The sequence below is a fragment of the Calypte anna genome, chromosome 2, assembly GCF_003957555.1.
Source record: "Calypte anna isolate BGI_N300 chromosome 2, bCalAnn1_v1.p, whole genome shotgun sequence".
In the NCBI taxonomy this organism is placed as follows: domain Eukaryota; kingdom Metazoa; phylum Chordata; class Aves; order Apodiformes; family Trochilidae; genus Calypte; species Calypte anna.
In genome coordinates, this window is record NC_044245.1 from 17,378,081 (window position 1) to 17,522,259 (window position 144,179).

A 144,179-nucleotide genomic window follows, 5' to 3' on the forward strand; every position below is an offset into this window, starting at 1 on the left:
CGCTCCCCACCGGACACCCGTGTCCCTGCCGCTCTCCTGCCCAGGTGTCGGGGGAGTCCTGCGCGACATCGCTGCTGTTTGAGGGGCGACCCCTGCATCCCGCTCCTGCCTTCCCCGGCATCTCTCTTGGCATTCCTCGGCTGTTCTCCCCGCTCCAGCCCCGTGGGAGGTAGCAGGGCCCGGAGGCGAGACAGGAGGAGGAAAAAGTGCCCCTCCCCGACGTTGTTTTGAAGGTAACCAAACCTCCGTCTTCCAACCATCCCGTTCCCCGCGTGGAAACGTTCTTCCTTGCCGTGGCTGCCTCTCCTCCAGCACAGGAGGGATTTCAAACCCTAATCCTAGGAGGGCGGCAGGCAAGGTCATTCCAGGGCAGGATTTGGCCTTGCCGAGAGCCCTGGCCAGCTGCTTCTCACAGGCCCAGGTGCCAGCTCTCTGCACTTCCCACATGAACCCACATGGTTACTAGGACTGCTCCCTCCTAAAATCTCAGGACAATGTTTTGACGTTTTCCAACACTGCCGTGACTGGTAAAGTAAAATAAAACCATCCCCATCATCTCTAAAATGACAGGTCTCTTCCAGGTTGCAGATAGCATCAGCTCGGAGGAAACTTGCATGATACCTCAGGCTTCCAATCGCGAGAGGCTGCGGTGAGCTCTTCCCTGCCTTTTTCACTCCTGCCCCAGTCCATATTGTTTTGTCAGTTCTGGCTGGAATTCAGGTGCAACCAACCATATCATTGCTTCGTGCATTTTTATTTACTTTATCGTTTTAATTATATAATACACAAGAAAGCAACTTTAAACAGATTTCAAAATTTAAACAATTGCAAGTTTTACATTGAAGCATTTTAAAATGGTGCACAGCCTTATCGTTAGTTACAGATCAGGAAGCAATGGTTACCTGTCTCTGGGGGAAGGGCCAAGTGTCTGGGGGGGAACAGACAAAAACCCAACTCCTGTGGCTCGCTGCTGCCGCCAATCGTAGTATCTAGGGGAGCTGAGGAAGGGAGCAGGATCAGGCCTTTGTACTGGCATAATGAAATCGGCCTTCACTTGCTTTGCAGCTGGGAACATGCAATTATGAATCCTGAAAGGAAGCACTGCAATTATCTGTGCTGTTTCTGTGAAATAAGGTCTTTTGAATAAAGAATCAGGGGAAAAATTGAACACAGTGGCTTTTGCTTTTGCTTCCACTTAATTTCTAGTGGAACTGATTAAGAATGATCATTACATCTGGGCAGCAATTGACCAGAGAGCATATTTCTCTTCCTTTCTTGGCACCCCAGAGATTAAGATTCCTAAAAATCTACTGCAAGGGAGAACAAAGCAAACACGATTTAGAAGTTCATCACTTAGTCACAAAGCTCAGAGGTAGAGGGCTGGATATACTTCCCATAAATTAACATCTTCAACATAAAGATTATACAAGTAATATTGACCTTTAGAACTGACTGCTAGCTTTACAGTAAAGTCAATAATAAAATCAACTGCCACAGTATGCTATCCAATTAATAATTTATGTTTGTTTTCATTAAAGGGACACTTGCCACAGTTTATCCCAAAATTTAGGTATTATATACCTAAAATGATCAGAAATTCCCCTATACTGTTCTTGTGGGTTTTTTTCCTCCTGAAAAAAAATTAATTAGAAACAATAACTAAAGTTTCCTGAAGGTGCATATGGGAATTTGAAAACTTAGGGAAGGAACTATGAATGAAATGATCTGTTTTAATTGGATGAGACTGATGAAATGCAAAAAACGATTATGCACTAAGGAAAGTAAACTAGATTTAAGATGCTTAATGTCTAATAATTTCAAGATGTAGCAGTGGCAGCCAAAAGAAAGCTAGATTAGGTTTTATAAATTATTATATTAGTTTTTTTAAAATAATATGATACGCAACTGACAGTGTCCCTTTGCAACGCTGTTGGGCTGTAAACCACCGTAATTCACATGAACACACACGTTGTAAACTTGAAACATTAGCGATTTAACAAAAAAAGAGGAAGCACATGGTATAAAATGATAAAAAAGATTATGCTAATAAGAGCCAAATAGCAGCAGGAACAGCAGGACAGCTAGAACTGCTGGATAAGGCGCCGGCGCTGTGAGGTCTTCCGCAGCAGTCGTCTGTAGTCATAGGGATTATCTTCGGTTTTACTCTCTTCCAGGGGTCTTTCTGCTAACCTGGGCCTAAGGATTAAGCAGGGAAGTGTTTTAGAAATGAAAGCAAAAACATTTACCTTGGCAAACATTCCTAATCTACTGCTTAACCACCACCCTCTGGGGTGTGTGTATGTGTAATAAAAGGAGAACGAAAAAAATACCAACTGACCTTGCTAGGCCTCTTCCTGTGCTGCATAAAGCAGGCACCTCGGAACAAACACATTATATACTAGAAGCAGGTGAACAACATGTTCTTCTATGAAGGGGACGTAATAAAAGGACATAAAAGTATTGTGAACACAGGGGTGCTCTGCAGTAGTGTTTGCCTGATGGTTACTAAGCCAGGTTTTCAGTTGGCATAAATTTGTTTGCTCTGTTTTTAACCTGCCTTTGGGGCTCACTGTAAGTGTTCATCCCATTTTTTTTAATTTTTTTTTTCAGATGGCAAGATGCATTTTGGAGGCCACTTCTGACAGGCTGAAATGGTGGCTTAGAATTAGTTGTTACCTGGGAGTAAGATTAAAGATAAAACTTAGTTATTTAAAAAGTATATTACCCTGAAATAATAAAAAAATACCTGTAGTGTTCAACACTAAAGGTATACCCTACCACTGTTTCTATACCAGTGTCCAAGATAAACAGCCAAATAAAAAGCACTCAGTGCTTCACTTCTGTGGACTGAAATAACTGTATGGTCTTCAGATCCAGGTGACCCCATTTGAGAGATACTGAAGTGCAGAAATGTTTAATAATTGCATTCATCTTCCCTCAGAGGTAACTGTAAATTTAAAAGTTACATAGTTTTTTTTTTTTTCACTGTGGTTAATTAGGATGCAATCAGAGCAGCACACAGTAAAAGTTAAATTCCTTTTAGTATGGTCAGTGACAAAATTCTCATTTAACTAAGTCAGGTATAACCAGCCATCTTAGAAATGCACCGTTTTCCAAGGGATTTAGAGTATATGTAGGTTCCTGATATTATTATTTCTCATTCCATGTCTTCACAACACCATTCTAAAACTATTTCAGATCTTACATGAAAAAAATACAAAAAACAAAAGTATGGGGTACAAAATGTTCTACAAACATTTTCCCTAATATTATCGATACATTTTCAAATTCAGTCATCATCCCAAGCTTAGTGATTCCCTTAAGCCTTTGACCTAGATGTTTGCCATGTTTTTCTTACATACATGAAAACACAAAAAGATGCAAGTTACTTATAAAGATATAAATGTGTCTGCACATACAGTGTATAAGGGTGCATCGAGAAGAATGAGAATAATTATTTCCTTAGCCCAGAAGAGGTCAACTTCTATGAAGTCTGTGTGGGAAGAGAGGAGGTTGAGCAAACCTTATCTTTTGTTATTTTCTCCTGGCTGTCCAGCTTGGTGGAATCCACCACAGGCTATAAGCATATGCTGATACAGGAGATCAGGTAAAGAAGGCAGTCAAGCTGGCATCTCATCTGCAGAAAGCAGACTGAAAGTTCTCAGGAACACAAGTTTTAGGTTCTAGTTTAATTTTATTTTAGATCAGAGATTTACAGCAGTTTTTTGTCCATCTCATCTGGCACTTGGGAAGCAAAAAACTAGCAGGTAGGCTGGACAGCAGTCATAGTAGCATTTGTCCCTGCTGCATAAAGATGGCAAATTTTTGCTACTCATTTTACAAGTTAATTTAGCAAGATTGCCATGAGCAAAAAAATAGACTTATGTCTAATTTCAGAATGTATCTTTCTTTTCATGAATCTTTTTAGTATCTCATCAAGGATATACAACTTTTCCCCTCCTTGTTATTATTTTGCATGAATTACCGCTCAGTAGATCTTAAAATTGAAGTCCGGCGCTCAATTGGGTATCTCTTCTTTCTTGTGGTAGAACTGCTGTCCTTTGAGTTGGAATCAGTAGATGAAATTTCATGGTAGTAGATATCTAAATCTAGCACTTTGCTCAGACTGTCAATAAAAAAGTACACCAAGTTAGCAGTTTCACTTTTCATAATTCAACATTCAAAAGCAAGGCAGACAAATATAATTATTAGTTGGATTTATGTGCTAAGGATCTCAGGAAAAGTATGTATAAGCACAAGAAATCAGCCTCTGAAATGTCACTGCTGTAGGATGCAGATACTGAGAATGCTAAATACTTTTAGATGTTCATAAAGCAGACATATATGACTGAAATTGTTTGGGTTTGCCATTATACTCAGTGGAGAGGAATTTGATTGTGTAATTCATCTAACCTATTAGATACTTATTGAGGAATAGATGAATCATTTTCCTAAAGATTATTATTTTTTTCTGAGTAGAAGTCTAAAGCAACTAGTTCAGATATTGGTGTCAATAATAGAGATGTCTTATTTTGTTAGGTAAGTGCTATCCAGAGCATCATATGTACAGAAAACCCCGCAAACCTAACATCTAGTTTAGAATGGCTAGGAAAAAATTATATCCTAAACGGAACCTGAAAAAAAAAAAAGCATTTCAAAATTCAATTATTACATTCGTAGAAACCAGAAATAACTCATTGATTTCAGTTGCTATGTTCTACTACTACAGAGTCAGCACATGAAAGACCTGGAACTGTTTACCTAGACTTTAGATGAGCAGAACCTAAGTGGTACCAAATTTTATTTTATTTTATTTTATTTTATTTTATTTTATTTATTTATTTATTTATTTTCGCTAAATAGAAGACAACAATTTTTTTCTTAATCCAAATGACATCAAAAGAAGGGCTATAACAGTCTAAAAACAGAGGACATGGATATTAAGTGAGCCACCTGAAGCAGTGGCATTATCAAGTTCCATTTAAACCATGGTTGAATGAAGATAGATGCTGTGAGCACATATTATGTGCATATAATGTAATGTAAATTCTTCTAAGATACATATTTTAGATATAGAGTTTGTATTCTGCAACCTCAGCCAAGAATAGTACTAAAAGCCTGTTCATCTTGCATCGCTGACCAGGCTACAATAGCACACATGCTGTAGTATCAAAGCAATGTCACTGCGGATCAGCAAAAATAGCTGAAGTATAGAAAAACAAATAAAATAAAGCTATGATATATGTCAGGAGCTGTGAACCAGGTCTACAGCACACATAAGGATCTAAGATACAGAAGGGCATAATATATCTGTTACTTCCCTTACTTCTGCAGAGATCCATCAAAATAGGTTAATAAAAAAAGAAGCCTAGTTGAAATTTCAATTGCTAATCTTCTTTACCTGGTGTTAATTATTATTGTTTTAATTTTTTATTATCTATTTCCAAACAGTCATGTCTTTCTGGGGGATAATTTAAGCAGTCTTTAAATTTTTGCTAGCAAAAAAGAACTGGTTGCTCATTCATTTTGACTGGAATTTTAAAGACTTTCAATTATTTTTCTGTGTCAAAACTATCTTTCATGTGGACCTTATCTTAACTTAGTATTGTGTTTACGTTGCCATGGTAAAGGGCCATGCTGTAGTGACTGACTCAATTCTAGAATGGATTTTTGTTGTTGCAAATTGCATATGTTAACTTTGTATATTATGCTCTTCCTCTTAATCACCAAATTACAATGGATTTTAATGCTTTATTCTCCTGTTTGAAGTATAGCTAAGAACTATTTCTACTGTACTAAAATGACAATAGTGAGATAATGAAAAAGAATACCTTTCTTTTCTTGGTCTCCGTTTTTCATCTTGTATTGATTTCTAGGAAAAACCAAGTAAATTAAAATATATTAAAAGGAACGTTTATGCAAAGATACAGTTCATCAATATGATAGTTAGGAGAGTACTGTGTATTTTTCATTGAAAGAAAATACAGAGAATCTAATCTGTGAGCAAAGTGCTCCTGAGAAATCTCGTTTCAGAATCTTTGAGGCTAAGCATTAGCATTGTTACTGCCACATTTCAGTTGCCATACTGTGAAGAAAAAGGCTAAAGTAATTGTGATCAGAAAAAAAAAAAAAATATAAACCCTTCAAATATCTCACTGAGGCAAATTATGGTGATGCCCTGAGAATTTTCATGAATACAGGCAATGCTGTGGGAGCAGGCATAATCCTCCTCTCATTAATGTCAATGCAATCTTATCACAGGTTTTAGTAGAACAAAATGGACATTTGTGAAGCAGTATACTAGGTGGGGAAAGCACCTTTAGGATACAAAACAACCAGAAAGGCAGAGGAGAGAGATTTATAGGGAATGTGAATAATTTCATATCTCTAATGAATTTTTGACCCTACAGCCAAAACAATGCTATGCTGCGGCATCTAAAGCATCACACTTCAAAACCAGTATTTTTAAGTGCAGATGGTCTCAATTTTGGTCCTAACTGTGTTTCTTGAAATGAGTTAAAACTTTATACTGGAGTCTGTGAATTGTACCATTACAAAGTCACTGAGAACTAGAAATCCTGATGAACAGACACTCCTTATGCAGGTAAATGTACAAGACATACAATTTCAAACAGTAAGGTTTATGTGAAGAAACAAACTCCAAAATAAACTCTTAGTGCTTTGTAAGAACAATAGGCTATTGTCAGACTGTTTACATATGTGCACCACCTCAATTCATTTGGTAAGAAAGGAGAAGAGTGAGAAGGGAAAGTGTCTAATTAATATCTGTAACATGAGAAATATGGGGTTTTTTGCAGAAGAATGAGGAAATTAAAAACAACAGCAAAACAAAAACCAGACAAACAAAAAACATAACAAAACAAAAAAAAAAAACCCACCAAAATACTCATGGTGTATGCCTTCACTTTCAGGTGATGTGGGCTTGATAATTATCTGTGAATACATCTTCAGGTCACACAGATTTACTGCCTTCTGGCTAGAGCTCAGTGAGTTGCTCAGGGTCTAAGAATTTAGGAACTAGTAGGTCTTTCTGAGTTCCAGTGTTAAGATATTTATACTGAAACATTCCCTTACCAGTATTAAGAAGACAGACTTCTCATTTTTCAAAGCTCATTGAAAAATACAACTAATTGAAGATAGTAATAATAACTTGAAAAGCTGCTGCTAAAAATTTGTTTAAGTATTCCCCAGCATTACTGCAGGTTTTGTTTGCACTGATGCGATGGCTGTTTTCTGATACAGAGCTGGCCAAGTAACAAACTGGCTTTCAAAAAATACCATCTTTCTAACTCTACAGTCTTAGCCTTCCAGATATGCGTTTACTTCAGAATTATGCTTTGCTTCAGAAATTTCCTAATGCAGAATTCAATGTCATGCCTTTCATTTCAGTCCTTTATCTCACCAGTCTTGCTTTCACACACACAAAAAAATCTTATTCTTACACACTGATTTATTTTTAAGAATATTATTTCTCTGCAGAACAGCACTGTTCCAAAGCTGTGTTATTTCAAAGTCCCCATTATAAAACATAACTGTATTTCTCTTTTTTGATATGCCAGACACAACTCTCCCTAAAGGCCCCGGTGACACCTTCTGTTGAGAGGAGAAGCAATTGCTATGGTTAGTTTATTAGCTGGGCTCTCACCGCCTGTTAAAATAGGTCACTAAAATACAGGCACCTCGAGCAAATGAGTTTAATTGCTTTTTTGTTGGAACTGCTTTCTAAACTGCTTTTACATTTTCTCTCCTTCTGCTTACTTTATTGCCTTTTTTCTATATTTAAGGGCACTGAAGTCAAGAGTGGAAAGCAGCCCTCAGTATCTGAACTTGGACTTAAAGCTATATATAGAGACACTCAAACCCATTAGTCTCCTGAGCTGTTGGTATTTGCCAATTCCTTCATAATCACAATCTGACACATTTGTAAAGGAAGTTACAGTGTGCATACCAATATAGCCTATTTGAATATTTGCTCTATCTGCAAGATCAACCACCAATTTAGACACTCAAAATAGCTCTCTGAATGAACCTGTTTCTCTCTTTTGACTTACAAACAAACTGGAGACACAGGGCACTTAGTTTGTGTATTTTAAGTGCAAACATTGCTTATGCATATAATGAATGTATGTATGTATAGGTACAAAGCTAAAAATTGGTGTGACCTAGGGCCCTATTCAGGGTAACTCTAAACTTTAATAATATCAAATCTAGTTTGAGATGTTACGTTTGTGGCCTGCCTCCTTTCATCAGGACACAGCTTTTACATTGTATCAGAAAGGAATACAGAAAATTGAGTAATAAGAAAGAAAGTTTAGGTAGGAATTATCTGTCAGTCTTAATCCACAAAAACTTGCTAAACTCACATGTATTAGAGTGTAGTAAGTAGAGTCTTCTGGATTGTTTAATGTCTTAGGCTTCCGTGGCCTCCTTGGAGGTCTCTGCTTTGGGCGAGAGTCTTCTACTTTGGCTGCAACTGTAAAACAGCAGAAGATAGCAGTGCTTATTTCTGCACAGAACAGGAAGCTTATAAAAAAACAGGAGATAATTTAAACAAAGAGCACAAAAAAAATCACATAGCCACTTTTACTGCTTGCAGTAACTCAAAAAAGCAACTGTTTGGGGCATTTCCATGTCCAAATGGAAAGGGGGATAGGTTTATTTGTTGCAGTCCTTACTAACACACAACCACATGCCAAATAACTAGTGTCAGGCTGGAATAGCCCAGCAGTCTGCCTGGCACAGGCTTCTTCTGAAAAGGGCTGATGCTCCATGCTCAGAAAAGGACTCTGAAGGATACAGGCTCTGGAAGGCTACCATCTTGTAGCAGGGACCTAGGTAGAGTGGAGGTTAATTTTTCATCTGCAATTCTATCATCAAGGTGAGGAATAAGGAAACTAGCATCAGAACTCTGATTTGCAGGTTTGTCCTCTACATTATTATGGTGTAGATGCTCCCCAAGCTCTCCTGCTAAGGCTGTTCCATTTCAAAACAAATCAGATACCACTGGGCAACACAGTGTGACCATGTCCATCATATCCAGTGTAATCTTAGGTTCTGGTCTAGTTCTACAAATATTTTCTGCAAACATGCAAAACATTTTTTTATTCTGTTGGAGACAAAATCAAGATTTTAACATAAAAGGGAACTGCTGTTCTCTAACAGTCTCCAAACTCAGACACTTGTTAGTTACACTGGCTGGCACACAGGGAACTAGATAAATGTCTTGGATATTTGCCCTTAAAAAAGCTATATGCAGTTCCAAGAGTGCTAGGATATAGGGCTGCTAAGGGTTCATAGGCTCAGGTTCTGGGACCACAGAATTGACTCTTGGGGGCTCAGGAACCAATGAGTGGTGAGCATCATCATCTTACATTCATCTTCAACTTCAAAAGTTAAGCAATTCCTTCATTACAAAGGAAGTGGGGGTTCCAGGGCAGCAGAACACCTAGGCTAGAGATGGACTACAGGGACACATAGAGTGATGAAAAAAGTCACAGCACAAGGTCTAGGTGCAGTGAACTGTGTTTCTAGGTATAATGCATTATCCAGTGAGGTTCTAGATTGTCCTTGTCCCATCACAAAAATATTCAGAAGACAGTCACTAAGAAAGAAACTCTCCTTACTCATAACTCTATATAGTGTAAGGGTGGACTGAAGATCCAGCTCCCAGTGAATTACTGAAGAGCATTCTGCTGATTTTACTTCACATGAAGAGACTTAACTCCATAACCCCTGTGAGCTAACTACATGTGACTAAGTCATACAAGGAAGAATGTATTTTGTTCTTTCATGACCATCAGAAACCCATATACATGATTAAAATAAAAACTGCCCTGTGTATATAATATTTTTAATTAAGGAGGTGGCAAAATCATTTAAAGTGAGAAACAATCAGTTATACATCAGTGTTGACTCCTGCAAAATTAGCTGTGTATGTTTTTTGTTATATGTGATAAATAAAGGCTTGTAAAGGTCACGGATATACAGAGGAGGCATGATGAATAATGTTAATTTAAATTGTTGTTAGATAATGATTACATTTATTGTTTTAGTTTCTTATCTGAAACACAGACTGCTTCTCATGTAACGAATGAGCAAGTATCTTTTAACATTTTGCCCTTAAGAGAACAATGGTGTTTTTCTAAGCCAGGTTACAGCTAACTCATGCTAAACTATACAATTTAGATGCAATAAATTAATTTCAGTAACCTGTATTAAACATAAATTATATTCTTTGTTTTGAATAGGTGTAGCAGGCCTGACTGTGCTCTTATGTGGGCTGTTGTTATCCTGCTGCATTTCAAATCAGCCACCTGGAGTTTTCATTTGTGACAGAGTAGAGGCGTATGTTCTGTTATTTTATTTTTAAACACAGCAAGAGCCTGAATTGGAAACAATATCTTTAAAAAAAACCTTTAAATTCGGTGTAGTTGAATAGAAACAACCAACCCCTTGTCTGTAGGACATTTTCAAAAATTACGTCAAAGACTATGACTACATGAAAATCTGGAAAAAGAAAATTAAGCCAAATTGAGGGCTTTAGGAAAATACCAAGGAAAAGGCTCTCATAATACCTAGACACTTTTTATTGTCCTGGAGGAATTCATCACTATGTATGTTGTTACGTTATTTAATTCATCATTGTCAAAACCATAAAGCATTACCATATTCTAGATTACAATTTTTCCAACTGAAATTACTTGTATACTTTGTGTATGCTTTGCAAAGAAGACTCCTCTTACATTCAAAAACCATCATTTTGACGATAAGAGTTTCAGTAAAAAACAGCTTTTCATTTCTGCTTGTGCATTTTATGTATCTATGAGCTATGGCAAAGAATTCAGGGGACAGAAACACCATGTTGGGGCAGTAAACCCTCTAAGCTTGGACCTCCATTCCTTTCATAGAAGTTTGAAAATGCAGTTCTGAGTTTTGCCTCCAAATTACACAGCAAGTAAAAACCTAGTTTGATGGATTTAGCTTTCTTTGTTTCACCAGGAAGAGAACCTGTGTTTTCCTTCAGCACTTTGTTTTAGCACTTTTGTGTTCATTGCTACTGAAATAAAGCTGATGTGGTAGTTGCTTGTATTGGATAACTCACTGCACAAGGTAAAATTTGCTTTTTCATTAGTTGTTGATAATTCCAGAAATTGTTTACTGAGTAGAGTTAAAGGTGGAAGGCAAATTAGATATCTAAGCCTGATAAATGGTAAGTTTGATGCTCTTGTTTTCCAGATGGCCTATACCTTTCTGTAGTAGGCAATGAAGCAGGAAGGAGTAGTAAAATCATTCACTTATTAATGGGCCAACTATGTTACTCCTAGAGTCCATTACAAAGAAAAGGTTTTTATCGAAGCTCACTCCCTATACAGTAAAACATCTTATAGCCTATTTGTCTTTAAGACTGAGAATCTATAGCAAGATCTGGCCATATGCTTCATATAGGAAAGGAAAACTCATGCTTTCTATCTAACAAACATATAAATACATGTTACAACATTGATACAAAACCCATGGACAGTAGTAGTTGTCAAAGCACTTTGGAAATACCCAGTTGGCACTACCATCCTATTAGCAGGGTAAATGAGATGCACCAAAGCAAGACACATTAAGATGTGCTTAATGTTATGTCTCAGTTCGTCATTAGCACAGCTAAGGAGCAGGACTGAATAAGTACAGTCAGTACTCCATTAGTCAAAGGAAGAGCTCTCCTGACATCCATGCTCTGCTTTTAAACTTAACATCAAGTATCAGTTATGCTGTAACCTATGCTCATAAAGCTGTTGCCCAAACCTGAGGCAGACTGTCAAAACAGATCTGATAAAATTAGGATAGAAAGTTTAATGAAAATTAAGGTCATTCTCCACAGGAATGAATGACTTACAGAGCTAAGGCTCAGCAAAGGCATGTGAACAGTGTGGCTGACAGGTAGCACTGAAGAAGGTTTAGCAAATCTATGGAAAATTCCTTACTCCTATCACTATCTTAGCTAGCTCATTTAACACTACCTCAAATGTTCCTACGTAAGTTGTAGACACAGTCTTTGACTCTACAGTGTTCAGTTACAAGGTATTACTACTTTCATATTCGGTCCTCACTGAAAGCTCCAGATACACTGAAAAAATAAGAAAAAGGACACTGAAATTTAGGACCAGCTTATTTAATCTATGTGTATCCTAAACACTACAACAAACTACACAAACTGCAGAGAGCTGCATATGCTTAAAACATTCAAATATGAGCAAGAAATGCTTGAATAGAGATGAGTCAGTATCAACAGCCCTTTAGGTTGAACTGTGTCTGCACAGTCAGACATACAGTATGCTCAGAAGACAACAATCTCAAGGAGTCAACATCCATGGATGCTAATGTAAATTAACATATGACTTACAACAGATCTTATACTGAAGATTGGAGAAAGAGTGTGGTTACAGATGCGATAAGCATCTAAGTGATGAAAGGTCTCTATTTATTAAGCTACCTGGACAAACAGATAAACCTGTTTTCAGGTCATTAAAATGAAATGTTATGTGTTTGAGTCAGTGCTATTCCACATCTCACCAGGGCAGGAAGTATAAAGCCAGGCTCACAATAAAGCAGAAAGAAAACAAGAGCAAGAGCAGTTAATTGTATAGGTTTTGTAGAGGGCCTTGGAAGTAATCAGAAAAATGCAAATTTAGTAAATGGAATTCCAGGACTTGATCATGAGAACTGAAAAGCTATTACTGCTTACAATGTTTATGTGCACACCTTTTCACAGTCCTGACTGAACTCAAGCAAGAAATTTGCATGTAGAAAACCACTGCTTTTTAACATTCAGGTTAGTAATTTTTAGGCATTGTTTATTCATGGGACACTTACACAGCCAGATTTTGAAATTAGAATTGATGAGTGCAAATGCTTAGAAATCTGCTAAGGGATGATTCTGACACAGACCTAGAACCAGGAACTGCAAGACACCAAGAACTTTCCAGTTGCCTCTAGGAGCTGAGAATGCTTGATCTCTGAAACCTGCTAGTCCCACTGAGGGAAGCAGTTTCATTGTCTGTCTGAAACTACTACTCTCATTCTGGAGACTCTGGTGACCTGGGATTATTGCTATTTAGGAGAGGATGTTTAAGGAAAATGGCTGTACTCCACTTCTGTGACTTCCCAGATCTTCCACTCCATATGGATATGACTAGGTCCCAACACAGATCTTCCATGTCCTGAGTACAGAGTATTCAAAGGGCCACCCTCCTAGCTGTGGGTGAAAGATCAAACAGAAGTTCTTGACTACCCTGCTTTTCTCCAGTTCCATGCCTCCTTGCTCCCTGTCTGGCCATTCACTCACAAAGAAGAAAAAACAGTCACTGAATGCTGCTCTGCATACCCAGGGCTACACAGGTTCCCTTTTTCCTGAAAAAGTAAACAGTGCTGCAGCAGCCTACAGCAGGAGGAATCCTGGATGAAAACCCTTGCTGCTTTGTGCAGCTGAAAAGATCCTCAGCTGCACTGGAGTTCCTTCAATCATGTGAGTCTCCTTCTAAATATAGAACATTCTCTTCCTGAGTCTGTAATTTAATATTTACAAGGATGGGTGCCATTTTGCATTGGGAGAAAAAAAGAAAAATAATTGCTCTCATATTGACCAAATTCCCTTCATGTCAGGCTTGGAACTCAAAAAACTTGACAGTGGCATTTGTGCCTCTATTCTGACACCACTTTAACATAAGGCTCACTAGCAGTCCAAAGGTGCAGTCCTGGGATACAGCCATTTTTTTTAGCTGAATGCATTTAGCAAGTAAATATAACCTACTCAGAAATTCGAGCCACAGGGTATATTGTTTATTCCAGGAACCTTGTGCAGCTGGTAGGATTGTGGATGTAGGATTCATTTAACTTTTCTGCTCATATCTTCTTTAAACATCACACTTTGCATTTTTATTAAAATAAACAGTTTGAAAATCTTGAAATGTTTTTCACAATGCACCATCCAGCTGCTCTACAGCTCCCCTTCTGTGGGTAGCAATGTAGTTAAATATTATATCAGAGATGCTGGTAAATTCTTGAACTGAACAACAGCCATGTACCTATATATGAAGCAGGACAAGTATTCCTATCTGGTATACAGTTATGAAGTACAATTCACAAGTATATATATTATATACAGTGCAACCTAAATGAAATGAACACAGGCCTACTTTTACTTAAATATTCTCAACACCTGGTTAGATCATATTTGTTCCAATAAACATCTAATTAAGACAACACAGCTTTGTGACTGAGCTCTATAAGGCTCAGGCTCCAACTATCTCACAGGCAAACTGGGGAATTACTGCAGTGTTTTCTCTTTTGTCAGTGCCCTGTGCATTGGTCATAGCTGGAAAGGAAACAGTTTTCCTGTCATGTGAATTACGTTTCAATGCAGAAAAAGATAGATCTTCCCCTGGACTATTTATAAAGTAGTTATAAAAATGTCTGTGGGGATGTGAGAACTCAGGGCTCAGGTTCCCGCTGCCATCACTCCATATCTTCGGTGGTGCCCAGTGTCCAACTGTGTTGCAGAGAGTGAAACTTCACATCATGGCCAGGAAGGCTGGCAGAACAGTGTCTGACTAGAGCCCATCTGGCCTTCCTTCTTGCTTTTTAAAATTTCGATGTCTGGAAAAAGTCACCTTCATTACATTTATCACAAGTAGCCACATCAGTTGTTCGAGGCACTTGGGTCAACAACAGAACACAGCAAACACCAACTATTGCTGCCCAGCTCAGACCAGTTGGGCAAGAAGGGCCAAGGAAGCAGACCCAGATCCAATGCTACTGCCTGTTGTAGCAGGGGAATGTTGGCTACAGAAAGATTTGGAACATGAGTTCTAATGAGAACAGGAAGAAGGCTGGTTTGGGGGTGATTTGACATAGCAGAGCAGAGCATTCAACCCTTAGTAAATTCACAGATGACACCAAACTGGTGGGGAGTGTTGATCTGCCAGGGGGTAGAAAGATGCTGCAGAGGGACCTGGACAGGCTGGGTTGATGGGCCAAGGTCAACAGCGTGAAGTTCAATAAGACCAAGAGCAGGGTTCTATGCTTTGGCCACAATAATCACATGCAGTGCTACAGACTGGGGAAAGAGTAGCTGTAGAGCAGCCTGGCAGGGAGGGACCTGGGAGCACTGGTTGACAGCTGGTTGAATATGAGCCAGCAGTGTGCCCAGGTGGCCCGGAAGGCCAATGCATCAGGAATAATGTGGCCAGCAGGACCAGGGATGTAACTCTCCCCTTCTACTCAGCACTGGTGAGGCCTCACCTCAGATACTGTGTACAGTTCTGGACCCCTCACCTAAAGAAGGATATTATGGTGCTGGAGCAGGTCCAGACAAGGGCAGCAAGGTGGGTGAAAGGACCAGGGGAAAGGTCTTCTAAGGAGATGCTGAGGGAGCTGGGTTGCTCAGCCTGGAGGAGACTTGGGGGGGACCTTATCAATCCCTAAAACTACCTGAAGGGAGGTTGTAGGCAGAGGGGGTCGGGCTCTTCTCCCAGGCAGCAAGTGACAGGATGAGAGGGCATGGCCTGAAGCTGCACTAGGGGAGGTTTGGGTTGGATATCAGGAAGCACTTCCTCATGGAGAGGGTGATCAGGCATTGGAATGGACTGCACAGGGAAGTAGTGGAGTTGCCATTCCTGGAGGTGTTTAAGGAAAGGCTGGATGTAGCACTTAGTGCCATGGTTCAGCTGATGTGGTAGTGTTAAGTCATAGGCTGGACTTGATGATCTTGGGGGCCTTTTCCAGCCTCACTAATTCTGGGATTCTGTAATTCTGTGAGTAACCATCTGGACAGCAGAACACTGGCTGGAAGGGCTGGTTTGGTTTGAGACAGAGGGAGCCAGCTCATGTTTTGCAGTGTTTAAGGGCAGGTCTCAGCAAGTAGGACAACTTTAGCTGGCCTACACTTTAGTGGCATGTTTCTCCGTAGTGAGTTCAGTCCTGGCTTCTTAGTCTAATAGCGCCCACTATTCCATTTAAAATGCAGTCATCTTTGAACAGAGTAACTCCTAAGCTCCATATTCACCTTGTCTACATGCCAACTTGCTGCAGTTTAATAAAAAAACAAAGCATGTGTCCACGTTATTTATTTTGGGAAAAAAAAAAAAATTGAAAAAATTCTGCATGAGCCATCTTGAAATGTGCATGCCTTGACTACAAAGTCTGTTTTTATCTATTTGAACACGTGCATTCAATACTCTCTTTTTGATGCTTCCTACTGTTTAAACTTATGATTACTATTTCTGACACTTTCTGCAAAAGACAGGATAGCGAACATTGAATTTTTGTATCCACAAGAGAAAAAAGGGGGATTTGTAAGTTGTCTTTCCATAAAGATCATGCCAGCTGCACGAAAGAGCTAAGTGCTGTCACATTGCACATAGAGACCGATGTTGGGAGAAAACAAAGAAAATAAATCTCCCTTTTGTTAAGACCGCACAACATGAGCTTGTAAAAAAATAATCTTATTTTCTTCTATTCATTAAAATGAGGGAAAGACCCTATCACGTATGCAACTCAACAACTGTTTCAGTTTTGTATTAAAAAGCATTTTGACTTAGTTCAAAGAAATGTATGACATCTCTCATGTTTGTGTTCAAAAGGATACAATGCAACACTTTCACACCTGTCACCATTGGAAAAACACTATACTATGACATGACAGGTTTAGAGTAGCAGACATTTTCAGTGGTAAAGAAAAGTGAAGTGGCTGGTCACCACTTTAAGCTGGACTGCAGGCACAGACGACAACCTCTGGCATCCTATTGCCTCCTGTAGAGTTACTTAAATTTATAGCAATGTGAATGACTTAGCTCCAATGTGCATGTGGCATGAATATACTGATACATGTTCACCTGGTTCATCTAGATAAGTGATGAGATCTTTAACTAATTAAAACAGGGTTTTCAGTATTCCCTTACTCCTCTGTCTCCATCTCTTCTCTAGCTTCTGTAGGACAATACGTAAGAACCAAGACTTATTATCCAAAGCATGATTTTTAATGCCTCAGGTTTATCTTGTCAAAGATCAGCAATATTTAATAGAGAACTCAGTATAAACCCATTAGTGACAATCACAAACATTTCTCTGTCTTTAATGAAAGATTATGGCATTTAGTTTTCCATTTCACATCTGTCTTCTCCTGCAGCCTTTGGTACTGAAATTAGGTTGAACTACAGAGATTAACTCCTAGCAGCCAGTATACACTTAGAGACTGAAATTTTATAAACACCAAGCCCTTATTTTAGCCGTTTGCTCATTTGAGAGGACTGCAAAGAGTAAGTGAAGTACTTTTAGGATCTTTTCAATGTAGCTATGGGAATATAAAGAATTTTCAGCACATACAACAACTGAACCCACAATGCTACAATGAAAATAGTAAAATCAGATCTGGGTGGTGATCCCAGCTGTGCAGAAATGAGCAGAGGTCTTCCCCAGAAGCAGTGGGATGGCATGGGCTGGCTCTAGAGCCCCTGCAGAAATGGAGATCCACCCAGTTATCTGCCATATTTGCATCTATCTTCCTCCACTCCTGTGGCCCAACATACAGACTGAGGAAATCTTCTGTTACATCTATTCCAACTGAAGAGGCTTGAATAGCTCAGATCTTTGTGGACCTTGCTGCAGAGCATAGATCTAAATCATCTGTATGCTTTGAATCCCATATCTTCGACCTTTATGCTCCCAGTACTCCTCACTGTCATCTAATCTGCTTTAACTGTGCTTGCTTGCTTCTGGGAACCTCCACCACCCATATTAGCTGGAACATAAATAACTTTGGAGTATATTTTAAGACGTAATGTACTCTTAAGTGTGTGAGTTAAATGGATGCCAGTTATTAATTAAAAAATTACATGTAATTTTAAGGACATATCCACCATCACAGGTACATGTTTTGATAGCCTCAGATGCATTTCTGGATAGGTTAAACTTTACTGAGCATAAATGTGACAAACTTTGATAAGCTGTTCAGCACAGCTGTTGATTCATTCAACAATGAAGAAAGCCTTAAGGAGCACTGAAAAAAAAATACCAAGAAAAATGGTAGCTAAATAAATCCCGAGCAGGCTTCAGTATTTCTCTAGAAATTAGGTTCAAGACATGTACTGATACAGGGCTTAGTAAAAAAAATAAACAGTCTGTTATACGAGAAGCCAGAGCTAACTCAATCTACATGAGATTGGATGAGGTATTGGCAGACCTGTTTAAAAATGATAATTCTGCTAATAGGAAGGTTCATCATTACCTGGCTGACAAACATGAGAAGAAAGTTGGCCATTAGCTTGCTTATCTTTGGAGAGGGACACGGGTCTCAGCTGATGGGACAATATCATCTCATTCAATTTTTGCTGCAAAGCTAAGTAATCTTCAGATAATTTTGATATCTGAAAAATATAATATAGCATTTTACATGGTTATATAGTAAGTATTAATGTTCCAAGGTAATAAAATGTGAAATAGTGGACTAGAGAATGGATTTAAAAGGTATCGCACCACCTATTGCACTGTAGGCCCCTACGATGCTTACCTTCTTATCCCCTCTAAAAAAAGGAAAAGAAATTAAAAAGACACATAGGAAACTCCACATTGCAGCTCAGTCCTGCAGCTGCTTCGTACTGGTTCACACACATGAGTGGATGGGTGCCCTGCTGATGTGAAAGAGCTTCTACAGCTGGAGGCACACTTCAGTGCACGTGTATCCTTGACACTGGCACAGCAACTTTTAGTTTCATTTGCAGAGACATTTCACAAGTTTGCTGAATTAAGGGCCTCGCTTGGTAAATATTCAACAACAATATTCATATTTCAACAAACTCAAAGCTTCTGCATTTAAGCTACACCAGGTTAAAAGTAACATATACTTTTTGACAGTGCTCTGACCTGTCATTCCCTACATTCTGAAATGTTTTCTCTTGCAGCTCAAAGTATGCATTTTTATAGAACACTCATTACAAAATCTTAGTCTCAGTTTAGACAGTAAAACCTTGATGCCACTGAAGACAGTAAAATAACTGCTATTCTGTCATTTCTGAGTGCTATGCTCAACATATGCAGCTTATAAGCTTCTTACCTGCCTTGAAAAGGCTGCCAAATCACAAGCCTCTTTCTCTGAATCTCCAGTAAGTGTCTTAGAGTCTTCAGCCTCCCTACTGGTGTTTTTCTTATCTTTTGTTATTTTGGGATCATGATCTTGAACATGTGCTGCTTCTGTTCGATCCTTTATAGTTTTCTCTTCAGTTTTGCAAGTTAGTTTCCCTTCTTTTCTGAGCTGACCCCTTCTTCTGTAACCCCGGTAACTGCTCTGAATAATCACTGCTGCCTTCTCTTTGTCTTCTGAACCTTCTTTCTCTGCCTCAACTTGCTTCCATGAGCCTCTTAGTGACTCCCTTCTTACAATTCCTCTGTATCCCGTAGGCATCACTGTTCTATGTTTCAGGTGGTTTCTTTCCACATCCCTGTCAGTCCTGGGCTGCACCATAGCAGATTCTTGATTTTGTCCATATGCACTGAGCATGTCTTGATTATCTTGCTCTTGCTGGGGACCAGGTTCAGCTGTGATTTTGAGAGATTTTCTGGGCAGGTCTTCCAAAGAGTCTTGTTCTTCATCTTCACCAATGTCCTCTACTGCAGAGTTCTGCTTCACAGAAATTCCCTCTCCTTCACTAGATGTTTTCTGTTGTTTCTGTACATTCCCTGTGTCACTGGCCTCAGAGCACTCACTGCCAGCAACAGTGTTCTCTTCATCTTGAGTCTCCTCATCTGATGCTTCTTCCAGTGTATCATATTGAGCTGGTTGCAGTTGTGCTTCAAGGAATTCCACAGCATGTAATTCTTCCTCTGATATTTTTTCATGCTGTTCCTTTATTTTTTTACGGACTCTGTAGCCTCTGTAATGGCTCTGAACAATGACAGCTGCTTTTTCTTCTGTTCTAGGAAGAGCACTCATCACTCTAGCTGGACTTTCCTCATTATCTTGAAGTTCTTCATCCTTTTCCTTTCTCCTAATGGATGCTGCATTTTCAGTTTGTTTCCTTCTAAGTGATTCCCTGAATGGAATAGAGTTTTGGACAAAAATTATAGCTGAAAGAGATGAAGGATGGTGACAACCTTACAGCTACATTTGGGGGCTTTTGCACACTAAATAGCAATTTGATACATTGCACTATGGGAAAGATTTGGTGCATATAGCTGGAATTAAGGACATCAAACAAATCTCTGCCTTTCTGATGATTCTTTCTTAAAGTGAAGAGGGACATCCCTTTTTAACTCTTCATGGAGAATTGCTATGGGGACAAACTAGGCTGCATAGAGGCTGATAGAAAAGTAAATAATTAATTTAAATTTTAACAAAAAACTAAGACAAATACATTCTAGCATCTCAAATACGTATATATACACGCAAATCTAAATGAATTAATGAAAGAAAACTGCTTCAAGTCACACCAGGAACATGAAAACAATGATTTTGGGCATAGGTCCAGGTCAGTTTTAAAAGATCTAGGCCCTAAACTGCCCTTGTGTCCATGAATAAAAACTCCCGTGCCAGGTGAGATCTGCCAACTTGTTCCTTCCCTCTGAAAGACTCTGGGTGCCTTCACAGCTGTTTTCTACCTCTCTGGACTAGTCTCCATCTACTTAAATGCTATCACAGAAAAAAAGAATGGTGATGAGCAAACTGCTACTAGCTCCATTTCACAGATTGGGACCACAACCACATTGCAGAGATATTTAGAATGTTGTTCATCTCACCTAACTTTTAGCTGTTTGATCTGAGCAAGACATCTCAGTTCCCACTGTCACCACCTATACTTATCTCTAATTAGATATCTAATATATATATCTCATATAACACTGGCTTAAGATGACATGCCTGCAGATGCCTATTTCTCACTTTTGTCTGTGCATTTTTTATGATGAGCTAGTTCCTAAAAAGCAACTAATCTACAGGTTTTTACAAGTGAACACAATACTGTTGATCTTTCCCCTAAATATGTTTTTATTCCCTGGTCTTAAAAATTTGAGAACATTAGATACTGACATTAAATATCTCCACATAAACATACAGACCTCTGCATACATACCTAGAATAATCCTAATTTGCTCCACTTGTATTTTACATTGCTCTTTGTCAGAAATATAGTTACTGAAAATGGACACATTCAAGTGACAGAAGATAGAGAAAATAACACTACCTCCTCCTTTTGAAGATCTTCCTCTCCTTATATCCCCTGTAGTGAGACTGAATTGTTAGTGCTGCTTTGTTTCTTGTCTCAGTTAGTTCTTTTCTCTTTTTCCTGAGTAAGTATCCTCTGGCAACTGATACAAATTACAATATAAAACAACCTTAGGCAACAATCAGTGGGTGTCCCATACATTTCATAGAGTCAAATTATAACAGCATTAAATGAAAACCAATAAAGAAATACAGACTCAGGTGGTTATTATGGCTATGTTTCATCTGAATTTACTCTGTTCCAGAAAGCTTTTTGAGATTTCAGAAAGCTGCACTCATTCTACATAAGGCTACAAACAAGCTCTTTCTTTGTACGTTATTGGGTAAAGAAAATACAGGAAGATGCAGAACAAGGCAGAAGCAGTATAGCAGTATAGAAGTGGTATAGAAGTGCCTCTAGAACACAGTGCTCTCAGCTTCACGTACTTGCTTTGCCTGATTCAGGCAATTGATTTGATTTTCATTTCCCTGGGAAATGCCTGATTATCAGGCTATAGAGATTATCAGGCTCTCTTCTGGAACAGGCTGGGAATTAGCTGAACATTTACTAGATCAGAAAGAAACTGAAAATTTTATACCTCAGCAGTTATGGCAGACAGCTCATGCTCCTTTTGCAAAGACTCATTATTCAAAATGAGCTTTTGCTCAGCATGAAGGATGTGCTAAGCTCCACAGTAACCAGATGCACTGTGGCTCTGGTACTTGCTATTTGTGCTTTGTGGCAGGTAAAAGTTCAAGTTCTGGTCTGAAGTGGATGAATAAGGACTCAAACACGGGTCTTTCCTGAGACATGCAGGTCCCTAGAGGCTTGACACAGTTGCCAGCATATAGGCATCTACTGCCATCTGAAGTGGTCCAGGATAGCAAATGCATCCACTTGGAGTTGGCAGAAAGAACAAGGAAGAGACAACTTTCTAGAGAGAGAAAGTTGGGTATGCTGCATGAAATCATTCTGTAAGCGAGGCAAGAAAACCTAGGGCATTTTGAATTACAATAGATATGTCATTTGGGGGCAAATGAACTGAGCGTTCGGTGCTTTTGAATAAAATGAACCAAGCTTTAGGCTCTGCTGACTATAAGAGGAGTTTAGACACCTAGGTCACTTCTAGACATCTGCAGTGAAGTGTCTTAATCAGAAACCGAATTGCATTCAGGATGTTGCTTCAAAAATTTCTGAACTTGCAAATAATTTCTGAATGGGAACTAGCACAATCTCCACGGAGCTGTGACTTGGACAAGTCTGCAGTTCCAGGGATTCAGCACAAATCTGCTAATCCCAGGCAAAATAAAAATAACATTGTGTTTTGCCAAAATACTTCTGCTGTAGTCTAATTCCAAATTCAGTACCAAGCCTATGGGGATAGAGGATTCAGGGGATTATGTACCCTGGGGATATGGTAGATATGGGAGCTCTTACTCCAACACCACTGAGTGTTCTGCATCCCAGGGAAAGGCCAAGCTCAAGAAAAGGAAGGGAGTGTAAGCAGTCTATTCTAACACACTCATACAATTTGGTACTAGGTTATATTTGCTTCAGTGTTCTGTACTCATAATTTAGACAAACTTAAGATCTACTAGATGCAGTTATTCAGTGTTAGAAGCACTGTACAGAAAGGACATAAATTGCATCCTGATAGTAGGGTAAAGGAACACGAATACCTCTTGGAAGCAGCACAATTTTTTTTTCTACTGCAGTCTTGACATGACCTTAGAAATGTGCAAACTGTAAAGCACTTGAAATACTTCCATAGATTCTTGGACTTCTAAGCCAATCTTCATTCCATTTTCATACAAAACCAATTCAGGATGAGTTATTTTGAAATAAATCCAGTTACATTGTCAATGGACAAGCCAATATAAGCTAAGTCTCATCTTTTAAGATTTATTCTTGTTCACCTTTGAAGTTTCCTGAGAATTTTACTATGAGATTGTAGCTGTCTGAGCATTGTTTTCAAACTGGAAGAGTTTGTATTGCTTTAAAGATAAATGGGGGGAAAAAACGCTGTGAGATCTAAGCAAAAAATTGACTTGCATTTTGTTCTGTCTTCTTGTACACTGAAAAAAGTTCAAATGTAACTGTGCATAGGACTGAGAAGGCAGAAAAGGAGAAACATTGGGGAGATCAACCAATAAAGCAAAAGAGTAAATTCACAGTTTAGCATTTGCTAAATAACCTGACATAATTGTCACCTTTCAGCAGTGTCATAATTTTTGGCACATCACTGGATTTTATTCTTGGTATAAATTGTTTTCTATACCAACTGCATCGAAGGGCTCTTTCATAAAGAGAGAGGAAAAAAATCATGTCACATAGCATACATCTGGGCCTAAAGTGATTATTGCTGCATGGTTTTGCTGTGTTGGATCAAGTGATGGCAAAAAAGGAATCCAAGACATGAGTGAAATTACTATTTGAGTTTTCTCAGACATAACTATTAATGTTACATTAAAAAAATGTAACACTAAAACACACCTTATATGCAGATAGTATCATAGGAAGCTTCAACAAGAAGAGCTGTAATACTTGGACATACCAGATTAGAAGTGAAAAGGCTTGCTATGGTATTTAACCATCCTACTTCACAGATGTGGAAAGTGGCCCACACCACTCTGAGGTACAGGTAATGGAATATATTGACCAGTTTCAACCACTGTATATAGATATGTAATAGATAAAATGTACTTCAGAATGTGAAAATGAGCATGCTCAATCTGTGTAGCTAGGTAACAGCAAAGAATCTGGATCAAGAAATGTATGAATAGTATAGTAAAAGCCATGAAAGCAAACAATTCTTACCTGCTTGAAGTCTAGTAATATGTTCTTCCACTTTTTTATTTCGTTTTGCATTCTTGTATTCTTTACGAGCAACAAAACCCCTGTAAGCTGAAAAGATGTTAAAATCAAGTAATTAAGTTAAAATTAAGTAATCCACTGGGTACATAGAAGGCTGTAAGAAAAAAAAATGATCTGGAAAGAAGTACAGACTTATATTAAAAATATCTTCTGGGCTTTATCTTTCAAAAACATGGCAAACAAGTACAAGCAGTAAATCTACATAAAAACTATGCTATCTGGTGAGTAAAGTTATTATGAATAGAATTAATACAAACCACATGAAAGTCAGAATGTAAAATAAGATGATATTTGAAATGTATTAGAATTTCAGTTGATTGCCCCAACAACAGACTAGTTGGTTTTATTACCTAAAACAATTACTGCATTTTATTTTTATTATATTATACAACCTTGTCATGCCAGAGTAATATTAATAATACCTATACATATCATCTGTGCAATCACATCCTTCCATTGTTAAAATTGCCTTTTAATGTAACATTGATCAATGTAGCTTCACTAAAGAGATTGTCATAACCTGGTTAAAAGAAACTGTGCTTCATAAGAACAGATATCACCAAGTATAAGGTACTTTGTCAAATGCAACGGCAGGAAAATAAATAAAAAACTCCACATCCAGCATGCACATCCATCTATCAACTCTACACATCTACTAGCTTTAAGCAAAATGTTAAATATTTTAAAACTATTACCTGACTGTATTTTAATAGCACTTTGCTCCCTTTGTTCCTTTATCTTTTTGTATCTCCTTGAACCCAGCCATCCTCTGACACAAGCTTGAATCAAAATAATCATGTCAACTGTCTCCTTTCGCATTAAATTTAGCTGCTCCACATGATAGTATTTGAGGAATACCTTAAAAAGAGTAGTCAAACATATTAAAGTTTTAATTTTCTTTCCAGGCCCTGTATTCACCCAATCCATTTAAGATAAACAGGACTTAGTTTGGTTTCAAATGATGAAGACTCTTTAGCTGTAGTATACGAAGGTTCATTCTTATTGAATATAGGATTGTAATTGTTTAGTTTACCTTAGTCTCCCTTTCAAAATCTTTTGTCAGTCCCTGCTTATTCATGCTTTCACAGGAAGATGTTTTAAAGTACTAGTATAAAGTTTCAGTCTGTAACTATAAATCTGTTTTCACAACTATGAGGTTGACAGTTTTGCTAACCTCACAAATCTGATGTATGTTACACAAACGTGATACAAATGTGAAACCTGCAGCCTCTCTGCTTTCCAATTTTAAATCTAAGGCATTGCTTATTTACTAGATTGGTTTTATCAAGTATAAAGCTTATATAATCCCTGAAAAAACTAGTCCAGCAGAAGGGATACAAACACATTAGAATCATAGAATCTTATAATTTTCAGGGCTGGAATGAACCTTTAAGGTCATCCAGTTTCAACCCCCCTGCCATGGGCAGGGACACCTCTCACTAGATCAGGTTGCTCAGAGCCCCATCCAGCCTGGCCTTAAAAACTTCCAGGGATGGGGCTTCCACCACCTCTCTGTGCAATCTGTTCCAGTGTCTCACCACCCTCATGGTGAAGAACTTCTTCCTAACTTCCAATCTAAATCTCACCTCCTCTACATTCCTGCTGTGTATTAGGAAAAAATAAAGTATGTAAAAAGAGCTTGTGCAATTACGACAATAATAATGCTAATTTTGCAGATTTCACCTGATCTTAGGTTAACCCTAATTAAAGTAAATGTAAGCCATAGACCTCACATCTCAAGATACGCTTCCTTTGGCTACATGTTGTCTGTTAGCCTCACTAAGACAGCAAAGGAAAACAAAGGTTGAGGAGGAGGTAACATGTCTTAGCACAACAGTTGTTTCTTCTCCAGTGAAGTGATTTCAAAAGTTTAAGACCCATTTCTCCCTCTCTCTCTCCCTCTCCACATTCCTCCTGGGCACTTCTGCTACATTATCAAATAGAGTCCGTGCAGACTTGTCTGATGGATCTGTCAGGTGGGGGTGGGTGAGTGTCCCCCTCTGACACTCTAGGAAGACTGGTGAGCTAGAAACAAAAGCAAGAGCATGGGAACAGACATGATTTTCTCACTAACAGTCTTCTGCCACTTCACATAGAGGGGATCATCCTGCTATCTCTTCCTCCAGTGTTCAGCAAGGTCTGCCACAGAGACCTCTCGCTGGAAAGCCAAACCCTTTTCCTCTCCCCTTGTGAGTCTGATTGCTCCAGAGAAGAAGTACAACTTCTTTTCCTTAAGAAAGCTTGAACTAAGCTCACTGGGATCCTGACTACCACATTTTGAAACAAAATGCAAGCAGTCCTTTTATCCCATAATGCTTTGCCCTGTGGCCGCACTGAAGCTGATCAGAATTCTAACAGTTACAGGGTCAGGATTTCAGCATATGTCACAGAATCAGAATCACAGGATAGTCATCATCTCAGCCACTAGAGCATGCCCTAGAGCGCATCTACGTGTTTCTTAAATACCTCCAAGGACGGTGACTCCCCCACCTCCCTGGGCAGCCCATTCCAGTGCCTGACTACTCTTTCAGTAAAGAAACTCTTCCTAATATCTCAATTTAAACCTCCCCTGGTGCAATTGCAGACCATTTCCTCTGGTCCTGTCATTATTCACTTGGGAGAAGAGGCGAACACCCCCCTCTCTACAACCTCCTTTCAGGTAGTTGTAGACTGAGGTCTCCCCTCAGCCTCCTCCACACTAAACATGCCCAGTTCCCTCAGCCTCTCCTCATATGACTTGTTCTCTAGGCTGCTCATCAACTTAGTACCTCTCCTCTGAACATGTTCCAGCACCTCAGTGTCCTTGTAGTGAGGGGCCCAGAACTGAACACAATATTCCTGACAATGTCAGAGAACAGTTCTTGGCAAAGTTGTTTTTTTTTTAAACCAATAGAGACCAAGAGCTACTCCAACCAAATGGGTGAGAAAACAAATTGCTTAGTAAGTTAACAACAACAAACTACAATATATAATTATAAATTATAATTAATTAAAAAATTACTTTAGTTTTTCCAAGAACCCAATTGTCCAGATGTGCTTTTTCCAAGATAGCAGCACAGGTCTCTGGGCTGACTGGAGGATCATCATTGGTTTTGTAACAGATGAGGTAATACCTAAAGACAAATATATGAGTCTTTATTCCATTAATGTTGAGCAATAGATGCAAGTACATTTAAACCACTGATTTAAATAATAAAAACAGTTGCATGACAGAAAACAAAGCACTGAAAAAACCAAAACAACCTAAGAAAGAAATTGATGCGGTTTATATTTAGTACTGAGAAACTCAATCAAAAGTGGATAAGTAACATATTGCACACCCTGGGGCATTGATTTATTCTATATCAACATCAAAAGGCTTTTAAGAAGTATGCAACCCAAGCAGAGTTGCACATCAGTTCTTTGCTGCTTTGGCTCTCTGCATTCTGTGAAAGTGATTTCAGTAGTGAAAGAACAAAATTTTTAAACTTTTTTTTCGCCTAAATCTGGTTATTTAATATCTATAAATGTCATGAAAATTTCATTTCTTGTCTCAGGTTCTAGACCAGCCACCTTTAGGATAGTTAACATGATGCACCCCAGCTCTTGTTACTGCCTTGGATTCAGTTTTGCAGACACTTCTGGAACATAGAGAAGCTGTCATGACATATGATGAGCATTTAATCTGGCAAACTCATTATTCAGAACTAATTCTGAGTAGAAAAAGAAGTCAGGATGCTCATTAATAAAAATTACATGAACATACCAGTTCAGCTTTTGGGTAGAAAAATTCTTTTGCATTCCAGGACTTTCCAAAATGTTCTGTAAAAAAATTAACCATACCTATCTTGTCTTTTTTAATTTGGAAAAATTACATTAATTATGTCTGTTTCCTGACAGTACATTCTGCTTTTTTTTTTATTATTATTATGCCATCATGCACAAAGCTTGGGTTGTACCAACTTTAAATAATGATAATGATTTCCTCATGATATAATGAAAAAAAGCAACAATGTTGATTTCTGCATTAGCACCAATTTCTACAGCTCCTTTACTTTTTTCTTTTTGTGACAAAATGAATTGGCTTTTTAGAATTCTATAAGTATACCACTATCCCAGGTGTACCCGTGACTCTCAACTATTAAAAAAAAAAAAGGCAGGGATATAGATACTTAATAAAAAAAAATCTTTTGTTTGAGGGCCATATCATGAGTGCAGAAGCTTAGCATAGCCTCATTGCCATCAGAGGCATCTCCTCTCTGGAGAGCTATCCTGTTATGTTTGCTGCTTTCCTCCCTTTACTTGAGCAGTAATTTTTTTAAAAAAAAGCAGTAACCAAAAGCCACAGCACATCTTGTTGCAGTGACAACTACCTTTTCTCATGCTGTACTCTTCCAAAATGGTAGTAGTCTCAGGATTATTCTTTCCATAAACGGTGCTAGAAAAACATCAGTTTGTCCTCCCTCTCTTTCCCTGTGCACCTTCAGCACTTTGTTTCTAGTGCACTATTACTTTTAAGTGCTTCTGTCTGACTGGGAGTTGCTAGCATCTTCCCAGTTTTGATCTCTATTCCATAAATCCCAGTTCCGTTTCAGCAGAATACTCAAGGTCTTACATGTCAGACAGAAGTATAGATTAAGTGCTTGGGATTAATTTTTTTGGATGGAGAAAGAACAGATAGTTAAAAAATTATAAAATCATGGTGGGCTAATCACTCTTCTTAACAGATTAGTAGTACTTTGAAATTTTATTATGACAGAATTATGACAAAATGAACTTCTCAGCCCTACAAGAGCTGATACCTAGATGACAGCAAGCTATCATCCACCCTGCACAAGCAGATGATGCACAGTGCTGAACATTAGGAGCCAGAGAAACTGGTGATCAGTGGATGCCATTTCTCCAATTTCTTTGCTTTAATTTGAAGCATGACATTTCTAAATCTCAAGTCTTTGAAGAAAACTTGCAATTACAAGCAAGACATTTTTTACCCAAATGCACAGGGACCCCAAAACAACCGTCTTGAGATGCATCATCTTCCCATACCAAACCAAAATCGGTCACTAATCGAGTGCCTGAACTACTCTTTGTCATCCAGTCTGTAATCATCTTTGTCACAGGAAATATATATGTGTTTTTTCTTTAAAGACCATACCAAAGACAATGCTGATTCTCTGCAAACATTGGGCAGCAATGATAGGAAACAAAAAACTTCTTCATGTCAACATTACCGTTTTATGAAGTTAGCAAACAGTATACGGTGTGAATAACCCTGTCTGCGAATCCTTGCTGTCTCCAGAATTCCTGTGTAACGCAGCTGAACCAACACTTTTTCTTTATCAAATTTGTTTGCCTGACGGTCATTGTTTGGCTTGATGCACCTGACAAAATGAGGCTGGCCGACGACCATTTTGGATAACAAATCCATCAGAGAATACTGCAAGAAAATAACAAGATATCTGCCACCAGGATATTGGTAAAACTTGCATACAGGTCCTTGTGTAGAGGAAATTTTATTTCATGTCATCAAATTTATGTTGAAACCCATTTACATTCAGTACTTTAACGGTAGATGAAAGAAACCACCCAACAACAATTCTAGCTTTGATAAGATTTCTAAGTTACTAGTGTATCCTGCTTGAGAGAAACACTGATTCCAAGTAGATATACCAAATTCTACCCAGAACATTCTCATGAACTGCCATAATGTCTAACATATGACAGAAACTCCTCATATATATTTGCTTATCTTGGAGCTTTCTTAGGTATTTACAGCCGACTTTTTCCTGTTGTCACCTATTTCACCCAGAGAGTAAATCATCTGTCTACAGATGGGAAGTGGAAGAGTGATGAGTTGGTAAATATTGCCATCCCCTCATTAGAATGGAGGAAACTAAGGTCATCCCAGAAAAGGAGCTGCTTGAACTGCTCTGAGGTAGGATGTTGCTGTATAGGCTGATGGTGATGCTATAGCTCTCCTACCAAGAGGAAAGTTTTGAGGAGGGCAAAACTACACAAAATCACAATTCCAAAGTTGCACTTTTCACATCTCAGTAAGATGCTTTCCAGGAATATGCAAGAATTAAAGAAACAGAGCTGAAGAAGAAAAAATATAGAGTTTGCAGATGAACACTTCGGAGTCTATTTACTTTCATAGTGAGCAATGTAAAAAATATTATTTCTTAATCATTTTTAGCTACATTTACATTTCCAAATCACTTGGGAAATTTGACTATCAGAGTTTGTAGAGGTGAATCTGGCTGTAAACAACCGTGACTGGCATTTTGTAAAATTGCTTCATGGGAGGATCTTATTAAAACACAAATGAAGAGAATCATTCCTCAAGATTGCCCGTGATTCATCAGAAAGGAGGTAGTGCAGTTCAGCAGTAGTTTGGATATATGAAACTAGTGTAGGACATCAAGAGCCATATGTTTCCTATTAAAATGTGCAATTCCATTCTGGGGGATGCTGCACCATGCAGCAAAGTGCTTAATTACCTTCATCACTAGTGTGCCAATTGAACACAAACAAGTAGGACAGGCTAATGGATAATTATTTTTTCCACTCAGTCTGAGGTGGCAGATGCTTTTCTCAATCACCCATAGATTTCTGCATATGAGTAAGCCAGTGGGGCTGAAGCTGAATCTTCATTTAAGAGCATTAGCTATCTAGCATGAACTGAGCAGAGATTTCCACTACAGAATATAACAACAGAAAAGTGTAAATATAATTAATTCATTTGCAGCCTCTGATGCTTGATGTGCTGGTAATGCACTGAATCACAGACATTAGATTTGAGTGAGATTCAATGAAGTTTTCTATCTAGAGCTTTAAAACACCATCCAGATTTGGACTAGCATGATGCCCAAGGTAAGATTATCCTTCATAGTCTGCAAAGCTGTGGAATGGCATCAACTGAACAGAGATCTTGCCTTTTACTGTTCTCTGTCATAGATGTAAACGAATGCTTATAGGTCATGAACACCTCAGCTATCTCTGTGTTTCTGCTGGGAGGTACAACTAAGTGCTAATTGGAAATTCAGAGCTGAACCCAAGTGAACAAATATTGTGCACTACTTTGAAGGAGAGAATGTTCTTCACATCTGTTTTCTATTGCAGGACCAGCAGCACCAGCCAGTGTTTGGGAAGAACAAGAATAATGCTGAAGGAACCACAAGGATGGACTCAAGATAGCCTCTGAGCAGCAATTATCAAATCTTTCTTTGAAGCACCTGCTCTAAATTAACTTTGACGTCTTGCTTTCTAACTTAAAGAAATTCTATACCACTAATGTCCAATGTCTATCTCCTTTGATGGAAAAACAAGCAAGTGACAGATCAATACTGATCATCATACATCATCATAAAAGAAATCTAGCTGTATAATCAAGTACAATTAAAGATGAAACATCTCAGTCTCTTCTAGATACTTGTACTGCACAGACTGTTGCACCATATATACAGTTAACAAACTCTGTATTTCAAAAAGTTGAAAGAATAAACATTCATTTTACTCTAGAAAAAAAAATCAGAAGATCTGATATCTTACTCTAAAATAAGAAGCAACTGTCTGTGTTTTCATGCTGGTTGTCTCTCTTGGATGATGCCCAGTATCTCCTGCTTCAGTCTATAAAGATGAAGACAGAAAATTACACTTTTACCTCTGTTGAGCCTGTAGTGTGTTTTCCAATGTGACAACAAAGCACCCCTCAGAAATCATTGTTAATTTAAAAGAAGAAGTATTTTAAACAGAAAAAAATTACAGCATGACCACTAGCACAAATTATTTACACCAGTATGTTACAGTACTTTGCTACACAATACACAGATGTTCACAGAAACACACACAACACAGCTTGACAAAAGAGCATCTAAATAACTGCCACAAATAACCAGACAGTGTCTGAGGTCCTATCTGTTTTTTCATCATCACTGTTATTTTAGTAGTTCTCTAAGGAACTCGATTATGCTCCACACCACTTGTACTTTTTGCTACAACACAGCGAGGAAATTTTTTTCCTCTGAAGTTGTCACTAAACTATAGCCAGAAAGAAGGGAAATGTTAGGTTATTACCTCACGGAAGGAATATGAATTGCAAAACACAAAGATATCCAGCTAAACAGAAAAAGAAAATGGGAGAGGGAGAAAAACCAAGGAAGGGGTTACTTGCTTACTTTTCGCACCAATAACAGTATTGCCTTTCTAGATTAAATTAGAATTCAATGCAGAATTGCTAAATCAGTTTTCTGTACCTTTGTATGACTGATTGATTTCTGGGGGGTCCACATTTGGTAACTGATTGTAGTTTTGCTTTTAGTGTGTGCCAGGTTACCTATGGGAAGATAAAAGATGAAAGAAACCCAAATGTTTGCATTGGATCCAAACTATAAGCTATGCTGGACACCTAGAACATGCTGCCAATGTAACAACAGGATTATAAAGGTCATTGATTTGTTCAAAGTATGTCCTTATTTGCCCTTGGGATCAAACAAGTTCTGAACAAGTCGTATGAAGATGGAACATGGACTGAATTTCCCTCCTCAGCCTTTATGTTACTTACTAGAGAAAAAAATAAAGAAAACAGACTTCTGCAGCAGGTAAGAATGATTCACCTTAGAGCATCCATTGGGTTCATCTGGTTTTCCTGTAAGGATGTTATTGTACCATTCTAGTTCTAAAGCTACATATATATTAGCTTAAAAAAAAAAAAAAAAAAAAAAAAAAAAAAAAAAAAAAAAAAAAAGCTAAAAAGCTAGCACCTTTGTCTGGACCTGAGGACAAGTGACATGGCATGACTCAAGTCTATACAGCTAACCTGTATACTATACATACTCTATACAGCTAAACTGTATACTCCACTACTCTTTTGACTTCCTGGTAAAAACGATGTTGTATCTTTCCACAAAGCTTGTTGGAAACCCTCACTGGTCTGTGCTTTCTCTTGAATTTTGATTGAGTATTTCTGGAAGACTGCTAGCTGACATAGTCCAAAACTCCAGGGGTGGATGCTTCCAATTAATCAGAATGGGAGATTCTGTGGGAGCATTTAATCTACTGTTCACTGTCCCTGCTTGGTCTACTAGCATTTACAGTATATTAAGACTCTGACCTTGGAATTCTTAATGTAAATAAAACTTTTACTATGATGACTCAAAGGAATAGGTGCATCAGAATGATCTATGTAGACAATGGTCTTCTAAAGGAGTAAAGAAAATTCTGTTGAGCTTCCCTTCATGTCACTCTATGTTAATAAACCCTAATTATTGTTGCATGCTGCCATTGCTTCTGCCAATAATATAACACCTCTAGAATCTCATTCTCCACTGGGAGAGCCTGTAATCCCCCTGTGACCAGTTATCAACAGTAAGAGGTAGGTAAGAGTTGGATAAACATCTACAAATATGATATGTTAAGCTAATGCATCATGTATTATGTGATGACATCAAGTGTTAAACCTCCCTTGGGCTTAGCTGAATATCACAGGGTGGGAAGGACAGAGAGGATTACTCACACCTAACTTGAGCTATCTGAAAGTGAGGTGTCTATCTGAAAGATGTTGCTGTATTCAGATGAGAGGTACCTTAAGAGGATATTTATCACATCCTAAGAGAAACACCAGAGACAGGCAAGATAGGCTGGACTCTAGGTAAACCTCTACATTTCCACTGACTCAAGGTGAATAACTTGGATCAGAAATCTAACTTCTAGTTGGCTACAGCGGGATGGTTTGGGTCTGTTTCAAAAGGCTGCAAACAGTGTTTCATAATATTTAACAAGAAGACTAAAACAACCTCCAGATTTATCTTGCAAAACATTATATAAAAGACAAGGGACCAGTTCTTTGGGCCCTGACTTCATCTCTACAGAAATTACAGTTTAGTGTCTTAGCAGATATCAACAAGTCAATAAGTTCAGGTAAGGACATTGAGCTCAGTGTCTTCTAGGAAAAATAGGCCTCTAAGAACAAATTCTGCATTCCACCATTTACAAAGCTGACTTTGTAAAATTAGGAGTCTTATTAAAACCTCAGTTTCTGTAAGCTATGGTAACATTTTAGAGAAATTTCCATTTGGCTCTTCTAATTTAACTTTTCTGTTCTACTACAAGTACATCTCCCTTGTAGTTGTACAAGACAGTAATGTCGTAAAGTACTTACTGTATGATATCAGCGCCATCACACATGGAGTAATAAAACACAACCAGTCTGCTAACAGCTTGTATAGAGACTTATGCATCATCCTAAAATGGCAGGTAGGGCACTGTGCAAGGACCTGATTCAACTAAGGTGCAACTTAGGAGTAATTTTAGGAGTCATATTCCTTCACCTCAACTTACAAACTCCCAGAGGAAGAGCTCACTACTAGAACGTCATCAATTACAGATTGTAAAGGAATAAAAGACTGGGGAAATACAGGTGTGTCTCCTCACTCTTTGTAGAAAATGCTAGGAGGTCTCTCCTACTTTAAAGAAAAATTGCACTGAGACAAAACAGGTAATTTTTATATGCCTTGTACAAAAAAGGCCTGTGACTTACCTGATCCTTTCTGTTCAGACCTCAGCTCGAAGGATGCACTCCACTCCCTGTCTTGCTCCCCTACCCTGAAGAAGGGACCCTGAAAGAAGTCTCTATGACTTCCTTGGCATTTGACCAGACCAATCTCTCCCCTGCAGCTTGAGATGGCTGGGGCTCCATTCTGTATAGACTCTAAGGTTGGACAGTTAGGCCACAGAGTGTATAATGTCATCAACAAATGGTCATAGGAAAGCTAGAAGTGGTCATCACAAAGGCTACAGAAGAGTAAGATGGTTACCACAAAAGCAATACCTGTTTTTGTAAGAGGGTGGGTTACCAGCTGCCGCGTCAGGTTGTTTTCAGACGATCGCAGTAGCAGCACAATATCAGCTGGCAGTGTGTCTCTGTTTTTGGCTAGGAATCCACTTGCATTATATAGAACCTGTTTAAAAAGTGCAGTTATGCATCTTTTGGCACTTTGAAAAATAATTGTAAATTTAAGCACTCTGGGCATATGGCTTTTTAATATAGCAAGATACACAAATAGTTTTTAGCCATCAGGCTCCCTCTTGTTCACAGTCTTTCTTTTCATCATTGAATGTTCTAACTCTTCAATATGGAGAGCCATTATGGTGCAGAATACTAAAAGCAAATCCATCATACCAAAGTAGCTTGAGACATTTATTTTCTCTAATGCAGGTATGTTAATATTAGCTATAGCCAGTGTGGATTTATGACTAGGACAAGTGCATTGTAGTCCTCCTTTACACCAGTGTATGTGTAAATGAACTATTAACAGTGCACTTGATTTCAACCACATCACACAGAATGACCCACATGATTGTACAATATTTGTCTCATTCATATTTTGCTGTACTGGACCCAGGACTTACCACTATTTCTAGAGCTCTCCGTATTAATTATAGAGGAATTTTGCAAAATCATAAAGTGTATATTGGCAATTTAAATATCTCTAAAAATTCCAGTAATAGTGCACCTAACTCAAAGTGTACCTGACTATTTCAATTATGCTACAAAGGACCCACAAGAAAACCTGGCCTGTGAAGATGAGAAGATACTGACATATTTAATTTAGAAAGAACCCTCACAGAAAAACCCAGTAGCAGTCTTAAATTACAAAACAGGCTTGTAAAGGAAAAGGAAATAAATTATTCTCCAGTTCCACAGCGAACAAAATGAGAAGGAACCAGCATCATAGCAATGGAGATATAAGTTAGACAGTAGGAGAAACTTTCTAATGAAACTTCTGGTTGAACACTGGAACCAGCTAATCAACCCATCTAATCTCTTCTATTTCCTAATCCACAACTAGTTATTATTAAGGTCTCTTACCTTTCCTGCATAATGATAATCCCAAAAAGTCAGATCTACTCTTTTGGGTCTCCAAAAATATTTTGACTTCAAGTTATCTTCAAATTTTTCTGAAAAGAAACACATAGCTTATCTTAGTGGAGTTAGTGTACAATAATTGTCTCTGTTGACACTGTATTCCCTTAAGGATATTGTATGACTTCTCAGACAATTCAAAGGCACAAAACACCCTCTGACATTTCTAAGGACAAAGATACCATAATGGTCTTGTAACAGAAGGCTAGAGAGTATGGGGGCTGTTGGATCAGTTACTTACTTTGCACCATTTTTTTTCTATCTGACCTCAGAAAATCACTTGCCTTTTTAAGTTTTTTATCTTCATATAGGAAATAATATAATACTCCTTCCTAAAAAATTTACCAGTTGACTGAGACTTGTCTATAGTGACTGTAGACTAGAAAGTATGATGATAGGAACACAACAAGCTCATATAATTGCTTTAGCATGGGCATCATTACTGGATATTATCAAGTTTTGTGATTGGTTAAAACTCATCTGACAGTTTGCAGATTCAAAAATGAGTAATCCAAGGATTTATCTGCACAGAAACCCTGCTGAAACAACAACATTGTATCTGCAACTACTCGGGATCACTGGAATATTCAGGATTTGATTTACAACATGTTTAAGTGTTTTAATTTTAATTTCTGAAGAGAAAAAAACAGGAAGAATAATTTGCTGAAAGGCACTGAGGCAGGTTTGCAGTCATTCCCCTCGAAAAGTACTACAATTCTTGTTCAGATACAGCTCACCAAAAATCTCAGAGCTGAACATGACTCAACTTTGGAAACAGTGTTCTTGGCATTCAAACCTGGAGTTTTAACTCAGTTGGATCTTTAACTTTCAAACCTTGCAGCTAAAAAATCCTGAAGGCAACCTAGGTTGATTTGTACTCTTGACCTTTCTCTATCAACTTGAGAGACATCCTTGCATGCCTCCCTCAAACATACTGTGACACTGGAAAGTGGGCTTACTAAAAATGTAACTTGCATAGCACATAAACTGGACATGCCAAATGACCACCTACCAGGGTGACATCCTGAAAAACTGTGAAATAAACCATATACTTACCTACAAGTGTCTGATCTGTTGCTTGTGGGAATCGACTCTCCTCATCCAGCAGGGATAATAAACCCATTGGTTTCTGCAGAAACATATCTAGGAGGGGCCTGTTGTCCTCATATTCTATAACTCTTGCATCAACACCTTCATATAGGTACTCATTCTATAACAAGCAACAAAGGTATGTTTTGTCCATGTATAGAGAACCATTTCAGAGAGCAATTCACAAACTGTCAATTGTAGCAAATTAAAACCACTGAAAAAGTACCCCCCAGGGACTAAAGACATCAGGAACAAATGTCCATTGGGATGTATCACACTATGAGGCTATAGATTTTAATTTGCCTTTGGATATGGAAGTGCTTCCTATGGCATACTCAGTAAAGTAAGATGCTTTCCAGGAATATACAAGACTTAAAGAAATGGAGTTGACGAAGATAAAGCATAGAGTTTGCAGATTAAGACCTCAGTGTCTATTTGCTTTCCTAGTGTGCAATTTAAAAAAATATTTCTTAATCATTTGGAGCTATATTCACATCATTCCCAAATCATTGCCCAGGCCAAGATTTGCAAAAGTCAATTACAGAGGCCTCACTTGTTGACTCCCCTCCTCAAACACCTGGTAAAGTGCTTAGGTGGAGAAGAATGGTGCACACACTTTCTAATTGTTAAAGAACAGCATGCATACTTTCTAAAAATTAAATAAATTTTCTCAGGTTGGTCTCTATTTCTTTTTCACTTCTTTTAAAGAAGTGATTATGGGAGGTATTTAACAAGATTAAAAAACAATAGAAAAGCTGGTAGGGGTTTTGTGAATTTTTGGGTTTTTTTTCCTTTTTCCCAAAGAATTCAAGTATCTTTGGATTCTTGTCAGATTGAGAAAAACCCAGTAACAAATGCTATGTCCGTAGTGTGCTGAGATGGTTTTTATGTTGAAAATAATTTAAATTATAGCTACATTATATGCTCTAGGGACTGCCACCCCCATCTGTATATGTAATGCACTAGCAGCTCCTCACTGCACGGAGCTCTGGTATATACTGGGACTGCCCTCAGCCCTGCGCAGGTTATACTATAAAACACATAATTTAGCCTTTTGATCTACTTTTAAAAAATCATTTCTCTTCCAAATGATAGGACTTTATAAAAGTGTTGTATTAATGTATGGTATAAACATCACCATTGTGCTATCCTGAAATAATATTGAGAAAAGTGTCATAAACATGAGTGATGGCTAATATGAATGAGTTCACAGACCTCTGACCCTGGAAGACCTCTGCTTATTTGTCATTAATTTGAGTCTGAATGAATGAACAAGGCAATATATTCAGCATTTTGAAAAGGAGTTAACTGTTGTCATATACAACAGAAAAGCTCATGTTTTTAGTCCTCATACCTTTGAATGTAAGCCAGAGAGAACCAGCAAAATTAATAAAATCATTAACACTGTTCTAGAAGTAGAGGCCTAAATAAAGAAATCTACTCATCCTTTTGAAAGAGAGCATAGAATATATACTTAAACCCATCCAGTATCTAGACTGATCTAACTTCTCAGTACACTCTTCACTTTCAGGATAGCTTGTGGCTCAGTTTATATGCCACCACAAGGATATAAGCAGTAAAAATCTCTTCCACATCTCAGACACATAGTGCTAACTTCATTCTTGTCTTCCCTCAAGCAGTGGACAGGTGGGGTTTTGCTTCTTAATCAATGGCCTGACTAGCAGGACAAGGCAGAGAGTAATAAATGTATCACTGATACAGGCAAGAAGTTAATTATATACCTGTAGGAGCCAGTGGCAGGAAGGGAGTAAATCTGTGTGTTATCTCCCAAAGATAACACCAGAGTAGGGGCTGCTTAACCCAGGGCTACAGCTGTACAGACACACAGATGTTACATTCATGAAACCATCTGTAACTATTTTGGATTATCAAGAGTACATTTATCAAGGAGGGAGAGGGAAGAGACTGCTCAAGATGAATCTGTCAGAGAAGAGTGTTTCTGTGACACTTGGGCATCCTCAAACAAGCTCTCACAGACAACGTATCTAAGGATCAACTTTTTTCAACTTCAGATGCTTGTGAGAGAGTCTGGTTTAGAGAGCTCCTAAAAGAGTTCTGGAAACTGAAAGGAGTTCTGCATTAGATGTGCTGCTACACCACAACAGCAGCTTCTGCTGCACTCCCTGCCCACCAGCACATGGGGCCTGTCCCCCAGCCTGCAGCTTATGTGAGCATCCCTTCTTTTGTGTCTGCACCTCAACAACTGGATGGGTGCCAGTGCTGATAGTCTTGGTAATGCTGACTACTGGGCTTCCATAGCTCCATCACTTCCTATAGGCTCCCAGAGGATGACTTATAGCCAAGTCTTCAGGCAACAGTGTGACAGATGACTCAGAAATAAGATACCATAATACATTTTCTTATGTAACATTGGTCTTTAACCATATTATTAGGATACAAGCAGCAAGGATAAAAGCCTTATCAATGCACATCATAAATCTGTAATGAAATAGATCTTATTTGGATTAATAAGCTGAAACATCTACAAGATCCTGTAATCCTCCATGATGTTTTATGACAAGAAAGCTCCTAAAAATAGCAGCTGCTCACTGAAATTCTAAAGCATAATCCACTAGAAGGTATTCCTACAGATGGGCTTCAAAGGAATGACTGCGTGTCACCATTTGAGCATGAGGAACTAAAGAAGGAGGCTTTCAGACTCAGGGGGGCAGAAACACAGAGGGTTCTATTCCCTCCCATTTCCCACCCATACTCTATAAAGGTCAGGCAGACTGTCCAGCCCCTCTCCTCTCTTCTCACTTGCTCCTTGGCTGTGCTGCTGTTCCCCCATGCTCCTTTACACCAGCTTCCCACTGCTCTTCAGTCTGTATCTGTCAGGTACTGGGGAAGAGCCGTGGGACCCCCCCTCCTCAGTCAGCCCTGCTGCGTGGGCCCCTTCAAGATCAGGTTGTATATATATTTGTATTTTGTTATTTATCCCTTATGTTATGCCTTTCCCCTGTGTAGCAAAGTCTATCTCTAATTGTTATCAATTTTCAACTTCAAGTCTCCAGTCTTGTATACTCCTTTATCTTCCCGTTTTGGGGTCAGGAGAAATAGAGAGTAATTCTGTCCTTTGGTTTTTGGTCCACCCATCACTGCTAAGCGTGACAGAATAACTGGCACCCAAGGTGGGCTTGAATGATTTTTTTTTTTAAAATTGAAAATATTGGAAAGTTGGAAATTGAAAAAATGGGGGGAAATGGAGAGAGAATAGACCCCTCTGTGTTCCACCCCTCTCAGAGTCTGAAAAGCCCCTCCTTCTTTAGTTCCTGATGTTCAAACAATGACACTGGATTAGACTAATGCATGGGCTTCTATCTCATCTCAGTATCTTTTTCTGTGATCAAAACTAGTTTCACTCAGTAACAAAATAATTTATTATTTAATGCATTAGGAAATGGAAATGCAAACATTAAGTCAAGAACAAATTCCCTTAAGCTTGAGTTGAGTTCTCCATGTTGGCACCCACACTCTGCTCTAACACACACCCTGTGTCTTGAGTGGTCATAGTGCCCACTGTTCCTACTGTTCCTATCCTGACACCATATTTTTGTAGGCCACATTTCCAAGGAAAGCAAACTTGAACACTTCTTCAATTCAGATAAAGACAGAAATCACTGACAACACATCAACTAAACCACTAAAAAACATCATCTGCAACAATGAAAGTAAAAATTCAAGGCTTATGAGTTTATTTGGCTATGTTATCTTCATTGCTCAAGTTGCCAAGAAATTATTGTGCCTTTGCTAGTTATATAATCAGTACTTATTAGGTTGACATGGGTTGAGAACTAGACTACAATCAACTTGATTTAGGCCTTGAATTCTCACTAGACATGGTGAATTTATCTAATAACATGTGATATGGGATTGAAGTGGTCAAAACAGGGAAAGAAATGAAGCAATAAGGTACCTGTAAATTTTACAACCCTTGGGAGAAGTATGAAAGAAATTGCATTCCACACTTTTCTTCAGTTAGATCTACTGGGTGTAATGAAGTGTTGTGTTACAGATTTCTGAGACAGCACAGAGCAATCCTGTGAATCTGCATTCACAGGGCTGTGGAGAGGTACCAGCCTGGGTCCCCAGCAACAGGAAAGCTCCATCAGCATGACAGTCAGCTTGGCATAATGAAAAGTCAACACAAAGGTCTTAGTGACCCTTTGAATCAGCCTACTCAACATAATTCAAGTATTTAGCATTAAAGACACAAACACTTACATGTGTGTAAAGGCAGGCAGCCACATCAGCGAAGGGCAGGAGTCATGTTACTCTGGCTTTTATGTGATACTTTATATCATTAACAAGAACAATGATGTGCTGAACTTTTAATTTCAGTCATATGGTTTTGAAAATATTTTCTTTTTTTCCATGTATAGAAAATCTAGCAATTATATTTTCCTGCAAAGAACTTTCTTTCATTTGTCTGCAAGGAGGGTCTACATTTACAACTGAAATTATTATTGGTGCTAACACAGGACAGTCCTTACAGTGAAGGGCAAAGATTCATGATTCCATGATTCTGAAGACACCTGCTTTCTTGAAGATTGCTCTTGTGATGTAAAAATGGAACCACCCCATCACAGATAAGTGAAAGTGAGATAATGGCTATGAATCATACTGCAAATCATCCTGTGCATTGGGTTGTAATGCAGAATAATACATGTCACTTCCTGATTCTGAAAATGGAGGATTTACATCCACACCTGCATGAACTTGATGTATATAGCCCATTCTGCACTGTGGGTATCTTTGGAGACTACTACAAGATAATATAACAAAGCTTGAATGTAATCTGGTGTAGTAGGGCGTCACGTAAATTAAAGTAGACATCTTATTCATTCAGTATTACATGCAGATGTGAAAAACTCTTTCACTGATATAAATGAAATATTAATGCAAATGTATGTATAAGCACCAGAAGAAAGTCTTAGAAGAATGGCCTGTGATTTGAATGAAGAGCATTTTTTTACAGCAATAAAACTGAGGGAAGTGTTATTTACATCAAGAGCAGATGGCCTGAACTCACACAAAAACACAGTCCACAAAGCTAGAGTGGAACATCCTCTAAATCTGATAACAGGAGGATGACAGAAAGGTTACAGCACATCCACTATACTATATAAGGCAGACTGTAGGCCTAATGATGTATATATATATGTATATATATAATATATATGTATTCCAAACAAGGAGGACCATATACTGATATTGCCTAAATATTGAAGAGGCTGATAAAAGTAAGGTCCCACGGTCAAAGAAGTGCACGGTAACAACTGCTGATTGCTAAAAAAATATAAGAGAACTGTTCCAAAAGCAGAGCAAGAAAAACTCAAGAGATATGAAGACCAAGAACTTGGTAGTTGGTATCCTTTATTCTCTGTCTCACTCACAAATGATCCTGGCCAGAGCACTCGAACACACACATCTTTATGCCTATCCATGTGGGTGTGAGTCAGTGAATCTCTGAAGAATGAGTATAAGTGGGTAAAACTGACATACTTAAGAGTATTCTGTAAATACAGATAAGCTTTCCCTTCCATTAAGGTCTATAATTGTCACGCTATTTTCAGACAGGGAGAAACAAGCAAACTGTATGTTGCCAAAATCAGAGGTTTGTTTGTTCTCCTCATCTCACTAGCCAAAAACAACCAGCCTGATCTTCTGGAGTGGGATGCATGGAGGGAAACAAACTGTTTTCATACAATATGTGACACCACAAACCTCTGCATTAATACAGGTCTGGCCTAGTATGTAGGATACTCTAGAACAAGGGTGAAAGCAGATTATACTGAAGCAGACATCATGTCTAATTGGAACAGAGAAGGAATATTAAGACAAAGCAAATTTGTGTGTACAGTACATAAGGTGAGGAAACATGTGAGCAAAATGATGTATGGCCCAACGTCCTCTATTGACAGGACATAAGTAACAGTGCTAGCAGTTTAGCTGATAGCTTCCATATTCCCAGCTGTTAGAAACAGCAGTAACCAAGTGCTTTTTACATGTGAATGTATGTACTTTGGAAAGAAGATGCCTAACTAATTATAGTAGATTAGGCTAATTGCTCTCTGAATTTTAGAAGAAATAAAGACAGAGAAATACCTGTGAATTAAAATCTCCCACATAAATTTATAACAACACCTACAGTGTCTAAGACTGCATTTCCTGAAATAACTGAGAATAGGATAAAATGTCAATCCACAAAAATTTCTGTTTTTCACATAGATATATATACCTGTCAACTGACCCATGTATGTACATACCTGCATATATAGATATTGCACACTTGTATATGTCTCATCCTTAAAACAGGCAGAGATTAAAACTAACAAAATACCCTTTTCCCACTAATAATTAAAATTAGTATTCAGGAGAATTTTTTTTATGTATCATCAAACCAAACAATTTCAGTAAAACAAATAATGTATTATTTCACATAAATCTGAATGACTGTTCTGCTATTAGAGAATTCTGGAATGTTCTATTTCCAAGCAAGAATTATATTTTGTCCCCCAGAGTTTATTTCTTCAACGGCAATCAATGGAGCAAGCATTTTAAAAGGTTTAATTTAGCTTCTTCATGAAATTGATGATCTTTTTTGAGATTTTTTCACTCTCCACTTCAATATCATAAAACTTTTATAATTACAATTTTATTCCTTTTCTCTCTTTACATCAAATTATTTAGATTAAATCCATCATTATTTAGCTTAGATGATCTAGTTCCTGAATAAGAACAAAAATATAATTGCAAGATTTCCATTTTTTAATATGGAATCAGTGTTCATTAGGCTTATTAGTAAGCGTATTATGAACTCTGCACTTTAAAATTTACATTACCACTCATTATTTATTATTGTAGACACTTACATTACACCCCTCAAGTTATTTTTAAGAAACAACATTGCATTTGTATCAAACCTATTATCACTATGTTATGTTGCTTGGATACTGTTAAATTTCAAGTTTAATTGTATTTTACATAGGCATTTTACTTGCAAATACCAAGCACTGCTTCACATAGTACATACTCAGAAAACACTTGTTATAATTCGCAATTTACAGCCCATTATGGAGAAGAAACAGTGTAGTTTCTTGAGATGAGTTTTTATATATTCAGTAATATTAAACCTTTATCAAAATAACCAACACATACCTGTTCCCAGGCAAAGACATGCTGATTGAAGTAGAACTGAATTTGTTCATTGGCAATGTTGATACAAAGTTGTTCAAAAGAATTTTTTTTGAAGTTCTCAAACCCAAAGATATCAAGAATTCCAATGTTCAGACCATCATCGCTTCCACTGCAAAGATTAAAAAAATATTCTATTGTTCTTTATTTTACAGTGATTAGCTTCATTATTACTGAACAGAAGAAACAAAGGCCCAGTTAAATAGGGTATTTCTTGCTAAACCAGTTATCTCCTAATCTAATCAATTTTTGGTAGAAATACAATGAATGAACATAAATTCAAAGATGATTGTATTGCAGACTGAATTACCTAATGACCAAATCAATTCAGAAGTGTATAGAGGATTTAACATTTTATTTTTAAACTAATATTTGCTAGTAATTATTCTTTTGTAAAGAACTGACTACAGTACAGGAACAACATATAATTCTTTCTGTTTCACTTCTAAGAAATCAGGCTTTACTCCTCAGCATCTTGAAAATAAAGGTTGGTGTTGTTAAATATGATTCTTTAGTATTATTTATTAATAAAATTAAAGCTGCTTATTTTAACATGCAAGTCAAAAGAATGAAGAACTAGGCCTTTTATGCTTCTAAATAACTACCTCAATGTTGGAGTGTGGAATGAATTTAAACTACCAATGAAGCTCCAGAGAAGAACTACTAGTAAAAACTTCAGTTTGCAATTTTAACTAAGGTATTCTGAGAAATACATGGTCATTTCTGTAACTGGAGAATAGCTCTAAAATTTGTACTTATTTGCTGAAACAAAAAATTAAGAGGATACAATGATATATAAAACTGTAGTTGACACTAGCATTTTCTTCATAGCTAAGTTAAAAAGAATTAATTAGTTCTAGATAGAAAACCCTTTTGAGGGGCTATCAGAGTGTACTACTAGAGTGCAGTATCAGCAAGTTTACTGATGACACAAAGCTGGGAGGAGTGGTTGACACCCCAAAAGGCTGTGCTGCCATTCAAGAGGGATCTAGACAGGCTGGAGAGTTGGACAGAGAGGAATTTTATGAATGACAACAAGAGCAAGTGTAAAGTCTTCCATCTGGGAAAGAACAACCCCAGGTACCAGTATAGTTGGGGACTGAGCTGTTGGAGAGCAGCACAGGTGAAAGGGACCTGGGGGTGCTGGTGGATGGAAGGATGACCATGAGCCATCAATGTGCCCTTGTGGCCAAGAAGGCCAATGGCATCCTGGGTGCATTAGAAGGGGGGTGGTTAGTGGGTCAAAAGAGGTTCTCCTCTCCCTCTACTCTGTCCTGGTGAGGCCACATCTGGAATATTGTGTCCAGTTTCTGGGCCCCCTCAGTTCAAGGACAGGGAACTGCTTGAGAGAGACCAGGGAAAAAGCGACCAAGATGATGAAGGGAGTGGAACATCTCCCTTCTGAGGAAAGGCTGAGGGGAGCTGGGGCTCTGCAGCTTGGGGAAGAGGAAATGAGGGGTGACCTCAATGATGTTTATAAATATGTTAAGGGCAGAGAGCCAGGAGGGCAAGTCAAACTTTTTCTCAGGGTGACTAACAATAGGACAATAAATATGCTATAAGAAAACCCCAAATAAATAGGTTAATAAACTGGAGCATAGGCAGTTCTGTATAAATATTAGGAAGGACTTTTTCACTCTGAGGGTGACAGAGCACTGGCACAGGCTGCCCAGGGAAGCTGTGGAGTCTCTGTTGCTGTTGACACTCAAAACCCACCTGGATGCATTCCTGTGATCCTGCTCTGGCCAGGGGGGGGGTTTGGATCTTTTGAGGTCCCTTCCAACCCCTAAATTTCTATGTTTCTATCTCTAGTCATCTTTTTTTTTTTCTTTTTTTTTTTTTTCTCCCTCCCTATAAAAGGTATAGGCAATCAGATTTGAAGAGCCAGCCTCAAGATACTCATGAATAGTACTTAAAGCTCTTTAGAATTCTGTATCAGAAATGGAACCATTTCATTATGGAGGGGTCAAAGGTATTTATTGATTTGGACCTGAATTTGGTGACTATTCTATCAGTCTGGAGAACATTTTTTGTGAATAGACTGCTAAAATTTGTCTGCCTCTTTCCTTCCCAGATCTACAAAAAAGTAGTGAATGCAAGTTATTTTACCACCTTAAAATGAAGCAGACTTCTGGGTTGTTGCTTTTTCTGTAGTGAACATTTCAGGTCAAACTTTCTACCTCCTCATCAGCACAGTAAGTATTCAGTTTCAATAGGGTTCTGTAACAAGCAGTGCTACATGCACTTTATCCTAGCAATTACTGAGGAAAGTTCTGTTTATTGCTGCTCTGCTGTAACCAAATATTTGAAGTGTAGACAAAATTTAGGATTGCAGCCTTGGCTTTTCTCTGATGTTTTAAAAAATATTCAGAAAATCCAGATTTACAACCAAAGCTGTTATTGATACTGTATTTCAGGTCATTGTGTTTGCCACTTTTCACTCCTATTACCATATACAGATGGTCCTGACCTATAGTATTTACAATGTAAGCCATCCCATTTCTCTTTGATTAAATTTGCAAAGTGTGTTCTATCCTCATTTCTTTCTTTCATGTGTTCAAAATGCTTCTGTGTGTTCTGTGTGTTCACGCTGTAAGGGTAAGATGGACGTTAACCTCAGTAAATGTTTGCAAACTTCTCTCATATATGTATATATATGAAACCACTTCTCACAGCAAGAGCAACACAAGCAACAACATGGGGTGCAAATAAAGAGCAGAATTTGACCAGGAGAAATAGTATAATGGAAAAGCAGTCAATATGTCATCTTACAAGCAGTTAAATGAGCAAAGGTCAAATGGGAAAACACAAGACACCTGTGTTATCCATATCTACTGCATTTTTCCCTGTATACTATGAATAGGATAAAATCTTTTTAACATGGTGGTGTCACAAAACGCTAAGGTAGCAAATAAAAAGAAGATGAGAACACCAGCAGACAACAGTATTTGCAGAAAAAAGTCTTTACTCCAGAAAAGCTTCTTTTACCTTAAATTCTTGTCAGGTTTGAGTAAAGTGTTGATGCGATTGACTATCCAGCTGAAAAGGCGCCCATACAGTGCTTTGGCCATGGCATCTCTGACATCAGTGGCTTTTTCCACACTGTTGGGACGAATAATTGTTTCTCCTCGAGTCACTACACAATGAGAGGTGAGGGCCTCTTGCAGTTCATCTGCCTGAATACACAGCAAGGATGCACCTAGGAAGGAATGTCACAGGCACAGTTCAGAGGCAGATTTTGTAATGAAAAGTAAGCATTTTTGCAATCAAGGCTGCAAGTGCAACATATTATGAATAAGGGCCAAGTCAAAGTCTTGAAGTATGACTGATGAGGGTGTTTCACACCAAACAGCTGTCAGTGTCCAGTTTTGTCACCAGCTTTCCTAGCTTCCACTGCAGTCAATAAGTAAGTGATTCAATGCAAAAGCCTTTATCAAGGATGCTCTTTCCCCAAACTTTCTACAGAGAAATGCGAGGGAAACTAGGTGATTATGTCAGGAATATGTGAACTCGGAGTATCCTTCTCAGTTACAATCCATTCATATAAGTAATTGTTATCCTGTTTTTGTACCAAAAAGGGTGCTTCTTTCCCAGTCGCACAACATTTCTCTAAGGCAGGAAAATGTGTAAGAAGATATAAATGAAGACTTCATTATCTTCTCAGCTGAAATTACTAAGAAAAAGCAGTAAATTCCTTGAGAATCTTTGCCCCTAATGTCCCTGAAGCCCCTAATGTAAGGTATCCCTTCCAGTGAATCAGTGAGCTGTATTTCAGCAGGCACATATGGGGAGCAAGTAATGAGTATATGAGAAAGAAAACGGGGACAAACCTATTCAAAGTGTTAATGAGGCTCTCCATCAAATGTTCAAATAACCTTAGATAAGATTTTGTTTTCAGGCATCTGCAGTATTAGTCATGCTATCTGAATGCCAGTCAACTGGTTAGTCAAATTAAGTGCACAACGTGTATTTTTTCCTTTTTGCATTTGGAATCCAGGTGGGCTCAGAAATAATCTATCTTTAGCATTTAATTAGTCTCGCAAAATTTCTATGTGAACAGTTTTAGTTGATAATTCTCTTACAATAAAAGAAATTTGCTGTCAAAGCACTGAAAGAAAATCTAAAATCAAGAAAAAACACTCACAATTCTCAAGGGCTACTGGATTGGAAATGTTGCTTTTGTCAATCATATGCTCAGATACCACTGCAGAAAATTCAATGTTACCCACATTTAAAATGGCAGCCAGGACACTGTACACACTTCCAAGTTCCTGCAAAGCACATTAGAAAAGATACAACACTTAATAGCCAGACAGATGATTTGGTTTGTGCGGTGGGCAGGCATGTGTGCTGCTTCCTAAGCTTGGAACAATCAGTGTCTCTCTTGTCTGCAATATGCCCACAACTCTTAGGAATACTTTTCTCAGAATAGTCTTCCAAGTGTGTTATGTTTCACACCCAAAGGGGGCAACATAAACTGCATCCTAATCTCTTTGCTATACTTGTCTACTAGGACAGGATTGCATGGAGCAGGAGAAGAACTAAACGGTGGTGAGCATAATCCTCTTACATGGAAGGAATTCAGAGGTTATTTATATCCAGCCTTCACTGTGTCTGCAGGCATAACTGTATCTAAAAATGTAATAACTAAATCAACAAAACCAGAAAAAAAAATCTGCATCTACATTTCTTGGATCATGGAAGCAAAAGTACTCTAAATAATAGATAACAGCTCTTGCCAACATCACCAGAGAAAGTTTCACTGGGAGAAGAATGAGGCCTCATGTCTCTGATGTGGCAAACATTTAACCTTTCAAAATGTCACATAGAAACTGAGTATTCACCAAAGCACTTTGGAATAGATTTTACTTAAATTTATTTAAATTTATAATTATTTAGTAGGTTCTGAAGAGGGATTCTGCCTTGAAAAAGGGCTCATATTAGTCTTGGCAGTCAAGGGATATATATAGCAAGTACTTATATATGACAAATAAAATCGTATTTGCAATTTAATGAAATAATGCATTTATACCAGGTTTGACTTAGATTTGAACTATGAATTTTCATCTGAACCGTGAATGTTTGTCAGCCTACTTCATCACATCTGAGTATTTTCTACTCAGAAATGCTGAGATGCTCCTGTAAAGCAGACAAGGTTTTAAGCTAGGATTCTCTGCTACAATATATTCTGAGGCACATAGTAACAATATATTTTATAAGCAGCAGTTTTATAAGTTTTATAGTAGTTTTATAAGAAGCAGTTTTGTAAATCTGATAGGTATGTTATAATGATGGGCTTTTTATAATTGCACAGCATTTTATCCCTACTATTCAATAGTTGCTGGTGCCATGTCAGGCATCATTTACTCAGATAAAGTCCTTAATTGCTCTAGAATACTTGATCTTGTTTTCATCTCTTTCAGAAGTTAATCTAGCAGTTAATAAATTAATTTTTCCAGTGACAGCAAGACAAACTAGATAAGCTTAATCTAAAAAATTATGCTCAGGATAATCAGTGCACAGTTCATCTGTGTTTCAAGCAATCATTTTAAGATTAGGGACACAGATGAAATGCAAAGAAATGGACAGCTTAACTTCTTCCATTATGCTGTACAGTATGTATAGCTCTTGATATTTTTGTGCCCTTTTCTAGTATATTTGAAATCTGGCTTAATTTATCTTATACAGCATGATTATTCTTTACCTCAGGCAGTCCTTTTCTACTAATTTTGCCATGCAGCCTGAAACAAAACAGTGTGATTTTAAGACAGTACTGACCTTAGTTAATTTTAAAGCCTGCCAGTCAGTTTAAAACAAGTTTCAGAGAAAGAAGGTTTTATTTTGGTCTCAGTTTTAATTGCAATGGTGCAGATACTCTGTCCAGGGTTTTTTGCTAATAAAAGATGGAACATGCTTATATAGAACCTTCTCTATGCACAGGGATGAATGTCAAAGCTTAAGGCTGCATTACTCAAAGGTGAACTCATCATAGGAACTCATTGTCTTACGGTACCTTTTTCTTACTGAAAAGAAATTGTCTCTGCACATGGTTGCTATATCCAAACCCCAGTGGGGGAAGAAGACCTCTCTGTTTTTTCAATCTGGCAAACACTGGCTGTGACAGGTTAACTCATCCTGTGGAGAATGTAGGACAGGCTAACACGGATGGGGCTCACTGTGCTGGACTGCCTACAGTACTCAAACTGCCTCTGAAGCTGTGGGGGGTCTACAGGTAGATAATTCCTCACAGATTCAGCTCACAGTGACTTGCTGAGTTTATAAAGTGAAGATACATGCTGGAACTGCTTATTGCAGCCAGCAACCTAGTTCTGAATGGATCTTCAATATGTAGGGAAGGTCTTCTCTTTTGGATGATAAGGATTATTATTTCCATCCCTCCGAGTGAACAAAAGAGCTGGGAACAAAACCTGACTTGCTGCTTTTAATGGTACAAATTAGAACTTTTCAAGGTCTCTGGTTCTGTGATAAAAGTGCTGCCAGTGCCAAACTGTGCATATACTTCCACCCTGCTTCTGCAAAGGTGAAAGTGCAGGTGTGAAAGGATGTGTAATGTAACAGGTGTGATATTATGACATGCAGTTGTGAATTAGCATGTAGGGGAGAAAAAGACTGAACTCCACTGCTACTACCACTAAACAGAAAAAGAGTATGAGGAACAAAATAGGTGAATAAATCTATTCTGCTAGCTATTCAAATATTTACATTGAGGGAAGCGAGAAGTATTCAGCTAAAGTAATTTTCCTTGAAACAATTCTTACAACATGCTGTTTTGTCAAAGAAATTAAAATTGCCATTCTACAGCACTAGTGCTGTATTTCACAGAGACTGTATGGATCACACTACTACTATAATTTGTGATAAATAAAGTCAGTGGAAAACTACAGCTGTGATGCACCACCTCTCCTAAGAGAGAACTAGGGTGCAGGATGGGATTTCCTTCCTTCGCATAGTATTTTATAAATCCAGAAGCCTGTTTTTATTTTAATTATACCAAAGACATCCTGAGAAGATGGGTTTATTGGCCAGCAGAGCAATCATAAGATATCATAGAGAAAGAATTGGTTCAGTAAAGTTTAGTGGTGAGATTCACTCCAAAGGGATGTATAAACTTCATTCAACTTTGCCCCCAGAACTGTGATATTGAGGTCATCAAAACTCAGATCACCTCCATGAATTTTTAGAACTCTCACTATGAACTCCACCTTAACCAGAGATGAGACTCATATTCATGGACCTAAAATTACAAGCTAATGAATAGTTACAATACCATTTTCTATGCATTTAATTTGCAAAGGCCTTTTTTTTCACCAGTTACTCATCTGTGCTAATTTCAAAGTCTTGCTGACTAATACCATTTTATTAGTTTATCAACGCCTTGAAACATCAAAAACTTAAATGTGGTAATATAACAGTAAGTTGACCATTCAATATCCTAAAACATAAAGGCACTACTGCTAAAGGAAGAAAGTAACAAGGGAGATTATTTGAATGCTTTATGTAAGTTTTTTTTCTGATTAAGGTATCTGTTAAAGTTCACAAAAAAAGTGATTATCAGCACTCACCTCCAGTGTAAAACCTATGACTTTGAAGCACTGTTCAATTAATTCAAACTGAGACTTGTAAAAGCTATTGTTCATGAAATCTTGCACTATTCTGAAATGATCATTTTGCAGATACCTGAAAGAGTTTATGGGTACAGAGTTAGGATGTCAATGAAGTCAATACTTCAACAACACTGCATTTTTTAGTGATCAGTTAATATAAAAATAAGCTGCATTACCTGGGAGGTCTATATTCTGGCAGCTTATAATGTCCCAGTTTTTTCTTTTCTGCCAGACCAGCATAAATATAATAAAAAATATGGAAATTTTTCTCTCCCCTGAAACAACAGAAATAACAAAATGGTTTAGTGATGGAACGATGCTACATTTACTGACGATACACATGCTATTATTAAATGTTATTTTAATAACAGGCAAGGCTCATTCAAACTGACAGAAGACTCTGAAAGAAGCTCTATTTCACTAGTTTCTGTTGGCGAAACATTTATGCACCTCAAATGTTATTTAGGTAGCTGTCTAGATGTCTGCATTCACAAGAAAATGTCGTCAAAGAGTTTAGTGTTAGAACCACCTCGGAGGCTAAATTCTGAGGCATGGACTTCCAAAGGCACCCAAAGCTGTTTATTTCAAAGGTGCTCACTTCTTCACTGAGCCCTCTATGTTTTGCCAACTTTCTGTCTCAGCAGGTAGCTGAATAGAAATACAAACTGACAGCCATGAACAAACTCATAAAAAGTTATGAAAAAGTGATATTTAAAGCTGATTTGATTCTTAAAAAAAAGTAGTGCATTATGTTAAATTGGGCATAAAAACATTATTTAATTAAATTGCCTCTAAGTTTAAACTGTTTATTGAAACATTCCAAGTGACAGTTATAGGTTCTCCATGTCACTAATCTACAGCAGACAACAAGTTCATGCAGAACTACAAAAAGAGCAAGAGATGAGCGAGGGGAAAAAATATAAATTTAAATAAAACACTATTCCTTGTCTTAAACTCTGTTGTTCCCATTGTTATTATGTCAGAAACATAAATACTGCCTAAATACTTTTTATCTGGATGTGTTACATATTTTAGGATAGAAAATGCACTTCAATAACTTAAATTAATTAGAACTGTCATTTAATTTTTCTGTCATTTTATATTATGAGATACACACATAAGAGAGATTGATCTGTACTGCATTTGGTCCTTAAAATTTAAAACCAAGTTCTACTAGAAACTCCAAAGTTCAAAATGAGCACTCTGCAAATAGAAGCTAAATACTAGAGGAAACGTGGAGGAATTAAATTGTACCGATATACTTAACACAATACAAAAAGCTTACTTCAGAATTCTATGAAGAAATTAATAATGGAACTATCAGAAATTCTTAATTCTTTATGATTTCTGATATATTTACATGTATTACATACTCATTTTATGAGATTTGTTTAACTAATTCAAGAGTCAATGAAAAAAAACCCAAGAGTAGTTTCCTGCTAGCTTACAGATTTATAAGCTATTCATACATATTTCTTACACAAGAAAAGAACCCAATAGTTTATTCATCTTTTTTGTGTTATCACAAGATAATTTCCTGTATTTTAGGCCTGCTCTGTAAACCCGAAGTTAGGTCAAATATAATTTTTATACTTACACTGCCTGGTGGACAACTCTGGATTTTTCAAGGAGATACTCTGAAATCTGAGCTCCTACTACAGTGCCACCACAAGTGAATTTCATTTCCAAATACTTTCCAAATCTGCTTGAGTTATCATTGATGATTGTGCCAGCATTTCCAAATGCTTCTACAAGGTTATTTACTTGGAGGATCTTCTCCTGTAGAGTCCTGTTATTAGCCTAGATATGGAAAAGATTTTTCTTTAAATTATCAATAGTCATTCAAATACATTTATTCTTAGGTTCTTACAGTCCTCGTCTAGTTGGCACTGGGAAGTGTGAAATCCTCATGGCAGACATTCCCATGTGAATCATATTGGAAGAAAGGCATGTATAGACCATGAAACCTGTCAGAATAGCAATGCAGCAATCTGCCAAACCAGTGGCTGGCTGGAAGAGATAACACACAGAATGATAATGACAACACCAGAACAAATCAGTGTCTGTGGCCCAGCACTCTGAGATGGCCAGCCTGTTTTTAGGACCCCTGATGGCACAGGTTTACTGCTGCACTGCACCACATGAGGAGATCAATTTGCTTGCATCTCACTTGGGACATGCAAAAGTGGCATTTTATTTAGACAACTACAGAATGACCATGCCCCACTGGCAGCAATCTGGTTGTGGAATCAGGTGAAAAGCTAGAAGAGGATTTTATTTAGTGCAGTTTGGATGTTTTGAAGACACTCCATTACACAAAGGAAGGACTGAAGAAGTCACATCCTTTACATCAGTGGGTACTTCCCTGCAGAATCCCCAGAATATTTCTGGCCATAAGCATCATGTTGCAATCTGACCTTATGGAAGTTCTTTGGAAAATATCTCTTGTCTCCCTCCCTACCAAAGCCAGGTTCCTAGGTACAGTCAATCAGGCCTATGAGAGCAGAGCCTTTCCAAGGCATCACCTTTGAAACATACCTTGCCCAGGACAGTGAGCTGCTGAACCAGCAGATGGGCACTTTGTGTCTTGCCAGCTCCACTTTCTCCAGAAATAACAATACACTGCAGAGAACAAGAGCATGGGTTTGAGCTCATTATGCGTGTCTCAGCCTAGCAAAGGACATGTTTAAGACATCTCATATTTACCTGATCAGAGTTGTATGTCACCATGGACTGATAACCTATGTCAGCAACAGCAAAAATATGAGGAGGGTTGGCAGTCCGTTTGGCTCCAATATAGAGTTTGGAATGCTAAATTTAAGAGAAAAAGAAAACATATCAGTGTCCCTTACAGTTTTGGGTTTTTTTGGTACTATCTTATCAGTTTTATTTTCAGATTAGTATACAGCATGCTGAGGCTACCAGTAGTGATGTTTTCTGAGTGAGCTGTTACTGCACTCGCTATACCATGAATCTATATGTAGTTAGAATTAGCTGCTAAAAAAGATGAAGCATGATTTTGTATGTCAGCCAATATTATGCTATGAAGCTCAAATTATTAGAAGAAAAATCAATGTTACCACACATCAAGGACCAATTTCTGATTTTATTTTATTTGTACTCACAGCCTCTTAGTATTTCTGCACAATACTCAAGTCAAAACTTACGATCCTTTCTGCACTTGAAGCATGTGATAATAATGCTGAATTATTTTGACTGTACTTTTATTTATGTCCCCTTTGGTATAATGAGGAGGCAAATTTTGCGAACTTTTTGATCAATTAAATAGCCCTGCCTTCCCCAGCTCTCTTGGGAGGAAATACCCCCAGCTCCTACCTCCAGCCACTCGCAGAAGTTCTCTGTGGGAAGTGGAGGAGGAAGAGTACTCCTCCCCACAAAGAGGGGTAAGATCCACCTGAATAAATGCACATATCTGCACAAACACTGCTTCTGAATTAGCTGCTCTGGGCAGCTCCTGCCTTTACACTCTGTGCAGCTACTGCCTTTACACTCTGTGCGATCCTAGTCAATAAATCTCATGAAGTTCAACACAATTCATCTCATCCTAGAATGAATTATAAAAGTCACTAGAAGTACAACCTCAAAAATCCTATTTCTATCCATAGATTAAAATAGATGACATGCTCAGATATAGCTGTTGGACAATGGTTTTGGTAATCCTGGTTTTCAGAGCAGACCAAAGTAAATCTCAAGAATGGCCTTACTTTAAGCTTAACACAAATATTAATATTTTAATGAAAATCAGTGCTAATTTACAATAACCAAAACTAGATTTTCACACCTGTGAAGAATAAATATCTATATTTCGAAACGGGTTGACAGCGATGAGAATGTCCCCAACATAGGTGTAGATCTGATCCTTGGCATAACCCTTCTGCAACTGCTCAGTTACTGTATTCTGATGGATAAAGAATAGGAACGTTGAGTCACATGGGGAAAAAAGAATATTAGGAAAATGTATAAAATATTTATAAAGTTCAAGTGAGTGAGGATAGAGAGCTAAGGAATTAACACTTAGGAATACAACTGGAAATGATCAAAAGAGACTAAGACTTTCAAACACACTGGGGTTACTGATCACTTGTCTTCATATTTATTCACTTAGAACAATATATACTTAAAGATTCCCAAGTGGTTGTAGAAAAAAGAAGTTAATAAGTACTGCTTTAATTCAGATAATCAAAGGTTTCCATGTCCTGTTTTATTTTCTAACACTACAGAAAGGCTCACTAGTGACATACTCCAATTTCTTGACATAATTTCCCTCAAATTATTCTTCATATAGAGCTAGGTATGCAAAGTCCTCACTTACGTTTCAAATCAAAACAGGACACAGATCTGGCTGAAGAAATGCAAACCAGCTTTGAGACTATTCTGAGGTATATGTGAACATATTTAGGCCCTATTCCCACTGAAGCAGAATGAGAGGCAGCAGAGGACTAGAGGAAGAATTGCTTTCCCTCCCCATCCATCTGTTCACAGTTTTGTGCATTGTCTTCTGCTTAGCACACTTAAAGCTTGAATTCTCAACAGCTGAAGAGATTATATTTCCTTCACAAGAAAGCATAAGGAGAAAATCTTGATTTTCCATTGTCATAATAAATTCTTCCCTTTCTGGTTTTGAACGGTACCTTACTTTTGGCCATAACCAGAGTTCCATTACAGAATTTTTAGGGGAAGTTCTGCCCTTTTTGAAATTATTTCTTGCACTGATAGCCAAAATCCTAGAAAGTCTCCAGTTTTGCCTATTGATGGGCCTTTCTAAACTGGAAGAGAAATTTAAACTAAAGAAAGGAGACAGTCCTGAGAAGCTGCCATTCCTATGTGAAAGAGGTTTTAAACTGGGTTTGATTTAGTAAAATATCATAGTGTAGTGATATCTTTTGGTGGAGGCTTTGTGAAGGCTCTTCTGAAAATAATCCACCTCTGAGGAGACAGAATACACTTCCTGCTTGTCTGGTTTACCTTCTTTTCAGCTCAGATTGTTTATATGCTTCATGCCAAAAACTCAGTCTTGCTGGCATATGGCTATCCCATATTAAAAAGATGTCTACATCTGAGCTCTGTGCAGTTGATGAAGCCTGGATTAGTATTGACTAAACATTAAGATACTCTAACTATGTTCTTGGATGACTGAACATGTTCTGTGGGCTGTTAGCATTAGGTAGTGTACCATCTCAAGGCACATTTAGTACCCTAGACTGATGGATATACAGTATATCAGAGAAGTTTTAAAGACAGGAGAATGTGAACTGTAGACTATGCAGAGCCTGATAGGTAGAGGAAGAATGACTGTTTCCAACCACTGACAGTCTCTAATACCTGCAGATAATGTGCCATGATCTTATTCTTTCTGGTTTTAAAGCTTAAACAGAACAGACTTCCCTCGGGTGAGATTTTTGTCTAGAATTTTGTCAAAATTTCACCAGAACACATGGTTAGGTCAGACCCTCAGCTGACATAAATTTATCTCAATGTAGCTCTACACCAAAATAAGCCAATGAGAATCCAGTCTAGAAGAGTATGGTAAGTTAGTCTAAGATAACTAAAGACATCCAAGCAGCAGGGGAGAACGTAGTTTGTTCTTGGAACAATTTACCTGGACCAATTTCAGGTTAACACATCATTATAAACTACTAATTTAGCTGCGATAAAATCTAGCCATATAAATCCTTTTAAGCAAATGATGCTACAATACTGCTCCTTACACAGAAAATTTAATCTAAATTATTTGGCATTAACTGGTAAAATGTTGCTGTATACTTATACAATTGAAATGTGACATTATAGTTGAACTTGGAAATCAGCACCACACTTGGATTTTAATGTGATTAACCCTCTTCAGGAAGAAGTGAAGAAGTAGATTCTTACCTCATCCAGTACCTCCAAGGTTGCTAAATCATCCACCTCTTCCTGGTTTGAAACTAGTGACTTACTGTAATTCCCTTTCTTTGTGTGAATACGTTCAAATCTAGAAAAGAAACATGCAATTTCCTCATGTAAGAAAATGCAGAAACTTGCATCTCTACCCATCTTGAAGGCAATTCAGCCAGAACAGTTCAACTTGTCTTTGTTCTGAATTCAAATATGCAAATGTTTGAATAAGAGGACAGGATATAATTTTTTAGCGCAGTACAGCTAAAAATCTATGGTTTGATCCCACAACTGATACCATGAAGAATTTTTTCACTGTACAGATCCCTGCTTGATCACAGCTCTACATCAGCTGCAGGACTGGAGCTATGCAGTACAGTGAAAAAAAGAACATATTTATAAAACATGTACCAGCCAAATTCTGGAAAAATGAGCCAGACAGTAAAAAATTATGGGTGGATCAAACCCAGAAATGTATGATGAAACAGTATGGCAAGGGCTATGCAAACAAAGCATTCAGGATGGAAATATATCTAACTTAGTAGCAACAACATTCTAAAACCTGGCTGAGGTGGTCACGATGTAGAGCAAAGTGCAACAGAACCACTGGAGTATGGGAAATATATTCTGACCAAGAATTTTCTTGGACACTACAGGAAAAAAATTTAACATAATGGGGAAAGAAAACTTCACATCTTTTTCTTAACGGGGTTAAACTTGAATTAAGTTTGCCTTAAAGTGAAATTTCTTTTCTATTGTAATGAAATGAGAAAATTTTATGCAGTCTCATAGAAATGAGCAAGAATATTCCCAGAAACTTCAATCATTCTCCATCCAAGAGTAAAAGCATTGCTAAACAAAGCAAAAAGCAGAAGAAAATGCAAAGTTGCAATTCACATTAGTTATACTGGCTTTCTGAGATGGGGGGAATCAGGGAATGGAAAACTAGATAAGTAATAGCAGGGTTCACAAACTAGATCAAACTCAGATATGCAACATGGCACAAACACAAAACGACTACCAAGTAAATCTGATCTCCTGATATGACTTCACTCCTCCTGATACTACAGGTAGGAAGGCACCTCTCAGACACATGGAACATACACGTTGATTAAACAGAGACAGCATGGAAACTACTTTGTGTAAAACACACTCTTTACCTTGATTATAGACAAGACCAGGAAAGTCCATTATTTAATTCTGATGCTTGGATATATGGCATGAGTAAAAGCAGATGGGTGTTTTCTACCCAGCTAAAAACTTGAATATACAGTGAAGAAAGGACAAGCAAAAGAGGGCAGTTACACCAAGAAGAAAAGTTAGAATGATTGAACTTGATGATGATGGGACAAGCTGAGTTTTTTGAACTCCCACAGTAAGATTTACAGCAGAGTTTGATGCGTTCTACCCACTCCATAAATATCACTTACTTCATGGGTGACACCAGGTCATGCAGGCTGTGCACTGACATGGGATATGGGACGCAGGTGCAGAAAGTCAAGTAGGCACCCACTTGGCATCAGTTAATGGTTGCCAAGCCTGAAAAAAGACTGGAAGAAATGGGCAAATAATGCCCTCACAAACCATGAATGCAATCAAGATCTGAATGACATAAGTGCAGGCATGAGTGCACTTCACCTACCAGGTCTTTCAGTTTTTCTTGCCTCTAATGACTGTTCCCTGAGGGTACCAGAATGGCCTGTCCTCACCCAGATGCCAGTAATGGAGCAGTTTCTCCCTCCCTTAAGCAGGTGCCAGCTACCACTGGAGTCTTTAGTCCATAGTGCTAAGGCAGGAGTTTCACACTAATTCTGCAAATTTAACCTCAAGACACAAGAATGTAAGACTTCATAGCAAGAGTCAGTATAACTTTACAGTCTGTGCCAATATTGCAGCCTAGTACCCAGTGTGGAAGCCAAGTGAGCAGGAAGCACAATGAGCAGCATGGATCAATAGATTCTATATTGTCCTGATGGAAGAAAGGGACCACATCTTCCAGTTCTGCACATGGATATTTTGCAAATAACTGTCAAACTGTAATTAGGACTCTGAGGCTGTATGGGAAAGCAATGCACTTCCAAATGTTTTCTGTCCTTTGGTATTTACTGCAGGCCAAAGAAGACTGCTCGTAGCTACAGTTTTAAGTATGGGGGTGAGGATGAACTGCACATGTGAAAAGCAACATGAATACTACACAGGCCAGTACCAGAGCCTTAATATTGCCATGCAACACAGAGCATGCAGCACATGGGCTTATTCCAGCATGAGCAGTGCAAACAGACAAAAAGATGCAGGAGGAGGGCATGCCTGTGGCAGGGAACAAAGGGAGCTTCTGCTACAATAAATCTGTAACTGGGCTGTAGATTGGTGTGTGTTTAAATATGCTGAAGCAGAAAACACAGATTTCAAGCAAGCAGCATCAAAAGAGATTGGCCTCATGTAAGGTAATTACCTACCCCCAATCTCGTACGTCCAATCTTTTCTACCCTTTTTTTGGAACTTATTCATACAGTGAGAGCTGTCCTGGTAATACTGTCCTTGCAATAACACTGAAACAACTTTTGATCATATGTACTCCCAGGATGGATTAAGAAGGATATACTAATATTGATTCAAATTAACTCTTCTGCCGTGCATGGTCTGCTACTGCTTGATTTGCATTTACCAGCTAAAGGATATTACTACACTCAAAGCCAGAAGTGCAAGAAAATCCTACCCCCTCCACAGAAATCTCTTCCCTCTATACCCAACACTCCTATTTATAACTCTTTTTAGCAGTTTCAGTTGAAAATTTATTTGGACCGTTAAACAGTTTTTCCTTTGTTCTGGCATGAAGGTCATTTTGCATCCAGACGATGAATCCAATATCAGGATGACTTTGGGAAAGACCTAGCAACAAACATGCACATGAGGGAAAGATGTGGGAACTGCAGGACTGTGTCAAGCTCTGCTGTTCTATTTTTTCCACTGCCAAAGGAAGACCCAAAACAGGGCATCTGTCAAGTTACGCTTTCCACTTTTCTGGTGCAATTGTTACACACTTTTTTTTTTTTTTTCCTTTATGCTACTGCTTATCAGAGAGAGTGGTATTTTCCAAAATGTCTTTCAATTACTTTTTTTCATTCAATGTAGCAAGCTAACAAGTGCCTTGGAGGAAGGAAGAGGAATGCTCCAGTCATGACCTTTTCTTTTTCAATTATTTTTTTTTTCTTTTAAAGAAATATCCCTATTTATGCCACAGAAGTCTAATTACATAAAATTGATTCTTCTGTAATCCTCTTCAGCTGACATTACTAGAACCCTAGCACTTGTTAAACCAGATTATATTCTCCATTCTCAAGAGAACTGCAGGGCTGCAGATTTGCAGAGCACAATATTTTTCTGCTTTGCTGTCAAAGGGCACAGGCCCCTCAAGGGCAGTTATACTGCTTCACTTGCTAATACTCCAGCCACTTAAAAAACCCACATCAGTGCTGTTGACATCAATGCTGAAATTTCATTATCAGCATGCACATAGACATTGTGAATTAAAATAAACATGGTTCTCTGTTCTGTTCAGAAATTATTTTTTGGAGGCATTAGATCTTAGATTCATATTCATCAAGCAATTCAAGCAGCTAAAGGCCAGAAACATCAACCCAGTAGGGACAAGAAAACCAGTGAAGGCAGCATTGTTTCTCTGCATTCTCCTTCACACCCACCCATCCCCACCTCCTCCCCTCTGCTTATCTTTCAAGATTCAGTTAAATCAAAATGAGGCAACTGCAGCTTTTTCTTCTTCAAACTGTCAGAATGTATTTAAAAGATTTCTGATAGTTCCAAAAATACCATGAAAAGGGAAGTGTGACTCATGATGCCCCAATGAACTTTGCCTAAACTGGTTGGAGAATCATCTACAAACTAAGAAGTGACAGGAAAGGGGATAGCCTTAGTCTGAATGTAAAGAAGAAATAAAAATAATCAAGTTTTCTGTAAGGTGAAGGTGGGAACAGCTGTACACCTCCCAGCAATTACAAGCAGCACTGAAAGTGACAAAGGGAAAAGAAGCAACACAGAGAAACTTGTACAGGTTCTGTTATTGCTGTTGATTCTATTTCTCTGGAGGCTTCACAGAGCAGTATTAATTCACACTTAGAATCAAAATTTTTTCTTCAACAGATGCATCTGGTGAAACACACTTAAATTAAACTTTAGTCTTATATTTATGCAAAAACTGTGCCTGAACTTAGAAAAGCCTGTTGATGGACTCCAGCTGTATCTGCACAATGTTTTGCAGACAAACCTGTCCTCCTCCTGTGTTGGAATGATTGTACAGCACCAGCCGCAGACTCAGGGACCTGTGCTTAAGCTTCTGCAATGTTGCTGAGAGCAGGGTGCCCAGCCCAACTACAGGGCTTTTGATCCAGAGGTGGTCCATATCCAGCCATCTGAGTCATGACTGCTCTGCACAATCTGTTTGCCAAAGTCTGTGCTGGTTTATCATGCCCTGCAAAAAACTGCACACCCTTCAAGGGCCCTCAAGGTTATCGGTCCTTCATAAGAGGCTCATGGCCTGGCTGTGTCTTCTGACAAATTTCAGGGAAAAACATCTTTTCTTAACTGAGCAAATAAGAGACCTCTAAGAGGACCTTTTGGGCATAGCTCTTTATCGTCCTTGTGTCAGGCCGATGCTCTGTGGTGAGAACAGTGCTGAGAAGATGAAGGTCAAGCTCCATGAGTGAGCAATGCCTGGTAAGGTATCCTATCTTCAGGAGACAGAAGTGGACTGACAATAAATAAGCAGGTGCAGTGCACTTCTCCCTGGGAATCCTGAATGTAGGAGGAGCTTTTTTTTCCTGTTTTGCTTCAGGAGGTAAACTCTTCTCCATTCAGGCATTACTGCTGCCCATTGTATTGTATGGGAGGAGACTGGAACCATATCCTCAGTCTGCTATAAAGATATGTATTATCCTGAAGCATACAGGAACGAAAATCTTATTCTTAGGCCTCAGATGCCAGAAACTCTTTATTCCTTCTACAACCTGAGAACAATTTGCATTCTAGCCATTCTATATAGGAATGTCCTTCATGCAGAAATGAATACGCACTCCTTGTTGGTACAGCAAAGAGCACACTGAATTACAAGAGAGGAAGAAATGGATTGAAGTGCTCAATAATTAGTCTGGAACTCCAAAGGCTCAGGTATAAGCTCCTGCTCTGGTACAGATTTCATCTGCAGACCTTGACTGAGTCAGCGATACACTCTGTGAGAGTTTTCTTATCCTGCTTATTGTACTGTCTTTGCAAACCAGTGTGGTGATCTCCTGCCTTCTGCTACAGCCTGTCCTGCAGAGCTGAGCCTAAAGCATTGCTGTCAGCTGCTTTCCACTGTCAGGATGACTCAGAGAGAAACAGAGAGAGAGAGAACACCCAGAAAGTAAGTGACTCAAGTCTGCATCATCAAGGAAAGTCACAGAAGGAAACTATGTGGTACTCCTTTCTTTCAATAGGGGTGAATAAATTGGCAGCCACCTTTGTGCATGTTGCATGTGAACTTCTATGAACTAACCTCCCTGAACTTTCCAAACAGTTAAATACTGCAACTCTTTAGCACCCTATCCCAAATAGTTAAATTGGGCAATTCTTTAGCATCCTGTCACTGGATTTCAATGCTATCCCAACATGGCCAATACAGAAGGACAAATTCTTGGGCAAGTAATTTCAGTTCACCCAAAACCCTTGCTCTGTGAATCACTTTGCAGTAGGAAGGCTTTCTTTCCCATATTTATTTAGAGAGCATATAAAGATGAGGCTCTTAACTTTGAGACTAAAGTCAGTTGCTGAAATCCAGCTCTGCTGAATATCCCTTGTTCATGCAGCACATTCTGGAATGAGTCATAATTCCCAGGAAATAATTGTTGTACTAATCATTGCATTTTTCTGCAGAGATTATTGTAAAAGCAGGCAAGATTTAAACAGCCAAACAACTGAAGATAAAAGTCTTACAAGCCTGACTGTCAGGTGTAGATATGACAGTTCTGAAGGCCATTTCAAAGACAGCTATTTCTGTGGCAAAGCAAAACTCTTTACAATGCAGTTTTTCCCCTCTTCTGATCTGGCAAGAAGTGTATTTTTAGAACAGTTTTTGGTTGTATGCTGCAGCACTAATTTCTAATAATTGTTTTTATCACTAATGAAAAATTTTAACAGCTATAATGTGACTTACAGGAATGTAAGTATGTGATTAAGGCACTGACTAAAAAATAGGGGAAATTTAAGCAGAGTCCAAAGGTGAATGATCAGTCTCAAATGAGGTTATTGTGTCTTCATCAGAATTTTTTTCTTATTTTGATTAAAGACTGTGCAATAAATTCCATTACCATGATTTTTGTGTGACTATCACCACAGAAAAGAAATACTGTATTTGAAGAGCTAGCTGGTACTAAGACTGGAGTAACTGATATAGGATGAAATATATATATGTATAAAACCTCAAGATCATACTATAGGGATGTAATAGAATTATTTCCACTAGTTTAAAGTTCATCAGTTTGAAAAGACTGAGGGAAAAGAAGTATCAGGATGACTGAGAGTCATGAACACCTCCAAAAAGAGGCAAATATCACCTTATGAGGATACAAAATGCAATAGGCTTTTAGTTGCAGACATGATACAGTCAGTTCCTGCAGAAGCCCAAGACCTGTGTCCTGAAAGTGTCTCCACTCACCAGGAATTCACAGTTCAGTAAGAAACCTAATGCTAAACAACAAAGTAAAAAATTAAATATACTTAGTATGCAACTTCTTCCTTAACATGACTTTCCTGCCATAACTTAACTCATCATCTAAAAAAAAAAAAATCAGATACATTTCACTGAAGATGTTTTGGGAAAAATTAATCTATCAAGGATATTTTCTCATGCTCATCACAAGTTCTCCAGTGTGAGAGCTGAGCTAGGAGAGGTTAAGTTGCAAACTGATTTTTTAGCATAGAGATGTAGTTTAACAAGGCAACCAGGTGCCCCTAATTGCCAGGGAGTGCGCATGAGCTTGTGTTAAGCCCACCTGTGCCTAATTAGGGCAGGCCCCCACTGCGCATGAGCAGGACCAGGGGGCCAATAAAAGGTGAGGCCTGAGACACAAGCTCAGCTCAGTCCCGAGCTAGCCAGCAGAGAGGTTGGTTGCTCTTGCAGCAACAGTACTGATCCAGGCTAATCAACTCTGAGACCCATAGGCTTAGAGCATTGCTCGTGAGTCCCTGCTGGAACACCTGGTTGGACCTTGAAGCACCGTTCCCTAAGGGAGGTTTGTCTTGCTACATAGAGAAGTGATGACTTTATAAAAAATGTATTGCAGCTGCTCAGAGTCAAAAAGTGGAGTCTAACGAAGCTCATTGCTAGAATGAGCTTTTTTAAGCTTTGAGTAGCATAAAACATGTTTGTACAACAAGACCCTGTTCAGAGGCTACTGAAAACCAAGTACAATCTTCCACCACTTTCATTAAGTCTGGAGCAGCCCTATTGCATATTGCTGTTTAAAGTTCTCTCAGCATAATTTGAGATTTCCTTGGCTAATTAGGAGGCTGATGGGCTCTGTTTCTCTTTTTAGGTATTTGAAAGGGATGCAGCACAATGACCTAAAACTACAGTTCTCTAGAAAAGCAATGATAGGAAGCTTCAGAGGGCTCACTGCAACGTCCTAATGACTCAGTGATTTGTAAATGTTGGGAAATACCCCAGGAACAATGGTGTTTATGGGACTGTAGGGTGGCTCCACTTTGTGCCTGGAGATCACACACCCTTCCTCAATAGATACAGTACACAAAGATTAGATCTGAAGACTTGGCCTCCCGAGAACATGAGATAAACTAACATGATCTCTTCTTTCTGAACTTTGCTGCACACTCAGCAAGCAAGAGGGCAAGATCACAACTGCAACAAAACAACCACTGCAGGAGGCCGTCATAGCAAACATTACACATCATTGGGAGGGATTTGATGTGGACTGAACACAAGAACAGTGCAAACATGAAGACACAGTGGCCAGATCTTAGCTGTTAACTTCCAGACGTTTTACTTTTTTCTTCGTTATACAAATAACTTCAAGAGGAGAGGAAACATATACTTAGAAAATATCTGGATTCCTTCCTTTCTTTGAGTCAATGTTACCAAGTTTCTTGATTACATGGCATGCCCATTTATACAACACAACACAGGTGAGAGGTTTGCTTCCCTTGATGTAACAAAGACTTCTTGACCCTTAAACTATCTGCCTCCCAGGCAAGCAGGAGAAATTATGGACTGAGAGAGTATGAGATGGAGATGAGGAGGGAGTTTTGCAAGGAATGTTGACAGCAATTGCTGGAAGTTAAGGGATTCTACAGTAGGACCCTAACACACTACTGTGAAAGCAGTCCCAGAACAGTCCCAAGAAAAGAAAGTCAGGAGATTTTAAGATTAGACTTTTCCAGATGACTTTTCACTACACATCCTATGTCTTGACTCTGGATCAGATAAAAATGGTACTTTGGTACAGATTTTTTTACACCATTTGGCCTGTGAAGGTTGAAGGTCAAAATATACATGTTATTAGCATTTAAAGACTTCTAAAAAAGTATGACTGGTGAATTCAAATCTATAATCTTAAACCTATAATCTTATTCTCATTCAACAAAAGGAAAAAACAAATGTTATTCTGTAATAATGTCTTTTACAGGCCTGGAATTATAATTTCTTCCAAAGTGAAATGATGTACATGCTTTACTACAATCACTGCTACTGGAAAAAAACCTCTACTTTCCTTCTGTGTACAGAGATAGTTGTAGATAATAAGATTGGTATTTTTAAGGTTTCTAGGAGAATGCTAATCTTTTTATGCATTCACTGCTATGAAATACAATCTTCCTTCAAATGTAGTAAATAAACATGTTAAAGCTGAAATAATTATATGTACAGTGACTGTGAAATGTGATTTTTACTTGCCCATTTCATACTGCATTCACCGATATTAGGTACGAAAAGACTTGGTTAAATCAATGCAAACGAGACTTAAGCTAATAGCAGCCTAATTGCAAGTATTTGAACTGCTAGACTGAAATATAGACACCACACACAACACCAAGCTGCTGGTTTAGCCACAGCCATTTAAATTATAACCCTTAGTTAAATACGTTTTTTTTGAGCACAGATTCAGATAATAAATTATTTTTTTCAGAAATAATATTCCATCTTCCTTTGGGAAAACATGTAGAAACTACATTTGACCTATTGCAAAAGCATAGGTAATGGCATCATATAATGGTACATTCTGATTTTGAATTCTGATTCATACGAAGAGTGATCAATTAATAAAACACCACCTAAACAGAAGAAAGAAACAGCCAAAATATTGTCCTGTTCCTGTACTATGTGCTCTCTGGACCTGCAAATCGTGCCAGTTTATATTTGTACTATACAGAAAAATAAAATTCATGTACTTTGATTTTTGCAGCATTTACATGAAAAAATGAAAGTTTTTTTTTAAAAGTAAAGAATAGGACTTGAAAGAGAACAAGCATGGGATCTATCAAATGCATTAAAAAGCTCACAATACTTAATAGACTCAGAAGCTTGATTTTCAAAAATTATTTAGGTTTTGAAAGGAGCAGTGTTACAAGTGTTACCATATCATGTAGTGTTCTGGACTTATTTTACCACATATAATTTCCTTAGTTTTATTAATAAATGAATGCTTTGAAAAGTATTGCTTTTGAATGCTCCAAATTGACATTCAGCAATTGACACCCAATAAACTTATTTCAATTCCAGAATCTTTCTGGACTAAGCCTGTGTCTGTGCCAAGTCTGCACCATATATAACATACAAATCCAGCCTTGAGGCTTAAATTTAAACTCAGCACATAGGTTTTTACTGAAATGCTAAATGATAGAGACTAATACTCATCTCTGTATATTTGTTACTGTAAGTATGTGCAAAATGAAAAGGGGCAAATTCTAGTAAGTTTTTTTCCATACATATGATCAAGCCAAAATGTCTTTTGATTTATATATTTAATTAAAAAATAAGTTATCATTCTTCATCCTGAAGCACAGGAAAAGTCACACCAGTAGTACATAAATTTTAATCTTTTACTACATTTCATGTCTGATACGTTACTTCAGTGTACTCAGTGTTTGGGTTTTTTAATTTTAAAATTGAGTCAAGCCATTTTCAGTTGTTTTAAATAAAACCCATTGGGTGCTAAGTGATTTATGAAGAATTTATATTACAAAATATTACTAAATACAGTAAGCAAAGTCTGCAAAACAAGGTGTGGTACCACTATTACTTGTTTCAGTTGTAGCATCCAATTCTTGCAGGAGCCTGACTAGTTATTTTTAGCACACTTGCTTAAATACTAGGTGACTATGCAAATGTAAGAAAATGCTAAAAATTAATTTCACCTACCCTTAGCTTTCTAAAAGCTTGGATCTCAAGCTGCACCTTGAGTCACAGGAGGATCTAAAGGCTGTTTCATCCTCTGTGTGAATCATGATGCCCCTCACTTTCCTTTGGCTCCATAGGGGACTTGAAAGACTAAAATCTCTATTTTTTGGTCAGCTAAAAGTGTAACAGGTGAATCTTTCTCTGAGCCCTAGCCATTCAGAAACAAAACTGGATTCTGAAAATTAAATCCTGAAACCAAAATTATCCCAACTGGTCTACATTTTAGCTACTTTTACCTTGCCTTTTCAGTGACTCCCATTTGTTGATGAACATCAATAAATTCCATGAGTTGCCTTTGTAGCACGTTTTCTTTTCCCTCAATTTGCTTAATAAAACCATGCTGCAAAAGACTAGATACTGTTGGACGCTTCTCATAATCTTTAGTCAAGCACCTGTGCTGGCAGAAAAAGCACATGATCACTGAGGAATCAATGCTATGTTTTGAAATTGTTGTCAGTAGCTCATTCATACTTCCATAATAAAAACATCCATTTAATCACAACAGCTCTATACCGAAAATTATTAAGAACTGATGAGTCAAAAAATTAAATTACTGCATTTTAAAACTAAGTATTATTTAAGTTCAGAAAAATAGATATAACAAGTGTGTTAAAATGCTATTTCATGTTTTAAATCTGAAGCTTCACTTGGAAGTCAAACTGGATTTACAAACTAGACTTTTAAGGAAAAATATTAGTAGCAACGGATTTCCACAGTGAATACAAATATATTTTACACATGCCATATACAGATGTTTCATATTCAGCTATAGTGGTCTCAGCTGTTACTCACTTGTTAATGAAGTCATTGAATTCAGGTGACCACAGTTCAGGCTGCTGTAGCGTAGGAGGAGGATTCCTGCAAAGGTCAGTGTGGTAAGTTAATAACCTACTCCACAAAAACAGTGTGTGAAGGCAGGCTGAGTAATAAGTTTTGGAAGGCCACTGAAAAAAGATATTGATTTCCACTGGTAAAAGGAGCATGGGTAGATGATACAATGCCTCCCTGCTTCTCCTGCTTTGCATAACTAACAAGGAGAAATAGCATGGGGATGATCTACCAAGCATTGCAAAGAGTCACTACAGTATTTCCAATCAAGTCAATAAACGGAAATTACTTTTAACAGCCCATTAATCACTGTTCACTTGTAATGGCAAGTTTCTCTTTTCAAGACTGAAACAATACACTTTCTTAAGAGAATTTTAAAAATGAAATTCTATTTTCATTTTTTTCCCAGAGGACCAAATCAATCAACTTGCTGAACAAATTGTCAGAAGGAACTAGCTCTTTATTGATTATTTCTCATTTATCAGGAGATAATCAGAAGTCAAGTGAAGGACTAAATACAGACCTACTGTGAATAAATACTACTTCTACTGTTTTTTCTATTGAGCTTGAGATATTTATTATAGGTGTTAATTTAGTTCAAATGGTTTTAACAGTCCTCTTTCATTCAGAGGTGACATTTTCAGCAAGTGTATTCATAAAGACAGAAGGCATCACCTATAGATGAGGTGAATTTTCTGTCTATTTTCAGTCAATCGTCATAACTGCTTTTCTTTAAGTGCTGCTTAACATTTAGTTTATCACTCTCAGGTTTTACCTAATGGAATGAATGAGTATTGATCTTATATTTACTAGAGGGTAGAAAGGTGCACAGTATTTGTAAGGGTTTAAGTCAGAAGTTCTTTTTAAGACTTAACTGAACTGACTGACCACAGCAATTTGTGACTGCTTTTCAAAGAGCAAGTAAAGGTGAGAAGTATGCCCTGCTTCAGTGCCAAGTGAGCCAAGATTTGTTAAACAAACGGTAATTTAAACTAATTTGGGTGACTTGGCTGAAAAAGACTTGAAGCTCTCACATATACTATGTGGGTACTGCTCTAACTCTTAGAGTGAAGTTCACAAACTGCTGTATGATCATCCCCTACAGATTATGATATTGGTGGTCTTTGAAACACTGTAAGCAGCTCTTTTGGTTCTTTCATCTCGAGCTTCAAGCAAAACAAGAAAGAAGTTGCTACTTGCACTGCCAGAGGACTGCAACACTGAAAATGTCAGGAGCAGCACAAGCTGCTGGCTTTTTCTCAATGTAGGCACAGTCAGATCTGAACTTCTCAATGTGTGCACATATTAGAAGCAGAGCCTGGAGAAAATAAAGCTACTAAAGCCAATGGCACCCTGGCTTCTAACAAAAAAGTTATAGCCAGCAGGACTAGGGAGGTGATCACCCCCATCTGTACATGGCACTAGTGAGGCCACACCTCAAACACTGCATTTGGTTTTAGGCCATTCATTACACGAAGGACACTGAAGTGCTGGAGTATGTCCAAAGAGGGTAATGAAGCTGGTGAAAAGTCTAGAGAACAAATTGTATGTGTAAGAGCTAAGGGAACTGGGGTTGTCTAGTCTGGAGTAAAGAAGGCTCAGGGGAAACCTTAGCACCTCTACAATTACCTTAAAGGGAGGTTGTAGCAAGGGGGGTGTTGGCCTCTTCTCCCAGCTAACAAGTGATAGGACAAGATGAAATGGCCTCAAGTTGTGCCAGGGGAGGTTTAGATTGGATGTTAGGAAAAATTTCTTCACTGAAATGGTTGTCAAGAACTGGAACAGGCTGCTCAGGGAGGTGGCTGAGTCACCATCCCTGGAGATATTTAAAAGGCATGTAGATGTGGAACTTGAAGGCATGGTTTAGTGATGGAATTGGCAGTGTTAAGTTTCTGGTTGGATTTGATGATATGAAAGGTCTTTTCTGACCTAAACAATTTTATGATTCTATGATTTCTAACCTCCTAGTATAAGTAATACAAGAAATTCCATATATTTACACTGTTTAAATTTGAAGAAAGTAACAGTAAAGGAAAAACTTCAGTCTTACCCACAAAGAAATAAACACATCGAGATATTACCTTGGTATTTTGAAGAGTGCCCTCATAGGGTGCAAATCAGCAAGGGGTGGATCTCCATCTCCCAACTCTATTGCAGTAATACCCAGTGACCATGCATCACACCTGGCATCATAGGAGCTATCCAACTGCTGCTCACAGGCAATCACCTGTTGGAGTAAAAGATGGCCATTGGATAGTCAAATGTCTGAACTTAAGAGTACACTCACAGTTGGGGTAATCTCTTACAGGATGGAGATACTGGGTGAAATAAACACACATTAGGAAGCCAAAGCATCCTGTTACTGAAAAAAAAATTAATGCTATACCTAGAGAAAGCAGGTGCCCATGAACACCAGGTTCTCTGACCAGATGTTCACTGAGCTGACAAAAAAGGTGCAAATCCTTGGCTCCTTTAGCTGAAGGTGGTAAACTGCTGAGGGAATTAGAAGGAAACTCAGCAACCCTAAACCTCTTTTCTATGGATTATTCCAGCAAAGTAACTAATGGAGCTATACACTCTCCCTGTGAAGTGAAACAATCAGAGAAGCAGTTGAATTCACTGTCTCCTGCTGAGTCTGTATTCAACCAAATCAGCCATTTTCAAAACCAAACTAATCTTGTGTTTTCTAGTGTATTACAGCAAAAGTATTTAATTTAATACACATTTCAGCTTATCCACAATGCTGGATGAATCTAGAATTTTTCATCTCATTAGCTACAGGTCTAAACCAAAGTGTGTCCCATTAGCTACTTAGCTAGAGCAAGGTGCATAAACAGAGCAGTTTCATGTGCTATAAACGGATGTACGTGCCTGGGTTTGTGTACGCACAAATATTTTAAGTACACAGGCTTATTAATGAAATATTTTTCCTGCCTCAGATTAAAATATATCTATATATGCTTCAACTTCAGGCCAGAAAAGTTTCCAAGGATACATAATACATCTTATTTATTCACAATAACTTCTTCAATTTCTTGAAGATACACAGATACAGAGCTATAGATATACAGTATTAAAAACCTTCCTGGTAGAGAACTCCATAAATAAAAGCTGTAATGTATCACAGTAACATTCTGGGCTCCTTCCATATATCAGGAGAAGAGATACCTAAAGGTATCTACCTAAAGGCTTCTACAGCTGCAAAGTATCAATGGTACTAATCTTTCCTCCTCAACATTTTAGGAAGCAGTTCAACACCTTGCTCTCTGGCTCTAGACATTTTAACTTAAACCTTGCAAACGTATAAGAGAAAAGGACATGGGTCTCTCATTTGGTGAAAGGTCCAGTGTTTAGGAGAAAAGATAAAGCAAGAGCAGAAATGCAGAATGCAGCAGCTGAATACCACTGAGAAAATGTTTCAGAACGTTAATCTTACCTCTGGAGCCATCCAGAACGGGGTGCCCACGGAGGTATTCCGACGGAGACGAGTGCTGGTTAGCTGAGCAGACACACCTGGAAGAATGAAGGGAAGATATCAGAGTTGCTGCTATTTCCACCCAACGCAGTCCTTCTGAATGCTTCCATCCTTGTCTTGTCATGCTCCAACTTCCTCTGAAGGCATATTTCAAATACATCTTTCCAGTTTTCTGGAAAGAGGGGCCCAATCCTCAAAAATATTCAGGACTTCAGCTGAGGTTCTCCGCATCCTTTTTTTCCAGTGACTTGAGTAGGACCAGGGTTAGTCCCCAGTGAGTTTTATTAGGAATCCGACTCCATATATTTTGACTGGCTAGTTACGGTTTTTCTGTATCCTGATTTAGGAGAACAGTGAAGCACCTCTAGGTTAGAGGGGAAGAAGTACTGAACCTTCCACAGATTCCTTTTTTTTCTTTTAATGCTCAGTACTGACACTAGACCTCTGTTTCATTATTTATGTATTTCACGTTGAACACTATAAGAGATATTATCCTCATGTCCTAGCTGCTCTGACATAAAAAGGAAACAACAAAACAAAGTGAAACTTGAAAAATTCTTACAAAACCAGAAGACTCTCCATGCTCAAAGCACATTCTCAAAGCAACACCAAATGCCTGTAAATCAGCTTTGTAACAGGAGCTGTAGTTTAAGGAATTAACTATTTCAGGCTAAGAGCTGGAAGGTGAACTCTAAAATCTAAAGATTCCTTACAGTTTCAAATTAAAAGACACTGACAATATAGGAGATTGAGGGGTCTGCAGCACACTTCTGATCAGCCTGACACCAATTTCCTGCCTGACACAACAAGGGTGCAATTGTTGGAAATATGTATGTGTAAGGGGAGAACAAAACACATGGAGAAAACCAAACCCTTGGCTAGTTGTAACTGGTATGGATTTACATTTCACATAGCCCACTGTGAGGTCCCCCAGAGGCACATTCTGTAGTGCCGATATCATGGATGGCAACAAAGGTGCCCCGTTCTACTCTTGTTCCAACCTCATTCTGACTGACATTGAAGCCCATTTACTTTGCCTTCATACATATATACACCTTCTTTCAGTTCAAAACAAGTTAAAGACTCAGTTTCACTCTAAGTGCCATTTCATTATTTTGAAATACATGATGCTCCAGTCATCACCACTGCCCAGTTGTGTTGTCTGGTTTGAAAATGTTTGATGTTACCTTCCTGAAAATGCTGCAGATGATTCAGAATTCAAATTAACTGCCTGGTGGAAATCCTAACTAAGACTCTGTTTAGTTTTCATTTGATAGTTTTGTGGGTTGTTTGTTTGGGTTTTTTTTCAGTGGAGGTCAAGGAGCAACAGAAGACTTGATCTGTTGTTTGTACACAAAATTTTTGATCACAAAGTATCTGAATTTGTCCATCACAGAAATGTGTGCAACTGCTGAAATTAAGGCAACAAGAAAGATCTCATCTGAGACACACACCCCCATTGCTTTTGTGGCTGCCTCTCTCTAGTCTACCCCAGGTTTGAGAAAGCTGAGCTTCTGTCTCTCTCTGTGCCTGCAGAAAGTTCAATACCCACTGTTGGCACCATGGAAAGCAGGACAAAGCAAGGCTTAGCACAAAGTCCATCAATCCTGCTTCGGCTCAGCTAAACAGAGGCTTTGTTTTTGCTACCTCAAGGTGTTGTCTGAGGTCCAGCTTCCTGCTCACAGAGTGTGGGGTTGTTCCGAGCCCTCAGCAAAAGAGAACGTTCAGGAAGCAAGGAGGAAGCACTCATCACCACGGGTCTCTCATCTTGCAGTGATGCAAATGGGCATCCTTAAGTGATCTTCAGTTTTGGAGAGAGAGGAGGCTGCTCTCCCCTCTCCCTTTATACGTGTCATGGGAATCCCTTGTGCTAAGCTCTTTTTTTAGCCTTGGAAGAGGAAACGGGATTCAAATCTGCAGGCAAAGACAGGCACTAACTAAATTTTTACAATTCCAATGTCAGATTTTATAAATAATAATTCTCTGTAGACATAAGGAACAAAATATAAAGGGAACATTAATGTGCACAATCTTCTCTGCCTATGCACTATTGGTTTTTTTTTTCTCTGAGCTGTAATTATTAAATAAACATAATGATTTTCCCTCCTCCCTTTTTTACTTCAGTAAAAATCTGATTTAATTGGAATTGCTCACAATCACTTTCTTTAGGCTCTTGGGGTTTCTTGTGTACTTTTTGCTTGTTTGTTTTTTTATTCTTTTCCTCTTAGCAGTAAAGTGGCATTTCAGATTATGGAGTGTAGGTCTTATGACAAATGATATTTCCTTAGGCTTTTTCTGTGTCTAGAGGAAAGATGATGTAATTCCACACTTAGTAACATTTCTTCCAGCATTTCAGTAATCAGTCAAGCATATAGCTGGACAGCTTTTTTTAACCTGCGTATTTTCCAACAAAACCATCTTGCTCTTCCCCCTTCCCCTTTACTACTGTTTTAATGCAAAGTCAGTCAAATATTCTCCTGAGAAAAATCTAAAAATAAAACAGTCTTATTACACAGAAAATTTAAATCTTATGGAAGTTAAGAGCTAAGACTTAATAAGTGATTAAGAGTACCAATGCACACCCAAAAGAAAATATTGTGCATTTAGTTGGAAAAAGGCTGCTGCAAATTTTATTTTGGGGGGGTGGGAGGAGAGGATGTTTAGTTGGGTTTCATTTTGGTTTGTTCTGTTGTTCTTTCTTTGTCTTTTTTCTTTTTTTCAGGTATTAGTTTAATAACAAAAGATGGGAATTACACCATGAGTATTATTCAAGATTTTCATAGCAAAAACTGGCAAGTTGGAGTAGCAATGAAAGTAAAGCTGCCTGCTCATGACCTTAACACTCAATAAAAGAGACACAGAGGAAAAATGAGTTCCCTATTATTAGGACAGATTAGTCTCATAGTAGCACCCAATCTGAGCAGGCATTGCTGTGATCTAAACTGGGAGGTTGTTCAACATCGTTTTATGTTTATGTCCTGTGACAGAAGTATTCCTGTTGTACTGGTTGATGCACGTGGCTAGACCTAGCAAATTCTAACAAATTCTCACTTGGCACATGGCAGGGCGACTGCATTCCCAGCATGCTTGTCACTGTATTCATACAGAAAACATGGGCCCTACCCCAAAGGGCTTACACTCTAACTATCACACTGCCCTTGGCTACTTCTTCCATAGCCATTCTTCATTTATGCCTTCAGTGTCCACTTCCCCACCAAAGCATCCTCCCTGTGACCTTGAGACCAAGTTCTAACCAGTAAGATGGAAATAAAGAAACAGGAAACAAAGCTGAAACGAGAAGCCAAAAAATTTAGATTTTTCATCAGCATTCTATAGTGAGAGGTCTTACATTATGTTATGATGAAGCATGACTTCCTTTTCATAAATTTGTGATGCCTACTCCTGATCACCTTCTTGTTCTTCTTGTGTCTGGAAATTATTTCCAGCATTATTTGCTTCATCATCTTCCCAGGGATCAAAGTGAGGCTGACCAGCCTATAGCTTTCTGAATCCTCCTTCTTGCCCTTCTTGAAGATATTGGGTGACAATAGATTTCTTACAGTCCTCAGGAACCTTCCGCAGTCTCCAAGACCTTTCAAAGATTACTAACATTGTCCTTGTAATGACATCAGCCAGCTCCCTCAGCCTCCCCTATCCTCTTGGATGCATCCCATCAGATCCCAGGGACTTGTGTGTGTCCAATTCATTTAAATGCTTCCCAACCCAATCCTTCCCTATGCAAGATAAGATTTCCTTGTTTTTGGACCTTCCCTGTGGTCTCAGGGATCTAAGGTTACTAAAGGTCAGCCTTGCAAGTAAAGACTGTGGCAAAGATGACACTGAGTGCCTCAGCCTTTTCCTTGTCCTTTGTTACCACATCATCCATCTTTATGTATCATTTTAATGCATACTGTTTTAGTGATGAAAACTAGAATTTCCCAAACAGTCAGGAAAATACACACAGCAGATGCAAATCTTTAACTGAAATAGGGCCTGTAAATGGCCTTTTACACCTTCAGAAAGACCAGAAGCCTAGTATTCAAGAAGACCAAGTATATGAGCTGCCTGGGAGATGAAAAATCCACAGTGTTTACTACAGAACTAAGAGGCATGTAGTAAAAAGGGATAAAAAAGTTAATCTGTACTTTAAAATACAGGGTGACATAAATGGAAACTAAAGGAATCAAAGTCCAGTGGCTTTCACAGAAAATTCACAAGAATTACAAAGAAAAGGCATGCTTAGGTATATAAGGAACAACATGAAAATTCTAAATCAGATACAGAATCATTGCTAGGCATATATTGATAAAAATAGTAAACAATGACAAGAACAAACAAACAAACAAAAAAGCATGATGCACCACATTTGTGAGAATTTTACATTAAAAAAAAAAGGCGTTAACACAGCTTCTTTCTTTAAGAAATCTGAGAATCTGAAGACTTTTATTACAGAGATTGGGCAGGATGGTGTAGCAGTGTGATCTAGCTTCCCCTAGTCTGCAGTTCTGATTGCACCCTTTCTCCATGGCCTCCAGTGGAGCAGGTGACCTCCACATGCTCATGACAGTTCAGCACAGCAGGAGGCAATGATTCTAATCAAATCTCATGCTTCCAGGCTTCAGCTGGTTTCCTGAAAGGGATGCACAGGAACATTTGTTTTCCTGATGTACAATTGGCCAGATGTATTTAGATTGGAGAAGCCTCAGGGATCTGGGCAGCTATGCTCAATCTGGTGCAGTATGCTGGTGAGAAAAGTCCTCCTTCTGACATGCTTGCCTTCCTTAGACACTAGATTACAAACTGACTGCCACCTCTGAAACCTAAAAAGGATTTTTCCCATGTGTCTAGGAAAACTCTGGAGATTTTTCCCCTTGTTATAGGACTTTGTTTTCCTGTGAAGATCATCTGGGTTACTGGGAACATCTATGCTAATGGACATAATATTTAAAATACCTAAGGATTGGGATACTTCAGTAGAAATGAGACACTGTGTTCAACTTTCAGGTAAAAAGGAATGGGATGTAGTATACACAGGGGAAACTAGAGTGTTTCTGACAATGTCAAGAGTTTACTATTTTGTGATCCATGAAAAAACAAGAGGAAGTATTTGCTGGCCAGAAAGGGCTATTTTCTTACTTAATGTGTCTCTGGCATACACCACCAGCTCTCTGTGTCAAGATCCTTTAATGTTTAAGCCATCAGTGACATCTCTGTTTATTAGGAGCAGAAAATATTTGAAAGACCAAGTGAACAGCTTATCCTGGATACAGCATTTGGCCACATGATTTTTTTTTTTGTTTTTTTGTTACTGGTCAGAACAAAGGTTTTCATTCACACATGGTACACAAAATAGGTTTTTAAGGACTAAGCCTTCAACAAAGAATTAACATTCAACAATGAAAATGCTCCACAGCTCAAGTCAATACAATACAATCCATCTTATCCCAGCTAACCCTGGTTTGAAAAATCTGGAATTAATTTGATTGGGTTCAAAGCAGTTTGATAAGCTGCTCATGGAGAAAACTTTCTTCAGTGTCTTTTATTGGTATTGGCTTCTGCCATTGTTCCCTAGTAAATGCTTTTTAGAAACAACATGTGAATGTCATGCTATATGGTATGCAGAAATAACAACACAGTAATAGTCTGGGTTTGATCTGAATCAGTGAAGCAGACAGCTTTATTATGGATGCATGCTAGAATGACTTAGGCAAATGCAAGTCTTGCTATGATTCATTGCTTAAAGTGAGCTGAGGGCAGAAAGAAAAATATTTTATTTTTGAACACTTTCAAGTTAAATTATTATAATTAATTGTTTCATTTTTGCAGAATGATTCAGATGGCATTTGGAGCTAATGAAAGGCAAGAAGAAAGAGTTGCAATAGGATATTCTAACTACTCCAGAATAAATAATCAACACAAGTTTGGAAAACTACTGAAGGTCATGCTGAGCTTCTCTTCAATGTCAGCAGCACACGCGAGGCTGGGAACCATGACATGTATTAAAAGGGACAGAGATTAAAATGTCCTTTCCCAAAATGTCCTTATACTCAGACCCGGACCACTCGCAGTTGACTTCTCAGCTTAGTCACTGAGCACAAGGTGGCTCTCGACTCCCAGTCCATTGCAGCCTGACTTGTACTGCCTGCATTTGCAGCACAGAACTGGGAGCTTTCTCTCCCCCTGCAACCCCATGTGCCACACACAGCTTGCTAGACTGATCTGTGATAAATCAGATGTGATTATTAAGAGTGTTTGTGGTAGGGAGAGAACACAGCAGCAAGGGAACATGAGAGCTGGTGAGGTGTCACAATGGAAGGATGAAGCTCAGCTCTGTCATTCCCTTCCCAACTTCCAACCCAAGATTTCAGATGCTGTCCCCATAAGACCATCAGAAAGCTCAGATGAAAACCAGGAGAGGTGAGCAATAAAGCAGATGGAACTATTAAGATGGATCCTTACCACAGAATCATAGAATAATTTGGGTTGGAAGGGACCTCTACAGGTCATCTAGTCCAACCCCCCTGCAAGAATGGACTTATTAATTATGCTCCATTACATTGCAAACACAAAAGCTTACCTGCAATTTCCAAACTGCATGGAAGAAATAGTTCCAGTATTAAACAAAGCAATGTCAGTTTTCAGTATGTATAAAGAGCAATACAGTATTACCTCCCCAAACTGTTTTTTCACCAATGAGTTACACTCAGGTTAGATCTCTAGTTGCTCAGGCTACTGTACATCCACAATAAAACTGTGCTAGCTACATGCAAAGTGTGACATCTGAAACTGCACAAGAAATGCCAAGACAATATTTACACACAACTTCTAAGTCCAACAGATCTCACAAAAGCAAAAAATTCAAACTAAGCATGTCTGAAGTACAAAAAAAATCACTTTACCTTCGCTATATATTCCATGGATGTAACAATACATTAATAATGCAACAATACATTTAAATAATGCAGTCTCTTTATCCACAGTACTAAAGGAACCCTTGAAGTCAACTATTCTAACTACATGCAGAACAGCTTGTGATTTTCCATCACCTGCCAGCAGCAGTGAGATTGCATTACTTCCTTTCCATGTCTTCCACTGGAACCTGCTTCACCTATAAAAAAACCTTAGATCTTTCCAATGTATTGCTTTACAGAAACTCTTAATGATGGAGAGTTTCAGATACCACTAATGAAGTGCCTAAAAAGAAACTGAAAATGGACAGGACCAATCCTTTTCAATTTTACCACAGTGACAGTACTAAGCAAAGTGGAGGGGAATCACAGGATGTTAGAAATAGGCTTGTATTCCAAACATTCAATGAGTCTTCCAACATGTTATTTTCATTATGAAAATCTGAACTTCTAAGATTCATCTAGATGTCTGACTTTTTTTCTCCTGTGACCTTACATGGCAATATTGTCAACAATCTAATTACATGTGGTATAAAAGTATGGTTTTGTTTGATGTATAGAAGGACATGGCCTTCAGCAAGAAATTGTGCTGCTGTAAAACAATGCACTTGCCTAAGTTGTGGAGCACAATTTATACTTACATTTTTTCTGGACATTTCCAAGGCAACAGCTGCTTATCCTGGGATATTTCTAGTCTGTGACAGCAAGCTTCAGCATTCTCATAAAAGTATGAGTTACCTGTGCTCTTGTTCAAGACTATCAGCCTACAAGGTCAACTCTAAAAAAACAGCTGAAGAGGAATTTTCCATCAGCATTACACTCTCCTCTTTTTAGCTAAAAGAATCATGTGACTGGAGATGTTTCCAAACTTTCAGTGGGAAAATGGTTCATTTCCTCCATGACTCCCCACATGTCAGCAACCTGTCTAGTTTGCTGATAGCAAATTGTGTCCTCTTCTTTCAATAATATGTAAGTGTGAAAAGCTCTGCCTTCCAAGCTCCCAGACTTACTGCAATGGCAAGGGATTTCAGAAACACATCATATCTTTCAAAATGAAATGTCACTTGGACTTTTTCAGACCAAAGTTAAAACAATAACAGTAATAATTCAGCTAAGATTCTTTTCTCACATTTTGCAACAGCACGTTATTTGACATTTCAGAATTTATATAGAGGAACTGTGATTTAGACTAACATTATTTAATACATGAAAGGCCCCATGCAGCACCCTGATTTCAGGAAAAGAAATTGAATTGAGAGTGTCTATTTGAAGAAGCAAGTGTTTGTCAGCATAAGCAGATGTTATACACTCAGCTTCCTATGAAATTGGTTACACATTGTAAGATTCAGATGAATATATGAATTTTTATTAGAGATGATGTGTGCTATGTGTGCAAGTGACTTCAGGCCAGTTTTTAAACTGAGGAAACAAGGTCAGACACTGAAACATACATAGGCAATAAAGGCTGCAGATAAATTAGATCCAAGACTTTCAAAAGATATCTAGCACTAAATTAATTTGGACTTAGGTGCTAGAGGTTTTCTGAAAATGTTATTAGTTGCTTTTTTGCCACCTTCAATAGCTAAAAATTCATTTGAAATCTGGCTCTTAAACATCAATCCACTACATACAACCAGAAATCTGAGAAACACATGTAAAATATTTACTTCCCAGGACACTAATAAGCAACTGTGCAGATAATTATGAATATTTATTAAAAGGGAATTCGTTTCATACCCTGCTTTCTTCCTACTCTTTTATACAGTATATTATGTAATTTTCACCCCTTAAAGTGTTGCAGGCAATTTAATGTAAATAAATCTTTTTATATCAAATCTCTATTTTATGCTGAAAACATAGCAGCAACATTTGAATACAGTGCAGTTGTTTATCTGTATTGATGAAGCAGAGGATGCTCCCTGCTTGGAGCATAATTACTGTGATACTCAGGCATTAAATCCTTCCCCAAACGTTTTTCACCAGCAAAGCTTAAAAGCTAATTTCCACAAATGTTCAGGTAGCAAAACTGCCTTCAGTCAACCCTCTTCTTTTAAAAGGAAAATGGGGACTCTTAATGTATATGGATGTTTAACAAAATTCAGTAACTGAATCTGTGATCATAGGATGTGCTTAAGAGTAGATCCCCTTGGCTGATACTCACTGTCTGTAGTAAAAAATAATTATTTTGTTTATCTCTGCTAAAATAAATTACCATACTGGATGGATGTGAGATGAGTGTATACTTTCCTGGTAACAGTATTTCAAAATTCTTGTGGCTTAGACAATTCAAACTAAAACTTCTATCTGCCAGCTACTTGATAAGAAATTGAGCTCTGAAGGCATTGGTGTGGAGATGTTATGAACTCATTTACTTGATTTGATCATTAATCTATGAACTGGGATTGGCTGTTAGATATGATAACGTTGCTGAGATGATTAAACAAAATTACAGCAGATTTTTATAGGAAAGCAAAAATTTTACTCTTTTAAGCAATCTGGCTGAGACTTTGCCACTCTATTTGTTCAAAGTCTTTCTCCTTTCTTTAATTACCAATACCTCTACAAAAGGGAAACAGTTCAGACTGTTAGCCTGTATTTTGAGATTTTTCCACACACTTTCTGTGCCACCTCAAGCCACTCAGTTTCTCAAAATTTCAGATCCTCAGCTCTTAAGTGGGAATTATAGTAATTTATGTCCTCATAAGAGTGTTGTGAAGGTCATCTATTAGACTGCAACGCCTATGAGACAACCATAAGGCAATGTCTATAAATTGTGTCCCAAAATGAAGCTTCTGGAAAGTCAATACTGCTGTGAAACAAAAGATTCACAGTGGTGTTACACTGCACTCCAAGTTCTAAGAGTACAAAAAGAACAAAGGAAAGAAAAGGTGATTTAATTCACTGAAAGTTAACTGTTTTTTCACTTACAAGTCTTAAAAAGTTCCTAAGTGTACTTTAAAACAAAAAGAAAATAAATAAATTTTTACATGTCAGAAGTTCAAGTTATATGATCACAGAACACAGACTGAGAATAGGTCCTTTTATAATACTGTTTTCTATAAGGCACAGGTTCATCATTCAGATACAGGTTTTGTGTACTTGTTCACATGAAAACAACCATAAAATGTATCAGTGAGAAGAGAAGAGAAAAAGGCTCTTCAGGAACAAATCAGCATCCAGCATCCAGGAGAATGAAATAGACAAAATTATCTTGGCAAGGGATCACTTCCTCTGTCAAGTGTGAAAAAGTCCTTGATACACTGTCTCTGCTCCTCTCTCCACAACAGAAAAGCTGTGTGCATACTAGAAAGGGCTGTGTGATTATTTGGGTCATTTTAATTTGCTTGCATGGTCCCATGTAATAATTGGTTCAACCTAAAACAAAAACTTTGCTTCCTCTGAGTAAAAAAAAGAACCAGAGGAAAAAAAAGAATCTACCTCATTCTATAGCCTTCACATTTACAGGCTCACATAACAAAAGATGGCTACATGTTTCAGTCCTTGATCCTATAAATGTTTATGTACAGCAGTCTATGGCAGTGCCAAAATGAGATATTTTGATCAACTCCCATTCCTGGCTAAAAAATCCTCTTGGAATCTGATTAACGTGGGTTTAAACCCTCTTAAGTAGAAGACATAAATCCTCCAAATCCCAGCTGAATACCTTAAACATCAGCCTGAAAGGTGAATAGCATGTCTTCCATGATGATTGTATGAAGACTACATAATATTTTCCCATTTGAAATTACAAATTCTTGCTTTCAGATTGGTTTGGGGGAGGAAAAAAAAGCCAGAAAAAAATCAATCTATTCTTATGTTCATGTGCAGTTCCTACATTCCTTTGAGAGGAAGGACTGTAGGTATTACAGACCTCTCTTCACCCACAAGTAAGTTTGTGTCTGTACATTTGTTTCTTGCACATGTTCTTATCTGTGCTTCGGCATCACATTTTTTCCCACAAGATTTTTAAGATTATTTTTCAATTACAGCCTTGGAAGTAGATCACAGTAGTAGCTGAGGAATAAAGAATGCAGGTCCTCATCCCTATAGCTTTGTATTTTTTGACAGCAGCATGAGTGAATTAATTTTCAGGAACATTGATCCTCCATGCCTTTAATTGCCTTCAGGACCTTAAAAAAATTAGCATCCCCAACACATTAAAAAACTGTGGGCAAAAATATTGATTTTGTATCACATTAAACTTCCAGACTATCAGAGAATACTAGTATGTATGTATGGCAGATCATTTAGGAAGTCTGAAGGCTTTTCAATGGAAATTTTAATCTGAGGAATAAAACAATAAACAAAAATACATGAATTCTAAGAAGAATTAGCAGTCCTAGTACTTGCATGGGGTTGTGGATTAGTAGAAGTTGAATTAATACGAACTACTGGCAGGAAGACACTATACTATGAGAGTTAAACCCCCCTGATTAATTTAAACATTTTTTATGTATCAATTGAATAAATCTCAGTACAAAATAGAAGGGTAAAGGAAAAATAAAGATTTTCCATCTGCCATGGACTCATGATATTTACAATTGTATGCTATGCTGTGAACTAGTGACCAGTTAATTGAATTTACACATTAGAAGACAGTGTGCTATGAAAGGGTAATAGTTAAGAACAAGCATTGCAAATTTTTATTCCCTCCTTATATAAAACAGCAGTCAATACATTTTTAAGGAAAATCACTGTGGTGTGGTTCATAAATAACATTTTGCATCCACTTACCTGTGTCTCTGCTTTTCCCTTTTGGTTGTGAAACCAGATGGCAGAGTTCAAGAATCACTTTAGGTCTAACACTTGAACAGCCCCCTTTCACTTAATTGCAGTCCTTGCATTTAGACTCACCAGAAGTAATGTCAGTCTTCCCAGGCTTTGAAAAGTGGGGATTTCCTATAAAATACCCACTATTCTACTGCCTTGAGGTAGTATCTCTTGTTTCAAATGAAACTAATCAAGTACATGTGACTGAGGTGGAGCTCTACCACTCTTTACAATATCTAGTAAATCTTAAGTCCTCTCATATACAACATGAAGCTTTTGTCTATTGGCTCCTAATTTCACTGAACCAGAACATGGTTCTGGAGGAAGTAAACACTAACATTATTTGGAACCCTATTAAATTTCTTCAACACTTCACTGACTATGTCTGCCCCAAAGCATTTGGCACTTAGACATATTATAACTTCTATTTCTTAGTCATGATATCAAAACAGCATTAGTAAAGCTGCTGCAAAACCCAAAGTTGTAAAAACACTGTGAATATTTTATTTCTACCAAGTTAAAAAAAACAACTTGGGCTATCCAAATGTTTTTCAATAAAGAACTCAAAAACCTAATAAAACCTAATATCATTAATCTTTTCTGATTTGTTTACTCTGTTTTATTTTCTGTGCTTCAGATGTAAAACATTAGGTTTATGTGTAAGTAAACATAACATACCAAAATCCACAAGCTTGACTCCTCCTTCAGTGGTCAGAAGTATATTATTTCCCTTAATATCACGGTGGATAGTTTTGTTTTCATGCAAATGCTGAAGTCCCTGGAAGGTGAGATGTAAACATGAACTTTTTACTAACTGCTCTGTCCTCTGTATTACATTTGCAGAACAAAAAGGTAGCAGAAAAGTATGAAAATACTTAAACCAGATTATTTTTTTAATCCCAAAACACAGAAATGTAATTCTTACTGTAAAAACACTTGGCACACCATGAGGAATATTTATTTTTTAACTGCCCCACTTTATTTCAAATAGAAATCTTAAAATACAAGCAGGGGAAAAAAGCACTATAAATCTGCATTAAATGTTACACCTTTAGAGTACAAATTCAAAGAAAACTTCTGGGGCCTAAACTGCTGGGGCCTAAATTCCACTGCAGAAAGTCACATTCTGGTTAAAAGAAAATTAAAAATGAAGACACTTGTTCCTGATTACAAAAAAAGAAAAAAAAAAAAAGTGTTGCAGTAGTGTTTGAATTAAGTAGATCTGTTGATCATTTTGCTATAAAAATACTTTGGATCTAGACATAAGTAGTTGAACAGTATTTTGACAATATTTCTCTCACCCCCAAAAAAGCTATTTTGATGGAGAACTGTATTTAATAAGAAAAATTAATCAATGGTGAGAAATCAATTTCCATTATCTTAATAATGAAACAAACAGATTAATTGTTCTTTACCTTGCTTGTTTAAAAAGAACCCTCTGAATTACATATTACCTAAATTTCATTAGTCACAGCAATAACACAAGATACTGAGCTGTGTTAGTGGGGACATGCTCTTCTCTCAAAGCAAAAATATGAGCTGAATATTGACTGTCCTTTCACTGAGAGCTTATCTTACCATCAGAGCTTCATGTAAAATGTAAGCAATTATAAGTTCATTCATCCTTTCACCTCTCTTCAGAAATCCTTTCACAAGATCAGTCACAGATCCACCATTGCACAGCTGTAAAACACCAGGAGAATATAAAAAGGAATTAAGAAGTAAGAGAGTAGCCACCTGGTTTAAGTTTTCAATAGTCTTTGTATTTGTAGTCAAATAAGCTTCTATAAACCAGCAAACCACAAATTTGTCCTTATGCCTACCACGTATACAAAGCAACTTTTGCCAATTTTTCTTCCACTACTTTCTGCATTTAATAATTCTCAAACATAAGCACAGCAGTGGTTCTTTGTTTTCCTATGGACATGGTTGCTTTTCACTGAAACAGAAGTAGCTTATAGTGCAATAAATTTGCTGGGAAGGCATGTTCTGTGGGGCACACAAATGGCTTCTGACATTTATCATGTGCAACTCACCAGCGATGTGGAGTATTAAGGCATCAATTTTCAGGTGCAAAAGCTACATACAACATAAAATGGATTTAAGGCACCAGAACACAGAAAAATTCCCCCAAGAAGAAAATCTTCCAAGGGGAAAGCTGCCCTCTTTGCCAAGCAACATTTAATTCCTAGTGCAGAAGGATGTTATAGTTCAGGGGAACGGCACCATGGAAACTGATGAAAGTGCTGTGGGAAGAAAAGTTTCATCTCCCACTGAAACTGGTGGGCCATGGATGTAAGATGAATTACAGCCCTTGTAGCATCAGCATTGTCAGATTCTTATTTGAGATGCATAGACAGTCTACACTGGAAATACATTCTTTAGTCTAAGATCCAGTTAGACTCCAGGAACCCTCTGTCCTGTCCCAGCTACATGGGAAGCAGACGTTTGGCCTTGCTCTCTAAAAAGTTTAGTGAGCAGAAGTTACCAGCAGCTTAATTCAGACCTGCAGTATTTTATATGTTAATTTTTATCACTAAACCTTTTTTCTGCAGGAGGAAGCAACGCTGTAAATTTAAGTGATACCTCTGTAGCAGTTATACAAATACAAAGATGGAATTGGTACTTAAGCCCTTAATGATCCATAATGTACCTAATAATACTCTGATTGAAGAGCCAGTGCCTCTGTAGAGGTATAGTTGCTTCCTAGAAAACAGTGTTAAAAAACTTTAAGTTTTACACTGTATCATCCCATAGTTTTTCATATGAAAATAACTACCCACATACGGCATTTCACAACATAGCACAATATGGTAATTCCTTTTGGCTACAAATTTGAAGTCCATTCTAATCCAGGGCATTATTTATCATCAAAACCTTTCAACTACGGAACTCCGGACATCAGATACTTTTCTAGATGATTTTTTAAATCAGTACTTTTACAGCTCTATTTTTTTCTGTGCTGCAATTACAAAAAGACTTGCACCTTACAGTATGAAACATTTTATAGCCCTTTTATCCAAACAAAGTAATTTTCTGACTACCTCTGGAAGCCCTGGGCTGAGTCGAATTTGCACCACATGAACGCCTACACAATGACCATTCAGTACCTAAGTCTTGTGGCACGATGTGTGTGTTCTTCATCAGGTCAATGAGGGCTCTGTTCTGATAGATGCTGAGCTCTACAGCAACAATCTTTGAACTCACTTAATCTCTTCAGTGGGACAACATGCATGTTTAGAGAGGGAAGAACTGATATGCTTAAATTATGAGATTAAAAGCTTTGCTGGATCAGGGTCAGATTCTGAAGTAGGATTTAATTTACTGACTTCAGCTGACTTACTGTCTCCACTGAATTTTTCTAGGTTTTGTGGGAGTTTTGTTGGCTTTTAATTGTTTTTTACTGTTTTTGGTTTTGTTTTACAATGAGATTGTCTTTACAGGGTCTCCACTGTTTTAACTTTTCTTCATCACCAACATGTTTGATCAAACCAAGTGGAACTGAAGCTGATTAGTGACAAACCAATTGTGAAAGAAATTACACATATGATATTCTTCAAACTACTTTTCTTCATGGTCAAGCATAAAATTTTTGCTTCTTATAAAAAGAACTACTTCTATTTTCTTTACAGAACACGATATCTGCTAGTCTTTCTATTCAAGGTAGAGAAAACTAACCCAAGAAAGGAATATATTTTTTGTTGGTGGGAGAAGGAAGAAACTATATCTCAGAAATCACCTTCTTCAAAGTTTATTTAGGTCTAAAGTTAGGTCTTTAGATCTAAAGTTTAGTTAGAATTAAAACTGAACTTATTTGCTTGGGTCAGCAACGTTGATTTTTACATTCTAAACATGTTGCTTTAGCTAATTTTTCTACCCCTCATAAGGTATAGATTCCTATTTTGAGATTAATATCTGTATTATAAGATAAAACCTATCTAAAATATCAGGTAAAGTAAGATACTAAAACTGTGATTATTTTAGACCAAACCAAAACTGCAGCTGAGTATATAAAAGGCCAGCTGAGCAGGTCTTGAAGAAAAGCAGAAGGCACCCACACTACCATGGAAATTCTCCATGGATTCCCACGGCAGGGTGGCTGCTTAGGCAGAGTTCAGCTGAGGATGTCATCAACACAGGCTCTTCCATGCACTGGGCACCTTTTCTTTTACTGCTTCTGTCTCAAAGAGTTGTACTTTCACTTACATCAGACAATTTTTATCTTCCTGAGACCACTAGCATAGGAGGGAGAGGAGGAAAAAGGCTAGGTATTAGGATGCAAACAGCTATAAGGACAAAAAGGGATTATTGGAATACAACTCCAATTAGAAAAGGAGATTATGGCAGACACTGTATGTGTGTGCTCTGAGCTGTGCAGGGCAGGAGGGGGGAAACAATGACGACAAGGATGACACAGGCTAGTATTAAGCTTGTTCTATTTTTCTACATGCTAAAGAAGTCCTCATGGGTAAAATGTTGCATCTGGTCTCATTTCCTATTTCTATTGTCTACTTTTTGCAAGTGAAGCTGCCATATGTCCTTAGAAGTATGCACATAACTGTAGTTCTACTGCCTTTCTTTGTTTTGACTCAGGCTATCACACTGCATGTGTGTTCAATGTAAGTTTATCATGAACACCTCAAGAGTCCCTATCCTAACCCATCAAGTTTTTCTCTTCCCTCTCAAAAGAAGAAGCTACAGAAAACTACAATATTCATGCCTTGAGTAGTGTTGAACCATGCTGCCTTGAGAATATGGGTAGACAGGGAGATAAATTATCCTTGGGGATGCTGATGTGGAACAAATTCATGACATCAAAGGGGAAACAAATAACCCATACATCATAAGTGTATATATATATATATATATATATCAGATTTCCTTAAGTCAGACAGTCCTTCAATGAGAGATATGAGAGATTAAAGTACAAACATTATTCAGCAGTACTTCCATACTGGAATTTTCCTGGGTGTTGCTATATCTTGCAGTTTACAATTATCTATAATAGATAATTTCTGCTTCTTCTCTAGTGGCACACTGTCCACAGTAGAAAAAACTATGTAGCCTCTTCCCAAGTTATCGTGCTTGAGTTAAGCTAACTGTAATGCTTGGATGACAATAAATCATGAAGTCAACAGAGATAACTTTTTAAAAAAAGACTTTTCTAGTTTCCAGTGAAACATCTAGAGATGAGAGGTGCTGGTAGCTATTATTTTGTTGAAAGCATTGTGAACTCACATGGCCAAATAGCTCATTAGTCTGTTTCAGTACTCCACATAATTTGCTAAAATCACCTCAGAATACTTTGATGAAAGGCACTAGACTAGAAGCAGAAAACGAGAAACACATGGAGAACTTGGGACACAGACATACTAGAGAAGCCAAGCTGTGCCACAGGGCTGCTTCCTACCCTGAAGGCCAAAGTAACTCACCAAATACAAGTGTCCTATCTGTCATGAGCCATAGAGTCTAATGGGAGAAGAGAGTTAACTCAAGTTCTCTCTCCTACTCTCACAGAGCACACGTGCACACATTGTCTCTTGCATGCACAGATGCATTTATTGCTGTTTGTATCACTACTATAATACCTATTTCACGGAATTAGTAATCCTAGGAGGAAAACCGAGTATGGGAGAAGGGGTGGTGTCTGTTAGCTCAGGTCTGGCAGCAGCAGTAGCAGATATTAACCAAAGGGTCTTTCTTAGTTTGGTTCTCAGATAACACATACTCTGCTATCTGAAATGCATGCAAAACCAAACCCTTCAGTCTGAACTGTTTTTAAGAAGTCTCCAAAGGCTGTGTTTATCCAACGATGGATAGAAATCCTCTTTTAAGCTTTGAACAAACTTAATTTAAAGAGAGAGATTCTTATAAATGTCCAGCCTATGAGACATAGTAAGAGAAGATATTAGTGATCCTCCCACAAGGATGTTATTTAGAAATGTCATCCTGATAACTCTGTACATGAGCAATTTTCATCAATTTAATGTTAGTCACTTCTTTTGTCATTCTCTTGTGATTTACAGGTTATTTTCTTAACTGGCTGTATTTTCACTGCCTGCACTGTTAGAATGCAAATATTACTTGCAAATACAAGCAAGTAAAAGGTGGTAAACTGAACATGGGACACATAAAAGGGAGTGGAGAAGGTGGAGACAGATGCTTCCCATAGGCACACAGGAAAAGATAAAAGTCAGCAATCCCCAACTGCAAGATAGTAGATTTCTATGGGACATAAAGGAAAAATTTTCCTATACAGAGTGGTTAAGCACTGGAACAGATTGCTCAGTCTGTGTTAGCTTCATTCTTGGGAGATATTCAAAAGTTGAACGGAAAAGGCCCTGTACAACCTATAAATTTAACTTAATAATCTTTGAGCAGGAGCTGAACGAAATAATCTCCAAAGGCCTCTTCCAAGCAAGCATTTCTATGATCCATAGTATTTCAATTTTAAAGTTCTCAGTCCTTAGTATGGATATTTAGACAGCAGAAACAGGGGAAAAGGACTAAAGAAAACCTGCATACTTAGACTAAGGGAAAGAAAAATGTGATAGAAAACTTGGAACATGTGAAAACCTGCCTGAAAGGTCTGTAGCTCTGATGGCCACACAAAGCTGTAACAGATGTGTTTGGGACACAGGCAATGAAGGGCTCCTCCCTTATGATTTTCTGGCACTCAAAAGGCAGACTCGTACTGGGATGATACACAGTCCTACACCCAGCCATCTGCCACAACCCGGGGCTACTGTAGTTGAACTATTAGTATGCAAAGCTGTCTTTAGCAATAGATGTATAAAATAGCATGATCCTAACACATGAAAGATCAGTTAGAATTTTCATCACATCACAGTCATGCAGGCATTCTTTGTAGGTCTCAGTTGCTCTTTCCCTGACCTGGCTGATAGATTTCTCTATTCAGCTCCTCTGGATTCTGATGACCATTGAATAAGGTTTCAGTATTAGCTTTGCTTTTAAGAAAACTACCAGTTGCACTTTTGTTAGGGCTATTGAAGCCTTTAATCATCCAACTGCTCCTGATATATGCATCTGCACTAAGCTGCTGGGTAACATTTGCTTGCATCCAGCAGTTGTCAAGGTGCTTTCATCTTATTTCAGTAGCTTGGATGAGAATAGCAGGGCAACTGCAATTACTGTCTTCCTTCTCTTTACCAGCTGCACAGACATAAATGACTTGGTAGTAAATCACCTATGTACAGCTTACAGCATGCATGGGTGATAGTTATGAAATGTCATATTGTCCAACCTTGCTTTAATTTTATTACACATAAGAATGCTAAAAGCATCTCAAGCACAAATCTCCATTTTTTTCTGTTCTTAGTATAGATCAATAATCTGACCTGTTCCACTGAGCATGCTGTACAGCCCCTGAGCTGACTGGACCTTCCTTTTAGTACTGACTGCAGTAAGACTAGAAGATTTTGATTTGTTGCTGTTCTGTTGCCAGAAAACTACAGAAATATAGGAGGTAAAAGGGAGCTGAAGAAATAATTCAGTCCACTGTATCTGCACTGTGTTGAGATCTGCTGCTTTCAAGCGGTCCTTGAAAAGACATTTGTCTAACCTGCTCCTAAAAAAACTCCCACTGCTGGAGACTTCAGTCTTTCAAAGTAGCCTATTTCTGTGTTTCTCTAGCCTGGTAGAGCATTTTTCCTAATAGCCAACCTGAATCTTTTTTGCTCTGAGAATAAATTATCATTAGCAGAGGTCCAAAGACACAAATGTCATCTACCTGGACCTCTGCTAAGCATTCAACACTGTCTCTCATGACTTCTCATCTCTAATCTGGAATGATACAGATTTGATGGAAGGACCACTCATTGGACAAGGAACTGGCCGGACGGTCACACCCAAAGAGTTGTGATCAATGGCTCAGTGTCCAAATGGAGATGTGTGATGAGTGGTGTTCCTCAAGAGCTGGTGCTATTTAAAAAGTTTGTTGGTGACATGGACGGTGGAATCAAATGCACCCTCAGCAAGTTTGCTGACGACTCCAAACTGTGCGGTGAAGTCAACACAGGGATGGGAAGGGATGCCATCCAGAGGGACCCTGACAGGCTCAAGAAGTGGGCTTGTTAAAGTGCAGAAATTTCAACAAGGCCAACTGTGAGGTTCTTCACCTGGGTCGAGGCAACCCCAAGCATGAATACAGGTTGGGAGGAGAAAGGATTGCAGACAGCCCTGAGAAGAAGGACTTGCAGATAGTGGTGGACCAGAAGCTCAACATGAGCCTCCAACATGTGCTTGCAGCCCAGAAAGGCAACTGGGTCCTGGGCTGAATCAACAGAAGCACAGACAGCCTGTCAAGGGAGGTGATTCTCCCCCTCTGCTCTGCTCTTCTGAGACCCCACGTGGAGTAGAGTGTCCAGTTCTGGAATCCCCAGCATAAGAGGACACAGAGCTCCTGGAACATGTCCAGAGGAGAGCCACTAAAATGATCAGAGGGCTGGAACACCTCCCATATAAAGACAGGCTGAGGGAATTTGGGCTGTCCAGTTTAGAGAAGAGAAGGCTCCAAGGTGACCTCTTAGCAGCTTTTCAGTATCTGAAGGGGGCCTACAAGAAAGCTGGGGTAGGGTTTTTTAAACAGGTGTGTAGCAAGAGGGCAAGGGGAAATGTCACATGTAGGCAGGGCACAGGAGTTAAACTGGTCACAATTGACCCTGTGTGACAACCAGGATTGTGAGACAGACAGTCCATCAAGTTCTGCCTTAGGGACAGTAGGCAAAGAAAATTACTCTGGAAGTGGTTGTGTCATGTTGATTTTGTTCTATTAAAGAAGATCTGGTTTGAAAAGTTGAAGATGGAAAGAAATTTGAGTGAAAAAGACCCCAGCATAATAGTGTTCACTTTCCTGAGGAAAGGCAGGATGCTGGAAAAGATAATGGGCTCTAGGAAAGTGTGTTTCACCCAGCTTTGGGAACTAGGAGGTACATGTGTGGCAAAAATAGCATAAAAATTAAGGAAATCTGGGTAACTGGCAGTTACTGAAAGACATTAAACACACAGTATCAAATTAGCTGACGCAGAGAAGAGTGTGCTTCTCTTAATGTTTTAGAATGCTTTCAATTAGGAGAAATAAAAATGCACAGCCAAGGTACAGGGATTTAAGGATAAACTCAGGAAGGCTAATGTGGTGTCATAAAGATGGTATGCAGTTTGGGGCAGAATATATCACAAACATCAGTGGCAAATTGCAGGCAGCCTAAATTTAGAAAACATGGATGCTTTCAAAAGGTTACAGCAACTAACTTTGTACAGCCTGAAAAAGAGAAAAGTATCATATTGTGACAGTAGTCTGGCAAAGATTATGCTAAATAGAGAATAATCATAGAATCACTAATGAAAGAATGGTTTGGGTTGAAAGAGACCTTAAAGATCACCTAGTTCCAACCCCCTGCCTGAGAAGGGACACCTCCCACCAGACCAGGTTGCTCAAGGCCCCATCCAACCTGGCCTTTAACATTTCCAGGGAGGGGACATCCACAGCTTCCTTGGGCAACCTGCCAGTGTCTCACCAACCTCACAGGAAAGAATTTTTTCCTAATGTCTAAGCTAAATCTCCCCTCTTCCAGTTTTAAACCATTTCCCCTTGCCCTCTTGCTACACACCTGTTTAAAAAACCCTACCCCAGCTTTCTTGTAGGCCCCTATCAGAACTGGAAAGCCACTACGAGGTTACCTTGGAGCCTTCTCTCCTCTAGGCTGAACAACCCGAATTCCCTCAGCCTCTCCTCATAAGGGAGGTGCTCCAGCCAGGTCCTTATGACGACTTGCAGGGAACTAAATCAGTGTCTTCAACAGGTTGAGGTTCAATACACAGCTCCTGTCTGTGCTGTGTGGTTTTAATTTCAGCTTAAATGGAAGCAAGATGTGCGCTGTGACTACTATTTTTCCTAACAAAAGTACAAGATAACCCATAAGCAAAAGAAACCATAGCAATGTTCTATGCTTTTAAGTAAAGTTGATTGCTTTCAATTTAGTGTAAATGAAATGTACCAGTGAAACAGATATCTTTCCTGAGTTATTTAGCTTCACTGCTCACAAACCTCATGGTACTGATAATTGTGCTTTTTTACATCATCTAGCACCTCCAGGTCTGTGTTAGTCACAGCCTCCTGGGGGTTTGCTTCTTTTTTTTGATTTCTTCACTTTCAGTTTGGTTTTTTACTTCTTACTTTCTTTATCATGAACATGCACTGACAAGACAGCCAGCTAGAGGAAAAATCTGCCTATTCTATCTTATGCAATGCATAAGTCTCTGATCTTCCTCAGTCAGGACATAGACATCTCCACTTCACACCAGGGCCAAAATAGAAACAGCCATGTCTGTGTCAATATTGTGTTTTCCTATGTACAAAATCTTGAGGCTTTAAAAATGCAGCATTTTATAATGCCACTTTTCAGATGTAGAAACAGCAAAAAGTGAAGTCTCTTACTGTACTTTTGGACCACATCAACTCATCCACACATAACATTATGGCTACCACATTTCCAATATTCAAAATATGCTCTATTCTTGAAAGCTCTTTCTTATTTGAGATTCAGCATAAATTAAGCCATCAGCCTTTACGTTCACAAGAAAAAAAAAACCCTCAAGGAGGATTTTATCTTTTTAAAAGCATTTGTAATAGCATTTTGTCTCTAACAGAATGAAAAAAGGCAAGTAAGTGACAGTGCTGTACTAACCGTCTACTGTCCCAGGTGTGTTCTGCTCCTAGCTCTTCCTGACAAAAGCTTCATATTGCATCATCCCATAATTTGCATTCTTTCTTTATGTTACAATACATTTGCAGAGCAATGAAACTGCTAATGAGGAAAGTAAAGCTATTCACATGTCCTTCCTAGGTCCAGTATATAGCTGAAGTAGTATGAAGCTATGACTTAGAAGAAAAAACTGAAAGACACTGGTCAGTAAAGAGACAGGACTTTGAGCAAACACAGGAGGCAGCTGTGCAGCATGGAAGATTTTGATATAGTAACCTTAGTGCAATTGATTTTATTATACACATGAAGCAGTAGTAAAAGAACATTTAGAGTGCAAAACTTTTCACTTGACTAGGGAGAAAAAGTTTAGGATCAATAGAAACTAATAATGCAAAAAGAGGTATTTCTACTGACTGCTACAAACATAGCTGAGCCTCTGGGAAACACAAAATAAGGCAACAGGGCAGCCCACAGTAATAGCAAGCACTTCACAGCTTACATTGCCTGCTCAGAACCATGTTGCTTTGTTCACTCTTCAGCTACTGGGAAATGTTTCAAAGCATCTTCCTCTTTTGTACCAGCATTTCTATATGATTCAGGGTCCAGACAATAGTCCAAGTACTATCATATTCACTCTAAACAGAATTCATTTTATGTCTGGTTGCCAAGATGAAGACAATAATTTAGTATAATTCACTGTAATTTAAATGACTGCAATAGAAATCTTCCCTATTGAGTTTGAAAGCGTGGCTGGGGAAACACAGATCCAAACAATGAGTCTTGTCTAAAGTCTCCTTTTACGAAAGTTGTGAAGCTGAAACAGGCTCAGCTAAAAGGCAATTCCTCTCCTCTCAGGACTGTGCAGAACAGGTCATCTTAAACACTCTAAGAGTTGTTTGCTTCTCTCTGATGAGTACAAAAGGAGCTATGGCCATTCAGTAATTGTCTTGGGACCCTAAAGCAGCAAGAACATCCTGAAAGACATACCAAAACTTTCTTACAGAGAATTTTGTATGAACCAAAAGGATGTTGAACTTAAAAGAGCTTTTTGAACATTTTTTCTTTTTGAAATCAACAACTAGAATGATTAATTCAGAGAAATCAGATCAAACAGAACTGAAATGGAAGTGCTCTATAAACCAACCTCTTCCTGCTCACTCCATCTGTGCAAGGCAGTTCCTCACTTCCAGGGTTTGGTGTCAGCAAAGTCAAGAGCTTTCTGAATGGGACAGATGCTTACATCTTTTTTGGAGACCAGGATACCTTTCTTTTTGTCACCACTGACACCAGGCTGTCTGCTTTCTCCACGTCCTGACTCCTCATTCCTTGCTATATAATACTCTTCTCCCATAGTCTCTAGGCCTGTCTGCCCAACAAAGAACTAGGACAAGGAACCCTTTCTCTGTACAGACAAGTCATTTGCTGCAGTCACTCCTTTTTATAAAAGGACCTAACATGTAAACTGAGAACAAATGCAGGAAGATTATATTGTCTATCATACTTGAATTTAAGTGTTTAACCCTCAGGTGTCTGAGGCAAAAAGAAACAAGCCTTAGCCCAAGCATTCTTATGATGATGGATGCAACATTTCACTACAACTAAAGGAAGTTTGGTAATATGGGATTTAACCAAAAGCTGTGCAGATATCGGGTTTGGTTTTGGTGGGGTTTTTCTGGTTTTTTGTTTTAAAATACACTTAGGTCTTCAGTAAAGATGTGATCAAAATACAATATGCAGAAAGCAAAGTGCTGTTGAACATTAGAATGTGAGAAGCTTAGTCTTCACATGTTGTTTAATTACATGATGGAATGGCAAAACTCAGGGGAGTTTTTCTGAGCTTTTGCTTTATTCCATGGTGGCAAAAATTGTTAGAGGTTACTCAGAACCAGCTTTTTCTATGTGCAATGTCCTCCAGCAAGGTGATATGAGCTGTGCAAATCCCAATGTAATATGAAATACTCATTACACAGAAAAATTACAAGTATTTAGTAAAACCTCCAAGCATCAAATCTTAGTTGCATCCATACATCTTTAATCTTGAGAAAATAGGATATAATTCAAGACTGAAAAATTGCTATAATTGGGAAGCAAAGAGAGATGCATTAGAAATGGAGAAATCAAGGCTGATTCAGACATCTAATGGATCAAAATATCCAGTGCTGGTCTGAATGGAGCAATAATAACCAAAGATACCACTTAAAAATTACCCATGTTGAGAAATACAAAAAAGCAATTTTCAGTTGTTTAATTTTTCTTCCATACCTGTAATTTGTCTAATTTAGACAAATGACAACTCCTGTTCCCTCACCCCCCGTAAAAACTAAATGGACAAGTTATTTTCCAGTGTGCTAACTTCTTGAAAGTTTATTCTTTTATAGTAAATATTCCATATTAAAAAAAAAAAAGTTGCATATCCACTTTCTTATGATAACTCTTATTATATATTCCATTAAACAGAACAACTTCCAGACAAAGGTTTTTTGAATGCTATAAATTTACTGTTATTTCCTGGGATGGAAATACATCTGCACATAGTAACTGTTGCATCTAGCAGAAGCATATTGTAAACATCCCAAAGGAAAAGCCTAAATAAATTATTTTTCTGTAAATACCACACAGACTTCTATTTCATGTACAAGAGAAGTGACACATATAGCCATGTCTTTAGTTATATCTCAGGTGGGCTCCTCTTTGACAGTCAAAATGAGACCACAGGGTCCTGCCTCTAGGCATTCTGACAGATCCTGTAAGACTCACTCCAGCCGGCATTTGTTGCTCAGAGGCCTCACAAAAAAATGCTTGTCACTGAATCTGGATTTTCCCACTTTTTCCAAAACTATCACAATACAAAACACAACTCCAGTTTCCATATTCAAGATGATTGTATTATTTTTTTAGGACAAAGTCTTTATTTGAATAGAATTCAACAATTTAGGTTCCAACAACTTCAATGGCATCAAATTGTCCACTAGTGTAAGTCACTTCTACCACGCAACATCCCAAAAGGAGATTGCATGATCAGAGTCTGCCCAGGATCTGAGCCTTCCTGCAGATTTTTGCAGCCAAACATCTCTCTGCATCAAGAAGAAGCATTAGCTGCTTTGCAACACTGACAGCAGCTCCTCTCTCCCTCTTCCACACACTGAGAGTTGCTGTGAAGAGTGACAATGCCATTAGCTGAGAATGAGATGAAGCTAATGGAGAGAAAAATGCTTCACTGCCAGCCATCAGGACTCTCACATGGTGCTGGGGAGCACAGCAAGAGACAAGAGCAGAACTGCCCAACTTGCTCTGACCTTTTCTATGCCTGTATGCAGACAAGGAGCAGTGTCATATGAAGAGTCTCACTGTGTTGTCAGTGTGGGGGTGACAGCACATTCTCACTTCAAGAACCATACTCGTCCCCTGCCTCCACAAGTGTTGCAGAACTCCTTGCCCTTTTAGACTGTGATACACGACTGAGATAAAAGCATTGCATCCCTGGTCAAGGAAGATTATTTAGATAAGGATATTTGTTGAAATATTGATTTATTTACCTAGCACACACAACTTACCAGTGTGTGTCCCCCCCAGAGCTCATGAAATCGAAAATAAGGAGTCATAAGTAAATAAATGTCACTGACTGAAAAACCTGACATGAGTATAAAAGTTGAGCATAAATTTGAAGAACCTTTTGTGGGTGATTTTGGGTTGTTGGCACTTTTTTGGGGTGTGGGCTTAGGGGTTTTTGCAGTTTTATGTTTCCACATTTTACAAGATGATAGCTCTCTACCTCTTTCTGTATGTGTAGGTAGAAAAGGGCTCTGAATTTCTGAATACATTGTTATCGTTATTATCCTAGAAATTAGTATTATGCTTCTGATATTCTAGCTTCAATTTTGTACAGAAATACCAATACCTAGATCTTACTTTGGACAGTGGTTGCTCCTTTTTTGCAGTAAAGCACACTGCTACCTAGAATTACACTACCTCTTAGCTCCACAGCTGAAAAAAAGTCTTCCCAGTGCAACTGGACCTGCTGAGACTGGCACTCCTTTAGATGCATAACTATACTTCATGGATATGACATAATATAAGGGAGTTGTTTTGATTTTTCGTGTTTGTTTTTTTCTTATTTAAAACAAAAAACCCACAAAAACAAAACAAACAAAAAACCCCACACAAAAAAACCAAAAAAAAAAAAGAGAGAAAGAAAAAGGAAAAAGTATGCACTTCAGTGAATCGCACCATATATTAGAACTACATACAATGTCAAAAAAGCAAGATGATCAGAAGCTCTTCCTTGTATAGTAGGTCAGTGAAAGATCCAAAACTATTAGCCACAAAAAATTTGGGTACTAATTACACTAATTTCTCTCTAGGTGACAAATATTGAAATTGTGCTGTCAGTGCTCATTTATGATTTTGTCAGAAAAACTGATACATATTTCATTAATTTTAGGGCTCTGTGACCACAGTTAACATTTGCTAACATCGACAAGCATCTGATTTTCACTGATACAACAGTGCAACAGCACAGCAGACACACTCCAAGCCTGATGCAGCAGTGGAGACGTATGGTTCAGCATTCCTTGTTTTACACAGGATTTACTGCAACACCTTCTTCTCATGCCCTTGGTGAGTTCTTATCCCTAACCAGCAGCCACCTCCTATCATACCACTCTTCTCTTGAACCCTGATGCTGGCTGCCCCTTCCCAATCACATCAGGTATCAGATAATTGCTTTTCCTGTCAGGACCTGTAGCTGTCCAAATGCCTTTTCTTAGGCAGCAACAGATCTACTCCTATCCCTGATCAATTCAGGATGCTGGCATCCCAAACCACCTAACTGTAGGCACAGCATGTTTTCCTTTCTGCTTTGAAGGAACAGCCAAAACAAACAGCAAACCACATCATCATCCTCCTTCAAATCCTCCTTAATAACTCTCCTGAGCTTCAATGCTGAAAAATGCTTGCAGCTGCTTGAGATCACAATTGTCCTCTGTTATCTCCTTAGCTCTCCAGTTCCAAATCCATTTGCTCTGTTTGGCTTAAAGCTTTGATGTAAGCTTCCTGCCATAAGGGCTTATTTTCAGGATTGAAAAGGAGTGAGTAATTGATGCTCTATATGTTGCACTGAGCTCTCCACCTCTGGGCAAATTCAAGAATGGTAATTCTTCTAAAGGATCTGCACAAAATCAAGAAGGACTTCTGTTGGGGGATCTCAGCTTGTTCCAGATGCAATACATGTATGTGACTCACCAGAAAACTGCAACTGCTCTTGTAATTGGTAACTGAGTAGGAGCCACACTGGTTTTCTTCCCTGTGCTTATCACACAGCAACAGTCTGTGTCAGATAGGTTCTCTCAGAGTTCTTATCCTTTTACAAACATTTTTGGTAGGTGTGCAAGCTTTCCCCACTAGCAATAATCTAGTAGCAATGGACTGCCATAACCCTGGCACAGCAGGTTGTCATACTGGCAATTTATTCCTCTTTTCCATATAGGGCTCCATTGTCCTCACAGAACTAAATGGAATCCACACCATGGTTTTGGACTTAGTCTATGCTTGTGTACAGAGGACCAGGTGAACTGAAACACAACAATTTTTTGAGTTCTAGTTCAATTTGAACTCCTGAGAGCTTCTATTCCCATGGTTTAATGGTTTTCTTCTTTCTAAAAAATGCAACACAAATAGAAGTGTCCTAAGGATTAAAAAAGATAATTTAGATATCTTTTATGGTCAAAATTTTTCCTCCTGATGTTAAATTTAAGAGATCTACTTAAGTAACAAATCTGAATCACTTCAGGCATATTTTAAATTAGCAAACATAGCTGCCAATCTGATCACAATAAGCCTTCAGGATAATCTTTCTGTAAGGCTTTTGAGTTACCAGTGTCAATTTAAGAGATTCAATTAATATAAAGAGACATCTAAAATATTGACTTTAATGTATACCTCCTTGCCTGCAACAGTGTAGAATGATACAAGCTAGCAATTTATTGAATGCATTTATTTTCACATTCTAAGGTCGAGAGAATGGGAAATGCTAACATGCTACTTCTTCAGAAAAGCAGGTTCCAACCACATTCTACACTTTTATATGATCTGTCCAATGAGTATTACACTAGGACAAGAAAGGTTCTACATGAGAATAAAGATGAATAAGGTTCATTCCAGTCCTGACTGTGCATGACCAGCATCTGTACAGGCTTCACTAAATACTCAAATATTTGTGAAAGTACCATTCAAAAAACAGAGATTGTAGTCTACTGCAAATTGCAACACATTCCTCCTTTTCAAATGAACAGGATTCTAAATTTCTACAGCATATTGAAAAGTATTTTGATTTGGAAATATTTTCATAATGTTGAATGCATTATATTATAGTATGGGGAATATTACATATAATAAGAAATAATGACACAAAACCTAAAGTTGCATATATACAGAAATGAGACTGTATAGCATGATAGTATTAGCACCAGGCTTACTGTGTCTATAAATGGATACTAAATAGAACAGCTTGATACATCCTTCATACAACAGTCATGGTTGATGGAGAGCATGAGGGAAAAGGATTGCAAAAATTGGACAGGCTCTTTGTAAAAAGCATCTTCTAGTGCCACCACAGGAGTCAGGATGCTGTGCTACATGGACCATTGGTGCAACGCAGCAAGGCATTGCAAATGTTCTTGAAATGTGCATGTACACACTAGGAGAACCAAACACATAAAAAGAATGCTTTTACAGTCTTCCTGACATTCAGCACAAAAGGATTTATTTCTATAACTTTCTGGTGATTCCCTCCATCTCTCCAGAAGTGGACATACACCTCCCCAAAAATGGAGAGGTTTCTACAACATGCTTTGATATTAAAAAACTGTATTTTTAGGTGGGAAGTCACCCCATCCTAACTTTTTTTCCCCTACCAAGCTAAGTTTCAATTCATGAAAACAATTTTTTTTACTATAGAAGCAATGGAAGTTCCCTGTATTTACCAAGCATAAAAATATTTTAAGAATGATAAAATATACTAGGTTACTTATGTGACTCACAAACCCAAATCCATCTCAAATACAGCATGCATAACTATGGGTCTTTTGAAAATGGACTCAGATGCATCTTGAGGTTCTATCTGATCTGTGTATAGGAATGAACTAAAGAAACACATTGCATTCTAATTCTTGGATCCTGGCTACTATATAGCAAGTCTAAACAGTCTAAGACCTACCATTGACCTTGCTGCAATATTTTCAGCCTTCATTCAGTCTTGGGGAGATTGTTCTTTGCACCACATCTCAAGCAAGGCCTGTGCCACTTTTTCTTCCCACCTGCCCTTGACCTATATGAGTCAGTGATGAGACACTGCAGCAGTGGATGTCCCATCCCTTGCAGTGTTCAAGGACAGGCTGTACAGGACTTAGAACAGCCTGGTATAGTGGAAGTTGTTCCTGCCCATGCAGAGGGGTTGGAAATAGATTATTTTTAAGGTCCCTTCCAAACCAAACCATTCTATGATTCTACATGGTCACCTTTAAGGCCTGATATGATCTACAACCATGTTCCAAGTTCCACCAGCTGATTTCCAACTATCTCAGATTTATTTCCTTCTAAACTAACATCCAGAGCAGAAAAGTGAAGGAAGAAATGGGCTATAGCACATTCTGCCTTAGCTGTGTCATCACGCTGATGTCTGCTGACATGAAATGGCTGAGCTGATTCATCTCAAGTGTAATACTCAAGTGGCTTCTTTTCAGCACAGACTCAATAGGCCAATTTTTTCTGCCTGCATCTCTGGACACACGTGACAAGTCTTAATACACCTGGCAAGAATCCTCCCTCCAGCAATATTCTTTATTATAAACGTCACTAGAAGAGCATCCACACAGGGATAGGTGTTCAGCCTGACTGGAGCCTACAGAAAGAAAGGCATTTCTGAACTGAAAGTTGAGTACTGTTTTTCCATACAGCTGTATTCTTGTTTTACATTAATTTCTGCAGGAGGTTTCCTTAAAAATGCTGAACTGAGAAAGTTACTTTATTACAAGAAAAAAAGCTAATGGTGCAAAAAGTTCTCATATTACTACCTTTCCACTATCAACCTGTATTGTGAATGTCCAGTGCCTCACTGCCAACATATGCTTTAGAGAGAGCAGTAAATGAAAATGTCAATTTTAGCTAAAAACAGAATGTCCACCTATCTTGTCCAAGAATTCGAGAGTACAGGTTCAATGGGTAGCAAATCATGTAAGAATAGATTCATTTTAGAAAACAGAGAGGGAAGGTTGAACAGATTATTTCACACCCAGATTGCAATAAGCAGTCTCATCATAAACCCATCCAAGGTCTTTTTCAGGATTGAGAATGGGTGGCAAATTATGAGGTCTGACAATATTATGATAATTCTAGTATTTGAGACCAAAATGTCTCAAAAACCCTTTACAGTATTGTAGGACAGTCTTTTTAGCTACTTGATCAGTTTTGTCAAAACTCAAAAACTGTACATAAGGCCATTCGTCTTAGTCTAGTTCAAACTTGATAATAGCCTTTTTTCCCCAAAACTCAAACATGATCAAGTGAAATAAGAAACAGCTACTGAAAACTATTGGATACCCCAAAAATCATCATACTGCATGTACTAAATATTGAATACTGCAGTTCATATAAACAATGCTGAAGACTGAAATGGGAGAGAAGAAACCTTGCAACAACCTTTCTTTCCAGATTGGTTTACTATTGATATCTTGAATGGGACAAATCTTAAAGAGCTGAGAATTTTTTTCCTCTAGAAGATTATTTAAGACACACACCACAGACTAACTCTGCTGGTAAACTACAGTTACTACTCTACACCCATTACTAAATGCTGAGTTTTGCCACCTATTACAATACAGTCCTAGTGGAAATTTAGAGAATTTTGCTCTAAAACCGCCTGTTAATCACAGACCACACAAGCAGAACAGAGCAACAAACTCAGCTTCCAATGACCCATTAGTCCTGTAAACACTTCCTGGCAGCTACAGCTCTGCAGGAACCCAAAATACTACAGTGCACAATACTCTGCATTTGATTCTCTACTTTTCATCCTTGACACCATTTTACATGCAGATACTATCAAAACTGCTTCAGATCACGCAAGCTGCAATGGTCTACACTGTTTGTCCTTCCAGTCTTTGGGAACATTTCTACAGGAGCATTGCTGACTGCAAAAGGTCCATTCTCATTTCAGAGGATTGTACTGAATTTGCAAGCATTAGTTAATAGCTTTTTTGAGAGGAGATGAGAAAGATCTCCCTGGAATCAAACTCTGCAAATGTAAATGTGAAGACTGGGTACCCCTCTTCAGGGGAAGCAACAGTTCTAAAGTGAAAATGCTCTTTTACGATTAAATAAATAAACTTAAAATAAAAAAATCCAAAGCAATGGAAACAGAGGTCTCTGTAAGCTGAAGTAGAATGTAGTGACAGAAAGCATCCAAGGCTATTTCACATACTTCATACTAGCACTTGCACATGTACAGATTGTGATGCAAAAAGTAAACACAAAACTTACACTCCAGATGTAAGCTTCTGTTTTTCACATTAAGAAAATAAGTTCATGTGAAATATAAAAGTTAAAATATAAACACTTGACTGTTTCCTTACAGTCTTTTCCATCCTGGCTGTTTGGCACCCATCCTTTATAGGCCAGATGTTTCACAGATATAGATTCAAATGCCCAGCAGACACAACAGAAACTAAATTTTCAAAGATGTGCACTGCAAAAAGAGCTGACATCTTTTGATGTCAGTCTAACCTAATCACTTATTATGATTTCCAATGCAAACTATTCTTAAAAACATCTGTCCAATGCAAGTCAGAACTTGGAAAAGCTTTCAGAACTTAAGCACTTTTCAGGGCTTGTTTCCAGGATTAGACAGCATTGCATCACTGAGATATTTGGAAGAAGATTTGTATTTACTTAGCTGGCAAATCATAGAGCATAACCAATTCTTCAATCTCAACCTTATCAAACTACAGCAAAAACCTTGGTTGTTATGAAAGGCACACTATTTCTGTAAAAGACACTCTTCTTCATTTTCCTCTGGGATAGGTTATCAGGAATTTATGAAAACAGTAATAATCAAGTTCTTTGCTCCTAGACCAGTCAAAACTAAAGACTGAAACACACAAAATTACAGGCATTTCCTTGTTCTTACTCCATTTGAGGAAATACTGCTGCTTGTAATAGTATCTGGGCCACAGACTGTTTTATTGGTTTATTTATCTAGTTTTGCATTTACTTGCACAAAAAAGCAACTAAAATATTTTAAATATTAACATAAAATTAAAATATTTTATATCATTTCAGTAAGGAAAAAAAATCATTACAGCTGTTTTTTTAACTGTTATGTCATATTTTAGTCATATACAAGGAAATGCTTCCACAGGAAAATTCCCATGACAAGCCTTTCACCAAAGCAAGACTATGTAGCAAATAAATCCCATCAAGCTCTATTAGAATTTATATCCTGACTCTGAAGGCACTGCACTGTCACATTGATATCAAAATAAGAACACTGATTTCAAAGCAGATCATTAATTTAGAACACTGAAAAGACTAAACAGTAGCCTTTAACACTTCCCATGCAACCATGCTAAAGAAAAATATCAACCAAATTACTTGCATCTCATTCACTGAGTTTATACTTAACATAGGAATGCCATCTGGAAGAACACACTTATTTTTCTGAACTACTTACCTCAAGAACTAGCCAAAGTTGATCTCCATTTTTCACATCTTTCTTATAGTACATGCCATAGAATTTGACCACATTGGGATGATCAGAGAGAGCTTTCAAAATGTTGTACTCAGCTTCAATTTCTTCATCAATGTCCTAGTGCCACAAATGAGAAGCACATACTGATTAATAAATACATAATGATAAACATTGAAAAAACACAACACACATAGTTTTCTAGCTATTCAAATGTAGTTGGAAATAATGCAAATGAAAAAACCAAAACATGAATATACCATTTGCAGGGTTAAAAGCTTGTTTCTGTTTACTCAATACAAAATTTTTTTATTTGGTCATCATCAATTTCAACTAATAAGCACATCAGGTATGACAAAGCAGCTCTCAGGAGAATGGGGAAGGAGCATTTCAAGGCAAAGCCAGTGCAATCCACAAGCGGGTAGGTAAAGACTGGTGAGTTTTTGGGAGGGGATGCAGATGCCTTGGGAAGTCACATTACTTTTCTAGTCTCAAGGGTATGCCCAGCTAGAGACAGTGCAGCTGGAACTACATCTCTACCCCTCTGTGCACAAACAAGTGTGACTGCAGCCATACCTAACTCATTGGTCACCCTATTTTCTAAATTTATCTGGAAACTTTTCAGTTGGTCGTTTTCTTTTAAAAATCACAGAAGATGGCAACATCCATGAGTGCTCCAGCTTCTCTCACTGAGCTGTAAGACTTCTTGCTTTTTGTCAGTCTTTCATTACAGACCTCTGGTTTCTTACATGGAAAAGGAAATCCATTTGGAGGAGAGAAATGAGGACAAATTTTGCCTACAAATGCACTAGGATATGCAAGCTATTTCAGACCAAACATGGATGCTATCAATGCTGGACACTCTGGTAACCACTTCTACTTACGTGCTGAGATTGCTCTTTGAACACTATCAGTCTGTGTTTCAGTCACACTGGGAAACATCCAAACCACCCTAGCCAGAGGCAGCATAGCTGCAGTCATTTCCCCCATAGTTTAGATTTCAAAAAATGATACTATCTCATCTCCAGATTGAAAACATTTTAAATACAATTTGCCATTTACACCCACAAAAAACAAAAAAACAAAAAAAAACAAGGCATGAAAAATCAGTTCTAGAGGAAAGCTGCCTATGAACTCCATTATGCATATGAATGGCATTTCACACCAATGAAAGCAACCTACTCCATGCCAAAAACTCATCTCACCACTGCCAAACAGAAGTGACCATGGCAGAGAAAAAGGATGCTTTGCAGTCCCAAGGGAATGACACTCAATTCTGTTCACCACGAAAGACATCTGTCCCTATGATGCATCTGCCTTTAAGAGGTCTTGGCTCACTTGTTTCTCATAGAGGTCTCTCTGATATTAAATTCAACTTGACTTCCTAATATTGGCCTTTGGCTGTTTCTTGACTGATCTGAAAGAACTTTGCCTGTCACCATTATCTTCAGGACTTGGGCTGTTAAACTTCCATGTTGAGATTACAAGAATCAGTCAATCAGTCTTTGTACAGAGAGGAACTTTAAAAGTTTTAGAACCAGGGAAGGTGGCAGAAGAAGGAGGAAAGGGAAAGAGTGGAAGAGAAGATGAAGAGAGAGAATGCATCTTGTAAAAACAAAAGGAAAGTTCATACGGAAAAAAAACACCAACCAAAGGAAAAAAAATACCAAAATCCCAAGAATTTAAATTAAAAAAACCCCCAACATCTAAAATATTCAATAGCCCTAGCTGCCTTGGGGAAATTGGAAGAGAATTAGCCCTCTATTCTACTGTGATATAATAGATGCTTCTGCTTCCTGAGGGATACTCAGATTTTTACAAGATTTTTAGTACAATGACAAGAAATGAAAAGAGAGAATTAAAAGAATGGAACAATAATTCTGTGCATTCTAGAAAGAAAAATCTTCCTCTGCATTTTATTAAGGAAGAGAATTTGAAATATCTGTTGAATTTAATGTATTTACCTATGTAAAACATAGCCAAAGGGAATATTTCTTTTAGAAACAGTAGAGGGAATATTTTCCTGTGAACTTAGCTGTAAGATAAATTGGCTAAAAGCCCTAAAGTACAGTGGCATTTACTTACAGCCCTGAGGACAAGACTAAGAGCATTCTCAGTTCTATCTTCATATATTCTCATTTCAACACTTTCCTATTTCAGTTTCAAAAATCTGTGCTGTTATTCAACACTAAGAGCTCTAAGGATTAAACATGAAATACGTATTTCATGCAACCATGCAATTCTGCAACCACCTTCAAAGAAGTAATTGTAAAATTTAAAGAAAATATAGAAAGTGCTTTTTTTCTTCATTGCAATGGCTCCCTCTGCAGCCATCAATAATACTTTCAGTTTAAAAAGAAGGAACTATTTTATTCCTTTCACCCAATTTCCAACATTGGATTGACATTTTAATAGTAACATGGAGGTAAAACAGCTACTCCAGACTTCTGTAAATAGGAGGAAGAAAAGTAGAATAATATTCTTGGAATATAAAGGAGAACATATTCAGTTTAAAAATTCAAGTAATGCAGTGGGACATTGACTTCATTACTGCTTTCAATGTTTTTCATTAAAATAAAGAATCAGTTTTCATCAGTTATACCTCTTCCTTCCTGCAATTTCTTATGTTGCACCTTTACCCACTGTATTTCTTCTTGGATACTTCACCTTCTAATCTCCTACTTAATCTATTTCTCTTTCCCCTAACACCAGATTTACTTCCTCTTCCTCCTTCCTTTTTTTCATCCTTTACCCTTTTCTTACACCCAAAGTTTCTCCCATGCCTTCAGTAGTCCCTGCCACGGTAAATCACCACTTAAGAATCACTCCTGAATACTTTGGAAATAGATGAAAGCAGAAGCATTTCCTGCCATACCAATATTTAGAGGAACACCAACTGCAAGCAAGTCCTGCAGCTCATTGTAAGCACAGGAACCTTGTTGTTTACAGAGCAACAGAATCAAACGCATTTGGATTCATTAAGATCCTTATCGCTTGGCTTAGAATTGTGTTTATTCTGGGAAAGGTAGGTGATACTGACTTGAGATGAGCCTCTTTTTTGCTTTGAAAGCATGCTAAAGTGAAAAGCAGAACAACAGGAAACATAGCAAAGATAATGCAAGTGTGTTTTCACAAACTGTTTTCATAGACTTCTGGGTCATGGGACCACACTCTGATGCTGTGTGATCTGCAGAGGTAGAGAGAGCCCTGTGTGGCTGTGCAGCTCCAGACCCAGCCTTTCAGCTGGCATGATGTGCTCTTCCCCTACTGTGCAACAGAAGCACGTGCCCTAAAACCCTACACAGGGAGTGCAAAAGATGAGTTCAAAGGGGTCACTTGAACAGGAACAGCCCCTTGTCCATGTTTTGCGTGTTACTATTATGCAGAAAAATCCCAAGCCACATGCAGCACCGCTTAAGTTAATGGGATGTCTCTACAAACCAGACTAATGTTCTTCCTTACTCTTTAAGCATTAATCTGCCACCCAACAAATGTCAGTTTTTGAGAACAAAAACATACTCTACGTCACAGTAATTGCACTTCTCAGTCAGCCAGTACTCTGTGTGTAGAAGCTATTGCCTTTGTATTTTTTATTTGAAAAGATGGATCCCTCTGTGATATGTATGTATTCTGGCACATTCTGAAAATGCAGAAGCAACAATTAAAAAAGGAATTATTTTTAAATGTTCACTCATAGCATGTAACACTAAAAGGTTGTACTTAAAATAGATTCTCAAAGGTACATCTAAAAGACTTAAAAGTACATAACTTTCTTACTGGCTAGTATGTAAAACAAAAGAAAACAAAACAGGAAAGGGGACAACAGTAAAAATAGAATCAGCCAGGACTCCTGGTACTAAAAAGGAAAATAATCAGCTCTGCTTCTGAAAAAAAGAGAGAAACAAGGGTGAACCAAAATTGAAAGTAACGAAGTTTAGGTATACTTATGACTTCTACCATATGCAACCACTTCCAGGATTAAAGAATCACAGAATGGTTTGGGTTGGAAGGGACCTTAAAGATCATCTGGTTCCAACCCCCCTTGCATAGGCAGGGAGACCTCCCACCAGACCAGGCTGATCAAAGCCCCAAAGGACCACTTATGATAAGAAAAATAAATTGAGAGCTAGCCTGATACTTTGCAGATTGAAGCAGTTTATCTCCCTGTCACTTCTAACGCAAATGATCTACCAGAATTAAAAGAAAAAAAAAAAAAAAGAGTACATACATCCACTCACAATTAAATAAGCATAGACTAGGTAATTTAAGTAGCTTACGTGAACAGGATCCAAAATTTTGACTGCTGCTTTGCTGCCATTTTTCTTATTTAATACCTTGAAAACTTTTCCATATGTTCCTTTTCCAATAGTTTCAATTATTTCCCAGGTATCTGAAGGATCAGGAAAGCTATCAAATATTATTGTTTTCCCAGTCAGTGGAAGCATCTCAAATGATGGTTCCTAAGAAAAAGAAAATTCAGCGTTCACTCAAAAGTTAATAGCAACTGTCAATTGCTACAAATACTGGAAGTGTTTCTGCACGTAGTGTGCGTGCACTGAAAGCATCATGAACAAGAAATGCTGCACTTAATACAGGTACATGCTGTCAATAAAAAATAAAAGGAAATTAAAATAATAATTTGAACTAATTTCAGACTTGAGTTAATTCAGTAGAAGCTTGCCAGTGTCCTTCAATTAAACTATAATGTCACACATAATGTCACACTTTGTTAAAAACAAACAGTCAATTTTATAATCCTACTCTTACCATTTGAACTTTTACTTAGGTCTCACAAGGCCAAGCTGATCAATGTGGCACGAGTTTTCACAATATTATAAACTACTGACAACCATTCATAGTAATGGAAAACAAGTTTACTGATGTGCATTCATTAACAACTATTTTACATACAGTGAAGGAAACACCTTTTACAATGATGGAATTGTATCCATCACTGACCATGTTACACCTATGGCCTGGTCCATGACAGATGTAATTCACTTGTAAATCCCTTCATAGTGACTGAACTGTCTGGCACCTACAGTGGTAAAAACTAAGCACACCACCACCAGCACAGAAACAACTGCAAAGAGAAACCCCACCCTTACCACAGTTTAGAACAGACAAAATCTCAATAAAAATGTGTTTTAAAATTACATTCCTATATTTTAAATCGTAGAGCCAAGACTGAAAAAGAGAAGAGGCAAAGAAAAGGACAAGCTCAAGCCCTTACTAAGTAAGCAAGAAATAAAATAAATGAGCCAGCTGCTGAGTGCTTAAATTCTTCCTGTATGCAATTGCACTAAATAAGAAAGGTTGGAGATTAATTTATTTCTATAATACTTAATAAACACACTACAGTGCATTATCCTTGGACTTTTTTATGTCAACAACAAAAGTCTACAAACACAAAGCATTTTAAATTGTATTATTACACGTCAAAAAAATTATACAGGGGTATCATACAACTTTTTCAATAATACAGAATGGCTTTAATTTCAGTTTCATCCATGGCTTCCAGCATACTAGACATTCTTTTTTTATTAATCTGCTTATTCCTACAACCATGTATATCCCACAACAGATGGAGCATATATATCCACTACCTACAGTGGATATACCAGCTAGAAGCAAGTGCAATGGACTGCTAACAAACATACATTGTACCAGCTCCTTCAGTTATCTGATATGCTCACTAGCACATCACGTGTGTTCAGACAAATTTTCTACTGAATAATACAAGCTCACCTGGGAAACACAGGGCTGAGGATTCTTCTCATCATTTTGCTACTGGTCCAGCACCTTCTTCCAACACTCCCCCCAGGAATCATATAGGCCCAAATCCTCCAGGACTGCAGTCTCTTGTTGAGGCATTACCTTTCTCCCTTATTCCTAGTATTTACCTATGCCCTGGGAGCTTCACCACTTTCAGGCAAAGCCATCTCTTCCCCAGGAAATGAACACTAATGAGTTCCAACATTTTTCTGGAACTTTTTCTTTTGCCTATAAACTAGTGCGTAAATACAATTGTTCTGGGTTTTTAAAAATAATTTTATATATAGTTGTATTACATACAATTACACTATATAATCACATAAAAATAATAGGTAGTTAGTTCATAGCTGGGTTGACACAAACATTTGGGATTGAAGGGATTAGGGACTAAGATTCATAATCCCAAATGCTTGCCTTGAATCTCCAAACACTCCTTTGAGCCAAGGTCCACTCATGTGCTCAGAGGTGCAAGTAGAACATTCTAAAAAAAACCATGTACATCAAAACCTGTAGCTTCAAACAGCTTCCCAGGCTTCATTAACTTCCTATACGCTAACATAATGCAGATTAAATTAATTGATTCCCAGTATCAATGGCTTATTTTTCTATCAAGACTGGTACATCTAGAACTGTTAAAGGGCTGTGGAAACACAATCCTGGAGGTGCTCTGTGGGTACCAGAGAAGAGTGTTGGAGACACTGCCATAAGCCTGCATTTTCCTCTGTACTTCACACCAATTGCACATCATTCTAAGAAAAGTCACCATATACTGAAGAATAATACAATCAACAGCTGTCATACTTAGTTCAGTAATTTGAGTTTTATTCCAGAAAGAATTTTTCAGTCTAATCCTTTGTCTTTTGATTTACAGCTTCGTGATCATAACTTGAACAAGTTATATTGATCATCATATTTTCTCATTTCCACCATGCTTAAGAACAGACCCCTGCAGATAAAGTGTTTAGCTTCCACCTCTATTATTAAAATATATATTTAAAAGAATTATTTTATGTGTTCTGTTCTGGATGATGAATACTGTTTTATTACACATCAGTGAAGATGAGAAAGCTGATAATGACTTAACCTCATATTTCAGCAATAAATTGGACTGTCTCTGGAATACGTCTGGATGACCAAACAAAAGAGTAATTTATCATACCCCTCACCATTACAAATTTACTTTAAAAAACACAACTTGCAACTCAATCCAAACTTCTGAGCTCGGAATATACCCTTGAATCTCCCTAGGACTCCTTTACAATAGTTGTGGTATGCTCAATGTGACAGTTTGCTCAACTCCTGCTCAGATTTTGGCTCTCCTAGTTCCTACTAAAGCCTGATGCATGAGGGAGCAGCACCCTAGGGTCAAAGCAGGAGCACCAGGTAGGCAGGACAGGTGGCCAGAAAGCACTAAAGGGCTCTATGCACCATTACCACCTGCAAATCACCGCCTCCTGCAGCCCATATATTTTGTCTGGCAGTTTCCTCAGAAATAGCTGACTTCAGAAAATGGCAGAAAACCAGACAAAACTCCAGGCTGGAAAGCATACAATATCTTACCCAAACAGCTTTTGGATCAGGTCCAGCAGTAGCTGGACTGCTGTGGCTTTTCTGCTTCCCAGCATGATACAGGGAATGCCCACACCTTGACAGAGAAGGAAGGATGAGCACAATTAAGAGTTACATGTAAATTCTGAAACCCTATTACTGGAATGGTGAATAAGTTAATTCATGTGACAGACCAGCGTGGGTGAAAGGGGACTGAGCCCCTGTTTGTTTGTTGGGTTTCTTAATGAGCTCAAGAAATAAAGCTTATACTACAGCAGTAAATTTGAGAGATCCAAACAGACTGTAACAATTAAAGTGATTAAATTCAGGGTATTTGGGAGGGGAAAATAGTCTTGGAGTTTGAAGACAACAAGCCAATGTGGCTGGGTTTGTGGGGCTTTTTCCTCTAAGAGGGAGATCTGGTGCCAGTGATCTGTCTGTCACAGTTACAATAAACCGGCTGAGAATTCCTGAGCCAGCCCTACATAATTTTTCAGTACCTAGGTCACTTCAGACACACACACCTCATATGCAGCAGACTTTAAGTCACATACTAGAGATATCCAGTGATGCCCTGTTCAGCATCAATGCTGGCAAATCACTGCGTTCTCCATCGTTTTCAGTATCTAGCTAATTTGGAGGGGGAAAGGAAGGGGCAGCCTCATGATGATCATAGTATATCTCTTGTGGACTATTTGATTGCTGCAAAGGCAACTCAATGAAACACATTTATCACACCCCAAACTCAGGACACATACCAATTGAACTGCTGAGGGCTTTATGGTCAAGACCATAGGGCATTACAGACAATATGGTCAAGTGGAAATAATCAACAGGTTTTCTTCTGGTCGGTATGTTGCACACACAATAGAGCCTGAATTTCATGTAGAATATTACATATTAATACAGCATTTTTACTGCTGTTGCATACCTTCTAACTTCTTTCTAAACCTTCTGCCTCCCCAAGAGTTTTTGTGTGGACCTCTATCTCACTTGGATGAAAGCATATCCAGTTCTCTCCATAAAGAGCTAATAAAGCAAGGGAGGCATCTTGCCTCATGTCATGGATAAAGGATAATAATAATAATGGATAAAGGGAGCCTACATGATTAGAAAGCAGATACCTATTCATACAGGACTAAAATGAACCCAGCATTTATATTCCCATTAACATCTTGTCTTCTGCCTACCACAATCTTCTGGTCCTGAAAATTAGAACCAGGACCTCATTGATTCAGTTCAAAACACACCTACTGAGGTCTTCTTTGATCTTGTTTTATTTGCCCACATCAGTCTCCCCTTCTCATTGCAAACACTGTTTGTATTTAACCAGACAGCTCCCGAACATATCCTAGTAATTTGCCAGACATGGGAGCTGGATGTCAGGAGCCAGCAACACTACATTGCCTATTGGGTCTGTTACCTCTGTGGAGGTGACACTTATACTCCTTCAAATTCTCAAACTGAAACCTCTTGCCTAGCAGATGCCAGAAAAATAATAACCTTAAAATAAACAAAAGAAGAAAAAAAGAAAGGGAAGGAAAAGAAATTGCTGGCAATGTTCAGGTAGGGACTATTGAGGGTTGTTATATCAAAGAAAATAACACTTCTTGTCTCATTTTTTCACTACCTGATGCCTTTTTCTGATACCTAGCCTATAATCTCTCTGATCTCTCTCAACTTATCACAAGACACAGTGGAACCTAGAAATACTTAAGGCAGTAGCACAATAAAGTTCCACAACCCTTTTCCTCTTAATTCAAGAGTTCATGCCACACCAACAGTACTTAGTAAGAAAGCTAAAGGATGATGCATGGAATTTTTAAAGCAAGCCAAAACCATGAGGCTAGAGTATCCAACTCATTACACCAAAACCTAGTACTTTCTGGATACATGTAATCCATGTCCAAGTAATATGATTAACCATGAACATGGGTTGCAGCTCAGATCCTGAACTAGTATGAGTATAGATGTTATGGAGAACATTGTCTCATCCATCATTCAAGTTTTTGCTTCAGAAATTCCGATATCACCCTCACCTAATTCTGGGGGATATTTGGCCTCTGATTTTGATGATGAAATAACTTACATCTTCCCTGAAGTTTTTAAGGCCACGCTGAACAGTGCTCAGAGCAACCTGATCTAGTGGGAGTTGTCTCTGCCCATGGCAGGGGAGTTGGAACTAGATGATCTTAAAGGTCCCTTCCATCCCTGAAAATTTTATGATTCTATAATACCTAAATGTGAACTTCAGCCAAACCTAAGCTCATTGTGAGAACATTATCTAGTATGGCAATTAGTTTAAAAAAAGTGTTTAGAACAGAACTGTGCTTTTTACTTCATTTGTCAAAAGCTGAATACACTTAACGTTAGAATTTCCCTCTAAAACAACAAAAATAAAGAGTCTTGCATTTTTACTTAATTTTTGTCTGTCTTTGAGTGTATATTGCTTTGCTTGCTACTTTCAACTTTATACATCCCCCATATTTTCCCAGAATTGAACAACTAATGATGTGGTAGACGAAAAATAAAAATAACAAGTCTCTAACAGTCAGTCCACTTCTTTCACTGCTCTGCGCTTACACAAATAAGACACAAGAGCTGGAATTCACCAAACTTGACATACGTACAATACACCTACTGGAACCTCAGATAAGCAATACATCCCTTTTTAGTCAGTCAAAGAAATAAAACATTGATTTAGCTGACCAGGTTAGCATCTACCTTAGCATTAGAAGACTCACTATCCAGGATGCTGACTGTATCTTATCAATGTTTACAAATATCTATAGGGTGGGTGTCAAGAAGGAGGAGTCAGTCTCCTTTCAGTGGTGCCCTGTGACTTGACAAAGCACAACAGACACATACTGGAGCAGGAAGTCTCACCTTAACATGAGTGACAGAACACTGGAATAAGCTGCCCTCTAGATACTTTCAAGACCCATCTGGATGTGTTTTCGTGTGACCTGCCCTAGATGATCCTGCTTTGGCAAAGGGCTTGGACTTGATGCTCTCAATTTCCAATACCTTCCATTCCATAATTTCTATGGTTTTATGAATAATTGACTGATTATAGTGACTACATTTATTTCCATTGACTACAACAGGAACCCACTTATGCACTTCCTATGTAGACACATTAAGTGAAATTAATCGTAGCCTGCTGTATCTCGCCACCTGAAAACACGCAGGCAATTTGGACATTGATAGTGCACTAAAAAAGGCAAGAACCATGCAATGACATTGCTGAGCAAACTCTGAACCCAACAACTGAACCCTAATTTAATGTAAATGCAGAAATAAATGGCTACTTTAAAGCATCTGGAGGCAAGAAGTGGTGATAAATTTAACTTAATCTCAGATAATGTATGTCCTGGGCAAAACTCAAAGTATATACCTTAATCTTCGAAGAGAAAACAGAACCATTTTAAGGGCACTTTTCAGTGTTGATTCTCTGAAGGGCTGGGTAACTGCTTCCTCGGTTTCTAAAAAACACTTAAGTCTGCTGACTGCTATCCAGCAACAACTTTCCCAACAAAGAAAGACAGCTTTCAGAGAAACTTGATGCCTCTGGACTCCTTGACCTTTGTAGAACTTCTGCACACAGTAGAGCAACAGTGCTGTGTGGTTTTGGTAACTGATCTCCTTCTATTGATAAATGCATATTGGGTGTCCACACTGACATTTCATCTGCTGATTATTATTCAGTTGATCTTGATGTTTTGACTTGCTGCAGGCTGAACTGGCCAGCCCCACTCATGGGTGGTTCCAGCTCATCACTGTCTCAGTGTTCACAGAGGGCACTGCTGGAAGAGATCTACATCAGTGTTAAGTTCCACCTTGGTTTTCTTCCATTCCTCCCCATGCCGTGCAACAGTAGAAGTCCTACAGCATGCTGAGGTTTACAGTTCTCAGGAAACTTCATCCAAGGAGACTTTTTTTTAAGCAATAGGTTTAAGAATTACCAAGAGCTGTAAACCTACAATCTAATCTCATGCACAGGAACTGACCACTGGATGACAGTCCTTCAGAGTTCAAACATGACATCAGTGCAGGATCCCAATTTTTTGAAGCCAACCTTTAGTTATAGGAAAAGGGTGTGAAAAGAGCATGGAAAGAAAACACTGTATTTCATTTCTGTAATCAATTATAATAGCTCTGATATTTTGAAAACAAATGAGAGCTAAAGATTTTTGTGGCAATTGTCATTCACCAGAAAATATTTATATAGGGACATTACAATCATGAAAACAAGATTAATAACAGAAGGGAGAATGGTGTCGTTATCAAATTTTATTTGGACCTTGTGCTACCAAAAGTAATGAACTGACATTACCAGTCCATGAACTGAATTGTATCCATCTCATTTAGTGGCTCCCAGAAGAGAGGCATTTCAAGCGATGAGAATAATTTTTCAATGACTATACACTAGATCAATATATTAGAAAAGAACTTAGCTTTCAAAGCTAAAGCTTTGCTTAATTTTCCTATTTTAACACAGTAAAACTTTATAAGGCCATAAAATCAATATGGTGGGATCCCACTCACAATTTCCCAGTATTTCTAACAGCAATGAAGTGGCAACTCAAAACTCGTTTAGCAGCTGTATCAACAAGCTTTGGCAGGGCTTGAAATTAAGGTGATATAGTAATTTGATAGCAAGATAAGGCATTCCAGAAGCCAAGCCAATTTGCTAGCACTTAACACTAGTAGGCAAGAAGCTCCAGGTGGGAGTGTGCACCGGGGCGCTGTGGGCATGGTAAGATTTCACGCGTGTCTTTCCGAGGTTCATGGTCGCACTCCAGGCCCGAGTGTGTCAGCTCTGCTGTGCCAGGGCCAGCCTCAGCGCCCTGAACGGCTTCACCAGAAGCACAAAGCCGTCCAGACACCTCTCATGAAGCCCCTACATGCTTTCGTTACGCAAAAACTCAAAAAAACCCAAAACCAAACAAACAAAACAACAAGAAACGAGAAGGGTTCACCCAGGACCGTGAACGACAGAGCATAGGGGACAGTGCCAGCCGGCTCGCCCAGACACCCGCCGGGGCCGCCATCTCCCCGGGCCCGAGCAGCCCCGCTCCCAGGCTGCGCACTGCAGCCACGCCTGCCCGCCCCGCAGCTGCCAGCAGTGCCCGTCCCCGCACTGCAGCCACCGCCGGCGGCGGGATGTACCCTCACGGCCCCTCCAGACTGCCGCACTACCCCCCGTCCGCCATGTCGGGTGGGAGGGAAGGAGAGGTCTGTGCCGCCCACCTCTACCCCCGAAGACCCGGGGTGGGAAGAGGCTCCCTGCGCAGCGGTTTTAAGCTGCGACGGCTGAGCAGCTCCTTTAGGCACCGTCCCCTGGACCCCTCCCTTCCTGCGCTTCCCACCACCCCCGGGCCGGGCATTACCCGTAGTGAAACCTCCGCTCCCCACAGAGCCGGCCCCGCCGAGGGGGCTGGGGCCACGCCACCTCCGGCGACCGTGCCTCGGATTCGCCTTCTTCCTCCGGACGGCCCCGGCCGCAGTCCCGCCTCGGGTCAGCGGCGGATGAGCGGTTTGCCCCGCTAATCTTCCGCAAGCGACGGCAAAGCCGAGCGGGCTCGGCCCGCCCCGGGCAGGGCGCGGCGGGGGGCGCCGGGGCAGCCCGGTCTGTCCTCCCCTCCTGGCGGGAAAACCGGCGGCTGCGGAGCATGCGGCCGAGCCGTCCCGGCCCCAATGGGCCAGATTCCCCGGGACCGCGAACCGACCCCGTACCGAGCCAGGTCACGGCCTCCGGGCCGCATCCACGCCACGGGGGATTGCCGCACACTGGGCTGCCATGGAGCATCCACAGGGAGGCTGCAGAGTCGATATCGGGGAGATGCGAATCGTGGCCCTAAGGCTGCCCGTGACCAAGATGCCCTGTGTGGAGTTAATGGACTTACCTGGTCTGCTAAAAATAATACAGATCTGGTGCGTGCACAGAGCTCACGTTATTACCCATGATAGAGGTCACTACACAGTGACAGCACAACATGAGTATAATGCATGATAACAGGGTGAGGTTGCAAGGCAAATTACTCAACAGTTGGGAGAAGGTTGGATTTTACCAGTAGAGATCCAATGCAATACACAAGCCAATCTTAATTATGTTTCTTAGGTTTTTTTTGAAGGAACCTTGCCACATCCACGGCAAAGAAGCAACAAAGCTTCGTCAGCACCAGGGAAGGTGGTGAGGCATGGGAGACTTAGGCTGTCACGCGGAGTTAGTCTCCTTACATTTTTCAATAATATTTGAAACTTTTGTTTTCAGATAGATCTGACAATGAGTTACTTCAATTATTCAAATGAGTTACTGACAATTTGTTACTTTTCTTAAATAACAAAAAGCAGAGAACAGGTAATTCGTGGATGCTATGTCCATACGAATATATCAGTGATGGGAAAGGCTGCGTATCTCATCCCAGACCACAAAGAAACCACATGGAGAAGAAGCCTTATAAAATTCCTTACTGTGGAAAAATCATCAGTGGAAACATATATTCTTAAACCCCAAAGCTAAAGAGCCACAAGCCAGGTATTTGTAAGGACAAGATGCCTCTCTAGTTGCCTTCATCAAAGAACTACTTTACTGCATAAAATTTGTAAACATTTAAAAGATGGAAACATTTGTAAACTGTGCAGCATTATGTACACAAGAACTTAGGAGGGAAATTTTAAGATGACATATAGTCTTTATTAACTTTCATTGCTAGCTGCTCTGTCCCTTCATAACCTTTCCCCATTCCCTGGTTGAGACCCTGTAAGAAAATGAAATGAGCTTGCTATTTTTATAATTGTGTTTTATTAACTGAGGTTTGAAGCACTAATAGAATGGGGTCTCAGTGGTAAAAACACACGTCTTTTAGGCTTGAATTACTACATGAGTGGTATTTGTGAAAGCTTCCCCCTCCCTGAGCAAAAGTCTCGCTGATTTTAGTTGTGCTTATGCATAGCTGGTACCCATTGCCTTGAGGTTATTTCTGGCTGGATGGCAGGTCACATGCAGAAGCATGATAGTCTGATCCTCCGATCATGCAGAAGATTGACCAGAGTACACAAAAAAAGATGAAAATCCTCTTGGTGGAAGCCCAGTTAGAAGAAGTGGGGATTTGCACCACTCCTTTCAGACAGCTCTGACATGCATTTGAGGCCTGTAGTAAGGAGCTGAGGAGTGCTTAGACACAGCCATAGGAGCCAGAAAAGAGAATAACTTCAGGTACTGGTTCATATGTCCCATTCCACTCCTGACAGTGCTGTCTGAAAACAAATCCACAGCAGCCCACCTTGTCAGCTTCTTGGTATCTGTACTGAGGTATATTTGGTATCCCTGAGGTTAGAAGACCTGAAATTGCCTGTGAGCACTCCCTCTTCTGTAAAAGGGACCTCAAAGGCAAAAATCTATGATAGGACTCAGCTCAGTCCACTTGGGGTGAACTGTTGTACACACTTTGGTCTTCTGCATTAATTAACTATTCAGGTGACCTGATCTGTGAAACTCCCCAAAACTGTATCTGTTTCATTTAGATGAATCTGAATGATGTGTGAGTCACGACAGCCTGTTGCTGCAGAGAAGATCCTAGTTTAAACCAGTAAAAGTCACAACCAACCTCTGTGGCCTAGAAAGGTTCAAACAAACTGTTCAAACAAACAGGGAATTTGAGCACTTAGTGAATGACAGTCTACATGTCAATAGTCACTGACTGTGCTGGAAAACTTAGGCATCTCCAGCTATACCTGGTATGAGGTTAAGATGTCCATAATGGCACAGGACCGTATCTACACTATCTTCTTATTAGATTGCAATTTTATTGGTTTCATATTCTCTTCTTGTTTTTCAACATACTTTTAAAACTCCATTAGAAATGTTGTGGGTGTACACACACTTAACTATTTTAACTTATGTAAGAAATGTGAAAGCAGTGTGAAATGACACCCTTTCATCTTCAACATTAGATCACACTAGACAATTAGGCAATTGCTTAGAGGGTAAGTCTTATTCTTCATTGTAATATAATGGACCAGAAGCATACATAAGTAGAATAGACTCTTTTACTTCAGAACTGATCAACTAGACTTTAGATTCCTAGAAGCTTCTAATGACTAAAAGAAAAAAGATGCTCCTGTGATTAAGGCACCACATTAAAACTATAGTTTATTTAATACATTATTTCCTGTATTGTGAAATTGTCCTTACTACATTGAAATAAAGTTAGGATCCTGCTGTGCTGGACACTGTGGACTCCTCTAGAAAAGGGGGTCCTTTTGCTGTTGGGCAGAGCTCAGCCATGGAGGGCTGAGGAGGGAGCATGTGGGACCTAAATCACATGCTCCCTGCTTTCATCTATTGACTTTTCTTTGCAATTGAGCTTTTAATACTATTCTATCCATGACAAGGTCTTTTGGTGGCTAATTATGTACATATGCAAATAACAAGTGATGCACAAAAATATCAACAGATACAGAAATGACAAGAAAATAAACAAGCATGTTTAACTAGCAGAAGAGAGACCACCACTATAAGAATTAAAGAACTTACCTCTCTGGGGAACTGCTTTTTGACCTCTCTGGCTGCTTAACTGAGCACAGCCTGGAGCAAATATGAGGAACTCCTCCCCTTTTGGTGTTTGTTACAGAGAAACAATACTTCCTGAGACACCTGAGTAAATATCCTCTAGGAAAACCACCATATAGTTTGTCCACAGCTAGCTTATTATTCCTTTGATCATAAATACCATCCACCATAATGAATTACCAAGCATATCTGAAAGCATGGGGTATTTATCGAATACATAGATTTCCCTGAAGCAACCCCAAGTTTTGCCAGATATTTTCTTAGTTGATCAAAAGAGCTCTGTAACCCCTTTTGAATGTCTTAGATGTGTGATCCTTGTAATCACATTTAAGGGGTTGGTTAGCTCAGGAGATTGTTAATAGGATACGAAACCTTTCACATCCAGCACAGATCACTGCAGATGAAAAGTTGTGACAATTTAACAGCTTTCGTGTCTTGTGACATAACCCAGTTCCTGAAGAGAAAAGGTTTCTATTACTTTAAATTTACAGAATGTGGGTTTTAGGGTTTTTGAGGTGAGCATGTAACAAACATAGACATTTGACAAACAGGAAAATAATTAAAGAGCTCCGTGGTAATTGATGAATCCAATTAAAACTGCAATCAAAAGAATTTTCACAATTCCAACTCCAAAATTATCTCCACAGTCTCAACAAGCCCATAAGTTCAGGTGAGAGTTATAGTAATCAAAACCAGGAATTGCTTGGAAGTAGAAGTCATTTAGAAAACTGACAGTTCTTCACTAAAATTTCATTGTATCAGTCCCTGTCATTATACCCAGGAACTGTGCAGCTAGCACAGAAATATTGCCTTTGAATGGTGATAGCCTAACTCACACTTACTGATTTATATCCAGTAGGGAAAAAAATACAAGCAAATATATACAAGGCATTGTGTTGAAATTTCACAGCTGTTTCTACTTTGCAGGGTTTTAGGTAGCAAAGATTCAAGGTTTTGCAGGTATTGTTTTCTATCTGTCTTAAGTCAGAGCTAACTGTAACTAATGTTTCAAACTCAATTTAAAAATGTTCTCAATTTTTTAATAAAATATAATGAAAAAATGTATTGAAAATTTGGAATACAAAACCTTCCACAATTCTAGAAAAAATCACAGGAGAGAAGGGCAGGGGTCAAGTGATAACTCCAGAGAAGATTTATTCTACAAAATGGCTTCTAGTATCAGCAGTTACTTAAAGAATACACTTATCCCTTCTTTGGAAAGCACTGATGACCAAAATAACCTTAGAGGATTTTGCTTACGTGCAGTGTTGTGAACTAGTAAGAGGGCAGCAGGACATCTGAGCTTTGCTGCTTTCTGCATACCTGGGTATATTGTGAAATTCCAGTCATGAAAACATGCAGGTGAAGATTTGGGTTGTAGTACTGCCATTTCCAAGTGTGCACAACAGACCCCTTAGAGTCATGAAACTGGCTTGAAAACTGTAGGATTAAAAAACTAAGCTAAGCAATAAACATCAGTCGTGTGGGTTATGACCTAAAAGTCATGGTAATCAGGAGTCAGAGATTAAGAAAAATACCCATTAAACAAATATCACCAAATACATTAAATACATTAAACAAATATCACTGAATACAAAAGTACTTTGCTGTATAAATAGGACTGTGGACTAATGAAATGTAAGCATCATGGATGTATTGATAATTCAAGCAGTTAAATTGATGTTTGGTTTATACATCTAATTATCATCTGTGCTGTTCTGGTGTGTAATTACAGGAGCATTTAAAAGACCTTTAACTGGAAAAAACACAACCAGCAGAATCTTTCTATAAGATTATTTATACTGTTTTTTTCCCACCTAAAACCCAAAAGCTGTTCAGTTTAGAGGCTCCTACATAATGTCCCTGTTCAGCATGTAGCATCCAGTCTCTTGAGTCCATTGCATTCCAGGTGCTGCCATTTAACCATGTTTATTAATGAGGCAAATAGAGGTCTTTTCAAATCACGTGATAAAAGAAGGCTCAGCATTGAGCAACCATGTCTTTTCCTCTGCCTCTGAAGGGGTCACAGTGCACAAATGGACGTCTCAGCCAAGAATGATGGATGGCATTTGGTATGAGTGAAAACAAGAAGGAATCAGTGTTGTTCAGTAGCCAGAGCACGTACATTTTTTTGCAGAAGGTTGCACATGGAATTGGCCTGACAAGTAGGTTTCCATATCACTTGTGTGCTTTTCTTCTACGTGACATGACTTTTTCTATCAGCCTTTGCTAGTGACAGAAGATTCTCCATGTTCACAGTTTCCACAAACACCCATCACAATTTCTAGAAGTTAAATTTCAGGTACTAAGAACATTGATGTTTACATAAGACCAATTCCTCTCAATACTGAATCAGCTCCAGTAGCCTTCACAAAAGTCATCAGCTCCCTAATCTGTGGATTAACTGGATGTAGAGGTTACCATTTGGAAAAATTAAGCTTCTAATCCTTGTAATATGTAAGGAACTGTAGAATTTTATCTAAATATTCAGGAACATGATGGAAAAGAACAGTAACCTAAGAAATTTAATGAATTTTATTTTGCTATGCCTTCCTTTTCGTCCCATATATTTTAAAACCAATATCCCTGATTTTGAGGGGATGGGACCTGTGAGGTTTGCAAATTTGAGGCTGGAAGTACTCAAATTACTCTTCTTGGACAATTTCAAGTTTGGAATATTGCATAATATGCAGAACACTTCCAATGGCTATAAACAGAATATCTCAACAATTCTTCTGTTAAATTTTTTCCTACTCTACAGTGGTTTACACATAACAAGAACTTGCTGTCAGACTAGATCTTCCTCCCCTTGGAGCCAGAGGCAGCAAGAACATTGCCAGGCTTCACACACTTCACAAATCCACACTTCATTAATACCAAAGAGTTGCAAAATCACAACAAATAAATAAACCCTAGAAAATTCTTTTTTTCTTTCAGGCACAGTAAGAAAGAGACAAGTTTGTATCACACTAGCCCCAAATAAAGAATGACAGGGTAATCTGAGCATAACCAGAAAAGTTTGTTTTGAATTCTTTCTCTATTATTTTGCTGGTACTATTATGAATTCCTCAACCTCCTAATCCAGAGTCACACCACAAATTAGTCTTGTAAACAGTTCCTATTTGTGAACCTGTCATTAATCTCTGAAGATGTTCCAAAGATAGCCCTTGGAGGATTTGGATTTGTCTTCTTGTTCTTTCTAATCCAGTTAGGGAGTATAGCAAACAGTGACACAAACAGGATTACATTTTGAAGGGGCCCATGCCTGGTTATGTGAGCAACACACAGAGATGCTCAGCTCCAGTTTCCTGCTCTGCAGTTTGCTCCCTGACTGCTCCTCCTCGTTCTTTCTGGTTGACTGTAAACACAATAAAAAAAAAATACATGTTTTGGGTATATTACTGATTTAATAGCAAGGAGACAAAAAGCAGAAGGAGGGAATCTGTGTGACATTGTGGTTTTTAGCCTCTTCTCTGTCTTTATTACCATATTCGTGTCCAAGTACTCTACCAGTTAGCAATATCTACCATTCCCAACACTACATTCTTCAGAATGATGGGGACAGCCTCGTCATCTCAGCTGCCAGCTGGAACAAAGGAAATGTCTCTCTACTCCTGCAAAGTACTCCCAGCATTTCTACAGTCATGGTTCCTTTAGAGCCAAATTATGACTAGGACTTTCCAGGTAACAAGCACTCTTTGAAATAAAACCACTCATTTTTAAACACTGAGGGTAAATTATCACTGAAGTGAAGTATGAAAGGCACCAGTAAATTATCCATTTCAGAATACCTTCAAATCAAGGCAAATAATTTAAAACAACGAGAAGCTGTTAAAACATTGAGAATCGTGTGTTCCTTGAAGTATTAATTGCATATTTATTATGGTAGTGGGTGTGCTAAATTGTCTCAGTCACTCTGTCTTTGACTAACTCTCTCCATTATTTGCAAGTCCTCCAATTTCTCCCATCGTCTGCAATATTTATTGGAAAATATCTTTTCTTTTAAGCTATTTTCAGGGAAAAAATTCTTTATGACTAAGAGTGATTGATACAGACTTCTGTTAGAAGTGTGCCTTGTTCAGGATGGTTTTTCATTTCAAATTCGATTTTGAGACCTACAAGTAGCCAGTTTTTTATCTATCTAATGCTGATGGACTGAATTTGTGGATTCTGAGGACTAATATAAGTTATCTACAATGAATGACTTTGGTATTTCATGTAAGCTGCTATAGTTAGCAAGAGTCCACATTTAAAAAGGTGCCTGATAATATACTCTCTCAAAACCACTCATAAGGCAAGCAAGATAAAATACCCTCCCCTCCATGCTTTTCCAGCTAGGGTCCCAGTTGTCAAATTCATCCTATCTGTGCTACACTATGGTTGGAATTATTAAAGAAACCCCAACAAAATAAACGTCACAGAATGCATTTCATAAGTTTATATATAATTCCTAGTACTGGTTTTGTTGCTCATGTAGACTTATGCCTCAAATGGTATCTGACATGGTTCAATATTATCTATAAGTCACCTCAGCATGCCAATGTAAATTGTCTGGAATAAAGAAAATTAATGAATAAGCTCTGAAGGCTTCAGTAAACAAGATTTAAATTAAATCAAAAAGCCAACATTCAAAACCCCAAAGCCCACAATCAGAATGAACTTTTTTTTCGACATTACTTTATGAAGATAGCAAAGAAGACTATACACTGTTTGTTTAAAAATATACCTTTGCAAAGCTAAGGTAAACTTCTCTGGCTGCTCTTTAAACATCTAAGTTGCAATTAGTGTAATGGTCCAGCAGTTACTGTCTTTAGCTGCTCTTCAGTACCAGAATTAGATTTTTTGTTTGCTTCTTAAAATTGCCTTTTGAAAAGGATTGCTAACCAAAACTGACATAATGTACAAGTTTCCAGTCCTGGATATGAAAACGTTCTTTATGAAGGTTTGAGTGGCATAACCTTTGCACCTCAGCAGCCTTTGCAGCTGCCAATACTGAACTGTCTGAAGAATGGATCATGCAAAGTGAAATTTAATTTTAGTCCACCCTAAATTATAAGCATTCTGTAGGTGGCAGGTGTTCTCTTACAGAGTCCTGTGAACTGGACTTTGTGCTCTGGGGTGAAAGTTCAGAGTCTAAAGGGGTAAGAGATTAGGGGTGGAAATGTGTTGCTGGAACTAGAGGTACCCAATTCTCCAAAGCTAGGCACTAGGAACAGCTTTTCCTAAAGTGTGATCTGGCCTTGCTTCTGCCTGCACAGCCTGTCCTAATGATCATTCTTGACTTTGCAACCATAGTAAATTTCTCTTCATCTAAGCAACTTGTACTATATGTAATAACTTATAATAACTAATGCTGTTTCCACCTCCCTCACCTATCCTTACACAGCTGTGAACCCACAAGCACAGTGTTTAGAAAGACCAGACAAATTCCCCTTTCAGATGTCAGGCCAGTCATGCATTAAGAATTAGGGTGAGGTATTTTAGATGGGGTAGACTTATCCCATTCCCAGGACCTACAGTGCTTCCTGTACCTCCCTTTGATGAAGCTGAAGTCACTCACTGCTGGAGACCCGGTGATGGACTGGGTAGCCCAGAGGTTTGGTTCACAACTGTGGCAATCTGGTGTTCCCACTGCAGCCATGTGGCCTCAGGATCAGGGTGCTTTCCCACCCTGTTGTTGCCTTCCACAATCTCCTGTGGAGAATATCCTCAGCACTAGCCCAGACAGCTTCTTTTTTCCCTTTTTGCTGGAACACCCTGGTTAAGCATTGCTTTCACACACACTTGAGTCAACAGTGCAATTTTTGATTGTTTTGCTAAGCCATGCAGAGGTCAGGGCTGCTGCTGCTATCCTGCATGTGCTGCCATCCTCAATCAGCTTGTCTAGTACAGAAGGGGTTGTTTTTCCTGCAGATGGGTTTGTGTCCTGAGGTTCCAGCTTTGATTGTGGCAACTGCCTTACTTAGCAGGCACGGCAGGACGCAGAGGGAGAGAAAAATCAGAGCAGCAGGGGGAGGCGAGAGCTGCCCGCAAAGACACAGAGGAGAGCGGGGCCACCCACTGCCGCCCCTGCCTGCATCTGACAATTGAGCTCGGATTTCTGCCTCCAGTTCCGCTTGAATCCAAAGAAAGAAGCTCTGTGCACCCAAGCAGAAAATTGCCTACAAACTTACCACAAATACAAACAATTTTTTTTTTTTCCAAAGAGATTGCAGCTTGGGAGAGATTCAAAATCTTACCCTGACTGCTCCTGACTGCTCAGTTTGTAAGTGCTCAAAGGGCAGCGAGCCTGGTTCTCTGCTACTCGGTCCTGTGTCTGTCTTGGGAGGGAACTCCCGTATTAGTTACATGAAAGGTACCTCAGCTGGCTTAATGTTCAGAACATTACTGCATGCAAGTAACAAACAGCTAATTGCTGTATTTGAATGAGACAGTTTGATCTAGCACTATTTTCTAGTTGGGAGACAATGCGAATTTCTGATTATCAGATGCATCTACTGGGAGTACATTTGTAACCCTCACCTCATTCAAGGTAACAGTAAAACTTGTGTTGGTTGGGAACAGGCTAGGGGCAATTTTAAAATTGCAAGATTTTAAAATGAAGTTGTTATTTCCTTTACTGCCTGTTTAGATAGATGACAACAATAAGGAGCAAGACTTTACGTTTTTCTGGCACCTTTTATTCCCAGGATTTCTCAATATGCCACAGTCTACACACATCATCATCATCCTACTGCCAAATGTGTTGCAGCAGGCAGCAGAGATCTTCATCCTTACAGATAGCAGGAAAGATTTTTAATTTTGAAATTTGATGCAGAATATCCGCTGCACAGAAAGAGACTGGGCACCTCACATGGCTGTCTCAGAAACAGCAAGGTGCAGGATATGATGTGTTTTGCACCTGTTATGCAACTGAGAACAATTTGCCAATTAATTCAGGTAGTGTTAGAGAGAAGCGACAACATGTCTTGGATTTCCTGCTCTTAATTTATTGAACAGCTAGGCCCTTGGGACCATCAGCCTCTAGGAGGTCTACAGTTTCTGCTATAATAGAAAAATACTGTCTTTCAAAATTACAAAGTATTGTTAACTGACGCAGGCCTTGCATAAAGAGCATCTTTGATGGACTATTCAAATGAATATTCTACCTTACTTTTAAACTGTACTTCCCAATGGGCAAAATGATAAACAATAAGGTACATGGGTTACTAGTTACTCATTTCTTACTCTTTTGCTTCTCTACAGAAGATTTGACCGATCATGAGAAAACAAGATAGGGAACAACATTCGCACCACTTTCTGCTGGCACATACGTGACGGGACACTTTCATTTCCTAGGCACTTCTTACATGGGACTATGTCCTAGTTTCAACCCAAAGTGACTTAGGCTCTAAACCACTGCTGAAGGAATATAAATAGGGAGGACTCCAATTACTTTGTATGTTTACTTAGGAAATAACTGAGAAAGCAACTAATAAAAGACTAACTCACTAATTAGTTTCTTTCTCCCTGCAGCTTCATTAGTACAAATTGGAAGAACAGGTAATACAATAGAAAGTGTTTCAGCTTGACAGCAAATTGCCAGAATCTTCTCACTTTCAAACTAATAAATAAATCAAATGTTCCTTATTCATGAAGATGGCAGTACCATCTTACAATGCTTGCTCTGATGCCAGGTGTAGTTTAACTGAGACAAGGGGGTTTGGGGTTTTTTTTCACTTAGAAGAAAGAGGGCTTGCTGAGGTACTGACTGCTGTAAAAGTGATAACACTTTTCTGCAAAGGGCATTAAAAAAGGAATCAATGCTGAGTTTATATTCTTCAAAGAACTGTTTTCTTTTAACAAAATCTAGCTTATACCATAGTTATAGAGCCTGTCAGTTGGAAGGTCTGCACCTAAGCTTGGATGATTATGTGTCTCCTGATCTGTAGTCTTGTGCAGGTATGCTAAGATGGCTTTAGGAAGCAACTTGTGGAGATATGATGATGTCCTTTCTCTTCTTAGTAGATGCATTATCTGTCTTGTTCTCTTTTCAAAATAAGCAGTTCTGTCTTCACTAGTTTAGGGACCTATCCACAGTCTATGAAATTGTTCCACAAAGTGCTGAGGTTCAATCTCAATTTTATCATGAGATTCAGGACTGAAAGCTTCAAATCATACTGCAGCTATGCTGCCTGATTTCTAGTGGAAGTAGTCATGCTTTCATCCATGGAGAGGAGGGTATCCTCTGAGGTATGCAATTTATCCTACAGAAACTGAGAACTAAGCAAAACCTGTTTAGTTTGCAAAGATTATGGTGTGGCAATCTGAAAACCTTCAGTGTGGAAGCACCTGGTGGTGAAGCCCCCCAACGCAGACTGTAGTGCTTGGAGTAGGAGACACAATAACAAATTAGAATTATATCTGAGACCTCCAGCCTTCAAACATCTTTTAGGAAGTCAGTGTGATTCATGTGGCTTCCAGGCAAACCACATCATCAGTAGCTTTTTTAAAATTCAGGCTCAAAAAATTTGTTCCATCTTCTGTCAGCCTTCTCTGAGTCTCCTTCAGATTTGTCACCCTGGTGATACTCTCAAGTTTGTTGCAATCCAGGTTGGTTGCTTTAGATTTCCTCACCATCACCTCACAGGCTGCTAACAGAATCAGGGCCTGTGCTTTTGTTCTCCAGATAGTTCAAAATACTTTTTCTTCTCATGTATCATATCTTCTTCAGTGCCTAAATCCAACTATATAAATTGGGATGATCAGTGACTGATTTTAGTTTATAACTTTGCCTCCACAACTTACCTTGAGCAGCTTCTTATTTAATAAGAGAAACAAGGAAATTGTATTAGGTGGCAGAAACTTTTGTCCAGTGACTACACTGAGAAGCTTTTTCTTTCTTGCTGTCTCTTTGTGTTCTGTGAAATTTTTCTTAAAGGAGAAAGTGTCACTGAAGTGTTGATGAAACTTTTTTGTTTACTATTTTCTCCCTATTTACTATTATTTGCTCATCATTTTAGAGAGCTTTCCTCAATGTCAAGACAGATTCACTCTCTGTTCTTCAAGAGGGTGACTTGCAATGAATGCAACACATTACACTGAGTCCACAACCCCATTTTTATTCATTTCACATAGGTCTGTACATTGTACAGGTGCCTCCAGAGCAGAATTGCTGTTGAGTGACCTGGCTCAGAGCTGGCAACAGATTTTTGCAAGTAGCTTCTCTTACTGCTAATGGGAATGTGACAAATTAATCTCTCATGTACAGATGAGAGAACAAATCCATTCAGGTTCAGAATAAAAGCACTGTCAATATCTGGTGGCCTACAGAAACCTGAACCATGTAACAAGAACCACCAGGAATAGAATAACACTTTTGGCTTTTCAGTACTATGCAGTCTAAAATCAGCATAGGTACAAAGACAAAGTAATATGTGCCTACACTCTTCCTTCCACCTCTACTGGGATTTTTCTGTGTTGTGTCATATTGGTAAGTTGCAACAGCACAATTTCATCTAAGAAACCCAGGGAATGAGTAACATAAATATTTAGTGTGAAATCCTCAATTTAAGGGCAAAACTGAAAATAAGTTAATATTTAAAAATCTAAAAGAAACAAAAGGGAAAAAAGCATGGATTACATTTACTTTGGTAAAACAAATAGATTTTATAATAATTTGTTTACTCTTTCTTCAAAGCATAAGCAGATATTCCTATCATAAACTCATGCATGCTTATTTGTAATACACAGCAAGTTGCTTTTCAGCCATTTTCTGTGTTTATAGTGTCATCTCATAGGTTCTTCCCAATGGATATGATTTGTTTACAGTTGCAGCTTTTCAGTCCCAATAAGGCAAAGGTGCTTCAGTGTTACAATGAAATCCTGAACATTTTCTGCTTTCTGGGAACCATTCCTACCAGCACGTCTTTCAGACTTCTTGCTCCACTGCTTTAAAAGTGGAAACACTAAAAGGGAACATCACAGGGACAATTGTGGGAAAGATTTAAATTTACTAACCAGTTAGTACAGAACACATAGGCATCTAAAACAGGAAAAAGACCATAAAAACATTTATTGGCAGACATCTGAACATGCTTCAAAGATAGACGAGTTTTTGGGTCATGGTTGTTAAATGTTTCATATCTGCCCTTAAGATGCAAAAGTTTTATTGTCCTGTTCTGCCACTTGCACATCCATGAGGAAATAACCATATTTTGGGAGTGCATCTGGAGCACAATGGGAGCCAACCCAAACCTTCACGAGATGTGGCACATGAAGTGGTGTTCACTGCTTCAGGAAGGCCATCTTCTCCTGGATGTATCTGCCCAGCAAAGGAGAGCAGGGTGTCCTGCCAGGAGTGTCCCTGGCAATGCCTTGCTGGGTTTGGGTGGGATGTGGAGCTGAACAGGCTCCCAGAGGGGCCAGATTGGCTGAGGACACTGCAGGGACCAGCTGCTCCTCAGGTTTCTCCCTAGCAGTACAGTGTCAGTGCTTATAAGACATTCCAGAGGCAGCCTTATTAACTGAAGAGCAGGACTTGGGAATGCCCCTGGAGGGCCCTATTGGGATCACTCTGTCAGGGCAGCCTCCCTTGAGACGTGGGTGGTCTCCCATTGGACACACAATCTTGCCCGATGGACATACTGGCAGCACTTCTCATTTGAAATGGGAAGGTAGTCAACTCAGTTAATTATACTGCATACAATTAAATGCCAAAAATAGTGCTGATGCAAGAACATTTGCTAAAGATACCAAAAACAACTTATGGTGCTTTAACCTAGCACCAAAAAACAAAACAAAACAAACTCCAAAAGACACCAGGTAAGAAAAAACCTTCTGTGGTGCACTGAAGCAGAAGTCCCCCCTGTGAAAATCAGTGGGTGCCTTGGAGGTCTGCTTTGATGCTTGTGGGGTGTTGATTCATGAAGCTTGTCTGAAGAGTTCTGAACTGCTGTCTGAACTAAGAATGATTCCAGTGGTGGTGAGGCTTAGAGTGGCTCCTCAGTGTTGGAGGACCTGCAGCCTGCAGATGTCTTGGAGGTCTTTCAAAATGTTGAGGATCACAGACAGCAAAATCAAGGCATTTCTTGGGGAAATGAAAATAGAGATAGTGCAGAAAGGAAAGCCTGGCCAACCACACTTGAAGAAGCTTTTCAGGCACTCAAAATAAGCCATCAATAATCCATTTCTTGTCACTGCTAAAGCTGCACAAAATTTATTTCTGTTTAAACATTTTTACAAACAAATCCCAAGAAATTCAGGATGGCCCTATTGAAGGAACTATAAACACCTGTGAATTTTTAAAAAAAAATAGTTTCAAAATTAGAGTTCATCTGTCATCTTACCTACATCCAGTTCTTTTGCTATAGTTTAGAAGCCATTAAAAAATATTTTTCTTGTGATTTATACAGAACTTTTCATTTTACTCCAGTTTGATTTCCCCAATTTATCTTCTGTCTGGCAATTCAAGCAGCATTCATCATGTATTTCTGTTTGCTTGACCTTTATTTTTCTCCTTCTGGCAAGGTAAAATCTCAGAGTTCTGGGAGTTTTGTGGTTTACCATGACCCTGCTGTGCTCTCCCATACTACAGCCAAGAGCAGGGCAGCTGCTAAACTCATGGGCCACCTTCTTGGTTTGAAAGATCCAAACTGGGATTCATGAATTTTATCTACATAGAGCTATCTATGAACTGCCTCCTCTCTTGCTGGAGACAAAATGATATCCCACAGTGAGTTTTTTCACTGTAGAATGACTGGTCCTGCACATTAATTCAGGGAATAGCAGCTAGCTAGATGGTGCAGGTAAGTGATTCATCTGTCACTCAGGCTTAGAGCTCAGTAATCTTTCTTCCACTTTAATCTATGTCCTGCAGGTCTAGATCATAAGCACAACCTAGGTAAGAAACTTCACTTTCTCACTTTTGCCTTGGACCTACAGTCTGTCAGAATGAGCTGGTAGTATCATTTCTTTCAAACTGCAGAAAGAGGAAGAGAACTTTGCAATCTTCTCAGTTAGATCTATTTTGTTGCATTAGCCTTGGGCTTAATCTTGCATGTGAGACCAACCTCCCAACTTATCCTGCTGCTCCAGTTTTTGGACTCCATCTTGAGTATGAAATGAGCCAGGTAAGTCAAGAAACAGCAAAGCATAGGAAGATGCACTTGGCTGAAGCTCAGCTCCTGGCATGACAAATGCCATGGCCATAACCATCTTCAGTGTCCTGTGAAGAACTCCAGTCAACACTAGACTAAAAGGAAATAAAAACTTATTCATTTAAACCCACCAAAATTAAAGTAATGGTGATATCCTGGGTGAAAAATGTTGCATTTGGGAATCCCCAGAGCAGTGCAGCATTGGACCCAGACAACCCAGAAGAGTCTGGAAGATTCATGGTGTTTGTCTCACCAGGTAAGAAATGTAGCTGCTGGAGGTTGAGATATCCATGAATGAAATATAGAGGAAATTCAGAAGGTAAAGTGTATAAGAACTGTCCAAGCATACCTACATTTCTGGTTGAATTACCAGAAACTTCTGAGATGAGAGTAGCTGAGCACATAGTTTTGGACAGTCACCACAGGCCAGCAGTGCCACGATGGAGCTTGAACCACAGTGTGCTCCCTCAGCACAGCTTTCCAGGTCAATGAACAGCACGTACTGCTCTTTGTTACAACTTCCTTTGCTACATCAGCTGAAAACATGTATCTAATACTGCCTGTGTGCAGTCCTACAGGATTGCAGAAGGTCAAAACTAAGGGGATAAAGCGTGTTTGACAGTCAAGGCAGAACAACAGAAATTAGAGATCCATATATTGAGCAATGGCAGAAATATATGTGGCAATTTTAAAATAAAATACTTGGCAAAGGGTCAGAATTTCACATGCTTTTTCAACGAGAGATGATAGGCCCTGGAGTAGTTAAAAAAACAGCCATGATGTGTCTGGAGGCTGAGGCAGCAAGGACTGCTAAAACACTAACAGACATCCTGCTGCAAATGGGAAAGAAAATAGGGCTATGGAGAGAAGCTGGAGCACCAAAGCTACAAACAGGAGAGAGCACTGGGCCTGCAGGAGAAACAGAAAATAGCTGCTTGATCCTGTCTGGCAACCCTTGCATCCTAACGGGAGCAGTGCAGGCTCACCCAGCCAGACCACCACTGTGAAACAGGCACCAGAGTTAACAGGGTCTGTGTGGGGATGAGCACTTGGCTCTTTCTGTTTCGTGAATAAAAGCAAGCATTTAAAATTGAACTTGAGACCCAGAGTTAGTGCCTAATATGATCAGGGTCCTCTCCTTTACTCTGTGCTGTTGTATTCCTGGATGATTGAATAACTGATTTTCAGACAAGTTACTTTTGCCAAACTTTCTAAATTTTGATGAGTTGTGTTAATGAGTCACAAATCAACGAGTGGTCAGGCTACTAATGAACAATAAAAATACAGAACAGTCTTTCACCCATCAAGGATAAAGCCATCTGCCTATGGTCTCCATTCCCACAGCCCTCCAACTGACTAGCTAGGAAACAAAACTTGGGAGTTTACCAGCGCTTGTATGTACATGGTGCTTTCTCTGCAGGCAGCATCCCAAATATTATTTATTTTAACATTCCAAGCATAGCAATACAGGTTTTTTTTAAAACAAACTTTGCATTTAAATGCATATGCATGTATATGTAATGCGCGTCCTAGGAGGTGGTTTATAACTCTGGATGGCATCAACCAAAACAGTTGATGATGTCCAGGAGAAATCACATATAGTGGACCACAAGAAGTACACCAGATCAACAGAGTACTGCAGAGTGCTTTGAGCAAGCCAAGGCTTTCTGATACCAAAGGACAAAAAAGCTAAATATCAGCTATTCAGCAATGAATTAATATGTTGTCAAAGGCCTGACCAGTGCTAACATGTCTTTTTATCCAAGGGGAACCGCAAAATCTTTTCTTTCACTCCTGTCCTGCTGAATCATCTTTTCTGCCTACATTAAACATCCACTGAACTAATCTAAACCTTCTGTAAATGTCTCTCTTCCATAAAAAAATGAGGTTTTTTTTATATTAGTCCTGGATGCATTTTTATGGGCCAAGATAAATGTGAGTTGTTAACACACTCTAAAATCACTTCTTCAGGTTTCCAAGCTTGAAAAATCAAGCTAAGTACAGGAGTAAGAAGTCTGCATACTGCACACACAGAATCTGTATCACCTCATTCAAATTCCTCCACCCTGGGATTAAATACCCAATAAACCTTGTCCTGCAAGTCTTGCAGAAAGTAAATAATGAAGAGAGGCTTTATGAAAGGGTATCGTAATTCAGCATTAGGATGAAAGACTGCATCTAAGGGACCAATCTGTCTCTTGATTCCAGTCATACTTAGCTTGTTATTATTTGCTGAAGTGTTAAAATAAAAAGGAAGAAGTCCAGTGCATCTGTTAGCTCTGACTTTTTCTAAGAATCCCATTAAACAATCGTTTCAGTCTGCTTGAAAACCATCCTGAAATCAAAAGTCCACATCTTTTCAAATACTGCTTATAAATAAAATAATAATTTTCTTATGAGTAAGAGATGCACTTTCCCAAATTATATCTGCATATAAAAATAAAGATGTTTTCTGATTTGCATGCAGATTGTACTTCAAAATCAGAACAGTCACTGGGTTGGTTTGAACATTGCTTGGCTACCTGGAGCTTCATGGTTAATACCTAGGGCAGTGTACACACTTGTTCAGTCATTATTTTTCCCCTATTAATGCTCAACTTGAAATTCCAATAAATAATAAAACAAAGCAGAACTGCAAACACTCTGATCAACTTCACCAGATTATCCACAGCACAAACATTTGAGGAGAATATCCCAAAGGACTTCACTGTGAAGCTCAATGCAGTAAGCTGCTCCAGGAAAATGCTCTGCATTAGAGGCAGGTTACAGCTAACACCTGGCAAATGATTTGAAACAGGCTGGGAAACTGCAATAATCCTATGGTAGCATGTGTCTTGCATTTCAATAAATTACTTCTAGCTACCCATTTTTTTATGTAGAATACTAAATGAGTCTATAGTTCAATAGACCTATGTGAAATACTTTCTAACACTCTAAACATTCCAGATGAGGCAAAGACAACAGCAAGTTACAATACATGTTGGTGCAAGAGAAATCACTTTAACACATCTGAAATACAGTTCACTAGTGTAATTCCTGGAAGCTCATAAGTAATGCATCCCCTATCTTACATTTCACCCTGAGGTACACAGAGGTTTATCACAACCATCTGAAATTGCAGGGGGCATTTCACTACAGTAGGCATAAGTATATGCAAAGAAAAAACAGGAAGTTGAACCAAATGATTCTTTCTTGTGCCAAATGTATATGTGGTGAAAAATGAGAGACAGATAGAACTTTCCTGTATTCCTCCAGGTGCACAGAGAATGCTCAGATACCTCCCATTTTTTTTATAAAGCTAAAGGAACAGTAAAATAATGTCTCTAAATCATTCTTCTGAGGTGCCACACCAGACAGGGAAGGATGAATGCTACCTGATTCCTCTCTGCAGGATCCAGATGTCCTTCACTCAGTAACTAACCCAGCCTGGCTGCATTTATGGTAGAACTGATACAGACAGAACTTAAACAGGCAGCTCTGGAGACCCAGTATGAGCATCACAGCCAATACCACTGCTCATAAATAATAATGATATTATTATTATTTCTACAGAGTCCCTGAAGGCACCTTTTCCTTACATACACCTAGGTCGCTATGACTCTTTAGGTTTTATGGTCACTAGGGGAACATAATTTTCTCTGTCTGCCACTTTCTCTTGTAGCTGTATGATTCTCCAGAACTGAGAAGTATGTCACAATGTATACAGCATAATTTCGAGAAACTAATTTCTTCCACATTGTTTTCAGGTCACTTTTCACTTTCTGTTTCATGCAGGTTACACCCCATTATGTTCACCCACAGGTGACAGGAAGGAAGGAGTTTATGTGTTTAGGACATAAGGTATCAGGCTAAGCATCTGAGCCACTAAACTGCAAACATCAGACAGCACTTGTCTTAGCTCTGCATTGTGGAGGAAGCTTTCCTAAGTCTAAGTCTCACAGATAGCAACTTCCTCTCCATCTAACACCCTTTCAGTAGCTTCCTGCAGAGCAGCAAATGCTACATAAACCCTTTTGTGTCTAAATCCTACTTTTCTCAGTACTCAACTTCCTCATAGGACTTTTACATCTCTTCAGCTTTTGCATTTCTTTTCAGCCATGCCCTGCCTTTCAGACACCTCCACTGCCCGAGAGGGTTGTGTGGCTCCCAGGAATGGCATGGTCTCCTCTCCACTATTTGGTTTCAACAAAAGAACTGCCAGGAAGAGGCCAAAGAGCAGCCATCCACCCTATTGCCCTCTCTCTCACACCCTTTTGCAGGAACATACTAACACATGATTGCTATCAAAGCTTTCTAAAGTGTCCCACCCATTGCCTCAATTAAGATGGAGTTTCTAGAGTCTAGAAGATGGAGTTCTAGACACCACTGTCTCAAAGGGCTGTGGTGACAAATGACTACTAGAAGACCCAATGGGCTGAATCAGTAGCATTTCCAGACCTGGGATCGACGGGTGCAGTTTCAACTTGCAGCCTCTAAATGAAGAGAACAAAACTTGGCAGGGGGCATGGCAGGCTGCTAAATGACTGAGCTTCCTGTACATCAAACCCTCCCTCTGTTCTTTTCCCGGAGTCTGGGAGAGCCAAGACCTAAAGAGCCTTTTCCACATAGCAGTCCAGCTCTGCTTTGGAAGTCACTGATGCCATTAATCAGTTTTCAGGCAGAGACCATCAAGACAGGGAGGGAGGTAATGGCCAGCAGAGAGTAGGGAGCAGTAATTTCATCTGCTCCTTGACGCCTGCCCTGATGGCAGCAGTGCAATTGGAGCCCAGCTTGCCCCAGCCCAGCAGGTGGCAATCCCAGCAAATAGCTCAGGAAATCAGTGCTGGGGTTTCATTCCTCTACAAAAGGGAAACGTTTAAAAAGTAATAGTGCAGCAGCCACCCTCCTGCTTGCACCTCCCCATGACCCCTGCTGCCTGTGCCAGTCCTGTGGGTGAAGGGGGGGAGCTGGGTTGTAGGGGGATTGCTCTTTCTGCCTGCTTTGGGTCAGGCTGTCACCACTGGAGCTCTGCCCCTTTCAAAGGTTTGTAGGGGTTATGAGAGTCAATGGGATCAAGCCCTACTGGAAGGAAGTATCCTGGAAAGCTGCCAGATCCTGCAGACTTGGGAGTATGGAAAGACTGAGGCTGGGAGGACCGTAAGTTAAACCTTGTTAATGTCTCTCTTTTTTCGCCACACCTCATTTGTACAGCTTCAAATGTTTTTTAGGCCTGTCTGGAATAATCTTTGTAAGTAAAGGAAAATCAGAGCAGCATAGTAGGCAGACAAATGATGGGTGCTTATGAAGTAACTCGCTTCTAAGCTTCCAGATACACTGAGTGTACGTTCGCTGTGTGCCCTGGTATCAGCAATATTTTTACCATCACATTAGCTGATCATAAAGTCTTTTTTGTCTATAATTCAATGGAATGCATGCAAAGCACTGCTCATATATATAGGCATTAGCTTGTTACTCTAGGCAGTTGATTAGCATTGAAAGGCAGAGATAGCACAGAAGTCATGCAATATGAAATCTTGCTATATCACTTAAATATATAGAAGAAAATTAATTGTTTTTAGCATAAATATACATGAAAAATCACTGAAAAAAACATACCTATTTGAGGTAATATTGCAAGAAGGCATTTGATGTTCTTCCAGCAGTACTGCTCAGCAAAAAACTTAAAATAGTTGCACTACAGTAGACAACCCTGGCAGAGACAGAGTCATGGGTGAATGCTGTAAAGTCTGCAGCCTCTTGGCCAGCCAAAAGTGATTAACAGCAACACAGACTTGTGTACTGCTCCTTAAAAGCTGCTACAGAAAGGCAGGCTGGACAGGGCAGGTATGATTCCAGGAAGCGCTGTTAAGTGGGGATCTATGGCATTGGGACTGGGCTCTGCTTTTGTGGCATCACTTGTTCCATGCAGGAATGAAGCAGTTGTCTGCAATGCCTTGTCATTGTCACACAGGCCACCACTTATCCCACAGCACCAATGAGTTCACAAAAGAAATATTCAGTGTTGTCTGAGGTATATCTTCTGATATTTTATCTCTGATCTACAATGACAGGATAGGATCCACAAGAACCCTTAAGTAAGTTGTGCAATTGCTTAACTATTTGCTCATTTTAGGAGCAAATCTGCTAAAATGCAAGTGTTAAATAACTATGCATTCCAATCCTCCTGAAAATATGTATGTACATATATTTTAAAAAATACAGATATAAATGTATGTGTTTGATACTATTCCCCTAAGCATTCTGGTGCATATGTCATACCTCTGTTAATGGGACTAAGAACTGCTTAAAAATGAGTTCATGGTTAGGTACTTTTCTGACTAAGAACTGCTTAAAAATTAGTTCATGGTTAAGTACATTTCTGGTTCATTCGGCAGTATTCCCTCATTTTTCACTCAGCCTAATGTGTGGTAGGAAATCATATCAGATCATTAAGCCTATTTCGTGAACCCTGCAAGAAGGGTTTACAAAGAAGGAAATAATCTCCCACTAGAGAACATATTTGATATCAGTCGGTTATTGAATTAATTAGTTGAACAAGAAAGAGGAACACACATTTCTGATAGAAATAAGACAAATCATTAATACCACTAATATACAGGAAGTTTGGCTTTACAAACTCTTGTGCTGTAATTCCAAGAAATAACTATTAAACATTTGAAAATTTCCTCACAATACTGAAGCAAATAGTTTTGCTACATGTCACAGTGTGTCATTACTTGGCTTTCTCCTAGTTTGGAAAAGAGACAAAGAAAAGTCTGATGTTGCCAATATTACAATGACTACATTGCTTTGAAATATAAATGTAATACAAAAGTGCTGTTTCAAACCCTTTGTAACTTTGTGTAAGCCATTTTGAAAGCCTTTCTCTTTAGATTGTTGAATGTCCTCTCCTTCCACAGACTTGGTCATTACCCTCTGTTTTGTCCTCTATCTCTGAAGTGGCTAATTGCCTTCAACCAAAGGAACATCTCAGATGCTTCTCTCAGGCCCTTGAAAGGATTCAGCCAGCCATATCTAGGGCAGAACATGTCAGTCCCAGCACTTCTGTCCTCCTCTGTGGGTTTTCTGTGGTCCATCTTGAAGCCTTGTCCCTCTTAATGGGGTGTCTTCTGGGGTACTTACTGATGCTGAGACAGTGATCATGACACTTTATTTCAAAGTATGACTTCCTCTGGTAGACACATCTCAAAATTCAGGCAGATCAGGGCCTCCACCCTAGTTCAGCTGGGATCACATCTAATGGGGAGCATAAGCACCTGCTCCACATGGACTGGGTCTGCCTTCAGGACAGTCCCTGGCTGAGCAAGACGTATGCCACAGTTCAGGAGAATCTACACCGGAACAGAGGTGTAGAGGGGAAAGGTCCAAACCTGGTGAAAGTGGGCTGTGTAATGACTACTCAGAAAGGAGAAGGCAGACAACCAGGAATGGTGTGCACGGACCATTGCAGGGAGAAAGGAGAGGAAAAAAAGTTAAGTGGAAACGTGAGTGAAAACATCAGTGTTCCCATGTAGTGCAGAACAATGCTATCTGATCCAAATAAAAGTTAGAGAATATTTTTTTTAAAAAAATTGTTTTGACAGCTTTGAGCAGACTAAATGGTTCAGTGTTTTGAATCATGTGTTGATGTTGCTTTTGTTACAATACCACCTCCCTTGAACTGGAAAGTAAAATGAATTTCTCTTCATTGGCAGGAAACACACAGGGTATTTCATACTGCCACTTAGCCTGGGAAAAGTTATTGTGGCACACAGGACCAAGCACAGAAAACTTTTGGCAGAAACCTTAGTTTTATGTAGTCAAATAGTTTAAGTCTCTTCTAGAACCTGTCTGTCTCCCATTTTTCACACAGGACCTACTCACATGCAGCGAATCGGGCTCAGTGTGTTGTGGTTGCATTCTACCTCTGAACTCAGTGATACCTCATCTCTTAATCTCCTGTACTGTAGGAACTGGCAGCCTTCCTAGCTTTAAGCAGAAGCAATGCCAGTGATTTTGGGGTGGTTTTTTTGTTTGTTTTTGTTTTTTTAATTTTTAGGGCACTACTCAATCTTTAATTTCATCTGATACCCAGTTGCAATGACAGAAACAGAAAAAAACAATTCTGCAATTACAGAATCATAGAATCATAGAATTGGCTGGATTGGAAGGGACCTCAGAGATCATCGAGTCCAACCCTTGAACCATCGTTGCGGTTGCTAGACCATGGCACTGAGTGCCACATCCAGTCTCTTTTTAAATATCTCCAGGGACAGGGAATCCACTATTTCCCTGGTCAGCCCATTCCAATGCTTGATCACCCTCTCCGTAAAGAAATTCTTTCTAATGTCCAACCTAAATTTCCCCTGGCACAACTTAAGACCATGCCCTCTTGTCTTGCTGCTAGTTGCCTGGCAAAAGAGCCCAACCCCCACCTGGCTCCAGCCTCCTTTCAGGGAGTTGTAGAGAGCGATGGGGTCTCCCCTGAGCCTCCTCTTCTCCAGGCTGAACAGCCCCAGCTCCCTCAGCCTCTCCTCATAGGGTCTGTGCTCGAGTCCCTTCACCAGCCTGGTTGCCCTCCTTTGGACCTGCTCCAGGACCTCAATATCCTTCCTGAACTGAGGGGCCCAGAACTGGACACAGTACTCGAGGTGTGGCCTCACCAGTGCTGAGTACAGGGGAAGAATCACTTCCCTGGACCTGCTGGCCACGCTGTTCCTGATACAGGCCAGGATGCCATTGGCCTTCTTGGCTACCTGAGCACACTGTTCACTCATGGTCAGTCAATTCAGTCTGTCACAATATGGGATGCAATTATTCCTCAGAGTCCTGTGAATCCCAAGTTTTCATTGACTGGCATTTGGGAAAAAAACCCACTAACAGCTGTATATCACAGCTGGTCCCTAGTATCAGTCCTCTGATTAGATGTTGCTCTCTACTTTCTGCTGTGTAGACATGGCAGGCACAGCAGTCTTCCTGCCTGTGTCAGTTTACCCCCAGGTCAGATACAGGCAACTCACATTTGGGCTTCATGTCCTTCATGCTCTTGTTCCATGTGACTACTTAGGTTTTTGGTGGCATGTTTAAATGTGTATGTTTTGAGACAGGAGAAAATCTGGAACATCTGAGAGTTCAATCAGCATTGAGGTCTTCCTTCCTGAAGCCACAGGTGACTGAACATTAAAAATGGGAACTTTATCATGGGATTCTTGTCCCTTAGTCTTTGAGCTTCAGAATACTATCCCAACACCATTTAAAAAAAGAGGAATAAATCTTTTCTCATTCTTCCAGTGTTGGCCTCTGAAGCCATTGCTCCTGGGTCAAATCTCTCTCTGCTTCCTGACACACATCCTGACACTGAGGTAATTCCCAACTCCATCCATCCATCCGACCATCCATCCATCCATCCATCCAATAAGGTACCTGATCAGTGCAGGGCAGTTTTTTCAAGGGTATGAAGAACATTTTTGTCACTCCTGCAGCATTGTATAATACATCCTTACCAGAAATACTGTGAATGAAGATAATATGACAACAGTACTGTTGACCTTGAGATTTACTTTCCTATTCTTTAATGTTCCTTCTCTTCTAGAGTGATAAGTACTATACACATTCTTCTACTATTTTATTTGTTTCTTTTTTTAAAAACAAAATCAGCCACATCTCAGCCTCACAGAAACTGGAACACCAACCTCATGGGAAATTCATTTACCACTAACTCTTCATTATAAGAGATATTAATCTACAGCTGGGGCTTGGGGGAGTACAATGTAGAGATACTGAAGCTGGTTGAATCTGGAAGGTCTTTAACTTGTCTTTTAACATGTTCTGCCTGGGACAGATAGAACCTGCTTGTGTGAAAAAATAATTGCTGTCTTAACTCTCCAGGCAACAGAAGTTCAAAACAGACAGGTCTGAGTTTGCCAGTGTATATCAGTGCATGCAGATCACATGGAAGATTAGCCACATTTTCTCTAGTTCTACAAGCAGGTCTGCCCCACCATGTCTGGCACAGGTCCATAAGGGGAATGGAATTGCCAGTGATGGGATGGGTAGGGCCTGGCTGATATAGAGGCTGATACTGCCCTATTTCCTCAGAGACATGCATGTACTGGGACATAAGAGGTGCCCTGCTGGGTCACAGAGTGACAACCAGCTCTCTGTCAGTGTCAGCCAGAGCTGCTGTCTGGGGAGCACAAGTGAGCCTGGCCACATTCTGCAACCCCATCCTCTCACACCTCCACAGCATTCATGATGGTTGGTTTAGGGATGTTAGAAGGACCATCCCAGCCCAAGTCTTTTAAGAACTACACATCAACTTGGCCAAAAATTGGCCTGAGTGCTTTTGAACCAGCTGACACTTTTTGCCTCTGAAACCCTGCAAGGCAGCAGGT

General features: G+C 38.7%; 1 protein-coding gene across 2 annotated transcripts; it reads right to left on the bottom strand.

Annotated features, from left to right (window-relative positions):
- Positions 1–2,081: 2,081 nt before the first annotated feature.
- Positions 2,082–110,254, bottom strand: MYO3A (myosin IIIA). Of its 2 annotated transcripts, none has more exons than XM_030445416.1 (35): positions 110,046–110,254; positions 105,754–105,888; positions 85,885–85,989; positions 84,985–85,084; positions 72,590–72,666; positions 71,235–71,380; positions 69,118–69,183; positions 68,562–68,717; positions 57,861–57,960; positions 55,771–55,887; positions 54,675–54,779; positions 54,507–54,590; positions 53,566–53,768; positions 52,145–52,243; positions 51,927–52,041; positions 48,488–48,614; positions 47,332–47,542; positions 44,308–44,455; positions 37,093–37,246; positions 35,983–36,071; positions 34,942–35,071; positions 32,369–32,448; positions 31,665–31,742; positions 29,345–29,550; positions 27,136–27,247; positions 24,830–24,992; positions 24,078–24,164; positions 21,240–21,363; positions 19,958–20,093; positions 19,118–19,900; positions 18,293–18,431; positions 8,385–8,494; positions 5,832–5,872; positions 3,986–4,126; positions 2,082–2,196 (listed from the first exon to the last, which is right to left on the bottom strand). In XM_030445416.1, exons 1-35 carry the CDS (start codon positions 110,211–110,213, stop codon positions 2,082–2,084), a joined length of 4,950 nt encoding a protein of 1,649 aa, XP_030301276.1. In that variant the 5' UTR covers positions 110,214–110,254. The 2 variants fall into 2 exon arrangements, with proteins under 2 accessions (XP_030301276.1, XP_030301275.1); XM_030445415.1 differs by adding an exon at positions 34,651–34,821 and having other exon boundaries at positions 19,118–20,093.
- Between the last annotated feature and the right edge of the window lie 33,925 nt (positions 110,255–144,179).

Coding starts and splice junctions, on each gene's coding strand:
- MYO3A (XM_030445415.1), bottom strand. CDS start 110,213: ATGCTTCCACTGACTGGGAAAACAATAATATTTGATAGCTTTCCTGAT. Junction 53,769..54,506: donor AGCTCACTGTCCTGGGCAAG/GTATGTTTCAAA, acceptor TTCCATATCTAG/GCTAATAACAGGACTCTACA. Junction 37,247..44,307: donor ATGTCTTTGCCTGGGAACAG/GTATGTGTTGGT, acceptor TGCTTGTTATAG/AATGAGTACCTATATGAAGG.